Source organism: Bos indicus, chromosome 17, assembly GCF_029378745.1.
Source record: "Bos indicus isolate NIAB-ARS_2022 breed Sahiwal x Tharparkar chromosome 17, NIAB-ARS_B.indTharparkar_mat_pri_1.0, whole genome shotgun sequence".
Lineage (NCBI taxonomy): Eukaryota > Metazoa > Chordata > Mammalia > Artiodactyla > Bovidae > Bos > Bos indicus.
This window is the reverse complement of record NC_091776.1, coordinates 62,832,198-62,974,555: the sequence shown is the minus strand read 5'-3', so window position 1 is coordinate 62,974,555 and position 142,358 is coordinate 62,832,198. Positions and strand designations below refer to the sequence as shown.

Below are 142,358 nucleotides of genomic sequence, written 5' to 3'. Positions count from 1 at the left end.
GTCCATCCCTTTCTTTTTCTTGTCATTTATATGTTGAAGCTTTTGAGCCCTTTGACCTGTGAAGCTTCCCAGGTCTGAATTTTGCTGAGGGAATACTCATGGTATGTCTCAACGTGTTTTTCCGTACTCCGAATTTCGTGCCACTTGCCTGCTGGAGCTAGAGGCACACTCCGGCTCAGCTCGGCTCCGGCTAGGGTTCTTTCCTCTCAGCAACACCCCCAAGGGGTGTGTTCTTCTATTAAGGGCACGGGATGCCTGTTTTTCTCCGTCTTTTGGTCAGAACCAGACTCTCAACCATGCTGCTATAAGGATACTTCCTGGCAGCCTCTGGCTGCCCCCGAGCTGCCCTGTGAATTTGTTCCATGCTCTGGACCTATCTGTTAAATATGGGCCCTTTCTAAGCTAAGCACCAGGTATTCTGTTGCCGTGGGCCTGGCTCACACAAGGATGCTGCCCCTCATAAGTCCCCCCTGAGCCCTGTCCCAATCAAGCTCCACCCTCCAAGGTCTGGGCGGGATCAGGCCTTTCCTCTCTGACCAGCATCATCTCTGCTCCTTCCTCCAGCCCTGTACACCAGCCAAGTGGAATTCTGCTTCATTTCCCGAAGAAGCCACACTCTCTCTTATCCCTGGGCCTTTGCTTCTGCTGTTCCCTTAACTAGAAACACTCCACTCCTCACCTCAATTCCTCTGACTGGGCACAGCTGATTCTTCAGGTCCTAGCACACCTGTCCCTTCCACCCCACCAGATTGGTGGGTAGATTCTAGTACACTCACTTCTCCTAGGCTAACCTCATAAGTAAGCTGGTAAATAGCACTTCTACCAGTACATTAGCCTTGTCTGCCTTCTTATTCGTTTCCTCTACTAGAGTCTGAGCTTCTAGGAGACAGGGACTCAGGCAGAGGACCTGGTGCAGACTAGGTGCTCAATAAAAATCAGTTGAATGCATGCTTGAATGAGTGAATGTATTGGACTTTACAGGTCCAAGGAGGCAAATCCAGGCTCAGTTTCAGACCTCATAGACAATGAGAACTCTTCTAAGATGACAAACCTGCCTGGGAAGAACATATATAAAGAGTTCCTGCCTGGGATAGGGTTCATCTAGGAAAGTGAGCCTCGGTTCTTGGAAAGGAAGAGAACCTCTTCTTCAAATGATCTTATTAGGAATGCCTAGATATACAACAAGTTCAAGGGGTTTCAGCACTGGAGGAGGCAGAAGCCCCACCTCTGGGCTTCCCCTGGTCCTGGGCATGAGGGCTCCTCTGAACAGTGGTCTGACACCTTCTCAAGTCCGTTTATCATAGCCGCTGTGTCTGTGACTCTAGCAAACCACAGAACTGAGGACAGTGTCCTCAGTTGACACCCTAACTCTATTTTCTCCCTGTGGTGCCCTCAGTTGACACCCTAACTCTATTTTCTCCCTGTGGTGCCCTCAAGGGCTCATCCCTGTCAGCTGACAGGGATGCCCCCCAGACACGCTCTTTCTACAAGTGGCTCTGGGCCATTGGATTTCTGAAACAGTGTGGATCTGGAGTCTCTGGGCAGAGCTAGGTACAGGAGCAGGCAAGGCTGCAGATCTGCCCACCAGGGCACAAAGCCAAGGGCTTAGTCTCCGAATTGGATTATTCCAGTGAATTTGGAGCTCCCAGCCCCTCTGGCTCTGGGGATTTGGGGATTACCCAAGCCTCTAGGGGGTGGAGCCGGGGTGGGGGGTAGCCCACCATCCTCTAATGGATCTGATAACACGGATCCTCTCTCAGTGGCTACAGAAAGGCAGGGGAGTGTCTACTTACCTCCCGCTTCCAGCCTGCAGCCCACAGCCTCCACTAGCTACGTCCCGTGTGTCTGGGATGTTCAGTTGTGTTATTCCCATTGAGGTCCTGAAAGCATCAGCATTCCCTGGTAGCTTGTGAGAGATGCAAATTCACAAAGTCTGTCCCAAACACTGGATCTGAATCATTGGGATGGGGGTGCCTAATAAACCCTCCAGGTACTCCTGATGCGCAAACTCAAGTTTGAGAACCCCTGGCTTGGAGTCCATGGGTCCATCCCACACACCAATCAGATTATGCCTCAAGCCTATCAAAAGATTCTGGGCAACTTCTGCCCACAAACTTCTCCTTCAGACTTCTTTAAGCCTTCAATTATAGAAATTAATAACAGTGATTACAATGGATCCTGTTTAGTAATGCCACCTTGCACTATTTCGAGGCCTCTGGAGGTGGGCACTGCAATACCCCAAGATCATTTACAGTGGACTTTATTATCCCCTTAATGCACATGAGGAAACTGAGGTTCAGAGAGGGGATGTGGCTGGCCCAAAGTCACACAATGAGCATAATAAATCCAGGACCCAACACTATCCTGCTTCTCGCTCGGCGGAGAGAATGAAGGCTGATTCTACATCTGTCTCTTCACACACTCTGGGATTTCCTCCTGGGCAAAAACCATGTTATCACTTCCTCAGGAAAGCCTCTCCTGACCTCCCGGGAGAGTAGTCCAGACCTCCTTATTCTACCCCACCGAAGGTCCCCTCATTTTTCCTTAAAAGCAGGATCACAATTTGTAATCACATATGGATGTGATTAACTCCTGTCGGTCTCCCCAACCAGTGTGAAAGCTCCAGGGAGGTGGGAAGTGAGGCAGACCCCGTTCCAGGGCTTGCACAAGCCGTATCCAGTCTCCTTTCCTTACAGAACTTGACTGTTTGGGGCAGCGGTGCATTCAGCTACATCTGTATATGCCCCAGTCTCCCTTTCAGTTAAAGGTACCAGGTTCTGGCTTCTGAGATGAGTGTGGAAGAGGCTGGGGACCTCATGGAACTCAACACAAGGCGAGGGCAGGGAGGTTTTTCAGCCAGTTCCCTGTGTGCAGCTGGTACTCAGGAAATGCATGTACCCATCTAACCAGGCAGGAGAAGCAAAGAACCCCCAGAGCCACCTTCCTCTTGGAAATATTTTTATTGGTTCTGAGATAACAGGGCTGAGGCGAGCTGGAACGGGCACAGAGCTAAGGAAGGTGGTGAGAGGCTCTGCCCTGGGGCAGACATGCTGTGTGGGCCCCCCGACCCCAGCCAGCAGCGGCTTGGTCCCTGGCACTCGGCGCCCGGCCTGACCTCTGCCGGCCTGGCATGGTGGCCTCCTCGTTGGCGGGCGCCCCCCCCCTTTCCAGTTGCAAGAGTCGTGAGTCTTTTTCACAGTGCGGAGGGGTGGGGGTCCGGGGTGGGCACCTCCCCGGGGTGCAGGCAGGCCCCGTCCGCCAGTACATCCTGGGCTCTGGGCGGCGGCGGCGGCGGTGGCGGAGGCGGCAGGGTGAGGCGAGCTCAGGCTCTTCTTCTCCCGCCCCGCGGAGTTTGGCGGTCCTGGAGGGGCCCTGGCGGCCTCAGCGGGACATCATCCGGACAAACTCTGCAGTGGGGGCGGGTGGGATGGGCGGGGGTGGGGAGAAAGCAGCAGTCAGGGTCCAGGACACTGCGCCTCACCTTCCTCAGATTGATGCCTCCCTCCAGGTCTGTGGCCACCATCTCTGACCCGTGCTGGTCCCCAGTGTCGATCCGGAATTTTTTCTTTTTGGTCTCACCCACCACGTGGCATGCAGGATCTTAGTTCCCTGACCAGGGATTGAACCCAGGCTCCCTGCAGTGGGAGCATGGAATCCTAGCTGCCCCAACCACCAGGGAGGTCCCCCATCCAGCATCTTCCAATCCCTCTTCTTTGCAGCAGCCAGCAGGATCTTTCTATCTGTACGTGTGACCCTTTCAAACCTCTCATGGTCCCCACAGGACAACGGGCACAACCCCAAGGCCTTCCTGTTCTGGCCCCAGCTGACAGCTCCAGCCTCACCTGTCACTACTCACCTCCCACCACGAAGTTCAACTCCATGGAGGTGGAGCTGACTTCCCCCTCCCCTCCCGTCTTAGCTTTCCTGCAACCTGTCCTGCTCCCTTCTCTTTTAACTAGACTTTGTTTTTTAGAGCAGTTTTAGGTTCACAGCAAAATTGAGCAGGAAGTCCAGATTTTTCCATCTACCCCCTGCCTCTATACACACACACACACACACACACATACACAGCCTCCTCCATCACCAACATCCCTGAGCAGAGTAGGATGTTGCTTACAGATGAACCTATCTTGACTCATCATTATTACCCCACGTCCATGGTTACATTAGGATTTATCCTTGGTGTTGGAGACTCTCTGTGCGTATGCATGTGCTAAGTCGCTTCAGTCGTGTCCAACTCTGTATGACCCTATGGACTGTAGTCCCCCAGGCTTCTCTGTCCATGAGGATTCTCCAGGCAAGAATACTGGAGCGGGTTGCCATGCCCTCCTCCAGGGGATCTTCCCCAACCAGGGATCAAACCCGCCTCTCTGAGTCTGCTGCATCAGCAAGCAGGTTCTTTACCACGAGCACCACCTGGGAAGGCCTGGAGGCTCTATGGGTTTGGACAAATGTATAATGACATGTATCCCTATTATAGTATCACACAGAATAGTTTTACTTGCCTAAAAATCCTCTGTGTTCCCCCTATTCATCCCTCCTGCCACGAACAACTCCTGGCAACCACTGATCTTTCCATTGTCTCCGGTCTCCATAGTTCTGCCTTTTCCTGAATGTCATATCGTTGGAATCACAGAGTATGCAACCTTTTCAGATTTTCTTTCGCTAACTGTGCATTTAAGTTTCTTCCATGTCTTTTCATCACTTGATAGCACATTTCTTTTCCAACGCTGCATAATATTCCATTGCCTGGGTATACCATAGTTTTATTTATGTATTCACCTAGTGAAGGGCATGTTGGTTGTTTCCAAATTTTGGCAATTATAAGTAAGGCTGCTATAAACAGTAAATCTGTTTGTAGGTTTTTGTGTAGATATGAGTTTTCAATTCCATAAGGCAAATATCTCTTCCTTCTTTTTCACCTGGTGACTCCTACTTGTCTCTTAGGGCTCTGCTTACTTACAGCCTCCTCCAGGAAGCCTTCCTTAATCCTTGCCACTTTGGCAAAGGTGCCCCCACTGTACGCAACAGCCTGCTGTACTTTCCCCCAAATGGCATGGACTGTACTGCCGGCTTCTCTTTTCCTTGCTGGTCATGGGCTCCTCAAGGTGGGGATCAGGTCTTGGCACACAGCTGGTGTACAACACATGCTGGTAGAATGAATGGGAGATACTGGGCTTTCAGGGAAGAGCTGTCATCTATGGCGGTCACTACCTGGACGCAGGGTACCTGAAATGTTCAGCTCTGGTGGTAGCCAAGCCTTTGGTAGCCAAGCCTCTCCATTGCCACACTCTCCTGACCTTGAAGATCAAGATGAAGATCTGGGACCTTGAAGGCCTCAGAAAAGGCCTCCCAGCCTTTGTGTTCTGGACATATTCACAGTCTAGCTCATGTTTATCTTGCCTTTCTGCTCAGCATGCAAGTTCATGGAGTTTAGAATCAGTGTTTTGCTGTGTTTTTTTTCCCCCTGTATCCCATGGTGCCTTGGATGCTGTCATGAACAGTATAATGTATGGAATGGCTGAGATTCCAGGCCTGAGTTCATGACCCAGCTCTGCTTCTCTGTAAGAGAAGCAAGTTATCTTACTTCTTTGAGGCTCAGTTTACTCAATTGTAACATGAGGTAATAATAGTGCAGTCCCTGGAGTCATTGTAAAAATTAAATGGCATAATACATGTAAAGGTACTTAGTACAGTGACTGGTACATAATAAATGTTCAGTTCAGTTCAGTTCAGTCGCTCAGTCGTGTCCGACTCTTTGCAACCCCATGAATCGAAGCACGCCAGGCCTCCCTGTCCATCACCAACTCCCAGAGTTCACTCAAACTCACGTCCATTGAGTCAGTGATGCCATCCAGCCATCTCATCCTCTGTCATCCTTTTCTCCTCCTGCCTTCAACCTTTCCCAACATCAGGATCTTTTCCAATGAGTCAGTTCTTCACATCAGGTGGCCAAAGTATTGGAGTTTCAGCTTCAGCATCAGTACTTCCAATGAATATTCAGGACCGATCTCCTTTAGGATGGACTGGTTGGATCTCCTTGCAGTCCAAGGGACTCTCAAGAGTCTTTTCCAACACCACAGTTCAAAAGCATCAATTCTTTGGCGCTCAGCTTTCTTTATGATCCAACTCTCACATCCATACATGACTACTGGAAAATCCATAGCTTTGAATAGATGGACTTTGGTAGGCAAAGTAATGTCTCTGCTTTTTAATATGCTGTCTAGGTTGGTCATAACTTTCCTTCCAGGGAGCAAGCGTCTCTTAATTTCAAGGCTACAGTAACCATCTGCAGTGATTTTGGAGCCCAAGAAAAGAAAGTCTGTCACTGTTTCCATCGTTTCCCCATCTATTTGCCATGAAGTGATGGGACCGGATGCCATGATCTTCGTTTTTTGAATGTTGAGCTTTAAGCCAACTTTTTCACTCTCCTCTTTCACTTTCATCAAGAGGCTCTTTAGTTTCTGCCATAAGGATGGCATCATCTGCGTATCTGAGGTATTTGATAATTCTCCTGGAAATCTTGATTCCAGCTTGAACTTTATCCAGCCTGGCATTTTGCATGATGCACTCTGCTTAGAAGTTAAATAAACAGGGTGACAATATACAGCCTTGACGTACTCTTTCCCCAATTTGGAACCAATCTGTTGTTCCATGTCTGGCTCTAACTCTTGCTTGTTGACTTGCATACAGATTTCTCAGGAGGCAGGTCAGGTGGTCTGGTATTCCCATCTCTTTAAGAAATTTTCACAGTTTGTTGTAATCCACACAGTCAAAGCCTTTAGCATAGTCAATAAAGCAGAAATAGATGTTTTTCTGGAATTCTCTTGCTTTTTCCATGATCCAACAGATGTGGGCAATTTGATCTCTGGTTCCTCTGCCTTTTCTAAATCCAGCTTGAACATCTAGAAGTTCATGGTTCATGTATTGTTGAAGCCTGGCTTGGAGAATTTTGAGCATTACTTTGCTAGCGTGTGAGATGAGTGTAATTGTGTGGTAGTTTGAACATTCTTTGGAATTATCTTTCTTTGGGATTGGAATGAAAATTGATCTTTTCCAGTCCTGTGGCCACCGCTGAGTTTTCCAGATTTGCTGGCATGTTGAGTGCAGCACTTTCACAGCATCATCTTTTAGGATTTGGAATAGCTCAGCTGGAATTCCATCACCTCCACTAGTTTTGTTCATAGTGATGCTTCCTAAGGCCAACTTGACTTCACACACCAGGATGTCTGGCTCTAAGTGAATGATCACACCATTGTGGTTATCTGGGTCATGGAGACCTTTTTTATATAGTTCTTCTGTGTATTCTTGCCACCTCTTCTTAATATCTCCTGCTTCTGTTAGATCCATACCATTTCTGTCCTTTATTGTGCCCATCTTTGCATGAAATGTTCCCTTGGGATCTCTAATTTTCTTTAAGAGATCTCTAGTGTTTCCCATTCTATTATTTTCCTCTATTTCTTTGCATTGATCACTGAGAAAGGCTTTCTTATCTCTCCTTGCTATTCTTTGGAACTCTGCATTCAAATGGGTGTATCTTTCCTTTTCTCCTTTGCCTTTTGCTTCTCTTTTCACAGTTATTTGTAAGGCCTCCTCAGACAACTATTTTGCTTTTTTGCATTTCTTTTTCTTGAGAATGGTCTTGATCACTGCCTCCTGTACAATGTCATGAACCTCTGTCCATAGTTCTTCAGGCACTCTATCTGATCTAATCCCTTGAATCTATTTGTCACATCCACTATATAATCGTAAGGGATCTGATTTACATCATACCTGGTCTAGTAGTTTACTCTACTTTCTTCAATGTAAGTCTGAATTTTACAATAAGGAGTTCATGATCTGAGCCACAGTCAGCTCCCAGTCTTGTTTTTGCTGACTGTATAGAGCATGTACAGTTAGGATGATCACTAATTATGATTATTACTATTTTAAAAACACTTTTACTGAGCATTCGCTATGTGTCAGGTACTGAGTTCTGTGGGAATCTCAGAGATAAAGTAAGTAGGGTTCCTCTTTTCTCCAAAAGTTCAGAATTCAGTGGAGATATAACTAGCGCTTAGGGGCCAGTGTGAAGAACGAGGGTAAGCCTGAGGTGCTGTGAAAGCCCAGAAAAGAGGAAGCTCAGTCTGGGGACGGAGGGAAGTGGCCCCACTGCTGGGTCTTAAAGATGGAATAGACTTTAACCCCAGGGAAGAATAGAATACAAGGCATCCTGACAAAAAGAATTGTGTAATCAAATGAGAGCTTGGCAGGCTTTTGGATCACCTGTGGTTTTAAGGTGGAGTGTGAGTGAAGGAATGGTGAAAGCTGTGGCCAGAGAGGTGAGTTGTGGATAGATCTTAAGGGGTCTGAGTGTCAGGTTGAGGAATGTGGTGTTCAGAAAATACCTCCATGGATGGATACAGGAGAAGGTGGGCCAGTAGACATGGAATGAGATGGGTGGGGGCAGAGGGACACAGGAGTGGACAGACGGGTGATTCGATGGATACAGATGGGGAAAGGCCTGTGCACACAACCAACAGGTCCATGGGAGTACGGGTGGAGATACCAGCGGACGGGTAGAGAATAAATGTGTGAATGGACGTTGATGCATGGATAGATGGGAGGAGGTATACGGGTAGATGGAGGCATGGGTGAATGTACAGAATGAATAGATGCCTGGATGGCTAGGTAAGGCCACAGGTAAATGATTCTATGGATAATTATTTGGAGATCCATTAGTGGATAAATAGGCACCTGGACAGAAAAAGAGACAGATGGATGAACACATGGAAAGAGAGATCTGGAAAGATGGATGGATGGATGGATGGGTGTAGGAACAGACAATGGATTAGAGGGGTGGAAGGATGGAAGGGTAAGGGGATGAGAAGTTGGGGCAGATTGATGACTGCATGGTGGACTCACATGTGGAGGGGTGCTCTCTGTGGATGCCCACTCCTGTCTTGGTTCTTCTTTCACTCTCAAGACCCGCCTACCTTCAAAGTCCACTCGTCCATCCCCATTGAGGTCCACGTCCCGGATAATCTCTTCTATGTCTCGATGTCCCACCTGATGACCCAGGAGTTTCCTCATGGCCTCTCGTAACTCACTGGTGCTTATCTCCCCATCACCATTGGTGTCAAACTAGAGAGGGCATGAAGGAGGGAAGAGTTGCTACAACAGAAAGTCTGTCAGAAGCAGATCCCAAGGTTGAACCCCTTCTTCAGCATCATTGTCCCCCCCGACCCTTTCCCCAGAGTGCCTCTCTGTCCAAGCTTCTTCCCCTGGGGTGGGATCCAGAGGTCCAGTCTCCGTTCAGGTTGGGAATTCTAACAAGTCCCCCTGCCCCGCCTGTCCACTGTCCACCACTCACCTCTCGGAAGGCATCTCGCAGTTCCTTTACTCCAATCATATCTGCCGTTTCCGCCAGGAGTTTAGGTCCCATTAGCTCTACAAAGTCATCAAAATCCACGTGGCCACCCACTGGGGACAGAGGAACAGGCTAGGTCATCCATCTAACTACCGCCCACCTCCAACTAGACAACCAGGGGAGCTTTCAGCCCTCCCTGACCTTCCCAGCGACAGGCCCAGGGTAAAAGCAGAGGCCAAATGAGGACAGAGAAGTGACCATGGACAGGGGGGTTATCGCAAAAGAGCTCAGAGGAGTGGCCGGGGGCTAACTAAAGGAACAAGTCAGGAACTGGACAGGGGTACAGAGGGGAGAAAGAAACATGAGGTCACAGAGATAGGCAAAGAATTTCAGAGCAGGAGAGAGACAGAGACAAACACACAGAAAGACTGAGAGGGAAGCAGGAGTCATGAGCGCCTGGCGCACTTGCCCCCCTCTCTCCCTCACTGTGCAAGTGGAACTCACCTTCCAACCAGCCTTCAGAGGGTGGAAATACAGGAGACCTGCCCCTGGGGCCTGCTCACAACACTTGCAGCCGGTGACTGAGCTTGGGGGATAAATACCCAGCCCGAGAGACAGCTCCATGTGGGCCTTCGACACCAGCACCCTGAGCTCGATCACCCACAGTGGCAGCTCCTCGAGTGCCTTCTGCCTTGGTGCCCTGTCTTCACCCTCCTGCCTCCCTACTCTCTATCGACTCTGTCCTGCCCCTACTAAGTAAACTGCACACTCAAACCCTTGTCTCCTGGTCTGCTCCTGGGAGAACCCAAAGGGAGACAGAGAAAAACACAATAATGATAGCGTCCTCTGTTCAAGTCTTACTGAGTGCCAGGTATTGATTATTGGGCTGTTTAGAATATTACAGCTCAACAGTGTCTAGGGACTTCTTTCCTGGTGGTCCAGTGGTTGGGAGTCCCACCGGCCAATCCAGGGGACATGATCCCTGGTCTGGGAAGGTCCCACCTGCCATGGGGCAGCTGAGCCCGTGCATCACAACTACTGAAGCTCGCGCTCTAGAGCCCATGCTCTGCAACAAGAAAAGCCACCGCAACGAGAAGCCCACACACCGCAACCAGAAAGTAGCCCCTGCTCAATGCACTAGAGAGAGTCTGCAAGTAGCAACAAAGACCCAACACAGCCAAGATAAATAAATAATTTTTTAAAAAATAAAATATGTCCCCTAAAGAGAAACAGGCTCACAGATACAGAAAACAAACCAGCAGTCACCAGTGAGAAAGGGGGGTTGGGGGAGGGGCAACATAGAGGCTGGGGATTAAGAGATGTCAACTACTCTGTGGAAAATAAAAAAGCCATAGGAGTATATTGTACAGCACAGGGAATAGAGCCAATATTCTACAATAGCTTTAAATACAGTATAATCTATAAAAATTTGGAATCACTATGCTGTACACCTGAATGTAATACTGTAAATCAACCACACTTCAACTCAAAAAAAGAAATGCCCGGAATAGGCAAATCTGCTTAGTGCTTGCCCAGGGCTGGGGAGGGACTTGGGGGTGATGGCAGAGTGGTATAGGACTTCTTTGGTGGAGGGGGCATGAAAATATTTTAAAGTTGATTGGGGTGATGGTTGCACAACTCTGAATATACTAAAAGACACTGAATTCTATACTTTAATTCCCCAACCAGGGATCAAACCCATGCCCCCTGCAGTGAGAATAAGGAGTCCTAACCACTGGACCACCACAGAAGTCCCTGAAGGGAAGGCTTTAAGTGAGTCAACTGTATGATATATGAATATCTCGATAAAGCTGTTTCCCAAAAAAATGAATGAATAAATAAGCCAAGAAAAAACAATAAATAAATAAACATACCCCCAGTTAACTCCCCATTCCACCCCTCATTTTACAGGTGAAGAAACTGAGGCAGGCACAGGGAGGGTAAGTGGTTTGCCTGCAGGTCACAGAGCTAGGAAGAAGGGGGAGCTCAGAACTTGAACCCAGGCAGAGGACAGCAAGGGCGAGGCCAGGGAGGGAAGGGGGTGCCTGGCGGAGGGACTCACGGTTCATGTTGATCTGCTGAGACAGCTCGATGAGCTCCATCTCGGTGGGCATGTAGCCCATGGTGCGCATACAGTTACCCAGGTCTCGGCAGTTGATGTAGCCATCTTTGTCCTTGTCAAATTCTCTGAAGGCCTCCCTGAGCTCTGGGGAAGAGAAGGAAGGTGAACGTGGTGCAGGGGGAGGACCCGCAGAGTCTCCAGGGCAGAGGCGGCCCCGAGGGACCCATCGACTCATGCATTCCTCCAACGCCCGGCTCCCCAGAGGATGCCTGGCCCTGCACCAGACCCTGTTCACAGGAAGCCAAGACGTCTCTGCCCCTCTTCCCACCCACCTCCCTCCCCTCATCTTCCTGGATGGCTGAGCAACACCCTCCTCTAAGAGGCCAGGTCTCACCTTCAATCTCCTCTGGCCGCAGAGATCTGTCCTGAAACAAAAGAACATGTGCCATTAGCAGCTGGGAGGGGCCCGGAAGTCATCCAGTGCCCAGCTGAGGGCCATCCCAGTGGCAGCAGGCACTGGCTGGGAGGTGATGGGCAGCAGCGGAGGTGTGCCTGGACCATGTCCTGGAGGGGAAAAGTGCAGCCCCACTTGTCCAACACACATGGGAGAGGCCAGGGAGCCAGAAGCCCCTTCCACGGCCCAGAACCTCTGCACCCCTAACCCCTTATTCCAGACACAAGCATGTGGTCAAGGAACAGAGCTGATCTGGAGGCCAAAACCTGTAAATAAAATAGGGTTATTGGAAGGATTCCAACAGGCAGAAGAGGGCTCTACCCAATAAAACCAAAGGCTTCCCCAGTGGCTCAGTTGGTAAAGAACCCGCCTGCCAGTGCAGGGACACGAGACGCTGGTTCAATCCTTGGGTTGGGAAGATCCCCTGGAGAAGGAAATGGCAACCCACTCCAGTATTCTTGCCTGGAAAATTCTATAGTCAGAGGACCTTGAGGGCTACAGTCCATGGGGTCGCAAAGAGTCGGACATGATTGAGCATGCACACACACATGCCCAGTGAAACCAGGAAGAGTGGGGGAGAAGAGGGGCTGAGGGGGCGCAATGGGAGAAGCAAGAGGCTGGGAGAGGGAGAGTGGGGTCCAGACAGGCGCACAAGAGGGAGGAAGAGAAGGAGCAGGAGTGGAGGCAGGATTAGGGCTGCGCCCTGCTTCCTGGGCACCGCCCCACCTTCTCCAGTTGGGCTCCCATCGCAGACCTTGCCCCGTCACAGGACACAGCATAGGACCCTGGGGGCTGCCAGTGCCTCTGGCGGCTGCCAGGGTCCAAAGTACACGTCTCCAGCCTCAAGCAGTGCCCAGGTCTCCTTGGGGAGTCAAGGAAGCCCCAGGGTGAGGCATCCGAACAGATGGCAGAGAAGTCTCCAAAGAGTGGGCCCGGAGGGAGCAGAGGGCAGGCTCCGGCTGGTGACGTGCCAGCTGCCTCAGGCCTGCCCAGGAGAGAAACAGACTGGCATGAAATGGATGCGGTGCCCAGCTGGACATGCCTAGCAGGCTCCAAAACTGGTCCACAGTGCTCATCCTGCCCATATGTCATAGCTCCCTGCCCAAAGGGGCAGGGTGTGCCCGTCCTGAGGAAGCGCACACCAGGTGTGGGTAAACCATTCAGGGAAACAGACATGTGGGCGTGCCATAGCTGTGCACACAGGTTGTTCTAGCCCACTGGGCCAGGGCAGGTGAGAAGTTGCTGCCCACCTGCTCCAAACTGGCCCCAGGGCAAGGGATCCCAATGCCAGAAAACCCGGGAATCTTCTAGAAAGGGGCTGTTGAGCAACATTTTGCAGGACCACCAGCTGCACAGGAAGGACTCGGCTCTTGGAAGGGGCCATACATGGCAGGACCATGCTGAGAGTGTACATGAACTTGGCATGAGTAGTCTGCAGGCTCCCAGGTCCTGCCAGCAGCATTTCTAGCTGAAGCTGTCTGTCTCTGTGAGATGACTGAAAGGACTTCCACTTAAAAAGCCTGTCACCATGCACAGGGAGGGGTTGTCACTCTCTCTAACACCTACCCATTCCTACCTCTATCCCTACTAGCTGTTCTTAGTCAGACTGGGATCTTGAGTGACCACCCCTGGCATTTTCTCAATGCCTGGTACCCCCCATAAGTGAAAGCATCAGCGAGAATATGCATGTACACACACATGCAGGGTATGCTCACTAGGAGAGGCGACAAGTCCCTTCCCACCCTGCAGCCTCTCACATCTCCAGGATCAGCTCTGCAGCCCCCTCTCTGCTTCTTATAAACCCAGAACCAGGGTGCAGAAAAGCCAGTACCCCTTTGCCATGTGCCTGTGGCCAGAGCTGGTCCGGCTGAGTCCTGGTGGCTGGTCCCTGAATCACACGCTCCCCAGGGCAGAGTGGCGGGGGATGTGGAACAGAGCCAGGGATGCTCACTGACATGACAGGGAAACCATGAACACCGATTCAGGGGGTCAGGTGGGAACAGAGCCCACCACGGCCCTCACTCCCCAACTTATGCAGTCGAGGGATGAGTTTGGCCTCTAAAGTCAGATGGACTCAAGGACAAAGCCCGGATCTGCTGCTTCCTAGATGTAGGACGTTGGACAGGTCATTTCCACTGTATGAGCCACAGATTCCTCATCTGTAAAATGGGTTAATACCAGAAACCACCTTACAGGGTCTTTGTTAGCATCTGTGAGGCAAGATACGTAAAGTGTTTAGCAGGTGGCATTCAATAAACCCCGGAGAAGGAAATGACAACTCACTCCAACATTCTTCCCTGGGAAATTCCATGGACAGAGGAGCCTGGTGGGCTACAGTCCATCAGGTCGCAAGAGTCGGACACAACTTAGCAACTCAACCACCACCATTCAATAAACCTACCGATGTTTGAATCTATAACATCATCAATACCCTCCTCTCTGTGACTGTTCAGATACGTACGAGAGGCCGTTCAAGGCAGTGGCCACGTGTGACAATTTAAATTGGAATTGGAATCAAAGAAAATTAATAATCTACTTCCTCAGTTGCACTAGCCACATTTCAAGAGCTAGTGGCTACTGTAGAGGGCCGTACTAATTAGGAAAATGTTTCTATCATCATAGAAAGTTCTAGTGGTTGGTGCCGTGCATTCAGTACTGTTGTTCAGAAGACAGGGGGCCCTTGAGGCAGGCTCCCTGAGTCTGAATCCTACCGCTAATGCCCACCAGCTGTTACTTTGAGCATGTTACACTCTCCAACTCAATTTCTTCATCTGCAGATGGGGAAGATAATAGTACCTACCTCCTGGGGTTGCTCTGAGGCTTAAGCACCAAAGCACTGAGCACAGTGCCTGGCACATATTAAGTGCTCAAAAAAAAAAAAAAAAAAAAAAACCCAAACCCCAACTATAGCTTCTACTATTATTTTTTTGCTGGTGGATGTGGACTCACCAGGGCTCTGCAGCCATGAGTGGGAAACTCTGGGGGTCAGGTTCACAAGTTGAGGGTGTGAGGTGCGTCTGCCGGGGGATGCACACCACTGTGTACAGAGCCCCTCTTCTTCTCAGCACCTCCTTCCTCATGCCCCGTGAAGCCAAGTCGAACACGGCTCCACCGGGGCCAACTTACGTACAGGCTGCCTGTTCTCCGCGAAGCCCTTACGCAGGAAGATGCAGGCCGGGCCCAGCAGGTTGTGCATGACCGCGCAGTTCTGAGCCAGCATCAGGAGTGGTCCAGGGAGCTCGCCGCTGGCCGCCAGGCCCTCCTCGCTTGTCTGCACCACCGTGTAGCTGGTCTCCTCCTGGCGCATCTTCAGCCAGCACCAAGCAAATACAAAACAGAGGCAAGGTGTCACCTCTCTGGCCTAGCTGAGTCCTCCAGGCCCCAGCCTGGCTCCCAGTCCTAGAAGGGGCCCTTCTCAAGAGAAGACCTTGAGAGGCAAACACCAGGGTGCAAAGAGCCCTCAGGATGCACGGGGGGCAGGCGGCAAACTGGTCCGACAGACGGAGTCCCGGATCTTTGGCCAAAATAGATGCTCCAAGAAGAGCTGGGTGTGATACCCACTGTGTGGCACACCTGCAGACACACACACACACACACATACTCACACATGCATAGAAACACACCCTTGTGTGCAAACAGAAGCTCAGAGAGAGGAGCAGGCAGAGGGAGGCTTCTGTTCATTCAGGGAATAATGTCCTTTCCTAAGATACTCCCAACATCCCAGCACAATCCTCAGGGCTAAGCTCCCCAATGGACCTCTGATCCTACCCCTGCTGGAACCCACTGGAGGGTAGCGAGGACCATCAGAGCTGGCAGCAGAGCGTGACAGCTGGACACAGGGGCCATGGCAAACAGAAATAAAGCAGGCAGGTGTGAGAGGCGGGGCCTGGGGTAAGATGGATGCTCTGCATCCCCTCTGAAGGGACAGCATGACGTAACTCCAGCCTGGTTTTGCCAGACCTTCCGATTTAAAGCACTGGGTGGGGTAAACAAAGCACTTCTGTCGGTCAGCTTCCACCCAGCTTGTGGCCTCAAGACTAGACGCTGTCTCCCATCAGCAATCCTCCTCGTCCCTCCCTCCTTTGCTGGCTCCGTGCCTGGTCCAGAGACCTCTGGAGGCTGAGGCAGAGGCCCTCTGTGCTGACCAAATATAGCCGTGCTCCCTGGCCCCGGCCAACCCATCCTCCTCCCTGATGGTTCCCATGCAGCTATAAAAAGTCAGCACTGCCCACAGACCGTCCCCTTAGGACAACAGCAGCGTCCAGACACAACATTCTCTCCTAGCCCAGCCTCCCCGCCAGGATGCCCAGCATCCCCCTAGGTCGGGGTGGTCTGCCTTCAGCCCCCAGCTCGCATGCCTCCACCCCCAGAGTAAGGAGCTGGAGCCAAACCTTCCAAGGAAAGAGCAGTGAAAACTTAGAGGGCTGCCTCTGTCCAGGGACCCCAGAGTTGCATGTCCCACACATCCATTCTGCTGCATCCTCTTCCTGTCAGTTTCCTCCAGCTCCAAGAAGGTCACACTCAGGAGAAGACGCTAAGACCCAAGGGGTAACCTGCCCTCCCAGGTGGACAAGCAGAGCAGTCTCCCACATCTCGCCCTGTCCTCATGCTCCTTCTCCTCAAAGCCCCACAGTGTGGGACTACAGTCTAGACTCGTGTCCAACTTCTAAACTTCTTCCAGGCCTAGAGAGGAAGGAGCCATTTTCTGGTTCCTCTAAGGGCAAGCAGCCACACAGACCCAAGGTACGGGACCTCAGTGCAAGGCCCGAGTTCAGGGAGTGCAATAAGGGTCACCCTGGGTAGTCTTAGAACTTGAGGGGTGATCAGGGTCCATTCTGGTTTGATGACCAAAAGAGGTTCAGAGCCTCGGCCACTCTCACAGGCTACAGGGACCTGGCTAGAATGAGGGCAGGACCAGAGAGACCTTCTGGACAGAGGGAGCCAGGGAGTCAACTGTGGTTAAGCCCCAGTTATAATCTCAGAAGAGATTTTTGCAGAGAATCAGCCTTTTTGTTTCTGGCTCACTCTCACTCACTTGGCTCAGAGGAGCACACCCAGGAGGAGGAGGCAGCAGGCCGCAGGGAACTCAGAGAGGAGATTGAGTATAACTGGCTTTGGACTCAGACAGTCTTGGGGACAAATTCTGGCTCTGCCACTTGCTCCTGTGTGACCTTGGGCAGGTCACTTCACCTCTCTGGGCTCTGGTTTCCTTCTCTGTCCAGCGGGGGATGATCAGGGCCACTCACAGGATTCTGTGAGAGGCAACTGAGCCGTTGCGCAGTGCCTAGAGCATGGCAAGAGCCGAATATGTGGAGTTGCCATGGTGATGACAATGATGATGACAATGATGATGACGACGATGATGATGATGCAACTTGAGAGATGCTAGGCGCCAGAAGGCATTTACTTCTGGCTACAGAAGAAGTGGGAGAATATTTGCCAATCAGGAAAGAAGTGAGGAGGACAGAGAAAAATTTGCTCCCACGAAGCAAGAACCAGCGATGGCTGGGGAATTTCCACTGAATCTCTTGATCTTAACCCAGTCTGGCACCCAGTTGCCCCGGAAGGCAGCTGTTCTTCCCTGGCCAGTGATGGTACCTGACAGCCCAGTTCTGCCCAGCTCAGAGCCTGGAGGAGGCCACCTCTCTCCATCACCAATTCCCAGTCACCACACAGGAAGCCAACTGGGCAGCAGCCTATGGGATGACAATGTTTCCTGGCACCAGGGGGACATGTCCTGAGTGTGGCAGGGCAACAGGAGGAACCAGCGGGCCTCCTGACCTAACAGCTTTCTAACAACACAAGCTAGCCAAGACTGTGCTCCCTCTCATCGAAGGTATTCACAGGAGGAGGAGATGAGTAAGGAAGCACTTGATGTGGTGGGAGAGGGCATTGCCCAGCGAGTGGGAATTTGGACTAAGATGATCTGTACGGTCAGGTTCACGAATCTATGAATAACATCTCTGACAGCAGGAGAAAAAGAGAGAGGCAAAATTAAAAACAAAACCCCGCCTCTAGATTCACACAGATCAGGGTTTACATCTCAGCCCTGCTTCCAGTCAGCGATGGCATCTCAGGAACACTCTTATCTTTGAGTCTCGTTCCTTTCTCTAGAAAATAGGCAAGAGAACCACTCGGTGGAAAAGAGCAAATGAGATAACAGATGTTGGAGATCTTGTAAATATTCAGGAAAAAGCAATGTTTACTATTATTTTTTTAATGAAATTGAATGTAATATCTACTATGATCTTGTGCCTTATTCCATGGACTCAAAACCTCTCCTATTTCCTTTTCCTCATCTCCCTTCTCAGAAAATTTATGATTATGATTGTGATGATATGATTTTATGATTGTGAATCATAAAATTATGATTCTAATGCTATTAACACCAGCTAACATATACTGAGTACTGCATCCCAGACAGTGATCCCAGCTCTTTCTTTAGGCCCCATAATCACCTTAGGAGGTAGATGTTAGTATTTCCACTTGATAGACCAGGGAACTGAGACCCAGCAGGGGTCAAATAACTTACCCAAGGTCACATGGCTAGAAAGAGGAGACCTAAGAAGTCTGAGTCATGGGTGGGGTAGGACAGAAGGACAGCTCTTGTTCTTTGAGTTCACCTCTTGAAGGTCTGGACAGAACTCAGGGAAAGGGCATTCGCCCGATGGTCCTCTAGACTAATTCAGATCCATTTCTACTTCTCTGCAACAGTGTGGAGGCCACGTCTGATGCAATGGACTCTCCTTTAAGATGACAGATGACTGGGGGTGGGGAGTGTGCACAGAAGAAACAGTCAACCCTCGGAAAGATCCAAGGAACAGCGAAGATTAAAAGGAATTTGATGTGAGCAGCTTAGCTAAATGAGGAAGAAGATGAGCAGAAAAGCCTGAAATGTCCTAAATTGAGAGGCTGTCAAACTAACAGAGGGGGTAGGAACGGGTTGGGGGTGGAGGAGCCATTAGCAAACCTGAGACCTTGGATAAGTCACTTAACCTGAGTGGCAATCAAGTTCCTTCTCTGCAAAATGAAAGAATTGGAGGAAACCATCCCTCATATTTCTTGTTCCTTTACGAAATATCTGTGGATTTCTTCTACGGCCTGACTACAGAGGGCCAGAAATACAGGCAGAGCCCACCTAAAGCAAGATCCTTCAGACGTAAGCCCAGGCTTGCAGGAAGATGATTATTTGCTTTCCAAAAGGGATTCTTGCAAAAGGATATTATCCTGGTGTATAAGCAATGCATCCACTGCAGAACGCAATTGACAGACACCTTTGCTGTATACTCCATTTCTCGATGGAAACAACCCTGGGGCCCTGAGCCAGACTGGCCCTATTTGTGAGTCTCTGACCTGACTCAAGAATTCTCAAGGGTAGAAGGGGATGTCCAGCTTGTTTCCTCTCAGTAACAATGGGATCTACTTCAAAACCCACAACTCTGAAGACCTTAGAGACCACCAGAGAGGGTCAGAGTCTCTCAGAGGAGATGAACGAACCCCTCCTCCACCGCTGGGAAAGAACCACCAGCAGCAGAGTCAAAGTCCAGCTTAACCCTCTTCTCATCCTGTGTATCCCGAGGCATTCTGTCCATGCACATCCTAAGGACCCTACATGGTTTCTTTCCTAAATCTTATGCAAATTCCCAATCACAGGCCCCCATGCATCTCTAAGTCCCAACTTCAGCTCAGAGCCCCGGGACACAGACAACTGTGATAGGAAGGAATGCAGAGGCAGGAACAGGGAAGCGGCCCAAGACAGAACCACCCTCTCCGCCCCCAACCTCTGGGACAGGTGGCAGGATGCCCCAATCTCCCACCCCAGGTCTTAAGAACTCCAGAAACATACCTTCCTTGAGAGATTTCTCAGTGGAGACTTGACACAGTTGCCCATCCTAAGCTGAGGCAGCCCCTTTCAGGATCCCTGGGTCCATGAAGGAGGCTCCCGGGGGCTAAGAGACCTGAGTCCCGGTCCCTGCCAACCCCAGCCTCCCTCTGCCTGCGCCGTGCTTCCTCCAAGACCGGCTGAGCCCTCTCTCCTGCGCGCGTGCTCTCTTACTCGTCTGCCTGTTCCTGCTCCCTGATTTTTTTTTTTTTTGGTGGATTGTGTGTGTGTTCGTGTGTGTGGGTTTAACTTTCTGGACACTTTCTTAAGGAGATGAAGGCAGGAGGGGAGAGTGCAGGCACAGAGAAAACCGCCTGAAGAGCTGATGGCAGAGGGCAGCCGAGCTGGAGAAGGCTGCGGGATCAGCTACATGAGATTACAGCCGAGTCCTCTCCCGGTTCACTCCCCTTCCCTCGGCCCCTCCCCTCCCGCTGTCAAATCTGCGGGGAGATTGCCTCGGGGAGGGGAGCCCAGAATGGCAGCTGCAGCTGGGAATTAGGCCAGCAGACCCAGAAGGGGAAGCAGGCTAGTTTGGGCCCCCAAATCCACGGGGCTTCGCAGCTCCCAACCTTGTGTGTGCAGTCTCTCTCTCTCTCCCTCTCTCTCTCTCTCTCTCTCTCTCTCTCTCTCTCTCTCTCTCTCTCTCTCTCTCTCTCACACACACACACACACACACACACACACACACACGCACCCAGGGACGAACAGGCATCTTAATCACCCCCGGCCATCGCAGCTAGATCGAGAGATGGCGGCTCCAGTCGAGGCCCTGGAGATCTTGTGACGACTCTCCATCACGCTCCATTTTTCACACTTGCCTCCTCACTGAAATGGGATGAGGCTTCGGGGCTGGAAGCACAGTTGAGCCAAAAGCAGCTCCTTCCGCTGGCTCCCTTCACCGTGTGCGGTCTTTCCGACCCAGGGGAAATCAAGAGCCGGCCCTGAGGGGGTCCTGACGGAGGCAGTGCTGGCCCAGCAGGCGTGAGCGAGCAAGGGCGACGAACCTTCTCCCAAACCCTCTGCCTGACCCTGACAGAGCATCTTTCATCGGCTTCCTCGGGGCGCAAAGCAGAGAGGCCGCCCTTTGCAAAGGGATCGTCACAGTCCCATGAATGGAACTTCTTAGGTAGCCGGCAAGTCCTCGTCCCTCCGGGTTCCAGCTTTGATGTGAATTCATCTCAAGCCTCAGATGTCACCATCGAGACCTACAGCCCGGAGCCAGATGACCCAGGAGAGTCTGTATCCACGTTTCCCTGCACCCCTGCTTTTCTCAGCAGGGGGCACCAGAGACAGGCTGGAACTTCAAGCTCCTTCCGGGCCCTGATGGAAAAACCCTTCCGCGCACTGCTCTGAGTTTCAGTCCGGAGAGGGTCCTTTCGCAGGAATTTTTTTTTTTTTTTGGTCCAGTTTTGGGTGGCTGATCAGAGCTCCCGTTAGGGATAGATGGGTGGGGACGCTGACCAGAAGCTGCCACAGGCCAGCTCCCAGGAAACTGGGAAGGCAGGTCCCTGGGTGGCTCTTGACAACCGAGCAGTGACGGCAATGGAATGGCTTAATCAGGGGAGTCATTCAGCAGCCTGGTTTGGCCTCCGGAGAGGGATGTGGAGGAGGAGGGGCACCCCCTGGGGACACAAGGAGAAGCCTGGGGTGGGGGAGAGGTTGTTGACGTCTAAAGGGTAGGAAAGGGGAGTGAAGATACTTGGAGGGTGGGGCGTGGAGAGCTGGTATGGGAAGAGCCAACAAAAATGCCTTCTTCAAAGACCTGTTTCTTGGAAGCAAAGCGTGAAGGCAGGGTTGTGAGAAGAGCAATGAACTCAGATGAAAGGGAAGGGTCTGGAGGCCTAGGATGAGTCCTGGCTCTGCCGGCTTCTGAACATTCACCTGGCAGGGCTCAGTTCCCTCACCTGGTTATAAGACGTGTGTGACGCAGAACAGGTACTGGAATGAGGAATTATTAACATGGAAGGAGGAAGTATCATTTGTCCCATGTGCTTGGCTCTTGGAATGTTGTAGGAACAAGATACACACAGTCCCTGTTTTTAGATTTGATTCCTGGGTCAAGAAGTTCCCCTGGAGAAGGGAATGGCAACTCACTCCAGTATTCTTACCTGGCGAATTCCATGGACAGAGCAGCCTGGAGGGTTACAGTCTGTGGGGTCACAAAGAGTCAGGACACGGCTGAGCAACTAACACTTTCACTTTCACTGCTTGCAGGGAGCTTACATTCTAGCAGGGGGGCAGGAGATACTAAAGAGCTATCAACTTACTGAATCACAGTTCAGGTCAATGCCATGAAGGGGAAACACAAACACTCTGAGAATGAGCCAGAGGGATCTTAGTGTAGGGGGATCAGGAAAAAAAAGACTTGCACACAAAATCTAGAGTCTTGCAGACTCTTTTGAAAAGCTAGGGGCTTACCACAGACCCCAGAGGGGAGATGAGTTAGGCTCCAGGTAAGGTACAAACCCAATTTGTATGAGCTAAATGGATGGATATATGAAAAGACCGGACAGGGTGAACCAGGCGCGTTCTCAGTGCTGGCTGCAGACTAGAATCACCGGGGAACTTCCCCGAAGATGCTGATGGAATAGGTGTAGGTGAGTCCCGGGCACCGGTGTTGTTTAATACTCCAGGTAATTCTAACCTCCAGCCAGTGTTGAGAACCACTGATCTAGAGGTAAAGAGTTCAGCATGTGGAGTTGGACAGACCTGAGTTCAAATCTTGCCCTGCTGCCTACCAACCATGTGACCTTGAGGACTTGTTCATCTTTCTGAGCCTCGGTTTCTTTATTTATAAAACGGGTACTCTAATAACCCTTCCCTGTAAGACTTATGAGGAGTTAATGACATCACACCTGCAAATGGCTTGGCACAGTGCCCAGCACCTGGAAGGTGCTCTGTCCCCTGCCCAGCAGCCTTGGTCTAGCAGGACCCCCACTAGGTCAGACCTGGTGACTCCTGCCCCCTGCAGTCCAGTCCAGGACACAGCACCCATTTGTCAACCTTGGGATTTGCTTCTGTCCTTGGAGACAGGAGACAGGACTTTTCCCCCTATGGAAAAATCTGCCTACTTTGAAGAAATCCCATCCTTCTTTAGCAGAGGGGGTGCCGACAGTAGCCTGGGGGCTTAACAGAAGAAAGGGATTTGGGATTCAAACCCAGAGCTCGCTTAAGCTATTTTAGGTTGGACAGATGGGGTGGTGGTGGTTCTGCATGACAGGAGTAGCTACTGATCTTGACGAGGAAGATGGCTTGACCTTCAGCAGAAAATTTTATAAAGGGCTGAATGGTGGAGGCTTCCTTAAGGAGCAAAGCACATTGCATGGCCCCCACCTTCCCATCCCTGTGCACTGTGGCAGCAGGCCTGGGCCTTCGGAAGCCACACTTAGAGTTCTGGAATGGGATAATAGGATCAGAGGGATGAGAAGGATAAACCCGTTGCTGATTATTCCTGATTAGGAGGGAGGCTGGCTTTGGGCCCTGAGCAGTCCTAACGCCAGCATTTGAACTTGGGATGGCAGCCCAGTGTTAAGACACTTGGGGAAAGCTGGGTTGTAACCTGAGAGGTGCTTTGTGGACGCTTCTGACAAACAGGAAACACACTTCTGTGACTTTCTACCAGCCAGTATGGTGTGGCACTGGCAGACTGGAGAGACACAGCATGTCACAATCCTGCCTTTTACTTACTCTGGGACCTTTGGTCAACCTACTTCTCCTCTCTTGAGCCTGTCTCTTCATCTCTAAAATGGGGGGAGATGATGCTACATTTCACAGTTTGCTATGGAGATAAGATAATGAGAAGATGCTTATAATGAGAAGATGCTTATAATGAGAAGAGGCTTTGTCCATTTTTTACTGGGCTCTAGACAGAGATCTAAAGTGCCAGTGTTGCTTCTGCAAAACCTACGAACTGACACCAAGACACTAGTATCATCTATAATCTATGTCAACCACAAACAGGCCTTCTCTTCCCCTTTCCCAGGCCCCAGAGAAAGGCCACAGGGGCTCCCAGCCCTCTAAGAGAGCAGTAGGAAGTGACCTGACCGGGAAGGAGTAAGTAATACACCCGAGCCGTCATCCTAGGCACACAGGCCTAGTGCACTTGAATCTGTTAGGACCCAAATTGTCATGGTCTGTCTCCCTCATCTTAACTATGGGAACTAAGAAACTCTAAAGTCCAGAGGCTGGAGATACCCATCATTCATTCATTCATACATTAAGTATCTTTGATCCTGTTATGCACAAAGCAGTTTAGGAATTGTTCTGGCCTACTCAAATCAGAAGAGATGTCCCTATAGTTAGAGAAAGGGGAAGGATGGGACGGATCTATGGGTTTTATTCATATTTGCCTCCTCTAAAGAGGTTTCTCTTCCCAAACTTAAAATAAGGAACAGAAAGACTATCCTTTGGGTAGTTTTCTGGACTTCCCTGATGGTTCAGTGGTTAAGATGGTGTGCTTCCTATTGCAGGGGTGCAGGCTCAATCCCTGGTGAAGGAACTAAAATCTCATATGCTGCGCAGCCGAAAAAATTTTTAATTAGTTTTCCAGGACCCAATGCCAAGAGTTGCCTGGTACCACATCTTCCCTCTAGGCAGTTGGGTGGTGCGCCATTAGCTGGCCACAAAGAGGATACCAGGGAAGGTCCTTGGTTGTTCAGCTCCTTCCTTTAGTGGCCTTCCTCACTTGGCTCAGAGACAGCTTTCAGACTACCTTATGCAGGCCCTCATTTTGACAATCACTCTATTAATAATAATAATAACATGAATGAAGCCTGAGCCCTCTTCCAGCACCCACTCTGAGCCAGGCCATTTGGCATCCTTAACCTTGTATAACCCTCATGAGAGTTCTGCAAGGTAGCTTTTTGTTGTTGTTGTTAGTCTCATTTCTGGATGAAGAAACCCAGACCAGAGAGAGAAAATAACAGGCCCAAGGTCACAGCAGTGGGAAGTGACATTGCTGGAATAGGAATCTTCAGCTCTATCTCCCAACCCACCATTCCACGCCTTAGCCTCAAAACCACATGCTCTCCCTGCAGGCAGTAAGGATGCTCTGTGAGGTCACTGGGAGAACCCTAATTCCCATTCCCCCTCGTGAGGGAGTCTATCTTGATACCCTCAGTGTCACTTTGGGCCCTGGCCCTCCCTGACTCTGTTACAAATGGAAACAGGTTCTGACACAGCCCTTGGTAGTGAGTCAACAACAACAATAATAACATCCATAGACCCTTGCTCTAGGCCAAGCTCTGTGTATATCTTCATATCCCCTTTAATTCCGCCCCAAACCCATTGAGATACTCTGTGTGTGTATGCTCAGTCACGTCTGACTCTTTGGGACCCTATGGATTGTAACCTGCCAGACTCCTCTGTTCATGGAATTTTCCAGGCAAGAATACCGGAGTAGGTTATCATTTCCTTCTCCAGGGGATCTTCCCGACCCAGAGATTGGACCCGAGTCTCCTGCATTGGCAGACAGGTTCTTTACCACTGCACCACCTGAGATACTATGATTATCCCAAATATGCAGATAAGGAAACATAGGTTTACTGAGGTTGAGCGATTCACCAAAGGTTAAAAAAAAGAAGAACTTGGGAGACATGAAAAATATATTTCCCTAGGGCTATATTTTGCCCAAAGCAGATCCTATCTGAAAGTTTCTATATTCAGAACCTCATTTCCCTTCTCTTGGTTCTGACCTAAGGACAGAAATCTCCATGCAGAGAGAAGGGACAGAAAGACTAATTCTTGCGGGAGACTGGAGACTCTGACCCAAAGTCCCAGGCTGGGTTTTATTGTTGTCGTTGTCGTTGGAGCAGATGTCTTAGAGCCATCAGCAGGAAGCCCAGACTGGATGTGCCCAGCTTTAAAGAGAAAGTCGGCAGCTCCAGAGGCAAGAGCTTCCAGGGGGAGGTAGTAAATATTTGATGGGACCTTCCAGCTTCTCCTGACTCAGGTGACCCTGGTGACATTTCAGAACACTGGACGGAGAACAGCCTTCATTTCATGACTGAGAAAGTAGAAGAAAGAAAAGCACATGAGCTGAAATGCTCTGTGCTCACAAAGGGCCCAGGCAGACAAATTCTGCAAGGCTGGAAAGAAAGGGCTCCTTTTCTAGGAACGAAGTCGGATCACTGGCAAACTAAATAACCAGAAAGTGTGTGATCCTCAATGACCTACGCTTCCAAGCTTCTAGACTGCTAATCTCCAAAACAGTCAGGACCCCACTACCCTCTCTATTTTCATCTCCATAGTGCCCAGCAAACGCCTGGACAAAGCAGGTGATCAAAAAATATTTGATAAGTGCAACCGATAGTTGTCACCGATTCAACTGGCACGGTATCCCTTTCGCAAGCCAGCCCACTCCTGCCCTAACACCTGACACCCCCTCAGTCATACAGAAGCCACCGCAGTCAACACAGCGCTGCACTGTCACAGCTCTGCATCCACATCTCTACTCTGGAGAAACTGTTTCCAACTGCCTCAACTAACGAGGGCTCCTGGCAGGAACAAAGCCAGACTGCTGCCCTATCACACCACCACCACAGCCCCGCGCAACCCGAGCCTACGTGCAGCCGCCTTCATGTCAGACCTCCACCGGCATCAGCCGCAGCGGAGTAGTATTTTGAAAAGGAACTGTGCACATCTGAAGCAAAACACACACGGCCTCCTTGGAGTTCTGATCCAGCCTGGCAAGCCAGGAGCTTGAAACGGCTTCTTTACGCTACATCCCAGCACAGAAACGCACAGGCCCGCCCCCACCCTCCATCCCCCACACACCATGCAAACACTCTGATCACATCTATGCACTACACCCCTCCTCGGCTGCCGCAGAACAGTGTCCACGCCGTGCCAACGAGTTCAACTTAATTATGGACTTGGAACTAGACAAAATCCTGGCTTCGCTCGGGAGTTCACAGGTCCGTTTCTGCTGAGCTTCTCTCCCCAGCAGCACGGCCTCAAACTGTAGATCTGGATTATGACTACGGGGCCATTTCTAAAGGGCAGGTGCCCAGCTGCTTGGGGCTCTTCAGAGAAAAGAAACAAAATGAGCCACTCGAGACCCCTTAGCGACCTTTCTGACCCTAGAATGCACACTAACTCAGACCAGGGATCTCTGGGTGTTCTTCCACGTCTCACAACTCGACAACTGCCCGCGGCCATCCTTGTGGCATTCCTAGATGACAACCTCCTTGAAATACCCTCAAAGTTCCAGTTTGAGCCATAGTTCTTACAGCCCTCCATGTCTACCCACACACTTCTCTTTTCTCATATTTTTTAGTTCTCCTAACTTTTCCCAGGTCTTTGGGGCCACCACAAGCAATGGCTAGGGTCCCTCATCGCCTGACAAGGCTGTGTACCCCAAAGTCCCCTCTCTTGACCCCCAGACTCCATGCTCATTCATTGGTCTTCTCGGTCAGAGGCCAAAAGAGTGGGTTTGGCGCCACCTGCTCGGAGCACCCCTCCTTGACCCCTGCAAATTTCCAAGCGGTTTGTGGAGGTCGCTCCTTTCCAAGACTGGCCCGTTCTGGCAGGTGGAGGGAGTCTAAGCGGTGGTGCCTGGCCCGGAAGAGGCCCGGAGCGTGGACAGCGCACAGGGTGCTGAATCAGGCACGGGGGAGGAGGCGGCGCGCGGACTAGGGCGCCAGGCGGCGGGAGGACCAGAGGAGCGTGACCTGGGGGGCCGCGGGCAGCGGGAGGAGGGCTGTGGGCGCGCAGTCGCGGCAGGGTCCCGAGCGCCTCTCCAGGGAGCGGGTGGGAGGCGCGGCCCTTACCTGGCCGAAGGCGGAGCTGAGCATGGGGCGCAGCTGGTGGAGGAACGGGTCTGCCTCGGACGCGGCGGCTGGAGCGGAGTCCCCGCGACCCGGGGCTCGCAGTGAGCCCCGGAGGCCGAGCGCCGGGGACAGACCCCGTTCCTCCCCATCCCGCCCGCGGGCCGGCGGCAGCGGCGACGGCGGCGAAGGTCGGGACGCCGCGGCCGGCGGCGCCTCCCGGGGCCTGCAGTGCGCCTGGGGGAGCCCGCGCCGGCTCCCCCGCGCGCCCTCCTCTCGCGGCGCCGGCCGGCACAGGGGCCTCCGCGAACTGGGGTCCCCGGACGGCGACGGCGTGCCAGGGCAGGGGCCGGGCAGCCGGCGACTGGGCAGCACTGGCTCCCGGGCAGGGCCGTGGCGGGGAGCCCGGCTGCCCCCGCTCGCCGCCGCCGCCGCCGCCTTCAGCAGAGACGTCTTGGACTCGCTTTTGGCGATGTGCGAGCTCATCGCGGCGGGGCCCGCGCTCGCATGGCCCGGCGGGGGCGGCGCGGTGCGGCGCGGCGCTGGGCCCCCGGCGGGTAGAGAGCGGGGCGCCCGGCGGGAGCCGAGCCCGAGGACGCGCTGGAGGCGGGCGCCGTCCCCCGGCCGCTTAAATGCGGCCCCGTCGCCGCCGCCCATGTGACAGCGCAGCCTCTACGCCCGGAGCCCCGAGCTCCCCGGCGGCTGGCGGTGCGAATCTGGGGGGGCCGCCGGCTGTCCCCGAAGAGTCCACCCCCGGCTCCCCGGCGGCCCAGGTACCGCCGCGCCCCGCCCCTTGCCCCGCCCCGCGCTCGAGGAGCCCCGCTTCCGGGCGGCCCCTGGCGGCGGAGGGGGCGCTGCGGCGGAGTCGCACGCGCGAGGGAAGGGGCTCGGCGAAGGGCCCCGAAGACGCCCAGACCTTGGTGGCGCCGGCAGTGCCCGGGAGCACAGCCGGAGGTTCCCAAATAACCCACAACCGCCGGAACCTCCAGAAATGCTGGCGGGGTGCACTGTCCAGGGGATACAACTTTCGAAAAGATGACGAGAGAAGTGAAGGAAGTAAACTCGATACGCAAGGAGGGTGAAGGCAGGCTGTGTATGACACCGTCACCCTGAACCCCGGAGCCAGAATGGCGTGGAAGGATACTGCTGGAAGGAACGGCTCCCCTCTATGGGGGCTTCACCCATTCCCAGTACCCTGGAATGGAACCAGGATGACAGTTCTCAGAACCGAAGAGAAGCCAGGTGGCACCCGCATAACCTGAACTTTGCAGGGTCTGGTGATGCTCAAGTCTCAGGTAGGACCCATCTGCTGCCTCTCCAGCTCTTGTCCTCCTCCTGCCCTCTTGCCCGTATAGATGGTAAAGAAATTTCTGCTCTTGGTAGGCAGGCAGGAAGTCCCGTAGGCCTGGTTTGAATCTCAGACCCCAGCTCTGCCACTTACCATCTGGGTATCTTGGGCAAATGTCATCAGCCTCTCTGAACCTTCTTTTCCTGTTCTGTAAAATGCAGATAATAATCATAACTAATTTCTCGGTAACATCTGATGACACTATCACATAAAGGCCTAGCCCAGTGTTCACAGCAGGACCGCAAGTGCAGTTCAGGAAGTTCCCTTCCCTCTGCACCTTATGAGGCCCCATCCCCCACTCTTGTTTAGTAATGGGATACCAGAGACTTGAAAGGATGGGGTGTGAACCTCCCAGGCTCTCCCTGTTCTGGTCTCTCCAAATCACATGGATGATGCCATCCATGCAGGAAAGTGTGAAAGTCTCTCAGTCGTGTCCAACTGTTTGCGACTGTATAGTCCATGGAATTCTCTAGGCCAGAATACTGGAGTGGGTAGCCTTTCCCTTCTCCAAGGGATCTTCCCAACCCAGGGATCAAACCCAGGTCTCCCACATTACAGGCAGATTCTTTACCAGCTGAGCCACCAGGGAAACCCATCCATGCAGGCGAACAGGGCAAGTCTGATCACAGCTTCGACTCCACAGAAGGACAGATGGACAGATTGCCAATAAGCTACACTTCACCCCTGCTGAGGGTTCACCCCTCTCTGTACTGTCTGCCTATGCAAACATCTCATTCCATACGCAAGGTTTTAAGAAAAACAGGATGGGAGAAACCGCTGCCCAGAAGCCAAAGTGAACAAGGGAAATTCCTTTTGTTCCCCGCAGCCAATCCCACTGACAGAGGAACCTGGCAGGGTTCCATGGGGTCGCAGAGTGGGACATGACTGGGCGACTAGCACTTTCACTCTTCACTTTCGCCTACTCTCAGGGCCTGAATTGCCACATCAAAGCCATCAGGTTCCTGGAGCACAAATGCTGAGGCAGGCTCGGGTGCCTCATTGCCAAGTCCACTCTCTCGGAGTCCCAGGTCAGTCCGTGTCTTACCTGTTCCAGCCCTCAGAGTAATCAGTGTTGGGCAGGATTAAAAACCAATGTCCATTCTGGATAAATCACAGGAGATAAAGTACCTTATCCGAATCCTTCCAGAGCTCCTGAAAGCAGTGGGCTGAAGGGTATTCTAAATCCCCACTGTGCCCCCTCTTGATGAGCTTTCTGATATTCCCTCAATATTCTTGGGCAAGACCTCTGTTAGTGACCAGTTTCTGAAAAAGTGAAGAATCTGGTTGCATCACTTATGATCTTAAATAAAACAAATTAAGATTATGTTCACAGGACAGATGGATGAAACACTTGCCCTCAGATCCTAGATTATCCTGGATATAGACCAAGATGCCATTTCATCTGTAAAATTTGTTAATTTGGACATTCACTTGACAAATCCTTCTAGAACCAGGTGCTGTGTTAGTCACCTGGGATATAAAGATTCATCCACTCATTCCACAAACACTTGAGTGCCTGCTGTTTGCCAGGCACCATGTTAGGTACCAGGGACATGGTGGTAAACAAAAACTCTGTATCCCTAGCAACAGATAGACAACTGGAGATGCACAGATAATTAATGGTGACCAACTGGTGGCATTTAGTGCAGTGAAGAGATATAAAGCGGGTAGGAGAGGAAGACTTAATGGAGGGTGTTACCTTTGACTGTAGTTAGGAAGGCAGTTTCTAAGGAGGGGACGTTTGAGCAGAGATCAAAGTGAAGTAAGGGAGTAAGCCAGGCATATATCCAGAGCCGGCAGTTTTCTGGCAGAGAGGAGACAGGTTGAAGGTCCCAAGAAGGGAGACTTCCCTGGTTGTCCAGTGGTTAAGATTCAAGCTTCCAATGCAGGGGTGAGAGTTCGATCCCTGGTCAGAGAACTAAGATCTTACATGCCTCATGATGTGGCCAAAAAGTTAAAAAGAAAGAAAGAAAGAAAGTCCCAAAGAGGGAATGACTTGGCACATTCCCGGAGAAGAAGAGACAAGTGGGGCTGGGGTGAGCAAGCAGGAGAGTGATAGAGATGAAACTGGAGAGGAAGGCAGGGGCCAGAGAGTCCAGGGCTTTGGGAGTTTTTAAATATCAAGGGGAAACCACTAGCAGGTCTGTGGTAGAGACGAGGCACCTGGTTGCTCGAGGAGCATTGGTGGCTTCACAGCAAGTCTGTCGCCCGGATGGAGACATGGCAGTGTGAGCTGGCCAGGTGCTGTTTCGTGGAGCAGGTGAGGGAGCAGGGTGGCTTGGACTAGGCCAAAAATGGGGGAGGCAGGAAGGGACGGTCAGAGTCAGGAGATTCGTAAAGAATCACGGTAAGCTTCTGTTCCTGCTGTCCAGGAATTTGCACACACACAAAAGCAAAAACAAAAAGAAAGGATAAACCCTGCTATAATATCATGGGAAATGTGCAATAAGGGCAGGACAAGCTAGGTTATGTGGGAGCACCAAGCAGAACCCTTAAGGGAGCTGGAGAAGCATCAGAGAAGGTGACATTTGAGCTGCGTTTTGAAGAAGTGAAATTCCACCAGGTGAATAAGGAAGGTAAAAGGAAGGTCATTCCAAGGAAGGGGGACAGCTTCTGTGAAGGCTTGAGAGTGTGAACCTGCAGAGGGATTTTGGGAACTATCTATGGTTTGTGGGGAGGAGGAGTAAGGGCTGGAAGACAGGCCTGGAAAGGTGATTGGACGAAACTGTGAAGGCTCTGGAATGTGATATAGTCAAGAATCTGTCCTTTAGTCTACAGACAAGACAGATGCCTTGACGGTTGTGTTTTTGAAGAAAATGATGATGCATTGTGGAATAGATTAAAAGGACACTGAAGGCAGGACCAACCAGGAAATTAGGTCCATTTCTTTAACATAAATGCTCAAGTCCCCACCATGTGCTAGGCATTGGAAACAGAGCAGTAATAATGGGAACACTGTGCCTTTCTTTATGGATTGTAAGTCTGATGGGGAGGTAATAAGGACTAAAAGTAGACTCTGGGTCAGATTCAGGAAATATTTCAGAAATGTCACTGTTAAGCCATGGGAAGTTCTGGATATAGAAAATAAGAATGGCTTGCCTCTCTGTTTTTTGCCATTAATGGGGGTATAGTTACTGCAAAGTATCCTGCCATGTAGAAATAATTTTTTAAATAATCCTTTTGGATTATACATATTTTTATAGCTTTAAAAGCATTAAAAGCATTGTCACATAAAGCCTCTCACTTGCCTTTAAATGTTATACAAATTGCAATTATTAACTAATTATATGTTGTGTTATTTGACTGCATAACCCTTGATGGAAGTTATCAAAATAAGAGCTGTTGTGGAGTGCTGGAAAGACAAAAGGACAGTTAAAAAGAGAAGATGGGTCTGGGACCACATCAGTCTAGAGAGAACAGTGTGTTTAGCTGTCTTGGTGTCTCATTTCTAGCAGCATGCATTCAGAGGAGCAAAGCAGGATTAAGGGCAAAGTTTTTAAAATGTACACGGATCTCTCATTTAAAATGCCTCAGTCTGATGATGTCATGTCCCTGTAGCAAACTCCTTTAAAAACTGTTGTGTCCTGACCAGAACTTATGTCATGTTCAGAGTCATGAAAAAGGTGGACAGCGGTGCTCGGATTAAGTCTCGTGACGTTTCCTGCCGAGCTGGCTCCTTTCTGCCACTGTCAGAACCAAATTTGTACTTAATCTCTCCCTTGTTTTCAGATGACAAAATCTCTCTGTTAGGTTTCAGAAAGCTGGGATTACAAAATGTTCTTATGGCTTTAAGTCCTCTGTGGTGATTGGGGAACTCGAGAAAGGATTAGATGAGAATTTTTTTTTCAAGTGGTTGGGCGGCAGGGAGGGGACAGTCAGTGAACTGAATAGGGGGTTCCTTTTCAGATATCTGCCTTTGGACCCAAATGTTCATCACTTAAGAGGATTCCAAGATTTTTAAAATAAAATGAAAAGGGATGTGGATTATAAGAATATATATGCAGATGTCAACACTGAACTGTACGTTTGAAACTAGACCTCCTGCTGTGTATAAATTATAACTCAATACAAAGAAAAATCAAGCAAGTAGGACAGACAGAACAAAAATAATTAACACTGACAAGTAGAACCAACTACCAGACTGTCTTAGGGACATGAATTATGATTTTCAAAATAGTGGGGACTGAATTCCATTGGAAGAGGCTCTGATGGTGGGGCCAGGGTTTTCACCAACTGATTCCTATGTAGGCCATTAGCCATCCATGGTTTTGGGGGTGCAGTTTGTACCCCTCCTCCTAGCTAGCAAATCCTTTGTTTACTTGTTCACTTGTTTCAAGGGCAAAGGAGATAAAAAGCATAGATGAGGGAAATTCATGGGGTCGCAAAGAGTCTGACACGACTGAGCAACTGAACTGAACTGAACAGATGACTGGTCAGAGGTTACCATTTTCTTTTAAGGACAGCCTATCTGATCTCCAAGTATTAAATATATCATCACCATCATTCTTATTCAGAGCATTCCTCTTTGTCTTCCCCTAACCCAAAGCAGTTCTCAGCCTCTCTCAGATCTTGGCTGGATACAGGAAGTGATCTCACCCCCTACCCTCGCCCTGCCATGTGTTATTCCTTTAATACGATTGCCACACACCCCTGGCACACCCCTACACTGCGTAGACACATACACTCCATATACAACACACCGGAAATCACCATTACATCCATACAGTTTCCATCAGCTGAAATGCAACCCATGTTGAGACAACCTAAGGACATTCCAACCATGCTGGCCTCCTTTATAATCTATCTCCCCCACTCGACTGTGTGTTCCATGAAAGCAGAGACAGGCTTTTATTCACTACTGGAGATCCAGCATCTAGCAAGGTGACCGACACATAATAGCACAGTAGGTGCTCACCTGACGTTGAGTGAACGAGTCACAAATTGAAAGCAGCAAAACATTTGTTGTTTTTAGAGAAATTAGTTCCCTCTGTTTGGACTCAGTGGTGGGGAAATGGAACTGAAGAACATTCCACGTGGTTTGCTTTGTTTTCCCCCAGCAGACAGATCGTGTCTATCCTCTGTATGTGCAGCCCGGATCCTGAGTGACCAGCCAGCGTAAAGGTACTTGTGACCTTTTAAGGACCAGGCATGTTTTTGCCACAGGCAGGAGGGTTCTATGTTTTAATTGCCTGGAGGTTCCATCCAAAATTCGAGTCAGCCAACAGTGCAGTCTGTGAGCAGGGCGGTTACATCTGCGGCACTTGGAGTCGAGCCTGGCTCGGCACCCGAGCAGACCTCCAGGTTCTGCACAGTTGAAAACTAAGTAGCAATGGCCACTCACAGTGCTGCATGGAAAGGTAGAGCTTGCTCATGCGATCACCTAAAATAACAGCCTCTCAACAGACTTAAAAATTAGCAGAAGGATGTGAGGCACTTGGAAGCGCAAAGGTAGAACTGTTTACCAATTGATATGGAAGTATTTCAGTATTTTCACAACTGGAGCATATCAGCTCATTTCCGGTCCTAAGTATTAATATCAGTAGAACTGCCTCCACCACAGGTTGCTGGAGAAGCCTTTGTTACCTTTTAGATGAGTTACATAGGCAGCATCTTTGCCTGGACACCTAAACACCGTGGTTTCGCTGACAGGGCCTTGCTGGGAAGCTCCTTCCCTTACAGAGTGCTGAGATAATTTTCCTTAAGCAAAGATGACATCACTGACCTGAAGGCGGATCCAGGCAACTGCCCTATCTGGGGAACAATCATTCCTGCAGGTATGTGACTCACACGAGCAAGAGAGAAAGAGAAAGAAATTCAGAGACCTTAACAAGCAGATCTCTGCTCTCCCCACTCTGACACAGCCAGCGCCATCCCCAGGCTATGTGTAACCCGGCAACAAGGATGGTCCCGGGGACCGGGCTGGGTGAGGAAGGTCTGGAGCTAAAATTGCCAAAGATGCTTCAGACTTTAACAGAGGAGGGCGTTTAGAAGAGATGCGGCAAATTCTCTGCCCTGGCAACTTCACTTTCTGTTCTCTTTTTATCTGCTTTCAGTATTTCCAATTAATCTTGGAATGAGAGCCCCAGGCAAGAAGCCAGCGGTGCCTGAGGAATGCTAAAGAGCAGACTGAGCCAGGGAAACAAATGCCAGCGAGGGACCCCACAGCAAAGAGACAGACACCGTGAGCAACTCTCCCATTACCATGAGGCTCGCGAGGCGTGTGTGCGGGTCTCCGCGTTGGCACCATCTGCCAATTCCTCAGGAGGACAGAACAAACCAGCGAGGCATGAAGATTAGATTATGTAATGCTAGAGGATTGCTGTTTTCAAAGAGGAAACAAATGGAACGAATTGATTTGCTTGTCAGAGTCATGTCAGTAAAGGAGACCCATTCCCTCCTCTTCTAAGAGGACTTCATTAAAGAGGGGGATGATTTCACAGAATCAGAAAATGTGAGACCACGATGCACTCCATTCACAAGAGCAAGTCCAGTTTCCGGAACTGCACTGACAAACCCACTTCTGGTCCTCTGGCCTGAAAAATGACTATTCAGCCACTACCTAAGAGGTACCAACACACAAGGAACATAATTGCCAATTGCCAGCCACGAGATTCAGATCCTGGGCGCTTTGCCTGAACTGAACTCGCTCGCTTCTGGGGAGGGAAGCAGCATCTACTTTTGAGTCCAGTAGGGTCATAGGTATATTCCAAGCTCTAAACAAGTGCTTCTTTGATAGGGTGGGCAGGTGTTCTGAAAAATACGTGCATCGGGAAGAAGAATTCCTTGCATTTCTGGGATTCTTTTGTCAAAGCTGGGCTTCTATCAAAATGTCCAGCTTAATTCTTTTTATAGAATGTTCAGTAGATCCAAAGAATAAACACATGATAACCTTGAACCTCCTGCCACGGGGCCATCCCTAAAGGTTTCATTGTCTAAGACATCAAGATTTAAATGTCAGGTATTTATTCAGCTTGGAAATGAAGCCTGCTGTACCAGATATTTTTCCATTTGCCCTTCCTGTTCTACTGTCTGACCTGGGATGCTCCCCTGTACAGACTCCATAGACTTGACACTCTAGCTTCCATTTGGGTACAGCCAGTGGGAGGTGGCAGCGGCAGACCGGAGGGCAGGAGGACACTGAGGGTGATGTATTTATTTCCCTGGTTCCCTCTCTGCCAGGTGGCCTCAGGTTGGTTATGTCTTTTGATAAAAGGTCACTGCTCCCTCTCAAGGCAGCCCTTTCCACACAGCTCTCTTTCTGGGTTCTGGAATTTCTCCCTCCCTTTCAACTTTTAGCTCTAGGAATGGTAAAGACCCCAGTTATTCCTAGCCCCCTGGATACTGCACTCAGTTCAGTACTGTCCAACTCTTTGCGACCCCATGGACTGCAGCATGCCAGGCTTCCCTGTCCATCACCAACTCCCGGAGCTTGCTCAAACTTGTGTCCATTGAGTCGGTGATGCCACCCAACCATCTCATCCTCTGTCGTCCCCTTCTCCTCCTGCCCTCAGTCTTTCCCAGCATCAGGGTCTTTTCAAATGAGTCAGTTCTTCGCATCAGGTAGCCAAAGTATTAGAGTTTCAGCTTCAGCATCAGTCCTTCCAATGAATATTCAGGACTGATCTCCTTTAGGATGGACTAGTTGGATCTCCTTGCAGTCCAAGGGACTCTCAAGAGTCTTCTCCAACACCACAGTTCTAAAGGATCAGTTTTTTGGTGCTCAGCTTTATGGACACTGCACTACCCCTATGATTTCCCTACACTTTACCCAAACCTTTGTAAATAGTCCCTGTGTTAAGCCCTCCTCTAATTTCTAATTGAGCATGCCATCCGCTCCTTATACAGAGCCTGACTGATACACCTACACGCGTGTCGGTCTCTTCCAGGCCCTGCACCACAGTTGTTTCTTTTTTTAAGAGTATCCAAATGAATAATACAATATGCTACTACTTTATAGTTATTCTCAATGTTCACCTTTCCACAACGCTATAATAACAACTTAAAGATAAAACCTAATTCCTCCTTACAACATAATTGTGCAGTAGTGTTTGTATGAGCTAAATATAAATCGAGAACAAGATTTTTCATGCCATCAAAATTCATGTGAACAACTATAAAGAGAGAGCTATAGAACTGATGCCCCCAACTTGAGATTTAGCAGATTTTTTCCAGTATTTAAATCAACCACGCAAGTACTCAAATGTCTACTACATGGCCAGAAAGATGGAAATCTCACAGTGAGGAATAACATCGCCATGGGCTCTGACATGGTGAAATGTGGTCTTGTTTTATGCAACAAATGTGTTCCTAAAAAGTTGAATAGGGACTGTATTTCCATAAATCAAGTAATAAGTTGGATCAGGGGGACCTCACTATTTGAATAACAATTTTGTAAAATAATCACCCTTTGATCTTATGAACCAATTCCACTTTTTTCATCCATCCAGAATACTTCAAATGAAATTTATCTTTAGTCTGTAGGGAGACTTGGTCTCCTTCCGTGCTCTCCGAATAGCAGGATTTGTGAAATGGAATTCAGAAGAAAGATAAGGGAACTACCATTTATAGACCACATAGAATGCTAGGCAATTTGCATCTGTTAGCACATTTAATCCTGGAGGTAAATGCATATTCTATCATTCCCTTATTTTCTCCTTCTGAAAAAAAAATTATTTTGGCAGGTATGGAATTGAAAAATCCACTTTTTTTTTTTAAATGAGAAAACAAGGCAAAAATATTGTCCAGTGCAGGGCCATAACACTGCGTTATTCCCCAACCTGAATGGCTTCCCACTGCTCATAGGATCAAGCCCAAAATTCTTCAGCGTGCCACTGTTCCGCCTCAGTTCTTTCAACCATCCCGGCTTCTCCCCACTCGAAGGCCCTGCTCTGTTCCCATATCTGTCAGCAGCCCCCCTCTCCCCTCTTCTCCAGACTGAGACGCATCCGTCCGGTTTCCACTCGGCTGACACTTGCCAGGAAATGTGTGTCTCCCCAGCTGGGGGTGTCACTGCACCCCCAGATCGGAACACCAGTGAAGAGCTGAATGCTCAGTTGTTGCCTAACTGAACCCAGGAGGCCTGCCCTGCCTGGTGATGGCCATTTCTCTACCAATTTTTTGGACCCAGGTTTCCTTTGGTCCCCGGGGCCTGGCAAAGCATCCCTCAATAATGAAAAAGGTCAAAAGCACCTCTAGGTTCTACAAGGCGTCTGCTTTCTCTCTTCCCCTCAGGCGTATACCCAGGCACTCTGAGATCTGAGATGAAGGGAGAACACGACAGTGCCCAGTGTCCCAGGGGGAGCATAACGTGCCTCCCGCTTGGCGCCTTGGACTCGTCTGGCTTCCGGCCCCATGGCTTGTGGATGCTGCGCGTGCGCGAGAGGATGATTTATCGTGTTATCTCTCCACCCTCGGCCAGTTGTTGGAGCTGCACATTTCAGCCTGGTCCGACTGAAAACAGGAGGCAGTGTTGGAATGGGAGACAGATTCAGAAGGTCACTGAGGCGGGCTTGGGCTGTAGTGAGCATCACCCAGTGACAGGCATTGGACTAAATGACCTCAAGGACTTTGTGTAGTAGGGACCAATGTGTCCATTTTACAGATAGAGAAAATGAGGCTCCTGTGGCTTGGGGGACTTGTCCACAGCCACCGGTAATGACAGTCCTGGGATTTGAACCCAAGTTTCTCTAGATCCCCAACACCCAAGCTCTCTTAGGCCCTTGTTCCTCCTTCAAAAGTAAAGTTTGTTTTCCTGAAGTGTGGTCATCACTGGACAGGAGTTCCTGCTCTCCTTCCCTAGTAACGCAGAGCCGCCTGCCTGCCTTGGTTCATGTCTTACCTGTATGACTTTGAACTAGTCATGTCACCACTGAGCCTCATCATTGTTATAAAATGACACTCCTGCCTGCCTTCCACTACTCAGAAAAATGAATTCTACCCACCAGATGCCAGGTACTGTGTTAGGTAATTTCGGGGTGTGCAAAAACGGAAGCAATCGTGTGAGTAAATGAGATAGTGTATGAACAAGCTAATAAACTCCAAAGCCCTTTCGTAATGTATGTAATGGGCTCTGGGACTTCCTCGGCTGTCTAGTGATCAAGACTCTGTGCTTCCATGGCAGGGAATGCAGGTTTCATCCCTAGTTAAGAAACAGATTCCTGAATGCCCCTTGGTGTAATATTTTTGGAAGGACTGATGCTGAAGCTGAAACTCCAATACTTTGGCCACCTGATGGGAAGAACTAACTCATTTGAAAAGACCCTGATGCTGGGAAAGATTGAAGGTGGGAAGAGAAGGGAACGACAGAGGATGAAATGGTTGAATGGCATCACCAACACGATGGACATGAGTTTGAGTAGGCTCGGGGATTGGTGATGGACAGGGAAGCCTGACATGCTGCAGTCCATGGGGTCGCAAAGAGTCGGACACAACTGAGTGAACTGAATTGTAGCCAAAAAAAAATGGGAGGGGGCTTTCCTGGTGAATGAAGAATCCACCTGCCAATGCAGGAGACACAGGTTTGATCCCTGATCTGGGAAGATCCCACATGCCACAGAGCAACTAAGCCCATGTGCACAACTACTGCTGAGTCAGTGCTCTAGAACCCGGGAGCCGCAACTACTGAAGCCTGTGTGCCCTAGAGTCTGAGCTCCACAGCAAGAGAAGCCACCTCAGTGAGAAGCCTGCACACCACAACTAGAGCGGCCCCTGCTTGCTGCAACTAGAGCAAAAGCCCGTGCAAAAGTGGAGACCCAGAACAACCAAAAATAAAATTTTTTAAAAAAGGGTTCTGCCAGTATATGTAGTGAGTTAGATGATAGCAAGTACCATGCAGAAAAATGAAGCAAGGAGAGGGAATAAGGAGTGTGTTGCATGGGTAAGATTTTAAGTAGAAGGGTCAGGGCTAGGTCTCTCCTGAGATGTCAGGATTTGAGAAAAAAAAAAAAAAAACTGAGGAGATGAGGGAAGAAAACTGGGCAAGTTTGGATCCATTTCCCCTTAAGAACAGATGAGATCTAAATGGGGCCTGGCGTCCCCGTGAAGCCTGCCGTGCGCCAGTGGGCCTCCGTCATCCAACAGTGGGCAGCGCTGCAGTGGGTTCCTCTCAGGAACTACCCACAGCCTGTTACAGGTATGAGGATTCACAGCCAACAAGCTCTTCCCTTGCATCTCCAGAGAAGTGGGTGTTCCCATCAGTGAATTGCAGAAGGGTCTGCCATGCCCTTGGAAATGTCTGATTTTTGCTCCATTGAGAACAAAGAAGCAGGAAGATGTCAGCGTGTGCTGACATTTTGCTGCCATGTCCCATCTCTGCCTGAACACATGTAGAGGCTCATTCACACAGATGCATCTGCTCAAAGTCCCTAATGTAGGTTCAAGAGTGTTGGTATATGCCTGCTTCCAGGCCCCAGAGCTCTTCAGAGAGAAGCCTAGTCTGGGAGAAAAATATCAAGCCGGCCTTGGCCAGCTCTCCTTTCGGCACACATGTTTTTTAAAAAAGTATATCACAGGAACCAGGATGATGGGATAGAGCCCAATGACTATCCAAACTGGGAGCCCACTGAGGCCCAGAGGGGTGAAATTAGCTGTCCAAGGTCACACAGCAAGTCTGTGAAAAATCCCAGTGAATTCATGCTGCCAACGAATACTCTTTGAGTGCCATATATGTGCCAGGCACTAGGGTTACGGCAGTAATCAAAATGGACAAAAATTTCTGTTCCCCTGAAGCTGATGTTCTAATGGAAGGAAACAGACAATAAAATGATAAATTAGTAATGTATGTAATGTGTTGGATGATGGCAGCCACCATGGAGAGAAATGAAACAGGAGAGGGGATCAGGAGTATTCTGTGTAGGTGCAGTTTGAAGTCGAAGGGTCAAGGAAAGCAGCACTAAGAAGCTGGCATTGAAGCAAAGACCTGAAGGAGGTGAGGGAGGAAGACGGGCCAGGATCTAGGGAAGAGGGTCCCAGGAGGAGGAAGCAGAGCGAGACCCCAAGACAGGGATGTTCCACCCGCGCTCCCAGGAGAAGGAAAGGAGCCATGTCAGGTAGGAGCTTTGTAGGCTGCTGGTAAGGCCTATGGCTTTTACTCCAGATGAGATGGAAAATCACTGGAGAGTCTGGGGCAGAGAAATGACGTCATCAGGCCCAAGAAAAAAGTCTGAAGCGATGATAGCTCATTTGTTAATTCATTCATTCAAGCTTCTTAGGTACCAGGTACTCTGCTGATGACAAGCCAGACACCCCCAGAGTGAACCACAGGGCACTTGAGGGTGTATTTTGTGCTGACTGGAGAGTCCAGAGCAAGGAGAAGGGAGGCCGGGCCATGGCCTTCCCCGACCACTTGCCTTCCCTGACCACTTGCCTTCCCTCTCTGCCCTGCAGGCCAGGGCCAAGGGCCCCAGGTAGCTGCAGGGCTCCGTGATCTGGAGGCTGCTAGAACCTGCAGGTTATAAATAGTATCTCCTGCGGCTGGGAGTCAAGATGCTCAGTCTGAATGAGTCAGAGACTCAGAGCCAGAGCCCCCCAAACTGCAGCATCACTACTGAATCCCACCATTCCATCCCGGGCTCCCCCGCTGACCTCCTAATCAAGGCCTGGCCTCTGCTTTTTACCATGACTCTCTCTGACCCTGTCACTCTCCCCTGACCCCAGGCTCAACCCCCCTGGAGCACCAGAAGACCCACTGGTTCATTAGTTCTGGGAGGCAGGATTGTATAATATTTAAAAGCTCAAGATCTGCACTTGGGCTTACCTGGATTCCAGGCCCAACTCAGCTACTTCCTGGCTGTGTGACCTTTGGCAAGTCACTTCACTCTGGGAGCCCCATATTCCTCATTCAATAATGAGGAATAATAACAGTAATAGTATGATGGTAATAATACTACTGTGATATTAGATGATAATAACGGCACCTACTTCATGGAACTGATATGGGGAATTCACAAGATACTCCACATAGAGCGCTTAGCCCAGAGCCTGGCATGTAATGGCCATCAATTAATGGAGTGACTGTCGCTGTGCTCAATTAGATTCTAATCTGGAGAAGGGTAATAATAAATTAGAAAATGACAGCTTTCATCTAGTCTACAGAGCATCTTCCAGGTGTTTGTAGTATGGGTTCCTGACATATAATGCTGTATCTCTCATCTTCATAACCAAGCAAATTTCACCATCTCCATTCACACAGGAAGAAACCGAGACTCAGAGAGAGCTGGATGACTTGTCCAAGCCCCACGGGCCCTGATGAGGCAACATCTGACGTCAGCAGAAAGGCTTAGCCAGCCCCCTCTGACTCTGGGGACATGTGCAGACACTCTCTCCTAGCCCACCCCACACGTGATGTGCCAGTGAGCGGAAGTGGAGGGGTCAAGGGAAAGAAGGGAGGCAGGTGGGCAGGGGTGCAAGGTATCTCTGCTTCTCTAACCATCCCTCCCACCTCCTGAGATGAGAAGCCCTCTCTGTGCCACCTCCCTAAAGTCTGGACTAGCTCTCCTTTGGGTGATACTGAATAAAACTCTCTCTGCCTAACGGCTGCCAAAAGATTGTCTGCTTAATAATTTTTATATGTTACATACATTAAGGATGAAGGTGATGGTGACATTCCGACTTCCCTGACACCATCCCCCAGCTTTGATCCTCCAGGGTTTTTTGTCTGGTCATCCTCCAAAACTTCCAAGTTCCAGAAAAATCTCCGTAAGTCCCTGTTCCCCTGCCCCCACCATGCTAGGAGTCTTATAAAATAGTAGAAAGGGCACACATTTGGCAGTGAGGTAAATCTGGGCTCCCTCCTGTCTCTGTCACTTCCTAGCTGTGTGACCTTGGGCAAGTCACTTCACCTCTCTGAGCCTCAATCATTTAGCTAATGCATATTTAGCAATGTGGTCAGACAGGAAGCGACATTTATTCTGAGACCTGAATGATGAGAAGACCTAGAGACCTGACTAGCTGAGAGATCTAGAGGCAAGGAAAGAGGAGGCAGGGAGACCTCGAGAAGGGAATAAGCTTGATGTGTGAAGCTTGTGTGGTGGGACTGGAGTGAGCCAGGGTGGGGAGAGAGGGAGGTGAGGTCAGACAGGTAGGCAGGGGCTAGTCTGCAGAGCTCCCAGTGACGAGCGTCCCAACTCCTCATGCTTGTCTGCATTTGGGGAGATGATGCATAGATCTAGCACAGAGCCTGGCATATAGTGGGCGCTCAATATGCAGTCACTATCACGATGATGAGTGTTCCTCGCCCTCCTCCTCCTCCTCCCAGGGACCCTCATGTCCTTCCCCTGCGTCTTACCCACCTCTGCCCCACCGTCTCTTCCTGGTCCCGGGAAAAGGACCGGGAGTTGGCAAGTGTCACAGCAGGAAGGAGGAAGCATTCCCCGTTCTCTTTCTCAATCCCTCCCCCCCCAAAAAACCCTCCCACCGCAGCCCAGTGATTTTCCTGCCTCTCACAAGGCGATTTTATTAAACATCTTGAAAAAATATTCTCTCACTCCCTCTCTCTTTATTTATAAAAATCAACTTAACACCCTGCTCCTTTGTTCTATTTGGAAACTGGAACAGCCTGGTTTATATTTAGCTGAAATCCTGCTCCTTTCCCCACAGATTCCGGCACAGCCCGATGAGCTAGAGGGGCTAAGGAAGGAGGAGGACAGGGGTAGGAGAGGAAAGAGCCATGGGAGGGACAGACAGTGCCGTCTCCCGGGGGCCCGGGTCTCCACCAAGTCCGAAGGACCTGGAAGGGTAGGAGCTGAACTCTTCCCAGGACTTGGGGTGATCCAAGTCCAGGCTTTGCCCATCATCCTCTCACTCTCTAGTCCCGTCCAGGTATCCCTGAAGAAAAGATGAGGGGACGGAATATGGAGAAGAAAGACCCCAGCGTTAATCTGGAGCCAGGCTTGGAAAGACCGTGTAAGGCATTTATTAAGAGTGGGGGTCTGGGTTCACATCCAGTCTCTCCTCTGCCCCTCAGGAGCTGGCTGCCCCCCGGGAGGTTGATGTGCTCATTACCATGCCCGGCACACAAATAGTGGCTGTCATTATCAGTCACTGTGGGCTGAAGGAAACCTCTCAACTCCTCAAACTTTAAGACTCCCCGCAAAAGCTGCTTCCTCCATGAAGCCTTCCCAGATTAAAACTTGTCTTTTCAGGTGACAGCACTGGGTTAGACACTGGGGCTATGGAGACAAATGAGCAAGAACACTTGGGGCCCCCAGTGTGATCAAAGATGGACACACATAATTGCCACAGAGAGGACTAAGTTCCAGAAGATTCTTTTTTGTTGTTTTAGTTCCAAAAAATTCTTAAGCTCCCTTTGGGCAAAGGTAGTTTTCACTTTCATGCATTGGAGAAGGAAATGGCAACCCACTCCAGTGTTCTTGCCTGGAGAATCCCAGGGACGGGGGAGCCTGGTGGGCTGCTGTCTATGGGGTCGCACAGAGTTGGACACGACTGAAGCGACTTAGCAGCAGCAGCAACAGCAGCAGCAGCAGCAGTTTTCCTTGGTTTCCCATTATATCTGTAGAGCTAAAGACACCACCTGGCACACTGAGAGACAGCATAGAATAGTGGTTAAGGATCTACCTGGGAGGAGCTTCCCTGATGGTCCAGTGGTTAAGAATCCACCCTGCAATGCAGGGGACATGGGTTAAACCCCTGGTCAGAGATCTAAGATCCAACATGCCACGAAGCAACAGAGACTTGTACACCATAACTAGACAGTCTATGCACTACAGTGAAAGATCCCTCACGACCCAACGGAGATCCTGATTGCTGCAACTAAGACTCGATGCGGCCACGCAACCCTAGGTTTACAGAAACACTGCTCACAATAGCCAAGACATAGAAACAACTTGAATGTCCATTGACAAGTGAATGGGTAAAGAAGGTGTAGTGCATATATACAGTGGAATACTACTCAGCCATAAAAAGAACAAAATAATAGCATTTGCAGCAACAAGGATGGCCCCAGAGATTATCATACTAAGTGAAGTGAGTCAGAAAGAAAAAGACAAATATCATATGATGTCACATATATGCAGAATCTAAATATGACACAAATGAGCCTGTCTATGAAACAGGGACAGAATCATGGACTTAGAGAGCAGACTGGTAGTTGCCAAGGGGGAAGATACTAGGGGAGGGCTGGAGTGGGAAGATGGGGTTAGCGGGTGTAAGCTTTTATATATAGAATGGATAAACAACAAGACCCTACTATACACTGGAGTGGGTTGCCATTTATTTCTCCAATGCATGAAAGTGAAAAGTGAAAGTGAAGTCGCCCTGTCGTGCCCGACTCTAAGCGACCCCATGGACTGCAGCCTTCCAGGCTCCTCCGTCCATGGGACTTTCCAGGCAAGAGTACTGGAGTGGGGTGCCATTGCCTTCTCCAATTATACAGCCCAGGAAACTATATTCAATATCCTATGATAAACCATAATGGAAGGAATATAAAAAAGAATGTATATATAACTCAATCCCTTTGCTATACAGAAGCAATTAACACAGTATTATAAATCAGCTATACTTCAATTTTAAAAAATTGTGGTGGTCCATATAATGGAATATTATTCATCCATGAAAAGGGATGAAGTACTGACCATGCTACAATGTGGATAGACCTCAAAAATATACTAAGTGGAAAGAAGCCAGACATGAAAGGTCGAACATTCCATTTATATGAAGTTCCAGAATAGGCAAACCCGTAGAGACAGAATGCAAATTGATGGTTACCACATCCTTGGGGAGACGGAATGGGGCATAATAATCACTTACTGGGTGCAGGATTTCCTTTTGTATTGACTAAAGATATTTTGTCTTTATAGACTGGAGAGAGATGGTGGTCATGCAATGCCACTGAATTGTTTGCTTTAAAATTATTAATTGTATGGGACTTCCCTGGCAGTCCAGTGGTTAGGACTCCATGCTTCCACTGCAGGGGCCACAGGTTTGATACCGGTTGGGGAACAAAGATCTGGAATGCTGTGTGGTGCAGCCAAAAATATAAATAAAAGATTAATTGTGTGTTAATCTTATGTTCATCTCAATTTACATATATACACACACATAGTGGCTGACTACATGGTATTGATATGAAAAGCATTTGATAAAAGTTAATGCCTAGTCATTATTTAAAAACAAACAAACTTGAGCAGTGTCAGAAGAGAACTTCCTTAACCTATTGCAAAATACCTCACATATATAATGCTGAAAATCTACACACTTTCCTCCCTGAGGGCCTCCCTGGTGGCTCAGCTGGTAAAGAATCCGCCTGCCATGCAGGAAACCTGGGTTCGATCTCTGGGTTGGGAAGATCCCCTGGAGAAGGGAAAGGCTACCCACTGCAGTATTCTGGCCTGGAGAATTCCATAGACCGTATAGTCCATGGGGTCACAAAGAGTTAGACACCACTGAGTGACTTTCACTTTCATTTTTCCTCCCTGAGATTGGGAACAAGGCAAGAATATCTGCTCTTACCACTTCATGCAACACTGGGAGGTCCTAGCCAAGACAATAAGAAAAAAAAGGGAGAAGGGGTAAAGTGAAATGATCTTTATTTGCAGATGACATGATGATGTGTGTAGAAAACCCTAAAGAACTTACAAAACAAAACTAGAATTAATCATTTTATTTAATAAGATCAAAGGATATAAGGTAACTATAGAAAAATGTAATTCTCTATATAGTCATCCCTTGGTATCCATGGGGGATTGGATCTGGGAACCACCTGCCCATGGATACTGAAATCCACAGATGCTCAGGTCCCTTATACAAAAATGAGATAATACAGCCAGCTCTTCCTATTTGCAGCTGCAGAACATGCAGATATAGGAGGGCAGACTATACTAGTAACAAACAATTGAGAAGTTAAATATATAAAAACATTTCCAATAGCATGAAAAAATGTAGAATATTTAGGGATACATTTAACATAACATGTAAGATCTGCAGTCTGAAAAGTACAAAACCTTCCTGAGAGAAATTAAAGAGCTAAATAAATGGAGAGATATACCACGTTCATGTGTAAACTGTCATTCTCTCCATATTGATCTACAGATTCAATACAATCCTGATCAAAATTCCAGCAGAGTTTTTTTTTTTTGTAGAAATTATCAAGTAGATTATAAAATACATATGAAAATAAAGAGTAGCCAAAACAATTTTTGAAAACAGGAATGAATTTGCAGCAGTTAATGCTACTTGATTTTGAGAATTACTATAAATCTGTAGTAACCAAGACAATGTAGTATTAATATAAGAATACACATATAGATCAACAAAACAGAATAAAGTCCAAAAGTAAATCCACATACATACAATCAATTGATTATTTTACTGAAATGCCACGATGATTCAGTGGAAAAAGGAAGCTAGTTTTGAAATATATCAACACAGAAGGAAAAACAGAGCTATGACCCCTGCATCATATCATACATAAAAACTTTTAGGAGAAAACATAAGAAAAAACTTATGACCTAGGGGTAGGCAAAAATTGCTTAGGACACAAAAAAGAGTAAACAATAAAAGTAATTGATTGATAAGTAGAATTTAATCAAAATTTCAAACTTCTGTTCTTCAAAAAAAGACTATTAAAAAATGAAACTGTAAGCCACAGACTAAGCAAAAATATTAATTATGTGTGTGTCTCTCACAAGGACTTCTCTATCCAGAAATATAAAGAAATCTTACAACTAAATAACAAGAAGACAAATAACCCAATAAAACATAGGCAAAAGAATTAAACAAACACTTTCTGAAAGAAGACAAACAAATGGCCAATATGCGTGTGAAAAGATGCTCAGTGGTTGACAGGGAAGTACAAACTTAAGCCACAATAAGGAACACTGCACACAGACGGAAGGGCTAAAATTAACATGACCGATGGTACAAAATGTTGGTGAGAATATGGAGTAACTGGAACTCCAATATACTTCTGGTGGGAGTATAAGATGGTAGAATTACGTTGGAAAAGTTCGGCAGCTTCTTATGACATTAAATATAAACTTACCATATGGTTTGGCTATAGGAGTAGACTCCTACCTATTTACCTGAAATAAACAAAAAACATATGTCCATATAAAGACATTTACATGAAGTTCATAGCGCCTTTATTCATAATAGCCCCAAACTGGAAACAACCCAAATGCCATTGAACAGGAGAATTGGATAAAATACGTACATCATATCTATGCAGTGGAATACTACTCAGCAATTTAAAAAAGAATTACCAATACATGTAACAAGGTAGATGTATCTAATAAACATTTAGTTCAACAAAAGAAGCAAGTTGGACTTCCTTGTTGTCCAGTGGTTAAGAATCCACCTGCCAATGCGGCGGACATGGGTTCCATCCCTAGTTTGGGAAGATTTCACATGCCGCAGAGCAACTAAGCCTGTGTGCCCTAGAGAGCCTGTGCTCTTCAGCAAGAGAAACCACCGCAGTGAGAAGCCTGCCCATCACAATGAAGAGTAGTAGCACCCGGCTCACTGCAACCAGAGAAAGCCTGCATACGGCAACAAAGACCCAGTGCAGCAAAAAATAAAAATAAACAAAAAAGAAGCAAGTTACAAAAAAGGACATACTGTATGGTTTTATTTATATGAAGTCCTAGAACAGACAAAGCAAAAATCTATAGTCACAGAAATCAGATCAGAGATTGCCTGGAGCAGGGCCCAGGAGGATTAACTGCAAAGGGAGTTAATTTCTGCAAGAGACAAAATTTGGGGGAACAAAAATGCTTATATCTATATTGGAGTGTTTTTACTGTAGCCCAACAATCATTGGAAGGCCTGATGCTGAAGCTGAAACTCCAATACTTTGGCCACTTGATGCAAAGAACTGACTTATTGGAAAAGACCCTGATGTTGGGAAAGATTGAAGGCAGGAGGGGAAGGGGACGACAGAGGCTGAGATGGTTGGATGGCATCACCGACTTGATGGACATGAGTTTGAGCAAGCTTCGGGAGTTGGTGATGGACAGGGAAGCCTGGCGTGCTGCAGTCCACGGGGTCACAAAGAGTCAGACACGACTGAGCGACTGAACTGAACTGAATAAAATTGATTGAAAAAAAATACTCCATGTGGGTTTGGTTCCTGGCTTGGCTGTATAATTAGCTGTATAATTCTGGACAAGTTATTTCACTTTTCTGTGCCTGTGTTTCCTCAACAGAAAAGTGACAATAATAATAATATTCAGAGGGTTTCTGTTTCATTTTCTTTGGATAACCTCCTAGGACTTTTGTTGTTGTTGTTCAGTCACTCAGTCGTGTCCAACCTTTGCAGCCCCATAGACTATACACTTCCCTGTCCTTCACCATCTCCTGGAGCTTGCTCAAACTCATGACCATCAAGTCGGTAATGCCGTCCATCCTCTGTTGTCCTCTTCTCTTCCTGCCTTCTATCTTTCCCAGCATTAGGGTCTTTCCCAATGAGTCGGCTCTTCACATCAGGGATTTGGAAGGGATTAAATGAGTGAATGTATTGCGAACTGTGGTGGCCAACCTCCAAGAAGGCTTGCAATGATTCCTGCCTCCTGGCATTCCTTCCTGCTTGCCCCTCCCTGGCACCCCACCCCTGTCCATATTGAATAGGCTGACCTGTAAAACCTACAGGGTATTGTTGAAATGATGATCTGTGGATTTCCAGACAAGGTCAGAAAACATCTTGAGGATTGTGCTCTTGGCTCATTCTTTCTGAGGGAAGCAAGCCACCCACCACACCATGAGGACTCTCAAGCAGCCCTGTGGAGAAATCTGGATGGCAAAGAAGTTGAAGCCTCCTGCCAACAGCCAGCACCGCCTCGCCAGCCTCAGGAGTGAACTGCTTGAGATGAGTGGCCGACAGCTTGGCTGTAACCTCAGGAGAGACAGAGTCAGGACCGTCCAGCGAAGCTGTTCCAGCTGACCCATAGGAACTATGTGAGGTAATATGTATTCGTTTTAAGCCACTAAGTTCTTCAGTAACTTGGAGGTTTGTGTGGGACAAAAATGCACATGTATAAATTATCAGACAACGTTTTGGGTTTGTTTTTTGTTTTTTTTTTTTTGGCCACACCACACTGTGCAGCCTGTAGGATCTTAGTTCCCTGATCAGGAATCGAACCCAGGGCCTCAGCAGTGGAAATCGTGGAGTCCTAACCACTGGACCACCAGGGACTCCTCTGGGGTAACTTGTTACACAATAGTAAATAACTAAATATGAGCACTAATAATAGTAGCTGACATTTATTGAGCATGTGTCATGAGATCTACTGTGACTCCTACTGTTTACTACCAGATGGTGATCAAGTTGATGACCCTCCGTCCGTCCGTCCATCCAGGAGCAGGCTCCACTTTCCCCCAACCTGCTTTGTGCCCAGGGAGACCGACCACTTCAGACTCAACAATCTCCCATGTCCTTTGGCTTCTAATCAGGTTTGGCCAATGGGGAGCCCTCAGGAGGAGGTGGAGATGGGAAGGGAAAAGGAAGTCAGGATGCTTATTCCTCTGTACCTCCAACTGCAGGACACCTCAGGCTGGCTGCTCCTGCAAAAGAAGGTCACAGCTTCTCTGAAAGGTGGCCCTCTGCACACAACTCCTTCTGGGAAGAACTGCTCCTAGCAAGGTGGCAGCAATTTCCCTACCCTCTGCTCACACCTAAACTGTCCTTTATTCGGTCTTTCTCAAGTTGCCCAATTTTGAGCACGCCATCTGTTTCCTTGTGGGACGACTGGCCACCCTAATTAAGATCCCCTACTTTAGAGAAGGAAGTGGGAATTCAAAGAGAAGCAAAAACAAAGGAGGGAAGAATAGAGGCCACCCAGAGGTGAGTTCTGCAGCCAGCGGGCACTAATGATGCTTGTTGAATGAATGAATGAATGACCTGGTGGGCACCAGGGAGGACCCTGCTTCCTTGAAGGTAAAAGATGCTAGACCCGGATGCTGGCATCTGAACTACTTCAGACAGACCACCGAAGACCTTCCCCCCAACCGGCCCAACCTGAGCTGGCTTCTTGCCTTGAAAGGATTAACTCACAGCCTGGGACACCAAGGAAGAGGGCCCCCACCTCAGGAAGAGACTCCGGAGTTATTTTTGAAAAGCAAGCAAGGCCTGCGGGCAGCCCTGGCAGAGCTCAGAGGTGGAAAGGAGAGCAAGAAGCAGAGAGGACAGACAGCGACAGCAGAACCACACCACGCCCCTGTGACGCCGACCCGGCGCTCTGCCACATAACACGGGCAACCCCCTCCCCCATCCTGCGTCCCTTTGGGGATTTTTTAAATTGTGGCAAAATATACATACCATACAATTTAGCCTTGGAAATTTCTGAGCTATTCCCACCACGTGCTGAACGACACTGGGGACTCAATAGGGAGAAAATTATTTGCATCCAAATGGTGCGTGAGGTTTGGCTGGAAAAACCCTGAAGTTGGAGGGAGGGTCACCGCTCTGAGGCAAAGTCTTGGGGGGCCAAGGATTAGGAGAGAGTTGACTTCCATCACCCCTACCAAATAGAAGTGGCTGTGGGGCGGGAGAGGGGAGCAGAGAGCAGGTGTTGGGCTAGAGTCTGAGCCGCAGGGGCAGAAAGTGAGCGGCGGGGAGGCAGCTAATGAACCCTAAACGAACTGACAGAGGTGTTTGCAACTGTCGGGGGGTGGTGAGGGGAGGTCAGAGGCAGCCAGAGGGAGCCATCAAGTCCCCAAAATAACTTGTGCCTCTGCTGGGAGACTCTGAAACTAATCAAGGAAGGGATAATCCGAAAATCTCATCAGAGAGAGGTTGTGAGAGCCCTCCAAGTGGGGATTGGAGGGGAGGAAAATGAAGGAAAGATGTGGTTTGCAGTGCTCTTGTCCTCGAAGATGGTGCCAGCCTCAAACGAGGTCTTCCTAGGAGCGCAATCAGGGGGTACCTACCTGTAACTACCCTCTGTTGGATGTCTACCATCTGCCTAGGATGGAGTGCCCAGCTGAGAACGGGAGCTCTGTAGTCAGCCTGCTGGATTTGAATCCCTGCGCTCTTTCTTGCTGGCTCTGGCATCTTGGACAAGTCATTTTGCCCCCATTCTGAGCCTTGGTTTCCTTATCCAGAAGCTGGGCATAAAATTCATTCCTGCCCCAAGGAGTAGTTGCGAATACGTGCTCAATGCATGAGGGCTTTTAATGCAAATATTCCCAGCGACTCCAGAAGGTGGGTTTCCATCTCCTCATCTTCCAGGGGTGTAAACTGAGGCTCAGAGAGTCCAAGGCCACAAGATTATGAAGTAGAAGAGTCAGAAGTGTGTCCCTTCACTAGGCCCAGCTGCCCTGGCCCCTCCTTCCCGGGGCAGAGGGCAGTAGCCAAAGCCCCTCACTCGCCACCTGTCTCCGGCCCCATGCAGGGAGGCGGGACCAGCATTGACACTGGAAGGGACCTCCAGGTGACATACCAGGGCATCCAATGGTTCAAAGGTTGCCCTCAACTGGCTGCAAGACCTTGGCCCAGTCCTTTCTCCTCTCTGGGCCAGTTTCCCCAGCTCCAGAACAAGAAGGTAGTAAGAGGTGATTCTAGTTCCAGAGAGTCTAGATTCTCACTCCCTGCTCTCTTGTGGGTGCCTCATGCAGAAGGCAGTGGAGGAGAGGGTAAGAGGGAAGCCTGGATGGCTGCAAGGCAGTCTTTCTTCATTGCTCTGCTCCCTTCCTCTGGGGGATGGCTCCATGCAGAGGGAACAGCAAACACCAAGGTCGAGAAATGAGAGGGAGCACGGCATGTTCAGGGAGCTGCAAGCAGAATCATCCAGCAGGCCTGGCTTATTTGTCCATTCAGTTCATTCAACCCACATGTATTACCGTGGGCCAGGCCCTTACTGGGCGCAGAGCAGTGAACCAACATAGACAGATTCAATGTGCAGGGCTCACATTCTTTTTCTTATAGTTTTTTAAATTTTTATTATTTATTTTTGGTTGGGTGGGATCTTCATGTTGCTGCAGGCCAGCTTTCTCTGGTTGTGGCGAACGAGGCTACTCTCTAGTTGAGGTGCGTGGGCTTCTCCTTGCAGTGGCTTCTGTTGTTGCAGAGCTCAGGCTTTAGGGCGCAAGGGCTCAGTAGTTGTGGCGCACACGACCTGCGGCATCTGGAATCTTCCTGGACCTGGGATCAAACCCGTGTCTCCTGCATTGGCAGGCAGACTCCCAACTACTGGACCACCGGGGAAGTCCAGAGCTCACATTCTAATTGGGGTAACAAGTAAATCAGTAATAGGGATAATTTCAGAATGGGATGAGTGCTCTGTGAATAACAGCACATTTTTATAAAGCATCTAACACGAGCAACACATTTTTAGAAAGTATCATCCTTACTACAACTCTATGAGCTAGGCACTATTGTTATCAGCCCCATTTATAGCTGAGGAAACTGGCACAGAAAGGTTAAGTAACTTGCCCAGTGCCACCCAGCTAATAAGCAGCAGAGCCGAGATTCAAACCCAGGCCATCTGGCTCCTTTGTGCTGGCTGGTAGGAAGGGCATTAAGTAGGGCAACTTGTGCAGGAAGGATCACTCTGGAGATGCATGATAAGACGCCAGCCCTAGGAAGTCCAGGAGGCAGAAGGATCCAGATGGAGGGAACATTGAGTACAAAGGCCCTGAGGCGGGAAGGAGCTTGACAGGTTGGAAAGAAAGCAAGGAGGTCAGTTTTAGCCGAAGCAGAGGGACAGGAGAAGAGGTCAGGGTTGGGAGGGGGCGTTGCAGGGCGGACACATGGAGGTGGGAAGAGGTGCCGAGGACACTCCTGGGGTCCTCCCAGCTGCTCCAGGGATGCTGAGGAAATGGTCCAGAGCCCCCTCCTCCCCTCACTTCGGGCCAATCAGTTCCAGACAGAGCTGAACTTTTTCCCCCAGGGGCTTATTTCTGGGCAAGGGCCCCAGCTGGACTCCTGCCCGCTGTTCATCCTCTGTGACTGATGGGGACGGGGCACAAGGAAGAGCTCATTGCATTCCTCCCTCCTCATCCTAAATCCGCCTCCTCCTTGGCCCCACAAAGCCACAGATCCGCCTCCCATCCTTCAGCAGAGGCCAGCTCCTGCCCTCAAGAACCAACCCCCCACCAGGTCTGAGTCCAGTTCCAGCCCCGTGAGGGGTGAGGTGGTCCTCAACGTGGCCTCAGAGGGCGTGAGTCTGGGCTTTTGCCTTCAGGAGAAATCTTGGGGTGGAGGGGAGGTAGAAAAGACTTTAAGCTCCTAGTCCTATAGGTCTGAGTTAGAATCCAGATTCCACCACCCCACCTCCTGTGGTGGGGGGCGGGTCATGGGCATGTGGTCTTACCTCTCTAAGCCTCAGTTTCCTCATCTGAAGAATGGGGACAATAATAATACCTACCTCCTAGTGTTACCATAGGAATTAAATATGCCTGAGAGGGAGCTTTCTAGGGGGCTGGAAATGTTCTATGTCTGTACCTGGGAGGTGGCATATACAAAATTTGATGAACAAACTCAAGATTTGTTCAGTTCACTGTATGTACGTTATAGCTCAACGTTTAAAATTGTATTTACTTACTTATTTTGGGTTGCACCGGGTCTTCACTGATGTGTGCAGGCTTTCTCTGGTGCAGCAAGTGGGGGCTACTCTCTTGTTGCGGAGCACAGGCTCTAGGGCACTTGGGCCTCAGTAGTCCAGCTCTCAGCTCCGTAGTTGTGGTGCACAGGCTTAGTTGCCACGTGACACGTGGGATCGTTCCAGACCAGGGATTGAACCTGAGTCCCTTGCACTGGCAGGTGGACTCTCAACCACTGGACCACCTGGGGTGCTTTCCCAGTGGCTCAGATGGTAAAGAATCTGCCTGCAATTCAGGATACCAGGGTTTGATCCCTGGGTTGGGAAGATCCCCTGGAGAAGGAAATGGCAACCCACTCCAGTATTCTTGCCTGGAGAATTCCATGGACAGAGGAGCCTGGTGGGCTATGGTCTAAGGGGTCGAAAAGAGTTCGATACAACTGAGGGATAATACAGGGAAGGACTACAGCTCAATTTTTTGAAAAGTGAGAAAGCTCAGATCTTACAGACAGAAGGTCTGCAATTAAATTCTGGCTCTGCTGCTAACTTGCTATGCAACTTTGGACAAGTTAAGGAGCCAAACTGAGCTTCAGTTTTCTCACATGAAAAATGGAGCTAGGAATATCCATCACTCTGAATTTTGTAAGAATTTTAGATAATATTTGTAAAGTACCAGGCAATGAGCACACAGTAAATGTTAAAAAAAAAAAAAGTGCCATGTGCCTGGCCCATGGTTGGCACCACGTAAATGTTACCTGGTGTTAGTATTAGGTGCCCCATAGCAATTCGCTGGATGAATGAGAACCTTAGCATCCTTCTGTGTTTCCTTTAGCGTTTGGTGCCTGGATGACTCAGGGGGCTCAAACTCAACATGCCCAGGACTGAGTTCTTTCCTTCGCCTATGTCTTGCTCTTCCCTCAGGCTTCCCCATCTGCCCAATGACAGTAACTCAATCCAGAAATATGGATGGCATCCTGCCTGCCTTCTCCATTTTCCCTCCCCAAGCCTTCATGGCCAACTCATCACCAAGACCTGCTGGGTTGGATTGTCTCCAAAGATGGCTCCTAACTATACCTCCCCTTCTGGTAAGGGCATGCTGACTATTCGTCAAGGGATAGAGCTTAACCACATGCCAAAGAATGGAGCTAGACCCCTACTTCACTCCATATACACAGCCTCCTGGACTTCCCATGACTGATGTCTATGTGTCTCCACTCAACCGTCACATCTTTAGAGTATTCTTCCCTGAACAAATTGCCCTATTTAATGCTCTCCCCACCAGTCAGCACAATGAAGCCTGATGGCCTGGGTTTGAGTCTCAGCTCTGCTGCTTATTAGCTAGGTGGCATTGGGTAAGTTACTCAACCTCTCTGTGCCTCAAAATTAACACAAAATGGATCAATGACCTAAAGAGCTAAAACTATAAAACAATTAGAAGAATATATAGGGGTGAATCTACATGACTTTGGATTTGGCAATGAATTCTTAGATTTGACACCAAAAACATGAGAAAGAAAATAAAAAATAAACGGGACTTCATGAAAAGTAAAAACTTTTGTGCACCAAAGGACGAAGAAAATGAGGTTACCTATAGGATGGGAGAAATATTCATAAATCAGATAAAGGTCTAGTGTTCAGAATATGCGAAAAACTCAAACTCAGCAACAGAAAAGACAAACAATCCAACTAAAAAATGAACAAAGTACATTTCTCCAAAGAAGATAAACAAATGGTCAAAAAGCACATAAAGAGATGTTCAAGATCACTGGTTGTTAAGTAAGTATAAATCAAAACCACAATGACATTATCATCTCACACCCACTAGAATTGCTTCAATTAAAAAAAAAAAGTGTTAGCAAGTATCTGGAAAAATAGTAATTCCCATTGCTGATGGGAATATACAATGGTACAGCTGCTATGAAAAAAAGTTTGTTGGGGCCTCAAAAAGTTAAGCATGGAATTACCATATGACCCAGCTCCCAGGTAAAGAACTGAAAACAGGTATTCAGACAAAAACTTATACACAAATGATCATTTGTATACTCACAATTCACAATCACCAAAAGATGGAAACAACCCAAATGTCCTTCAGATAAACGGATTAGCAAATTGCATTATGTCCATACAGTGGAATACAACTAAGCCATAAAATAAATGAAGCACTGATTCTTGCTACACATAGATGAACTTCAAAAACTTTAGGCTACAGAAATCAGACACAAAAGGTAACATTTTATGATTTCTTTTATATGAAATATGTAGAATGGGCAAATCCATAGAGACAGAAGACAGACTAGTGATTGCCAGGGGCTGGAAAGAAGGGGAATGGAGAGCAATGGCATAATGGGTATAGGATGTTCTTATGAGATGATGAAAGTTAAAATTAGGGAGAAGTGCTGGTTACACAACATTGTGAATGCACTAAATGTCTCTAAATTGCACTAATTGCACTAAATTGTGCAATAATAAAGAGAGAGTGCTTACTTCCTCTCCCCTTGAATGAGGCTGGTCTTAGGACTGACCATTATGATGCAGCAGAAGTGATGTTCTGGGACTTCGGAGACAGGCCTTAAGGAACAAGGCAACTTCCACTTCTTGGAAGCCAGCTGCTATGCTGTAAGAAGCCCAAGCCTCATGGACAGGCCACATGGAGATGAATTGAGGCCCTCCCAGCACCGACTACCAGGCTTATGTGAGTGAGGCTGCTTCAGAAACTTCCAGCTATCCCAGTGCCCCCAGCCACACAAAGAACTGTACTGTCATAGAATCGTGAAAAATAATAGCTTGCTGTTTTATAATAAATTGCTATTTTAAGTGAAAAGGCCCTGGTAACTAGGAGGGGCCTGGAGAAGAAAGAAGTCAGGGAGAGGCTGCTGGGGGCAGGGGTGATAAGCTAAAGGCTGGCAGAGCCCTTCTCCATGCACCCAACACTTTCTACCCAGATGGTCCTGGTGGTCCAGGGGTTAAAGATGCTGCTTCTACTTCAAGAGACGCAGGTTCAATCCCTGGTCGGGGAACTAAGATCCTGCATGGCTGTGAGGTGTGACCAAAAACAAAAAAACACCTTGTACCCAATCTCTGGACTGTACCTACTGAACGACTTTGGCCATCTCCCCAGTAAAAAGACAGCGTCATGCATTCGTTTGCATGAGCTCTGCAGGCAGGTAGTCCAGATTTCAAATCCTAGCTCTGCAACCTCCTGGCAATGTGACCCTGGAGAAGTGACTTCACCTCTCTGAGCCTCACTCCCTTCACGGATAAAATAGGGCATGACAATGGCTCCTCTTCTGTTGCCATGAGGAATAAATGAGGTGCTCTAGGTAAAAAATACTTTGTATAGTAGCTGGCACCTGGCAGGTTCCCTGAAATATCAACCAGTCTCCTGTTGCCACACCGTGAGCTACACTGCTCTAGGCCTAGAACGGTGCCTGGCACAGGGCAGGTATTCAGCCAATGCCTTAGGGATGAACAACTGAGGAAACTAATGAGAAAACACTAACAATCATAATAGCCACCAGTATGAATTCATTCAGTCCTCCAGAACCACTAAAGAAGATGGGAACTATTATCGTGCCCATTTTACAGGCAATGGGATTGAGGTCCAAGAGAACGTATACAGGTCATAAGTAGTGGAGGCTGGATCTGAACCCAGATAGTCTGAGTCCTTTAACCTTTTAATCACCATGCTATAAAGCCACTCAAAGCCCCAGGGTCTGCTTCTTCTGTTAGCTTTGGTTTCTAACCAGTGTTGTGATCTCAAGCATGTGAACTTCTCTCCTGGCCTCAGTTTCCCTACTTGTCAAGAGAGGACTGCAGGAGTCAATGTTGAAGGGCACTTCCTATTGGTCTAAGAGTCCAGGCCACGGCCAGTATCTAGCCAGTGCTGGTGGCCCGTTTGACCCCCCAGCCCAGCTGGAGTGACACTTTGCAGGGGCTGGACTGTCACGGGGGCGTCGCTGCATATTGACAGCTGCACTATCCACCTCCCCACCTTGGGGGGAGTCTGGCCTCTGCCTATTCCCGGTCCCTTAGGGCTCCTGAGGGAAGCTGAGGCGGCCACCCCCAGATGTCTATTCCTGTCCCTGGCCTAGCGCCGTGCTGGGGAAGCAACAGCTATTTTGAGACCCTTCTCCCTCCAAGCATGAGCGGTGGGAAGGCGCTGGGAACATCCCGAACTGGGAGGCTGCCCGTCTCAGCCTCACCCTGGATCTGGGCCACACCAGCCCTGCAGCTCTGCCCCTTTTTCCAGCTCTGGTGATGTGATCAGTTCTGATCACAGCACACCACAGTGGGATAACCCAGGAGAACCAATCCTGAAGGACTTCTGCTGGAGGCTGGGGTGCAGCGGGGGTTGGGCCTCTCCCTTCAGGGAGGGGGCTAGAACAGCCATAGCTGAACCCACCAGCTGGGAGACAGGACTGCTCTGAGCTTGAAACTGGGGAAGACAGCATTCAGGACAATATGTAAAAATATTCAACATTTCTTGAGTATCTACAATTAGATAGGCTCTAAGTACTTGACAAGGAAGTATATGTGTGTGAAAGACTCTTTGCGACCCCATGGACTGTAGCCTGCCAGGCTCCTTGATTCTCCAGGCAAGAATACTGGAGTGGGTTGCCATTCCCTTCTCTAGGGGATCTTTCTGACTCAGGGATTAAACCTGGGTTTCCTGCATTGCAGACAGATTCTTTACTGTCTGAGCCACCAGGGAAGCCCTAGCATGGAGGTAAGTCATTTAATTCTCACAGAGAGGAAACTGAGGTTCAGAGAGGAGAAGTGACTTGCCCAAGGGCACACAGTGAGTGAGTGGCTGAGTCAGGACTTGAACTCCATAGGCTCTGGGGTCTGTTTTCAACTACTTTTCTGCCCTCTGGACCTTCCCTTCCCTCTTCACCAAGAGGCTAGTACGAATTAGGGGAATGAGCACTGGCTTGATGATCAGTGCTTTGCCATTCCCAGAGTGTCGCTGAGCAAAACCACCTAGGTGAGCTCAGCCTCCTCACCTGCAAGACGAGGCTCATGACAGAACCCATGACCAGAGTTGAGGGAAGGATTATTAATAACACACTGTGGCAACGGGGGCTCAATAACTGCTCTAAATTATGAAACTAACATATGCTTATGGTAAAATAATATGATCCAATGAGGGACACAGTAAAAAGTGACATTCCCCTTCTATTTTGCACCTATAATTCTACTCCCCAGAGGTAACCACTATTAAAGCTTTTGTGTGACCTTCTGGAAATTTTTCAAGCACATAAAGATAGAGAGGCTGACTAGGACAGTGGTTAAGGACAAGAACTGCCTGGGTCAAAGCCCGGCCCTGCTGCTTACCAGCTAGCCACTGAGCACATGTCCTTCTACTCTGCCATCTTCAGCCAACCTTCCTTACGAGCTATGTGAAGCTTCAGCAAGTCCCTAGTTCTCCTTGAGCCTCGGTGTCCTCATCTGTTAAAGGGGTTAATAAAATTAAGTCCTGGGCTTCCCTGGTGGCTCAGTGGTTAAAGAATCTGCCTGCCAGTGCAGGAGATGCAGGTTCAATCCCTGATCCGGGAAGATCCCGCATGCCAAGGAGCCACTAAGCCTGTGCACCACAAATCTTGAGACTGTGCTCTAGAGCCCTAGAGCCCGGGGAGCCATAATTACTGCGCCCACGTGCCACAACTGCTGAAGTCCTCACACCCTAGAGCCCATGCTCCGCAACAAGAAAAGACATCGCTATGAGAAGCCCATGCGCAACTAGAGAGTAGCCCCTGCCTGCCACAACTAGAGAAAAGCCCAGGTAGCAAGGAAGACCCAGCACAGCCCGAAATAGATAAATGAATAAAATGAAAAAAAAAGAAAAAAACGACTAAGTCCCTGACTTATGGGGTAGCTGTGAGGATTAAATGAGTCAATCTATGTGAAGTATATGACCAAGCTATGACCAACCTAGACAGCATAGTAAAAAGCAGAAACATTACTTTGCTGACAAAGGTCCGTTTAGTCAAAGCCATGGTTTTTCCAGTAGTCATGTATGGATGTGAGAGTTGGATCATAAAGAAGGCTGATGCTTTTGAACTGTGGTGTTGGAGAAGACTCTTTTTTTATGTTTTTTTTTTTAATTTTTAATTTATTTTTTATGTTTTTATTTTAAAATTATTTTTATTTATTTATTTATTTTTAGAAGACTTGAGAGTTCCTTGAATGGCAAGGAGATTAAACCAGTCAATTCTAAAGGAAATCAGTCCTGAATATTCATTGGAAGGACTGATGCTGAAGCTGAAGCTCCAATACTTTGGCCACTTGATGCGAAGAACTGACTCCTTGGAAAAGACCGCAGTGCTGGAAAAGATTGAAGGCAGAGGGAGAAGGGGATGATAGAGGATCAGATGGTTGGATGACATCACCAACTCAATGGACATGAGTTTGAGCAAGCTCCAGGAGTTAGAGATGGACAGGGAAGCCTGGTGTGCTGCAGTCCATGGGGTCGCAACAAGCTGCACATGACTGAGCAACTGAACTGAACTGATGTGAAGCATTTAGCAAATTCTCTGGCACATGGTTGTCCAATAAATGTAGACATACAGTGGATCCTTTCTGGTGGACACTAAGGTAGCCTTTTACTATCACAAACAACGATGCAAGACACACTCTGGTCTACTTGTCATTGGGTACAAGCCCAAGAATCTCAATGAGATAAATTGCTGGTGGAGAAATTGCTGGGTCAAACAGTAGTGCCCTTGTAATTTCAATTAATTTGGGGATAAGTGAATCCTCATGGCAGGCAGGGCAAAGAGAAGGAGGTCCACAAGGCAGGGAGGATGAGGGAGAAGCACGATGTTCTGTCTCTGAGGCTCAGGGAGGGCTGTGCCTGCCCCAGCAACCCAGAGTGTGCAGCAGCCCCCCAGGCCCCAGGCCAAGCAGATGGAAGGTTTAATTTTATCCAGATTGTCCCCATGAAGGTTTTATAGGGAACTGGTTGATTGGATCAGAGGAGCAGGAGCCCCTAATGAGCAGCTGCTGCTTAACAAGATGCTGACACGGAACCATTTTTCTTTGCCACCATCCACTGTGGCAGCATGCAGGCTCCAGTCAGGACCCCCTAGATGCCAAAGATACTTCAGAATGGCATCCCAACTGCATATACCTCCTTTGAACATCCTTCTAGGTCCCAGACATCCCAGAAGAGGTAGAGAGCAAGAGGTCAAGAGCGCAGGTTTGAGGAGTAAGACAAAAGGTCTCTTCTGAAATTGTTACAGAAACTCAAATCCATGTGCCCAACACAGAGTAAGGCCAAACGATACCGAAATGTCAGAGTTTGGAACAGAGAAAGGTTTGGTGCAGGGTCCTAAAGGAGACCAGTGGCTTGTGCCTTTAAAACCCCAAATTCCCAGAAAGCTCTCAGCAAAGCCCTTTTCTAGGAAAGGTGAGGAAGGGGCATGGTGAGTTGGTGTCAGATCCTTTGTTCCTGAGGTCAGGTCGCAATCAGGTAAAAACGTTCCTATAAATCTCCACCAAACAAATGCTATTCTCTGTTCTGAAAAGAAAGGGCAAGGTCCCAAAGGCACACCTGTCACTCTCCAAGGTCCAGGCCCTGGTTAAGAGGAAGGGGTCCCTGCAGGAGCTGTCACCCTGTCCCAAAGTCTTCGTCCAGCATCCAGTCTGGGTCCTCTCGCCAGTGCTCAGGCCCAGCTGAGGTGGCAGGTCTCACTGGTGGCACCTTCAGGGCCAGGTCCCCAGGCCCTGCCCAGCCATCATCGCTGAGGGACCCAGGCGTCCGGACCCAGCCAGCCCTCAGGCTCCTCAGTTCAGTTCAGTTCAGTCCCTCAGTCGTGTCCAACTCTTTGCGAACCCATGGACTGCAGCACGCCAGGCCTCCCTGTCCATCACCAACTCCTAGAATTTACTCAAATTCATGTCCATTGAGTCGGTGATGCCATCCAACCATTTCATCCTCTGTTGTCTCCTTCTCCTGCCTTCAGTCTTTCCCAGCATCAGGGTCTTTTCAAATGAGTCAGTTCTTCGCATCAGGTGGCCAAACTATTGGAGTTTCAGCTTCAGCATCAGTCCTTCCAATGAATATTCTGGGTTGATTTCTTTTAGGATTGACTGGTTGGATCTCCTTGTAGTCCAGGGGACTCTCAAGAGTCTTCTCCAATACCACAGTTTAAAAGCATCAACCCAGCCAGCCCTCAGGCTCCTCACGCCACCCAAATGGCCAGGGCCAGGTCCCGCAGACGGCATCACACACAGCCGGCCACTGCCAGTAGGTCGCAGCCTAGAGGCGGGGAAGGGGGAGAGGGTCCTTGCCACCTCAAGGCTTGGGCCCGGCCATGGATGGCCATAGTGAGGGCTCTGGAGCCCTGCAGGACACAGCCAGTTCCCTGGGTTCCCTGTTCGCTGGCCCGAGGCCAGGTGAGCTGGAGCACCCCGGAGAGCAGGTGGTGATCGGTCTCTTACCTCACTCTCCTCCTGACGGACCACCACTCCAATGACTGTTGGCTGAATAGCCCAGGAAGGGTCGCTCGGTGACAGTTGCTCGCTTGGGAGAGGGGCCTGCTGTGGCGCCGCGCAGGGGCTGATGGGACTTCTAACCGCCATCTAACTGGCCCACGTTACTGGTCTCTCGATAACCACTGCCTGGTAATGGGTGGCACAGCAATGGCACCCTGCAAGGGCTGCCACTGCCTGCTCGAATACAAAATTACTGTGTGACCTTGGGAAAGTCACTTTCCTTCCTGAGCCTCGGAGAATAATGGGGTCTATGTTCATGGGGTTATTGTGAGGACTAAAGGAAGTCAAGGCCACAAAGTGCTCAGGACAGTGTCTGGCTCATAGTGAGAGCCTAATAAGTGGCAGCCCAGAACATAAGGATGAAGAATAGAGACAGCTAGGGACTTCCTGAGTGGTCCAGTGGTTAAGAATCTGCTTCCGATTCAAGGGATTCAGGTTTCATCCCTGGTCAGGGAACTGCCGGGAGCCGGCATATTGTATATTGAGTGCATATTGCATATTGAGTGCAGCACTTTCCATAGCATCATCTTTCAGGATCTGGAATAGCTCAACTGGAATTCTATCACTGCCGGGAGCCAGCGTGAGGAGCTCCACCCATGACAAAGGTCATGAGGAAGGAGGCTCGGCATACGCAAAGGCGGGATCGAGCCTCAGGAGTCCCCCTGGAAATTCTCGAGCATCTACCCCCAAAACCAGAGTCTGCCTACTTTCTGCTTTGTGCTTTCACCTACACCTCTGACTTTACGGGGGGCTGTCCCCCACTACCTCTCTCTGAAAAAAGGAGTTAGCTTACAGTTCCAGTTAATAATTCCTGGGTGTGACAGTGTTTAACCTACAAACTCCTTTGGAAATCCTCTAGCCTGCCGGAATAGGTTTTTCCGGCCACATGTGATTGTTCAGAGCCTCCCAACTGTGAGAGGCAGGAGATGTTCTAAACTGTCTAAACACAGATTCTTTTGAGTAGTTAAAAGATTGATTAGAAATTGTATTGGTGAAGGGTTTTTCACTTATTGGGCCAATGTTTGCTGCTAAGTCTCCATACCCCTTACCTACTGTATCCTTGGCAGTGTATTGATTGATATAATGGATGTATAGAAATGTAAGTAGTAGCCTCAATGTTTGTAACCTTGGACCCTTGAGTTAATTCTTTTCTTGATTGAGCCCACCTCACCTTTGCCCTATAGGAATGCAGCTTTGTCCAATGCTTTTTTGGAGGCTGGTGCCTGACTTTCGAATAATCACCTTTAGAGAAAAATAAGTTTCTTAAAATGTTAACAGGCCTCCTGGCCAGAAGATGATGTAATTCACCTGAACTTTTGCATATGATAAGTTTGAAAGCCTGGCTTCGATTAGAACCAGGAACTGCTGTCCTTGCATGACTCCACCCCTTCCCCCATTATCCTCTATGCATAACTTAAGGTATAAAAACTACTTTGGAAAATAAAGTGCGGGCCTTGTTCACCAAAACTTGGTCTCCCCATGTCGCTCTCTCTCCCAAATTCTGGCTGAGTCTCCATCTGGAGCGCGGAACCCACCGTGCTTGCTAATTATGCCTGGGCTTCTAAGATCCGACCGGGGAGGCCTCAGTGTCTCCTCTCCTTCGGGAGAACGGAAGGACGCCTGCGGCCTTCGTAAGTGGTGCAAGCTTCTTGTCTTGAAGTTTTATTGGTCTCCCGCGTAAACCAAGCTACTCAGCCTCTTTTCTCCACTGAATTTTCCTACTGAGCTATCCTCATTCTATTACTCTTTATATCTTTGATAAATATTTAAATAAATAGGTCGCCTATGCCATCTCTCCTTCGAATACCCTGGATCAGCCGGGGCTGGACCCCGGCAGGGAACTAAGATCCCACATGCCATGGGGCAACTAAACCCTCAGGACACAACTAGAGAGAACCCTGGGCGGTGCAACTAAGACCTGATGCAGTCAAAAATAAATAAATATTAAAAAAAAAAAAAGAAGGAAAGCAGCTACTCTGGATCCCATCCCAGAAGAGAACAAGAAACACAGTTGTAGCTTTCTACCCTCAGGTTGAACCTCTGAACTGTGTGCTCAGCTGTGTTTGATTCTTTGTGACCCCATGGACTGTAGCCCGCCAGGCTCCTCTGTCCATGGGATTTTTCAGGCAAGAATACTGGAATGGATTGCTGTTCCTCCTTCAGGGGATGTTCCCCACCCAGGGGTCCTGCATTCCCTGGTGGTAAAGCGTCTGTCTACAGTGTGGGAGACCTGGGTTCGATCCCTGGGTCGGGAAGATTCCCTGGAGAAGGAAATGGCAACCCACTCCAGTACTCTTGCCTAGAAAATCCCATAGTCAGAGGAGCCTGGTCCATGGCGTTGCAAAGAGTTGGACACGACTGAGCGACTTCACTTTCACTTTTTCTTTAGGCTGAGCCATCCTGGAAGTCCACCTTGATGTTATGGGAGCTTTTATTCCCCCCCCCTAGCCACCCCACATGGCTTGCAGGATCTTAGTTCCCCGACCAGGGACTGAACCTGGGCCGTCAGCAGTAAAAGCAGCGAGTCTTAACCACTGGATCACCAGGGAATTCACGGTACTAGGCGTTTGCCCATTGTATCTCATTTAAATCTCACATGCACCCACATGCATCACTATGGGAGCATTTTAGCAGTAGCCCCAACCACCTCCTAGGAAATGCACCAGGTTTCCCAGTCTGTGAAATGGGTTGTGTGATTTACCTTTCCAAGTAAACTTTAAAGGCCTTACTGGAGCTGATACTCGGTTTTGTGCCTGATCCAAAAGGGCAAATTGATGGTGAGAACCTTCAAATGGGAAGCAAGAAAAGAGCTCAAAGGAAGTCCCCCTCTACGCCCGCACCACGCCCTCCCCCCGCCCCCCGCCTCCGCCACCCGCCTCCGCCACCTCTTTTATCTGATCTGGGACCTAAGCATCTGAAAGTCCCAGGAGTCACAACAGCAAGTACCCCATTGATCCAGGCCGTACCGTGTTAAGAGCACTGGATTAGATTATTTCAGCTTGAGTTTTGCGCCTGAGTTCGCTTTTCCGAGCCTCAGCCCCCTTCCTCATCTGTAAAGTGGGATGATAATGATTCCAAAGACTGACTGAGCCAGGCGCACATTGCGTAGCAGACGCCGCCGGGGCGCACCCCCGCCTCCGCCCAGCGGATCTAGCGGTCCCGGGCTGCAACCGCCGTCCACGCCCCCGCGGGCGGATTCCCCCACGGCCTCCCGCGCCGCGCTGCGGGGACCCAAGTGATTGCAAACAGCCGCCGGCCTCATTAGGAGACGTGTAATTAGCGGCTGGCGAGGCGGGAGCAGACACCGGCTAATTACCGCCGGGAACTGCCTGTGCCGCTGACGCCTCCCCTCCCTGCAGCCCGGCCCGCGGGTGTCGGGACCCTGGTCGGTCGGGAACGCAGGGCGCCGGGCGCCGGGCAGGATCCGAGGAGAGGAGGCCCAGGACGGACCCGGTGTGCTTCCCCCGGGGCTGTGCCTGCGGGTGGCAGTAAATCATTCGCTCAAAATCGTGTTTACAGTACACTCAAGGTGCTAGCTACGCGTTTGCCCGTGGTTTCTCGTTTAAACCTCATATGCACCACGCACGAGGGAGGAACCATTATTATCCCATTACACAGATGAGGAAATTGAGATCTGGAGACATGAATTAATCGCCCCGACAGCACGTGTCTGGTAAATGACGGAGAGATTCTAACTTACACCTGTAGTCTCGCCAATGTATATACAAAGTGGACGGCGAAACCGCTCACAGGAAGACTTCAGCGGTGTGGACCAGAGCCAGGACCCCGAAGTCGGATGGCCTGGAATTGGAATTCTGATCTTGCTTCTGACTGAACGTGTGACTTTGGTCAGAGCCCCAGCTACATCTATGAAATGGCGCGATTTGGGGATTAAATGAGTTGAAGGCTGGAGTTAGGGGAGTTATTTTAAGGATGGAAGGGGAGGCGGGAAACGCAGAGGCCGAGACTTTCTCCACACAATACGAGCATCTGCCGCCCCCTGCTGGCCAAAGGAGGACGCTGGCGAGGACCGTTTTCAGATAATGAGGTGGTTCTTGGGTGAGAAGGAAAGAGCCCTCGGCAGGGCCACAGCTGTCCCCCCTTTAAGGTGATTTAGAGTGAGAGATGGAAAAATTGAGAACTCATTCCAAATACTGCAAACATTCGGTTGTGAAATCCGACTCCCTTCATGGTTCTCACAGGGCCTGCCAGGTCCCTGACAGGTCTACAAATAAATAGGCAAGGATGGCTACAAAGAGTTAGATATAAGGCTGAGCATCAAAGCACTGGGTATAACAAGAAATTCTGGAACAAATTTAAATGTCCATCATGGAAATATAGACCTGTTTAGCAGTGGTAAAACTAAACAATGCCATCTGGGGCAGCTGAAAAATAACCTTGAAGAATTGTTGTTGTTATGGCTCAGTCACTACATCGTAAACAGTTGACATGAAAATATAGTCAAAAGACAGAATGAATCTAAAGACAATATGATAAGAGAAAGGAGCCATACACACAGGCACACACAAACATGCTGTTGGAGATTTATATTTATATAAAGTTCAAGAACATGGGAAAACTGTTGTTCAAGTGGTAAAAAATCTGCCTGCAATGCCAGAGACCCGGGTTCAATCCCTGGGTCAGGAAGATCCTCTGGAGAAGGGCATGTCAACCCACTCCAGTATCCTTGCCTGGAGAATCCCATGGACAGAGGAGCCTGGCAGGCTACAGTCCATGGGGTCACAAAGAGTCGGACACGACTGAGCGACTAACACACACATATACACAAAGTTCAAGAACAGACAAAGTTTATCAATCATGATAGAAATCAGAATAGAGATCACTTCTGAGAAGGTTTTTGGCTGAGAAGAGGGCACAGGAACCTTCTTGGGCACTGGAAATGTTTTATCTCTTTATCTGGGCAATAGTTGCAAAAGTCTATACATTTGTAAAAATTCACTTAATATGCTCTTTATGTATGTTATGCCTCACTAAGATAACTTTTATTTTTTAAAGGATATTCGGGCAGGGGGGCAAAGAATACTAAACTGTATGATTCTATTGTTAAAAAGAAAATAAAAGGAAAAATATAATTTAACATACAGGAGAAGTTCTCATCTCAGTTTTTTTTTTTGGTCTCAGGACACTTTTTCACTCATTAAATTATTGAGGATCCCAAAAAGCTTTTGTTTCATGGAATATGTTGATATTTACCATGTTTATTAAACTGAGAAATATCTAAAACACAATGCACAATTCTTTTCACCATCAGAGCAATAATGTCAGTACATGTCATGTGGCCTCTGGAAAACTTTACTGTCCACTCTGAGAAAGTGAAACAAATACCATCTTAGTACTATTATGAAAGTAACTTGATCCTGGAGACTCTCTGAAAGAATCTCAGAAAACTCAATGGTTCCTGGACCTCACACAGAGAACTGCAGGCATGGGGGAAAACTAGGGAAGAAAACCCACTACATGATAAATTATGCTCTCTTGATGCTGGGGTTATAACTTATCTTTATTTGCTTCTTTGTGCTTTTCTGTTTAAAAAACGAGTACATACAGAATAAACAGAAACAAAATATAATGATCACAGATGGTTTTTGCACAAAAAATGAGACAATACACCTGACTCCATAAGGTTGTTGAAAGGCCTAAACAGTAATAACATATTTGGCTGTAAGGGGGAATTGAACCGAGCTGTAATCTGAATATAAGAGTCCTAATTTCCCCTCTGTGAATCCTTGGCTTGTGAGTGCAAGATCTTGCCCTCAAGACCTTCCAGCATGGGGAGAAAATATAAATGCACACACGACTGTGTTGCAAGGTAATAGAAAGAAAACATCGTGGAGGCTCCAAATGCCGCGGGTGCATCCTACAAAATTAATAAGTGGGCACAACCACCCATCACAGGCACAAAAAAGGAATCAATCGCGCAGCCTAGCTCCCAACAGCTGCGCGAGCTCCATCAGCTCAGAACTGAGCAGGACGCCTGCGCACCGTAGAGAGAGGCGGAGTTCAGGGGAGACTGACACAGGGCTCCGTCTACATTCTAGCTCCGCCTCCCTGAGTGGCTGCCAGGCCAACTTCCTATTGGCCGCCGAGGAGAAAGCAGACATCCGGTTTGCGCGTCTGGCCGCCGGAGGTGGAGGCAGCCATGGTGCGGTTCAAGCATAGGTAAGCAGTCTCTTGCCAACAGCCCCTTGCCCGACCCCGTGGGCCTGGCCCCATGCTCACTTCCCTCCCTCCCGCCCGCCACAGGTACCTGCTCTGCGAAGTGGTGTCTGACGACCCCCGCTGCCGCCTGACTCTGGAGGACCGAGTGCTGGGCACCCTGGTACGGGACACGATCGCCCGCGTGCACGGGACTTTCGGTGCTGCCGCCTGTTCCATCGGCTTCGCGGGTACGAGGGTGCTTGGGAACCGGGTGGACGGCGGGGCTTGGAGGGGGCGGTGGCCACAGGAGGGAGAAAGAAGGGGCACGAACGACCCCGGGAACTGCCAAGCCTTGTGTACTGTGTCCTATGTAAGATACCGTTCTTTTTAGCAGGGTCGCATCCCGAGGTCTGGGTGAATCGTTAGGCAGAGAGCTAGCTAACAGTAGGCCACGAGTTCAGTCCTTGAGTTGGGAAGATCCCCTGGAGAAGGGTATTCTTTCCTGGAGAATCCCATGGACAGAGAGAGCTTGGCGGGTTACAGCCCATAGGGTCACAAAAGAGCCGGACATGAGTGAAGCGACTTAGTAGGCAGTGGGACATTGGGCAAGAAGCCCTTGTATCTAATTACCCTTGAAAAGGGCCTGTACAGGACGCACAGTTGCGTGTATGTAAATAGGAGCAGGCCCTCTCAACATCCACACTACTGCCATTCACTTTTACCATATTCTTTGAAATTGAATTCCATAGGTGCTTCACATAGGCATAGCTGTCCTACCTCAGGTGAGACTCAGTTGACTGTTTGAAAAACCTACATAGCCCAGTTACAGGACAACTTGGTTTTCAGCCAGGGGTTTTCTGAGGAAGGTAGATCTCTGCACTCCCCACCCATTTATTAACTAGTCAATGCATTAGAAGAACATTTTAAATTCTAAATTCACCAATTCTGAGTGGTGTTCAAGGCACTGGATGTTTCTCCCTTCTGTAAATGAAGTGTTAAGTTGCTCAGTCTTGTCCGACCGAGGCTCCTATCCGATTCATGAAATTCTCCAGGTAAGAATACTGGAGTGGATAGCCGTTACTTCTCCAGGGGATCGTCCCAACCCAGGGATCAAACCTGGGTCTTTTGCATTACAGGGGGATTCTTTACCATCTGTAAATGAGCTGTCCTACTAATTTTTTTCCCCCTTCAGAAATGAAGTTTTTACTTACTGATGAATTCATTCCAAGTGCCACTGTCTTGAGCCATCTCTGATCTCTAGCACATAGGCGTTTAATTATCCAAAGATTTTTAACCCATCCCTGACAGTCCAAATGATTTTTTCTTCCCCCTGCTGTAGTGCGATACCTCAATGCCTATACCGGAATAGTGCTACTTCGATGCAGGAAGGAATTCTATCGGCTTGTGTGGTCAGCTCTTCCCTTCATCACATCCTTGGAGAACAAAGGACACCGCTACCCGTGTTTTCTCAACACCTTACACGTGGGAGGTAGGGGTGCATGGGATATGGCTGGTTTTGTAGCAGGTTCAGCATTCGGTCTTCTGTGGTAGATGGCTATTCCTGCTCTCCTGCTAAAGCAAGATACTTTTTCTGAGCTCTGCAAGACTCTGAGGCAAATACTTTCCACAAGCTGCTGACCACAAAGCTCTTACCTATGCCAGGTACAATTAGAACATGCCAGAAGTTCCTGATTCAGTACAACAGGAGACAGCTGTTGATCCTGTTGCAGAACTGTACTGATGAAGGTAAGGGATGCTAGCCCTGTGCCCACTGAGCAGGGACTGGCCATGGCCTCTGGCTGAATGAGAACTCACTCATGCTCTTCACCATGCTCTTTCTCCAGGAGAGCGGGAGGCTATCCAGAAGTCTGTCACTAAAAGCTGTTTACTAGAGGAGGAGTCGGCTGGGGAGGAGCTTTCTGATAGTGGCGGCGAGGAGACTGCTGAGCCAATGGAGTGAACCTTTGCACGTTATGCTGTGCCCAGGCCTTGGGGTCCACCCGCTGGGATGGGACATTCTGAGAGGCAGCAGCATCTTCTGCAGTTCCCAAACTGGATGACTGCAGACCAGAGGCCAGGTGACCAGCTCAAAATGGACTTACGTAAAACTAATCAAAGTCACCTTTACCCAGCATTGCCCGGTTAAGTTGTTCTGCAGGTTGTGAACCCCCTGTCCCTATACACACCTTTGTATCTAACTGCCTGGCAGAGCAGGTTTAATAAATGTATTTGGTTTCTGTTAGCACTTAGTGTGCATGTGAAGTTCATGGTTGGCCTAGTCTCTTTCCCTTTCTATCCCTGGCCTCAGTAGCAAGACCAGCTCCCTGTGTGGTACTATATGTATAGGCTCCCACTGGAGACCCGATAGCCCTGCCCCTCGGTTGGGCCCTAAGCAATCCAGGTCATTCGGACTAGCAGTTTTGAAGTTTACCTGTCCACAGTGCAGGGCGTGTAGGATCTCAGCTCCTCGACCAGGGATTGATCCCAGGCCCCTCACAGTGGAAACTCAGAGTCTTAACCACTAGACATCTATGGAAGTCCCCAGAGTAATAGTATTAGTGAGACACAGCAACTAAACCGGCACAGATCTAGAGCTGGTCTCAATGACCCAAAGGACCTTAAAAATAAACAGATTCTTTGCCAATACTTTACCAGGTAACCTGACAAAAAAATAAATAATAATACAATTCTTACACTTTTGAGTGGGGGAAAATATCTTTGTAATAATGATGTCACCTGACCTCATTATTACAAAGTCAAATAGCAGCTGCCAACATCTGGTGGTTCTCTGCAGTTCCACCCTCTCTATTGCCTTATACCTGCCTGGCACCTGAAGGTAGGTGAGACAATACATTCACAGGAATTAGGAGAGACGAGACATGACCCGTTTTGATCTGCTACCTATTAAAGACACCTTCGGAGAAGGCAGTGGCACCCCACTCCAGTACTCTTGCCTGGAAAATCCCATGGACGGAGGAGCCTGGTAAGCTGCAGTCCATGGGGTCGCTAGGAGTCGGACACGACTGAGCGACTTCACTTTCATTTTTCAGGCGTTGGAGAAGGAAATGGCAAGCCACTCCAGTGTTCTTGCCTGGAGAATCCCAGGGACGGGGGAGCCTGGTGGGCTGCCGTCTCTGGGGTTGCACAGTTGGACACGACTGAAGCGACTTAGCAGCAGCAGCAAAGACACTTCAAGGAGATATTCTCTGCTTCATAAAATGGACATCACTCAAAAGTCCCTTACATATTATAATACATTTAACAAACATCTGTCATTTTAAAAATGGGAGGGTAGAATTAATGAGCCCAGATCAAGAACCCTTTAGGCCTGACACTAGGAAAGACATGACTCCATGAAAACAGATTTGCTCAAGTTCACAGCAGCTGTTACCTTAACCTATTAAGAAATAGACGTCTAGCTGACCTGAAATAAATCTTAAAGAAACCAGAAAGCTCACAATGCTTATGCAGGTGATTTATTGCAACTATTTGCCTTCATAGTCTATTATACCTAGAGGTCACTTTATTAAGCAGCAAAATAATTCACATCACTCAAATTCATTCAGCTCAAACCAAGGCATAAGACTGCTCTAGACAACAGGGAGGCAGTGGGGGGCAGGGGTTGGGGAGGCATCCCACTGCTTTCAAACCTGTCCTGCTCTGCCTCCGGGTGTGCCAGACTCCTCCGTTTCTGTAATTCATTCAGGCCACTGTCGCTTGAAACAGGCTTGACCTAAAGGCTATCAGGTCCTAGGGCCTCCTTAGTCAATGACAGTTACAACTTTCTGTGCCCAACAGAAGATAAAACCCTCCAGCACACATACAAGTGCAACCTGGGTCTGACACCACAGCCTGGTTGTTGTAAGAAAAACTACAATTCAAGCTGGGTATCCTGCATCCATTTTATTCCCATCCCTGTTTCTTTAACAAGAGGAGTACTGAACAGATAGAAAAGATTCAACTATTTTTAAAAGACACACCAATAGGTGTGCTGAAAGCAAGGTGCCCTAACACTGGTTTGGGCTGCTCCAAGAGACTAAAACTTAAGTTGGGGTTGAAAAAACTAATTACACATGGGTCAAAAAGACTACCTGGCGACAAACTAAAACCTTGGCAGGAAGAGCTCTCTTGTGAGTGTCAATACTTTATTTTGGTGTGAAGACGGGAAGCTGGAAAATACACTGTATTTAAAATTTTCTTGGTTCCCCCTCACATTGTGGAAACCCCCTCCCCCCAGAGCTAATCTGTTCAAACTCAAATACTTAAAAATTACAGCAGCAAAACAAAAGCACAAATAAAAAGAAAACCAGATGGAGAAGTCAGCCTGGGCCAGTAGTGTCACTTGGTGTGGACGACGGAGGTGCTGAACAGCAGCTTCTGTTTCTGTTTTTTTCTTTTCTTTCCTCCTTTCTCTTCTAAACAAAACACAGAAAGAACTTAGCTTAGAATGCCACCCCGTTGCCCCCTGGCCAGTTTCCACTGATGGGAGTCATAGGCAATGTGAGTGCAGGCTCTGGAGTTAGACTGCCTGGATTCAAATACCGGACCTTGCACTCTCTGGGTGTTTGTCTTCAGACACATCACTTAGATGCCCAGCCCAGCTCATCTGTAATGTGAATTCTACCCATTTAATATGGTTACTGGGAGAATAAAATCAGCACAATGCTAGGCGTGTAGGAAGCATATCATAAATGCTAGTCGTGAATACCACAGGGGTGTACTTTTGAGTTTGACCTCCATCTATCTATTAGCCACCTTCACCACCTCAGGATTCAGAAATCTATAAGGCTGGGGGGAAAAAGTTACACAGAATTTCACAAAGGCCTCAAGAATTAATCTGGGGTGCAAAAAGGAGCCATCTGATATACCAGATGGAATGTTAGTTAACATTAGAACGTGAGCCCTGAGGTTCAGAGGGAAAGCACCAAGTGATTAGTGATCAGTGCCCCTGGATCCAGGAGGAAACCACAGCCCTGAGCTGAGCACCCCGCTCCTGTGCCTTTACCAGAGAGCGGATCTGAAGTCACCGGTGTGTCCAGTTTCATGAAGGCTGCTTCAATAGCTTGGCTGAAGGAATTCTGGAAACTGGGCACAGGAACGCGGTCTGAGTTATCACTCTCCCCATCGCTGTCCACAGGGGCAGGAGGACCTAAGGTGTTTTCATCTAAAAAAGACCAGTGTTAAAATTGCAGAAACAACTCCAGAGCCTTCTACTTTCTGAAAGGGCCCAAGCTTCCCCTTTATCAGCGGGCCATTCTCACCTTTTTTTGGAGCAGTTTTGGGCCATACATCTGCTTTTGCTTTTCCAACTCTCAGCATCTGCCGAAGTGGGAAAAGGAAGGGAAAGAATTTAAGTTACTGATCCTATTTCTTCTCCAGACTGCTACCTTGACACTGACTGGTACAGGGGACAAAGAATCAACTACCCCCACTGGGAAAAAATTTTCTGGATACTTCTTTCCCTAACACAGTGTTTTCCTCATGTCCCCTATATCCTGAACTGGCAGTGAAACTAACAAGGTGGGAAACCAGAACCTGTTCTGTTCCTTAGGAAACAGGTAAAGAATACTGCAAAGAATGCACAAGAGATTTATACTCTGATTTTGAAGTGGGGAATCCTGACTTTGTGTCATTCCTTTCTTCTGGACAAAATTTTCCTCCTCTTCTGGAGATGCCTAAAAACATCAACATTACTCCTCTTGCAGTAAGGAGTGTACAGGACCTTCCAAATTTAAAACAAACCGCTTGCCGCGCAAACCTCAGTTACCTAAGGCCACAAAAACCAATTTAACTTTATCCCGAAACTGCTCCCACAGCTCTCATTACCTTTCAGTCTTTGCTTTTCCAATAGCTCCTTAACTATTAACATTTAGATTCAGCCATAAACCAGATTCCTGAAAGTATAGTAACATCAGAACAATCCCTCCCGAAAGAGGAATTTTTCATCTCAGTTGGCCAAGGCCAGCTCTGTAAGTGCTGAGGGTCACTTTGCATCCTATCTACCACACATGACATGCCACCAAAAGCAGGGTGTATTGTACCAAGAAACAAATCCCACAAGATTCACATCAGCATGCCTGTCCCGAATGTGTCCCAACCTGGGGCTTGCATATTATGCAAAATGAATTCAACTGGCAGATACTGATTTCACTGATGAACTTTCTTCATCATATACTACTGTGAAAATCTGCTCCCTTGGTCCCCAAGAGTTTGGGGTCTAACACAGTACAACATCTGAATCATCTTATAAGATCATTAAAATCTCACCTATATTTTAATCTCACCAAAAATGTTTAAATGTTTAGCCTGGGTCCACTCATGAAGAAACAATCAGAAAATCTACAGTGTAGGATCATTTATAGAACAACAGGCCTAGATGCTTCAAAAATACCCATGTGGTTTAGCCACTAAGTCGTGTCCAACTCTTGTGACCTCACGGACTGTAGCCTGCCTTCTCTGTCCATGGGATTTCCCAGGCAAGAATACTGGAGTGGGTTGCCATGCCCTCTTCCAGGGCATCTTCCCGACCCAGGAATCGAACCAGGGACTCCTGCATTGCAGGCAGATTATTTACCAACTGAGCTATGAGGCAAGCCCCCAAAATATCCATGCCACATGTTAAAAAAAAAAAAAAAAAAACAGAAGCCAGGGGAACTGTTATGGGTCAAAGGAGACTGAAGAGAGTTGAAACACTAAATGCAATGAACAGTCTGACTGAATCTGACTGAAAACAATATAGGACACTGAGACAAAAGGGAAAATAGAAATATGTGCCATCTTAGACAGTATTAAATCAGCTGAATGTCTTTGATGTAACAATGATAACTGTGGGCATATAGGAGAATGTCATTTGAGTGGTATGTATCTCCCAAGTATTTAGTGGTGAAATGTCATTCATGAGGTCTGTATCTTATTTTCAACACAGCAAAAAAAGAGAGAAAAAGCAAATATAACAAAACAGTAACTACTGGTCAATCTGAGTGAAAAGTATGAATATTCATTACACTATCCTTTCAACTCTTTAAGTTTGAAGTTTTTCAAAATATAATGATGAAAAATGCAATGGCAGTAAAACCTAGCTAAAAAAACAACTCAGACATTGACCTAACTCCTGGGAGCCACTTGCTTATACCTCTGAAACCAGGTAGTTCATTTTCAGGATCACTCTCAATTATTTCATCCTCGACTTCAAGGACTCTCCTCACCAAAGTTGAATTCCTGCTCATTTCTCAGCACAAACTTCCATCTATATGTGAGAAACGTCTGTATCAACTACCTGCTTTAAAGAACTATTAAGCAATTGAGTCCAAACTAGTCCCAAAGAAATGAACACTAACTTCCTACGGGGTGCTTGTCAACTGTCTGTCCATCTTCCTCAGTTATCAAATGCAGGAATGCTGACTGTTTGCTTATTTTAAAGACTGATACTGATTTGACATCAAATCTTACTAGCCTAGTGCTCCCTTCAACCCATCTCAAGACAGCCACTTTGGCTAGTTAGTTACAGGATAACCAAAACAACCTTCCCCTTCCCAAAGCAAAGAATGGTTTATTATATTTCATACCACCTAAGTCAGAGGTCCCAGAACTAGGGGCCAGTTAAAATTGACTGACATATCCCCAGCCCCTAGATCAGTGTTAGTACACGAATAATCTAGTGACTTGTTAAATAATTAAAACTCTGATTCTTCCTCAGCTATTCTTGGCTTCTGTCCTTGGTAAGTTTATGGTAGTATCGGAGACTAAATCCATGAGCTTCTCTTTAAAGCGCCTTGTATGATTTTGAAAGTCAGGGTGACATTAGCCTGTAAATCTCCCGTCTCCAGCAGAGATTTCCAGGAAGAACAAGCAGCAGAGTTCATGTTAAATGCCCGTGGGCTGCTTTAAAAGCAGTGGGTTTACCTGGGCAAAGGAAGGGAAGGGAGAGTCTTCTTCCAGACTCCCAATGCAGAATGAAGGACTGCCCTGACTGGCAGTGGGTGACAGAGGGGTCAGCAGGAAGTCTGAAAGGGAACCAGAGACCTGATTATACAAGTCAACTTAATAAAACAGAAGAGAAAAAAATAAATAAATAAAACAGAAGAGATTAACACCAAATCAGGTCTGGATAATTACCAACACTGCCTCAAAACGCTAAACCTTGATCTACCTTCAGCTCTGCCATGTGCTTATAAAGCCAAGAACATGGCCTACTGTTCACACAAGTGATCAGAATAGGGAGAGAAAAGTTTCAAGGTTATGAGAACACTAGAAGGCACTGCAAAATCCATTCCCACAGTAAAAAAACCCTTTCCACGTGAGCCAGCTCTCAAGGCCTAGGTACTGGATGTCATGGACTAGTTTTATATGGATAAAAAGCTTCAAGAAAAAGAAATGAAATGTAATCAGGTCAGCCTTTATGTTCCAGCCAGCAGATGTCTATGACCTGGGGAATATTCAGTTAGAATTCAAAACACACACAGCAACAAAATCCAGCAAAACGCAAGCTCTTCCGTGCTACTCCCTTCCCTAGGTTGTCGTCTTCTCCATCCTTTCGGAACCAGAGCGAACATTTCCCACAGACCAGCCCACCCACTGCCCTGATCACTGCTGGCAGGGAGAGGCCTTTCCAGTCAGCCAGGGCTCTGCGGTACTTTTATTTCTAGGCCCATCCAACTGCTCTTGCCTGAATGTGTTGAAACCCACATACCTTCAGGAAAACTAGTGTGTGAAAATACAATCTCTGTGTCACAGATGATGCAGTCAATGTTTTGCCATGTTCCTTTGTACAGTAGGTCTCATCTCAGTTAAACTGAAGAGCATGATGGCTGTGTAGCCCTTAGACTCTAGTCCCAGTCCCTGACACTAACCAAGCCCTGGCCTTCATCTCAGGCTCCTAAATCTGCGAAGTGACAGGCAAATGATCACAAGAGTCACCAAATGTTCTGATCTTGGACATTCACTGAAAATGCCTGAGAAAAATAAATTTTAAGTATCAAAAACGATCTGCCAGGTGGATGAAGATCAGAAGACAGCTCTCTGAAATTATAACTGTTTAATTTCATAACACAGTAATATATTCTATACATAAGCAAAACTGTTTTTAAAAAGCTGACAGCCTCTTAATCCTGATCTCAGTCCCTAGAGTGGAACACTGTTAGTGGTCTGGAACACAATCATCCCAGGATTTTTCTATACATTTAGATATATAAACCTACACTGAAATGCTTTGTGTGGCATTTTTAACCCAAAAATGGTGTCATGCTTTGTCTTTTTCTACAAATTCCTTTCATCTTAAAGGTTCAGGAAGTGAGCTATCTCCCTTTTCAGTAGGTGTAAAGAATTTCATAGTAAAAATGATGTAATTGAGCCATTTCCCTACCAGTAGACTTTGTAGGCTGTTCCCTCCACCCCTCACCATAAACAATGTTATAATAAGACAAATATAAAGATGTTCACACATACAGAGGGAGTACTTCAAAGGCAGAACTAGAAATAAAACAGCTGGGCTGCAGAGAAGAATCTAGGTTTAACTGTCCTGCTGTAGGGTCTGCCTGAGTTATTCAGAAGCTAACAGGGCATAAAGCAGTCCATACGTGAATCAAATGTTAAGAATTTAGTGTTTCTCAGGAATCTATTAACTACGCAAATAAAATCAGTCCCCTAAAGACCCCACCATGCTGAGGTCACTATTGTAAATTCAGACACTAGGGCTCAACTTAAGGTCTACGGCTGGTGGTCAACTTTATTCTCTAAGTCCCAACCCCATTTACCTGCTTGGGAACCTGGACTTCTGCTAAGAGGAGAAAGGGAGAGCGCCCCACGGCCCTCAGTGCTGGTGGAACCCAAAGCAGAATCAGAGGAGCAGGTGTAGGAATTGAAGGCAGGAAACTGCTGTAGATTCTCCAGGGGAATGTGGACTTCCGGGTCTGCAAAGACAAGATGAGAACAGCAAGCCCACTTACAGAATTCTTCGAATCTTTTCCAACAGTTATGGATGGTCAATATCAATCTCCCAGGTGTATGAAGGATGGAGACAGCTTTAAAACCAAAATTTGTAATATTTGCCACTTTATGTCTTTAATATAAAACCCTTGTTTTAACTATTCATGTTAAAGCTGGGTGATAAACCTGAGGGTTAATCATACTGTTCTATATAATTTTTAATTATTCCCATAAAAGTCTTTGTTCTTGAAACATCAGTTTTCTCAGCTGTTTAAGACTTGTGCCAAACAGCTACACAACACCAGGATGCCAGATACATACTTATCCCAGTTAGAGAAGTAAAATTTGTATTTACCATACCATGTGGATTCAAAATAGTCAAGTCTTTTCCCTAGCCAAGGATTCAACTCCTTGTTCCTGGAGGTTAAGCAGGCCCTCATGTCACAAAATCCTTAGTTCAGTGAAGCTTATGTTGCGGAACCAGATTAAAAGACTCTACTTATTGGTATGAAAGAGCTCAAGTCTAACTCCCTGCATGTATTTCCTAGTATGTCAACAGGTTTCTACTATTTCAGACTCTCCTGGTAGACTAGCTATGTATAGATGTCTCCAGAGTTGAAGGCGAGGCCAACAACATACCCAGAGAGCACATGGGCCAATTATCCCCAGCATTCAGCAGATGTCCAATTCCCTAGCCACACACCCGCCCCGGGTTTTTTCCACCCACTTTGCCAAGGATGAACTCACTCTTACTCCTTACTATGTGCTATGCACTTTGACCCGCGCCAATTCCAATTCTCTCAGGAAGCCCATGAGGGAGGTGCTCTCACAACTCACGTTTAGAAGTTGAAGAAACCAAGTGGCAGAGCTGAGCTACGACTGGGCCGGGCCTGGGGCCTCTGTACAGTGATGCACAGCTGTGCTAGTCACAGATGAGCGCTCCTGAACTTACACTTGCCCTGCTTCTTGTTCTCCTCCATCTCAATCCGGCGCTCTCGGCGGCGTTCCTCCCGGGCCTTCTTCTGACGCTGCCGCTTCCTCTTCTCAATGTCATCTGCGGGGTGGTGAGGTGGTCAGGAGGCAGACCCAGGACAACCTGGCAATTAACTCCTCCCAGGTGACTAGCAGCTAAGGGCACAAGGGAGGGCCCAGCTGGACTGGATGGAGAGTATCAGGAGTTCGGAGACTCATGACACAAGTCCTTACCTCCTTCTACACTGGGTTTTTAGTCATAAGAATCCCTGAATTCCACTAAAAAAGGGAAGCAAAGTAGAGCATTCTCACCTGAGAATATCTCTAGGGTTTCCTTAGAGACCAGAGGAGGCTGAAGAGCCAGTTCACAGATGCTGAACTCGCAGGTGAGCGGCAAGTGAGAGAGGTATCTATGACGCTGTCGCATATCCTGCAAGGGAAAAGGGGCCGACGCTCAACTAAGACCAGCCGTGACTCTGAGAGCAGAGGTTCCCACCCAGATATCCAGCAGGGAAACACACTCACTCAGATGGCACTACGGCTCAACTTATCGCCATTTTGGAAAGCTGAACAGAAATTGTCAATTAACCTACAGTAAGGTAGAATAACCAAATTGCAAACCAAAATTGCAACCAAAAGCAATTATTGGGTTTGTGATGCAAATGAATTAACTAAGCCCAGTAATGCATGATACAAAGCTGATCAGCTGTTTCTGATTTTCTGGGGGGTCCACAATAAACAGGGAGAATAAGGAAGACAAGAGTTACTTATTGGCAAAAAATCTGAGAACCTCTGACAGAATTAATGGTAACTGGGAAGGCAGACAAAGCAGGTTTCCCTATTGAACAAAACTTGGCCTAAAACAATAAAAATGAAGCTGATTTAATTTTCTTTTTATCCTTTTTCTTCACATTAGATAGAAAGGTTATAGTACATAAAAAGTCTCTTAATGTTAAGCTTTTGAACTGTGATCAATACAAGGGTAATTCTCAAAGGGCAAATATTCACATATGTAAATTATCAGACAATAATTCACAGGTATCTGCTAAGCCAAAACTCATAAGCTACCTTAAAGCCTCCAAGGACTTTGTTTTCTTGGCCATTTCTCCCAAGCAGTAGGAAGAAAGAGAAACAAAAACAAACTCATCTCAAATGAAAGCAGTGGAGACATCTCTATCCCCAAACCACAATAAAGGAACCTGTGATACAGACAGCAGTGGCGGACTGACCTAACAGAACCCCCGCATGGCAGGGGAGCCCCATTTAAGTTTTTAAAAATTCACAGGCTCCAAAACACAAACTCACACACACAAAAACTAAAGGCCTTTGAAGGTCTGTGAACCTGATCGGCTAGGCCTAGCACAGAGAGATGAGGTTAATGCGGCTCCCTGCCCGTCCACCTCGCAAGGCAGGCCCTTACCTCAGACATGGAGTAGCCGGAGATCTCCACCACTGTGGCCGAGATCTTCTCAGGGCTCTGCTCCAGGCTGCCATACTCCCGCACGAGGCAGCGCACGTTCACAGGGTGCAGGAACATGTGCTGCCCGTCCTCCGCTGAAGACAAGCGGATCCGTCACACCATGCTCCCGGCCAGTCCTCAAGTCGGGGCCCTCCTGGTACCCGACCCGACTCTCCCTCCCCAGGCTGAAAGGCACAACAGGCCCAGCCACCTAGGGTCTGTGCCACTGCCTCCCTCTGCTTAGAGAGCCAGACCACTTCTCTGAAACATCCAGCGGCACCCAGCCGGCCCCTCAGGGAGGCTCACCTTGGTAAAAGTAGTAACAAGGAGAGCTGCTCAGGTGAGTGACGCTTGGTTTGCTGACGGGTTCCTGCTGGCTGGACTCGGTACAAATGGTCCCTTCTCCAAGATTGTCTTCTACTAACTCCAGGTCCTCACAGGCCTCTGACAAGCCCTCAGGCTCTGGTTCAGACACTGTTTCCTCCTCCTCTACCAGAGGGAGAGCAACAGGATGAGGAGGACCCAGAGAACAAACTTCGGTGGTGTCTTCATCAAAAGCAGACAAGTACTCCAACACGCCCTGTTGGGACAAACTGCAGGTTACAGAAAGAACATGTGGCAAAGGCAGGAACCAAGCTCTAGAGGTCTATCTTAGCAGTCACTGACTTAACATCGCTAAGGAAAGAACACACATGAGACAGCACATAGGAAAAATTTAAAAATAACTTTTTTTTAAAAAAGCACATAGGAAATACTCATAGTTCCCTTTTCTCCAGATCTAACAGTGCCTACCAGCTGGAGAAGAATGGTGGCCACTCAGTCGGTAACAAAGACACCAACCTTCCTGGGTTGAAAAACGGACTCCTTCGCCAAGGGAGCCATCAGCACCAGTTGTTCCAGAGCAGCCACAACACCAGGGACCTCCCCTCTGCTTTCAGCCAATCCTGACAGAGCCTCTTCCCGAGCCTAGAGCACCAGAGAGAAAACCAGAAACATATTGAGTCTGAAGGACCAAAGTTTACAATGGCCTCTCGACAGGAGCAAAAGTTAAAAGGCCAAAAACAAGTCTAAGTACTTAAAATTCTCACTCTTTAAAGAAAGCAGGAAGCAAAAGGTATCTGGTACTCCAATGGGATGGTATTCTGCTTAACGTCTCTGGCAGTGATAATGACAACACTACACAAAAGCTTCCTGAACAGAAATTCAAGGACACAGAAGTGGTCTTCTAGTTTTTATGAACTAAGCTTAGAGAGAGAGAACCATTGTGGGAAACAAGGGTTTGTGCAACCCCCATCTCAACCTAGACAGATCTACTTATATGAAGCTTTCCTATAAGCTCCCTGAAATGCATTTGAACTAATGCCCTGCATTACAGAAAGAAAATGAAAAGTAAATACAGAATCCTGCCCAAAGAGGACTTGTGAGTCAAACAGAAAGGAATTCAAATGCCAGCTTCACCTCTTACTAGCTGTATGTCCTCAAGTCAATTACCTAACCCATGATTCCACTTTAAAGGGGACAGCTGTTCTATCACACCCAGTTATGAAGCTACATGATAAATAAGAGCAGTACGCCAGCACAGGGCCTGTCACAGGCCCTTCCATCAGGGCTTTCACTGTTCTAACAGATCACTGATTCTCAAAGTGTGACCTGGGGGTGAGCAGCACCAGACTCCCCTGGAACTTGTGATAATGCAAAGTATTAACCTTACTGAGCCTAGACCTACTGAATCAGTCTCTTAGGGCACAGCCCAACAACTAGCGATTCTGCTGCCTCTTAAAGTTTAAGAATTCCTATTGTAGAGGACACAGGGCATAGGGAATTCTCTATTTGGACACTGCTGCTCCAAAATCCTCAGCAGGCATTGGTAGAGCCTGCTTGAGAGGCCATAATAATTTCTTCACAATGTTCCTTAAATAAAACATCTCCAAAAATTAATCCAGGTGCTTTCCTAAAAAGCAAACAAAAGCCTATGTTGCTTAATTAAGGGCACAGCTGGAGAAGGAAATGGCAACCCACTCCAGTACTCTTGCCTGGAGAATCCCATGGAGGGAGGAGCCTGGTAGGCTACAGTCCAGGCAGTTGCAAAGAGTTGGGACATGACTGAGCGACTTCACTTTCTTTCTTTACTTTCTTTCTTAGGGCTTTCCTGGTGGTCCAGTGGTTAAGAATCCATGTGCCAATACAGAGGACACAGGTTCAATCCCTGGTCAGGGAAGATCCCACATGCCGCGGCACAACTACTGAAGCCCGAGGGCGCTAGAGTCTATGCTTAGCAACAAGAAAAGCCACTGCAGTGAGAAGCCCACAAGAGTAGCCCCTCCTGGCCACAACTACAGAAAAGCCCACGCACAGCAATGAAGACCCAGAGCAGCCAAAAATAAATAAATCTTAGAACAAAAAAAAGAACACAGCTAATCCAAGACACTCCAGAGTTTTAAGATCACCCTGACTTGATCTTTTCAGTCCCAGGAAGCACCTGAAAAACCACTAGGTTACCCTCTCCCTCCCATCACCAAAGCCCAGAGCAAATCTGCCTTCTCAGCTGTTCCCTACTCATCATCTCAAACGTGGGTGGGGCTGAAGTAGCCAATTTCCAACCCCTGCCCCCACTCCCAGGGCTTCCCGTCACCTTGAGCTCCTGGATAGCTGCCTCAATAAAGCAGGACTCGGGCGTGTGCTTCTCCTCTGCCAGCTGCCGCTCCAGCGCCGCTCTCTCTTCCTGCACCACCCGGCGCAGCACCTGCTCCTTGGAGGCCAGCAGCAGCTTGGAGTACTGGCTGTGCTGCTCATCTGCAACAACACCAACGAGATCACAGAGAGGCAAAACTCAGAGCTCACGGCTGTGTGGCTAAATAGCAACTTTCATATACAGCTTTTTTCTAGGATGAAAATAGAATGACTTAGTGTATTTTCCTTAAAAGAAAAATATTTAGCAATGACCCTTAACTTAAAATTTACAACTTGGACTCCATAACACAAGAAAGCTATCCTAAGAAAACCAAAGATGTAGAAAAAAAAATTAATGTTCTGAGAATTCCCTAGTAGTCCATACTTTCACTGCTGAAGGTCGGGGTTCAATTCCTGGTTGGGAACTAAGATTCAAAAAGTAATATGATGCGCACCCCCTCCCCTACACACACACAAAAAAACTTTAGTAACAGAAAAGCTGCAACCAACTAGTAAGTCCAATAAAGAAACAGTGACATGATGGTATATTCATTAAAGAGAATTTTGCAGACATTAAAAATGCTCTTCTAAGAAGGAAGCATTTAGTGACATGGAGAAATATCCACATTACATGGGGGGAGAAAAAACAGATGCCAAACAAGAAAACAATTCCAATCTCACAAAAATATACATGTATAGGAAAAAACTCTACAATTAACATTTTGGGGTACCTCTGGGTAAAAGGATCCAGGATGATTTACTTCCTTCACATCCATCTCTCAAATTTTATGGACTTAAAAAACCCTGAGATAACTACTTACAAATCTGAATGTGTGTCCTTCACACTTTTTCCTATACATTTATATATCCACATTCATAAATAAAGGTCTCGATCTATTTCTTTTTTTACCTTCTATATTGTGTTAGAAATGGAAGATATACTCTAATGAGTTAAGTTTCCTGTGGACATTTAGGTTATTGCCAATTTCTATTACGACTGTAACAAACAAAAAAACAACTATAACAAAAAAATTCCTATACATGCTCTTTGGTACAAATGATTTCTTTATGATACTGAATCAAAGGTTGGGTCTATTTTATATACTATCCGCCTCCCCACATACACACTAAAGGCTGTATCAATTTAAACTCCAAGAACAAGAGTACCCACTTCCCCACCCCTGCCGAAACCCAGCACAGGCATACCTCAGTGATATGCTTGTTTGGTTCCACTGTAATAAAGTGAGCATCACAATAAAGCAGGTCACAGATTTTTGTTTCTCAGTGCATACAAAAGTTATTCTTACACTATTCTGCAGTTTATATGCTAGCAATAGCATTAAAACAATGTAGATACTTTAATTACAAAACACTGTTAAAAAACGCTAACCATGGGCTTCCCTGGTGGTTCAGTGGTAAGGAATCCACCTGCAAATGCAGGAGACACAGACTCAATCCCTGGTCTGGGAAGATCCCACATGCCTCAGAGCAACTAAGCCCGTATACCCCAACCACTGAGCCTGTGCTCCAGAGCCTGGTAGCTGCAACTACTGAGCCCATGTGCCACAACTACTGAAGCCTGAACGCCCTGAATCATGTGCTCCACAACAAGAGAAGCCACACAATGAGGAGCCCACACACCGCAACTAGAGAAAAGCCCACGTAGCAACGAAGACCCAGCACGAGGAGCAAAAAAATGCTAACCATCACCTGACAATGCAGGGTTGCCACAAACCTTCAATCTGTAAAAACTGCCTATCTGTGAAGCACAGTAAAATGAGGTATGCCTGTATTTGCCTCATCCTGGGTGTGTGTGTGTGTCACTGTTACAGGCATTTGTGTAACTCTAGGCAAAGTTAAACTTCTGTAGATACTTGGGAAGTTATTCAGATATCCTCTCCTGGGAAATACTTTGCCACATGCTTAGCCTATTCTTCTACTTGACTGTTAATTTATAGAACATCTGTATGTTCTAGACATTAATCTTTATTTTAAATGTGAAAATCTTCCCCTATTTATCACCTGTTGACTTTAAGGAATTTTGCTGAATCTTAATTCTCATAAAATCAAATTTATCAATCTTTTATTTTATAGCATTGATGGTTTCAGCTTGGTTCAAACACCTTCCCAGGTAAAACCCCAAATAAAGATATTTTCCTATATTTTCTTTTAAAAGTTTTGAATTTTGTTATATTTGATTTTTCAATCCATCAGGAATTGATTTTTATGAATGGTATGAGATACGGATCTAATTTTTTTTTTCCGTAACAGTCAACTGTTTATACCATTTATTGAAAATCCTCTTCTGCCCAAAAACTGAAATGTCACTTTAATGCTCATCTCCATTGGAATACAGAGAATACAACCCCTTGCACTTTCCTACCATAAGCACTGACCACACTCTAGATCCAAATGTCTGGCTACCAGTCTGTCTCTTCGATTAGACTACTGAGTTCCTTGATGACAGGTGTCAAGACTGGCTGACTGTGGAATCCCCCCAAAACTGGGCACAGGGCTAGATACTACTCAACAAAGCCTTATATGTATTTTAATTTTTCATTTCACAAATGAACTAAACTCGAAATCAAGAGTTAAATCATTTTCTGCAAACTTCACCCCCAACCTACTGGAATCCCATGTCTAATTTGGCAATGCTAGAATTGGCTAGCTTAAAGGCTCAGTTTTTGACAGTAGAAAGACATACTCAAGTAGCCTTAACAGATATACCCACCATTATGTGTTCCCCAAATTAACGAAACTCACCTCCAAGATGAATAGGATGGTCTACATTCATCCACTTGGATTTGGGCAAGGCCACCAACACCCCTTTCTCCCTCTTCATCAGCTGCATTGTAATGGTATCACCAACAACATACTGACGTGACTCTGTGGCAACAACACTGTAACATGGACATTCATATGTAGAAGGGCAAGCAGTTGGTAGACTGAGGTCTAATCTGGTAAACACCTCCATCTTACCTCTTTAGATCCTTCTTATGCACAGAACTGTAACAGATGGGACATTTACTCCAGGTCTTCTCACTCAGTGAAAGATAGTGCAGGATGCACGCCCAGCAGAAGATGTGTCCACAACGGGTTATCTTGGCTGCAGTAGGTGGATATAGGCATATTGGGCAAGATGGCACTTCATGGCTACAAATGCGCTGAAACAAACACCACCACAGGTTAAACTGCTTTCAGAACTGACTAGGGACTGTCAGAGCCTCTTCCATCCCCCTCCGCATCCCTATACATCTCTAACAACACATCTTCATAATACAGTTCAACAGTGCAGGTATATCCAAAAGAGCACCTCAAGCAAATCATTAAGGAAACCAAAATAATAATATAATAAAACCACCATATAACAGGTATTTTCAGAGTTCGACATCAAAAGGAAAAAATGACAATCAATATAGATCCCATTAACAAAAAAAGACTTATATGTACACATACATAAAGGCAGGATTCCCTGGTGGCTAAGATGGTAAAGAATCTGCCTGCAATGCAGGAGACCCAGGTTTGATCCTGGGTCAGGAAGATCTCCTGGAGAAGGGAATGGCAACCCACTCCAGTGTTCCTGCCTGAAGAATCCCACAGAGAGAGGAGCCTGGTGGACTACAGTCCATGGAATCGCAAAGAATTGGACACAACCAAGTGACTCATGCACACGCACACACACACACATGCATAAAAAGGATCTAGAAGTAATGTACCAGGAGGAGTCAGTGAGGCTTCTACATTATGTCTGTTTTTTCCCTAAACCAATGCATATAGAACTTAAGTTTCATAGGCTTTCCATGTCACTTTCAGATGATTTTATGAATTTTCACAGTAATGAGAGTGCAGGCCTTGGAGTCTATCACTTTGAAAGGTATTCTACATCACATAACTAGGGGTAACAAAGGGATACCCAGAGCCTGTAACTTCAAGAGAAGACAAGTGCAGCAGTAGCTTGGACTGCAGTACAGCTGTGGGGCTCATTTCACCTGTCACAAGGCCAAGGCCAAATCTCATACTGATGACTACACATGACTACCAATGAAGCAGTGTACATGTTATGAGCCCTTCCAGGGTCAGGAGGATAACCAGAGTTCTCTATTCCCCTGCTTATGTCTTCCCAGAGGAGAGGAGGTAGCAGACAGGACTGTTATTACCCTCTTACCCTGCAATGCCTAGTCCTGCAGGAGCCAATTAGCAGAAAATCAACTTTAGACGAAACCAGCAGTGAGCTCTGGAAAATGCCCACAGTAAGGCTAGACAGAAAGATGGATCAGCAGTGCACTCAGCCAAAAGCTGCTGTCACCACAGTCCCTCTCTTTAGTTCACTCTGCCACGCTCAGCTCACAGCTGAGCTGAACTACTCACCACTTGTTCCACAAAGTCCCAGTTGACTAAGGTATCAGGATCAGCAAAATGAACTGTGTAGTCTTGGTCTTCAGACACCACAAACTGGCAGCTAGAAACAGGGAGAGACAAGAAAAGGGCAGACTGTCAGAAATCATTGACAAGCCCTCAGCAGAAAGTCACCATCTCTTCATTTAGAAATCAAACGCAGGAATTAGCAGCCAGGGTCTGTGAGGCACTGAACTAGGACTTCAGCCTGAGTTCCAAGTCCTGACTTTGGAGGGAATCCAAAGACTCAGCGGGTAGGAGTCCAAATCCATGAACTCTGTTTCCTTTGCTCCTGGGCCCAGCCAAGCTGCCTGTAGGCCCTCCCCTCAAACTAAAATTAGCCTAGACAGTGGCTCCATCAACGAGAAGGGAAGCCAGATGTCCTTCCTCACCACCAGAAACCACCAGTCTTCAAGGCAGCAGCAAAGACTGTCCCCACTCAGTCATCTGAGTACCAGGATTTTTTGTTGTTGTTTGTTTGTTTGGGGTTTTTTTGGGCCACGCAGTATGGCTTGGGGATATCTCACTTCCCCAATCAGGGATTTAACCCAGGCCACATCAGTGAAAGCCCAGAATCCTAACCACTATACCACCAGAAACTCCCACCAGTTTTTTTACATAAAATACTAAATGGTTACTTCAGTCTAGACCCAAGGTCAAACTTTACATGAACTAAGGTCACACAAAAGGAAAACAAAAGAGAATCAGTATCTGAACAAATGCATGCCAAACACTCCAGCGTGGCATTCGATTCTCCCGTAATTAATTTCTCCTCCTCTATATGTAAGAGGAATAGCTGAATCTCAAAGTGGTTAGGTAAGTTACTCAAGGTCTAAAGCCAAAATAAGATTCAAATCTGGATTCAATTCCAAAGGAAACATTTTTACTACCTCATCACAATACTAAAGCATTAACTTATTTAAGTATTATATTATTTTAAACACCAAGAACACGTGCTTGAAACACATATGTGTTTTCAAGGCCAGGTGAGAAACAGAGGGAGCAATCAACTCCCTTTCCACCTCTCCCACAGTTGCTTAAAAGAGGCCTCTCAGTACCACAAACGCCCAGAGGCTCATTTCACTCCCCTCCTAAGAGTAGAGGTACTCACTTGGCTTGCAAAAAGAGTTCCTTATTAAAAGGCTTATGTCCCCACTTGTTCCTTTTTCCCCAGCTGCCATGTCCACTGCCTTCAAAATGACCAGCCTGGCCACGGGGTTCAAAAGTGAAATTCAACAAGTGGTTCAGGTTGATCTTCTTCGGACCAGAGAACTGGGCAGGGCTAAACTCTGCCCGTTGAGCCTCTGCTACCTAGAGAGAATGAGAGCAAAGCAGAGGATTTCCAGTTAGGATGACACTTGCTACATGACAGCAGAAGCCAGCACACCCCTCCTCCTACACGGCTTAACCTATGAGCTAAGTAAAACACAGGCTTTTATTTGGTAAACAATCTTCCCAAGAGGGGGTAATGAAAAGGCCACCCAAGATCTAGACGGGGGTGGAAAAAGAGAAAAAGAGCCTCAAACATACAATTACAGATACTTATAAACTGTTTAGTCTACCCTAAGTGGCAATTAACCATTACATGACAAAACCCAGCATGAGCTCCTCTAGCTATCTTGAAGCACAGAGATTTACTTACTGGATTAATGTTTTCACAGTCCCATAAGATTCCGATACCTTCACTCTTGCTAGCTACTTGCTCCCTGGTCTGTTTCTGGCCAACGTTGAGTCTGTGGAACTACACTCTGGAGGCGGCCTGCAGGCAGCTGCTAACTACCAAAGGCTTCAGGATCCTGCCAGAGACCTCCCATCTAAGACACACGCTGCTATTCACTGTTAATTAAAACTGACAGAATTAGAACACGTAGGCAGACTAAGCTCTGTGTCCAGAAATAAATCCAATCAGCACATTCCAAAACAGTTTAGCAAGAAACCAGCTATGAGAAATGCCACTGCACACAGAGATGGAATCTTTATCATGCTGGGGCTTTTGGAGTCCACTTGACATTCCCAGACTGAAGTGGTACACGTACCTGCTGTGAATCAGTCAGTGCATTTTCTAACCCCACTTTTACACTTAAATTTCAAAAGCACTTGGCCCTGTCACTAAATACTAGTAAACAGTCGCCTTACAAGACTATATACCATTACATGAGTCTCCTATTATGCTTTAGTATCGGATGCAGACTGTTCATGGCTTTTCCAGTGTTAACAAAATAATGCTATGATAAATACACTTAACAGACCTTTGTGCACAAATATTTGAGCGCCTACGATTATTTCTTCTGAATGTATAGTAGGAATTATTGAATCAAAGGAAATTCAAATTTAAGGGTTTTGCTGCTTATTAGTGTATAAGCAGCACCTGCACATACGTGATAAAGAAATCTAAAGAGTACAGATAGGATACAGTCAAAGATACCTTCCATTCCAGAGCCAACCAATATATCCTCTTGAGATCTTTTATGCTTATAGAATCAGAGTACATGACCTTTATGATTAAATCCAGCAGCACAAGATATAGTCAGACAAGCTCTTATCGTAACAAACACTCCACACACACACACCTCCACCCCATCACTGTTTATGTAACTCACCACAGGAAGCGCAGGACTTCCTGGTCATCTCTTACTCTTACTCCCTAGATTCTCATCTCCAATTGGCTCCACTTCCCCTAATCAGTCTTCTGCTCCAATGCCCCAAACCTGGATAAGAGCTTGTGTTCATGCAACAAAACCCCCCCAATTCTCATCCTCTACCTTCATCTTTTTACTCTAACTGGCCTACTGTCTCCGACACTGCCCATCATAATTCCTGATTACAACTTCCAACCTGTCGCCTCTTAGTTCCTTGACATCTTCTCCTCTGATCTGCTTACCCTCTACCCTACCTCTGCTGCCCACTCCCATGAGCACACCACCTAGAGCTGGACTGTCCAATAAAGCAGCCACTGCTATCCAGGCATGTTGGCTACTGAGCACTTGATATGTGGCCAGTACCACATTGTTAAACAGCATTTTAGCTATATGGGATTACCTATATTAACATTAATTTCACTGTTTTTACTGTGGCAACTAGTCTATGGGGTCGCACAGAGTCGGACACAAATGAAGCGACTTAGCAGCAGCAGAAAACTTTGTTACATATGTGGCTTATTTAGCCTTTTTTTTGCACTGGAGGATAATTGCTTTAAAATGTTGTGTTGGTTTCTCCTATACAACATGAATCAGCCATAAGTATACATCTACCCCTTCCCTCTTGAGCCTCCCTCCCTCCCTCCCGCAATGGCTTAGCATCTCAACTGGACGGCACCGCTCTACAGTCCAGACTGCGGTGGTAACAATTCTACCTCTTCCACCATCTTAGCTTTGAGCACCCTACCAGAATCTCACTCCTTTCCCGGCTTGTTTCTGTTAGTTCTGAATCTGACAACAATTTCACCTCCACTGGGATCTCCAAACCAGTGATCCAATCCCCGTCTCCCCAAACTTTTTCCCTTGGCTCTGATTTTATGGTCCATCGCCCCATTCTCCTTGTTGACTGTACTCATCTGGCAGAACGTCCCCCTGATTAATCCACACCAGCATCAGAGCAAGTAAACACGGCTGAAGCTGTGCTGTGCCAACCATACCGTGCCAACCAGCCTCAGTAAAGCAGACTTTTGTGCTGCCCAGCAGTCACACTACAATCTGATTACACTTCTGTGCTCCACTGATTCCCCCCAGTCCCCGAGACAACTCCTCCAGTCCTCAGGCTTCCAAACCTTCTCTCTCACCTCCTCTTTGATATGTCTCTGAGATAGTAAGAACAATCAGAGAACTCCTACGCTTTCCTTCCAGTCGCCTGCCTTCCTCTATTACTGTGGATGAACTGGGGAAGCTCCTAAGCCAATTCCTCAAAAACTCAAGGTCACTTTCAGCAACTCTCTCCCTTTTCTCTCCATCACCTTTTCCCTCTCACCAGAACAATTCCATGAGCAGAGGTATGCTGCAATTTCTTGAACCTTAAAATCTCTTTTGAGTTCACATTCCCCTCAAGCCACTGCCTCTCTGGTCCCCTACAAGAGCAAAACCTCTAGAAACTAATTATCTAAACTTGCTCTTTCTTCTTCCCCTTCTCTCTAAATCTATGTCAATCAGGTTTTGTCCTCGTCCACTCCACCAAAGCAGCACAAGGCCCACAACCTGATCCACCTTCATATTTCCAAATCTAATAGTCAGCTTTCCAACTCAATCTTCTTACCCAGCCTAGAAGCACAAGACAAAAACTGATCACTTTCTCCAAACGGTTTTTAGTTCTCTTTCTCCTTTTTTGCAGGTTCCTTATCATCCTGACTCCAGGCTCAGTCCTTGAATCCACTCCCTTTTTGCAACACTCACTCCTTCAAGATCATACTTAGTTCCACAGCTGCAAACACCAAGTGTACCTGGACAGCTCTCTAGCCAAGGTCTTCTCCTTGAACTCTAGATTCAGTTACTAAGAGCCTAGCTCTACTTAGAGATCCAATACACAACACTTCTAAATGAAGTTCTTTATCTCAACACCCCGTCTCCTCCCCAGCCCAAAACCTTGTACCTCTTGAGACTGCCCCCATTTCAGCACATGGTACCTGAATCAGGCCCTTGTCAAAAACATTAGCCACTATTTCCCTGCTTAGACCCCACATCTAGTCTATTTAAAAATCCTGCTGGCTCTTTCTGCAAATATCTCCCCAAGTCTGCTCATCTCGAATCATTACCACTCTGTTTCCATCACTTGAACCAGGGATACCTTAATAAGCTCCTAACCAGTCTCCCTGTTCCCACTCTCCCCTTTAAACTCAAGGGCACGTTCGTTACCTCACTTCTCTTTTGAAGCCCCCAACAGCTTCCCATCTCTCTGAACAAAAGCCAGTGTCCTTCAAGGGCCCATGTGATCTGACCCTCTCGCTCCCGTTCTGGCTTCATTTCCACTTCTCCATCCACGGCAGCCTATCTGCTTTACCTTGAACATAGCAAAAGCACTACCACCTCTGGTCCTACGTATGTGTAAACTCACTCTTCCTAACGCACCCTTCCTCAAAACTGTACTGGGTGCTCCCTGCTTCCTTCAGGACTCAGAAGCCTCAGAGAAGCTTTTACCTTCTCAGGGCAGCTTTCCTCACTCACCTCCTAAAACTTGTCTTTATTACTCTCTATACCTCTCCCTCTCAGTCTACTGTGCTTCAATAAGCACTTACCATTGTATTTATTACAAAACGATTTGTCTCCCCAAACTAAAATATAAACCCCACCCAATGTTGTATTTCAAGCTCTAAACGGTATTTAGTGCACATTAAGTGAGGAATAAATTTCTGGTGAATGAATGAATTCTTCCATGAGTGTATCCATTAAATCTTATTCTATACTGGCTACACAGTATGGAATGTTATGTATGGAACACAGTATGGAACAACAGGATAATATATTTAACCAATAATATATTTAACTTTGAGAGCAGTTGGGCTGTTTCCTAAATCACACAATTACAATGTGGCAGTGAACTCCCTTGTACATAAGTCTTCATGCACTTTCAGAAGATATCTAAGGAACTCCTAAAATCAGAGTACCTGGGACTGCTAGATACTATACATGGTTCAGATGGTAAAGAAACCACCTGCAATGCAGGAGACTCAGTTTCAATCCCTAGGTCATGGAAGATCCTCTGAAGGAGGGAATGGCTACCCACTCCAGTATTCCTGCCTGGAGAATTCCACGGACACAGGAGCCTAGTGGGCTTTAATTCATGAGGTCGAAAAGAGTTGACCCCAACTGAGTGACTAACACTTTCACTTCACTTCATATGTCAAATTAATGTCATTAAGTAATGGTATTTTATTACCTAAATATTCCAAAGGGTACCTACAAATCAAGAGTAGTAATAAAAGGATGATACAAATTAAGGTACCCTAAATTTGCTACAGAGGGTATCAGAGGATGAGATGGCTGGATGGCATCACCATGCAATGAACATGAACTTGGGCAAACTCCGGGAGATGGTGGAGGACAGGGAAGCCTGGCGTGCTGAAGGCCATGCAGTCACAAAGAGTCGGACACCACTGGGGCACTGAGCAACAACAACAAATTTGCTACAATGTCTCACAATCCATGATTATAATGTCTTCTTTCTCTAAGGAAATTTTCTTAATCTTTAAGAGAAGAAAGGAGGCAAAGTTCCAAAGTAAGTTAACCCTCAACTACTCAAAACTGCTCCTTCTGGTTCTTCAACTACTCAAACAGTCTGAGAAGTGGGGACCTCTTGCTCCACACCTTCTCCAACCACTAATAAACTGGGGGTGGGGGAGTCAGACCTCATGCTTCTTATGCTCTAGAAAGGACATTCTAAAATTCCGTACCTCATCTCGTCTTCCACCATTAAAAGAAGAGCTAAAGAGTTTGCTGCTGCCGCCGCCCCTTTGAGGAGGCATCTTATTAAAAGTTTTGCTTTTCTGTGAATTGGAGCGACGGGACTGGTTGATAAAATTTTCATTTTTGGGGTAGGAAGGTTCACGTTTGCGATTGTAACGCTTGGATCCACTTGAGTTCTTTCCATCTGAAAGCAATAAATGTGAAAAAATTAGTTAAGAAATGATACACATACTTGGCCAATTACCCTCCACCTCCCATTGAAATTGTATTTAAACAAAGGTAAATGGGCCCTTCCATGACCTCCAAGAAATCTGGTTGGCCCAGACCATTAGTGCTTTGGACAAGACATTACACAGTAAGGCGGATTTCCTTTTTTATTTTAATGAAGCCTAAAGGGTCCCTCCCTGAGAAGGGACACACTACAGATCAAACTGCGTAGACTCAGTTCACAAGCTCTCTTTATAACAGAGCTTAACCACTGCTCTTGCAAAAGTCCATTCAGACACAGTGATAGAAAAGGAACAGGAAAAAGTCTGTCTGTATCAGGAAAAAGTACTTTATCTGGAGGCAGGAAACAAAACATTCTTCTTAACTTACTGCAGCACAGCTAGATCCTATACTGCAATGGTGTGGTCTCGTTTCCAGCACATATATATTCAAGAGGCACAAAAACAAAACAGTAATTACATGTTTTAGAGGTCAAACTGAGAGGCTACTAAATTCACAAAGGACTCTAACGTGTATCAGCCTAAGTTATATCCTTTTAAAAACTGCTTCCTGCTTTTCTTCCTCCAGTTACCAGAACATATGTTCAATTTTGGAATTCAGAAAGAAAAAATTTGTCAGTGCCCACAGAATACCAAACTATAGTGTTTAATTTCCTTTTAGTCTCCATTTTATACACTCATCACACACTTCCACAAAATGATAGGCATATAAGATATACTGTCTTCCACTTATTAATCCATGAGCTAGTTCATGCAGCCCTAGGCTTCAAAAGCAAGATTAACGGCCACATTGTACCTACTGTATGCTTACATACATACAAACATAACATAACCAATTTGCTTTGTAGCTTTTGACTGCAACTCTTTGTGACCCCATGGACTGCAGCCCGCCAGGCTCCTCTGTCCATGGAATTTTCCAGACAAGAATACTAGAGTAGGTTGCCATTTCCTTCTCCAGGGGACCTGACCCAGGGATTGAACCCAAGTCTCTGGCATCTCCTGCAGGGCAAGCGGATTCTTTCACCACGGTGCCAGAGCCTCTTCATACAGACCTGTGTGCATGATTATGTCAAAGTCTCAGAGTAGAATTAGCAGACCAAGTATGCTCATAAAGGCTTTTACAAAATCCTCAGGTTGCTTTCTAGAATCACCGCACCAGTTTATTTATATTCTAACAGCACTACAAAAGAGGATATCTTACTACGCTCTTTATAATACTGAGGTGGATAAACTGTGCTAAATTGAAAGGTCAAAATAATTTGTTTTAAACGTGAATTTCTGAAGACTAGCAGCAAACATTTTTTCTATTAACCGTTTGTATTTTGTGTAAAGAGTTCGTTTGTATTTTTTGCCCCATTTTTTTCTACTGGAGAACAAAGAACTCTGACCAGACAGTTAACATGTGCCAAAGTTTGCCAGCTTAAAGGGGGGCAAAATAAAACCTGAGAACCACACCAAGTAAGAAAAGGTGAATAAAGGTGGAAGGACCCAGATTAGTCTTTGGAAAAAAAAAAAAGACTAATTTTTTTTCTTGTCCCTTCAATACTCACTCCAGTTTGCCTTATTTCAACATAGAGATCTGACCAAATCAATTCTGTACACTAATTCAATGGCTTTAAAAGCAATAACAGGACTCCTGGTTCAAGATGGTGGAGCAGAAGGACGTGCGTTCCTCTTCTCCCGCAAGAGCACCAAAACGGCAATTAGCTGTTGAACAACATCAACAGGACGACGCTGGAACCCACCAAAAAAAGATACCCCACGTCCAAAGACAAAGAAGCAGCCACAGTGAGACGGTAGGAGGGGCACAATCACGATAAACTCAAATCCCATACCTCCGTATGGGTGGGTGACCCACAGACTGGAGAACAGTAATACCAAAGAAGTTCTTGCAGTGCTGTGAAGATTGTGAACCCCAAGTCAGGCTTCCCAGTCTGGGGATCCGGCAAAGGGACTGGGAATCCCCAGGAAATCTGACCTTGCGGGCCAGCAGCATTTGATTATAGAATTCCCACACGATTGTGGGAAACAGACTCCAGTCTCAGAGGGAAGAAAAAAATTTTTGCAAGGACCAAGACCCAGAGGAGAGGAGCAGTGACCCCACAGGAGACTGAACCAGAACTACCTGGTAGTGTTGGAGGGTCTCCTGTGGAGCATGGGTTAGCAGGGGCTCACCACAGTGATGGGGGCACTGGAAGGTCCCCCTGGCGTAAACCTTCTTGGAGTTTGCCATTAACCCTACCATAGAGCCCGCTGACTGCAGGGCTGGGTCGCCTCAGGCCAAACAACTACCTGGGAAGGAGTGCAACCCCACCAATCAACAGATAATTGAATTAAAGCTTTATTGAGCAAGGCCCTACCCACCAGAACAAGACCCAGTTTTTCCCATCACCAGTCCCTCCCATCAGGAAGCTTACACAAGCCTCTTAGCCTCATCCATCAGAGGGCAGACAGAAGCAGCAAGAAGCACCATCTCACAGGAACTAAAACAAAAACCATGTTACAGAAAGTTAATTACGAAAAAGCAGAAAGTTATGTCCCAGAAGAAGGGACAAGATAAAACCCCAGAAAAACAACTAAATGAAGTGGAGATAGGCAACCTTCCGGAAAAAGAATTCAGAATAATGGAGTGAATATAATCCAAGATCTTGGGAAAAGAATAGAGGCAAAGATTAAGATGCGAGAAATGTTTACCAAAGACCTAGAAGAACTAAAGATCAAAGAGATGAATAATACACTACAAGGAACCAACAGCAGAATAACTGAAACAGAAGAATGGATAAATGACCTGGAGGACAGAATGATGGAAATCACTGCCACGGAACAGAATATAGAAAAAAGAATGAAAAGAAATGAAGACAGCCTAAGAGACTTCGGGGACAACATTAAATGCACCAACATTCACGTTACAGGGGTCCCAGAAAGAGGCGAGAGAGAGAAAGGATCTGAGAAAATATCTGAAGAGACAAGAGCTGAAAACTTCTGGAACATGGGAAAGGAAATAGTCAGCCAAGTCCAGGAAGTACAGCGAGTCCCATGCAGTATAAACCCAAGGAGGAACACACGGAGACACATAGAAACCAAACTGACAAAAATTAAAGATAGAGATAAGGGAACTCCCGTCCAAGCTAGCTGATTTCTCAACAGAAACTCTACAAATCAGAAGAGAATGGTGGGATACATTTAAAGTGATGAAAGGGAAGAACCTACAGCCAAGAAGATTCCACCCAGCAAGACTCTCCTTCAGATTTGATGGAGAAATCAAAAGCTTTCCAGACAAGCAAAAGTTAAGAGAAGTCAGCACCACCAAACCAGTTTTACAACAGATGCTAAAAGGAACTTCTTTAGGCAGGAAACACAAAAGAAGGAAAAGACCTACAGAAAATAAACCCCAAACAATTAAAACGGTAATAGGATCATACATATCGATAAATACCTTAAATGTAAATGGACTAAATGCACCAACGAAAATGCAGAGACTGGCTGGGGAGATGAAAGCATGTGCATGTACGCACTTCCACTTACCACATCACTCTGCTTGACCCCCTCCAAGTTGTAGGCAATTATATTGTTAAGTTAATCATGTTCTCATTATGGCTTGCAACTGTAATTATCTCTTATTTTTTCTCTAGCTATTGATTGGGAAAACTGATTCAGAATTATCTTGAAAACTTTTGAAAAATACACACACTCAGGTATCGCTTTTTTTCTCCAGAGCTCCAGATATGTTTCTAATGAGCAGTCATGTTTAAACTGGACTACATAATGATGTTTTACTTTTACCTAATTTGTTTCATTTTTCCATTTCATATTCAGTGCTCCCATTTCATTTAGTTTATGTTCTCCAATTTCTCTTCTCTTTTTGACGTTTCCTCTCAAGCCTTTATCAAGTGTAGTAGAGAAGCTTTTGTATATACATATATAAATATGTATAATATATACAGTTTAGAAAACTTACCAATTTTTGCCTAACTAAAAAAGTTATGACATTTTGACTCCACTTGTCTGACTTAGTATGAATAGAATGCTAGATTACTACTTAAAAAATAGATATGCAACAAAGCTTTACTATACAGCATAGGGAACTATAGTCAATATCTTGTAATAACCCATGATGGAAAATAATTTTAAAAAATAACATGTGTGTTTATATAACTGAACCACCTTGCTGTGCACCTGAAACATTCTAAGTCATCTATACGTCAATAAATTTTTCCTTTTAATTTAACAGAAACAGAGAAAACAGAAGTTGGAGGGACAACTAATGAAATCCACTAGGCTTACCCTCAAACTTTAAGGTGGTGGTTAATTTCAACGTCAAGAAGACTCCAGCATGAGCCTCAGAAACCACAAATCCTCGCCCCCCCCCCCAGTTTAATCCTGTTTATGTTAAAATGTACAATTAATAGAAATATGTCTGCAAAGACAACACAGCAGGCTGTTGATGACAGTAACCTTTGGGAAACAAAACTATTCACTTTGGCCTAATACAATGGTTCTCAATCCTGACAATTGGCAGGAATCACCGAGATGAGCTTTTAAGGGATTCTTGTGCTGAGGTCTCACCCTCTAAGATTCTGACTTAAACAAACAGTCTTACTGTTCTGTATACTAATAATTTGGATAATTTAGTAACTATAAGTACCTAGAAGAAATTATTTCCAACAAGATGACCAGCTTCTTTACAGCAGACTAAATAAATCCAAAGCATATCCTCAGAGAAAAGGAAATGGCAGCTGATAAACCAGAATCCAAATTTTGAAAGCAACCACCTCACACTCAGTTTTCCAGCAACATAGAAAATAGATGAGAGGTACACCATCCTCTTCAAACCTGACCAAACAGTCCTGTGAGATGGCAGCACTATAAACAGAGAACAGATGGTCCAAGAAACACTGCCAGGCTAGGGTTCACTCCTGTCCGTCACCTTTTAATCCCAGTCAGGGAAAGTGGCCAGAGTTTAATCTTAAATTAGAATTTAAGAACTAGACTTTTACCTACTATTGCAGTTAGCAACAGTTACTGTCAAACATGGCCATCAGTAGTAACAACTAGAAGGTGAGGCTTCAAACTCATACAAACGTTGCCTTGCTCTCAACCCATGGAATTAGTTCATAGTAACATTTCAAACAAACAGAATTCACAGGGATACAGAACTCCAGCTAACCTTACCATGAAAATAAGAGAGATTTTATGAAGAGGATAGGCATATAGGGAAAACGTATGTTTCCCAAACCTTACTATCCAAGACTATTTCAGATGACCTGGCATTGACCCTGTTGTTTCCAAAGCTTAACAGATTTAGACTGTGCAGATTTAGGTAAAGTCAGGTTCTACACTGCAAGGGCTCAAGAAAGCAAGCTGGAACTCTGAAGAAGGGCTGTTTTCATTTCTTCACTTGTTACCACACTGGCAAGGAAACAGTTTCGTAACGCTTACAGAACTCCTCTGACAGTGAAAACTGCTCACTCCTAAAACATTTCAACATCTGACCACATAAAGATTCATGATTTTAGTTGCTAAAACCAACTCTTTCATCTTATATTTACCTACAGGTTATGAAGTCAGATGGACAGGGAAGCCTGGTGTGCTGCAGTCCATGGGGTTGCAAAGTCAGACACGACTGAGTGACTGAACGACAACAATGAAGTCAGACATCTAAAGTGAGAGGCTGCCTCTTATCTCTAGACCCAGCCAACAGGCAGCTAAAGACTGAAGGAACAGTCAGGCCTGGGCCCCAGAGATAAAACTCAAGAGTGTTGTTTTTGAGGTGTCCTATAGGCAACTTGCCAGAATCTACACGTGAATAACTTGGGGGTTGAACTTGGCCTCCCTTCTCTGATAGGTGACAGCAACGAGATGATCTGCTTTACATTTTGGAAAACAGACAAAATAGTCACACTAAAGCTCCTAGGACAAACATATTCCCTGTTGAAAGTTTTAGATTTCAAAGTGGTTGTTCTCAGTCCTGGCCGCATAAGAGAAATCACCTGCAGAAACTTTTAAAACTATGGATGTCAGGGCCCAACCTAGATGTAAAGAATCAGAAAGAACTGCTAGAGAACATTCCCACACATCCTTACTTTAAAAAAAAAAAGGTCCTTAGGAGATTCTAATGCATACCCAGAGCCGAGAACTGCCAAAAACTACCGTCGAGACACATTCCAAACCGGACCATTAGTTAAATGGCTCAAATTCAGCACTCAGGATCCCAGAGTCAACAAGAGACTTGAAAACTTAATTGGTGTGTCTCAGCTGTTCCACATTTCCCTCCGAGAAAGGTCTCTTCAGGTAAAAGGAAGCATATCTCAGTCTCTTCCCCATTACCAAATCACAGTCCATAAATTTTTCAGTGAAAACAATTGGCATTATCAACATTTCTAGTTCTAACAGGTGGCACAACCTAGAGGTCAGAATAGCAGCCAGGAAGTTTCTGCTGCTGATTCATACCGTAGCCACAAGCAGATTGCTTATCCATCATCCAGAGTGATTGACAAGCACCTCCAGAGGGGCAGCGTATGGTTTACTACAGAATCCACTGATAACAAACTGACTCCAGCTGAAATTAGTCATTCTGAATGAAAGGAAGGGGGCGGGGCAGATATCAGGAATATGCATATACCAGTAAGTTACATGCCTGCTAAGTGAATTTATACAAAGTGTATTCAGGAATATTGCCTAGGACTTCCTACGAATTTACTTGGACAAGCACTCTAACTAAGCCCTAGTTTTCTTATCAGTTAAAATAGGGTTAATCCTCTCTCCTCTCTCCTCATTGGGTCATAAGGATTAAGAGAAAATTTCTGTAAAATGCCTACCATGGTGGCTGGTAGGCATTTTACCTACCGTGGTGGTGACAGTTGCTACTGTCATTTGAAAGTCTACTTTTTTTTTTTTTTTGGAAAGCCTACTGTTACAGCTTGCAAACTCTTGTAACTTCCCTAAATGGTGTTTATTGAAGGTTTCAAGTCACCTCAATTTTCAAATCCATCTAAAACCTCCAGGTCCATTTACAGCTCAAAGGCTTTCTTCAAGGTAGATTACCACCAGGCACCCGGCTTCTGGTACCAGAACAAGAGGAAGAGTGTCAGGACAGTGCTTCATATCGCTAACCTCAAAATAACTGCTTCATAATACCTGACCTTCCTTTAACCTCCATGGCAGTACCATCCCCCACCCAGGAGGATGGAGCAAGAACCTGGTTCTGGGCCAGGGTCCATTGTTTGCCCATAAACAGCCAGGTCTCTCTCTTGCCTCTTTTTGCTTTCTTTGCTCTTTCTAAACAACCTTCCCCAAACTCTAACCCACCTCTCTCCTCTGGGCTACATTCCTGGGATATTCACTGTTGAACATTCTTAGAACTACATCTTAACCCTACTGGAACAAAACTGTAGGAAGAGAGCCAAGAAAAGAAGTATTATGTGACTGTTTGAAGCAATTAATCAAAGCAAAGAAACTGCTATGCCAATCTGGCCGGAAAGATCAAGTAAATCCTAGTAGCCAAATTGACTTATTTCCTGTGTGCATGAAGGACAAACTTAAGCCAGTCGCAGGAACAAAACCTCAAGTATATTAATCATGTAACTAGGAAGCAAATAACCATTTACGACAGGCATGGTTTAGAGACTAGAAACCAAAGGTTTTTTTTCTCATGGGAAGCAGGGAAAGGGAAGCGGAAAAGGGAATTAAATAGTTAAAAACTGAAAAACTTGTTCTTGTTACTTTGGTGACAGAAAGACAAGTTATGTCTTTTCACCTTACTCTTCCTTTTCTTCCTTCAACTTAGTACTCTTAAACTCAAGAGGTCCCTTCAACAATTTCCAGCTCAATCAAGTACATCCAAGTGTTGAGCCAGCTTTTGAAATCCTACAGAAACCCTTTTACGGAATTATGCCGAATTTGAATCTAGTGTTTTGTTAGAGTGGCCACCTAGAAGTCACTGGGTAAGAGGCGCTGAGTGCTATCTGCTGTGGTAGCACTGGTCTTAGCTGCAATCTTCTTAGGGCAGAATATGCTATGAAGAATTCTATTTAGCTACAGACCTATCCTTCCCTTTTGCTAAGGGAATATATTAATAAATAACAGTAGTCAGAAAAGTAGGCAATAGCAATGGCAAACATTCAAGCTCTCTCACAAACACATTAAACAAAAACTAATGCTACAGGGGGACACCTGTGTATTGCATAAAACCCAGCAAAGAACTCCTTGAACTGAGTTTCTACTTCCTTCCTCAGAAGCTTTCAATTAATAAACGGAATAGTGTTTTAAGAGTATTTTTATAGAGTGTTGTTTTTTTTGGGGGGGAGGGGGCAGTTTTTTGGTTTTTGGCTGTGCCACATGGCATGCAGGATCTTAGTTCCCAGACCAGGGATCAAATCCGTGCCCCTGCAATTGAAACAGTGTCTTAACCACTGGACAGTCAGGGAAGTCTCTTTATGTATTTGTTAAAAAAAAATTCACTTTAGTCAGAACGAACCCAACAACTTATATTTACTCTGTACAAGTCTGACAAATACCGGCTTTCGTCAAACCACACAGAACTGTTATCATCCTGTGGGTTAACGACAGCTGCACTAGTCAGCACAGTCACCAAGTCAGAGATCACATGAGGGAAATGCCTTACATGCCTCAGTTTTTTGTTGCTATTTTGTCTGAAAGTGAAGTCGTTCAGTCTTGTCTGACTCTTTGCGACCCCATGGACTGTAGCCTACCAGGCTCCTCCGTCCATGGGATTTTCCAGGCAAGGGTACTTACTGGAGGGGGTTGCCATTTCCTTCTCCAATTTACTTTGTCTAGGTTCTGGTAAACTTTCACCTGCGGCCTCACTGAACAGTAAAACAACTTCAGGCATTTATTGCAACTGGCTCATGACCGTATGTTAGTGGCTTAAACAGGAGCGCCCGGAAAAATTAGTTGAGAATTCATATAGCTATAAAACCAGAATCTTTAACATCTAGGAACAGAATGCAAAAGTAATTTATCAACTACACTGAAAATTAGGCAGACCACTCACTCTAAACCAGCTCCAACATGGGCCAAGAGGACTGACAAATCCCTAGATCTTGGGGGATCTGTGATAAACCTACACATGTGCAAAATTCCAAAAGTAGTCTCCATAATACTGCCTGACGTGGCCTGAGAGTCTACACTAATCTCTGCTTAAGATATTAAAAGCATTCATTTCTTATCCAGACAACTGGTTTCCACCTGAGTTCCAAAAGCAAACTCTAGAAACCCTCAACATACCAGGTAAATAAGTTTGCTCTATCGAGTAGATTAACTCTGAACCACAGTCAGCATTACGGCTGTTTATGTGGTTTCTAAGTTAGGTCTGCAGTTTTCTTAACCTTTTTACCCTTTAAACAACTGGAGTTCCACATTTCAGGGCTCCAAATGTTCCCCTCTCTGCCACACATCCCCCCTATTCCCACGGAAAATATTTTCCTATTACTGCTAATATAATCAGAAATACAAAAGAGCAGAGACAAGTGTCTCTGCCTTTGAAGTAAGGCAGAGAATATTCAACTCCAGACTCTGCCAACTCCTGAACTGCTGGTCTCTCACCTTTTTCCTTCTTCAGATGTGAACAATTCCACCCTGCTGGACACGTTAGTGACTGGAGTATTGGGGAAAAAAAGTAAAAGCCTAGTCCAGTGCTTGGCACATGGTAAGCCCTCATAAATGGTAACTATAACCATCATGATGGTTGAAATTCAATACTGAGAGACATGGTTACAGAAATGACAAAATATTTCCCCTAAAAGGACACAACCCTAGCCTAACAGGTTATGTCCATGCACATTTGGTACCTAACAGGTGTCAGGTACTCTCCTGAGCCATCAGTTAGTTCATTTGTTTGCTAATTTATTTTCTCACCATCTCCAACATACAGGTAAGAAAACAGAGACATTCACTCAAGGTCTAAACCTAAAAAGACTGAATCCAGAGCCTGTGCTCTTAACTCCTACTCCACACTAAACAAAGCCATTCCAAGATGAGTCCTCTTCGTCTGAGCGGAATCTGGGGTCAACTTATTCAACATGAAAATTTGAGTTTAACAAATATTTAGGCGAGCCTCCTCCGTTTATACTTGAATACTACCCAATGCTAACTCAACATTAAAGGGTAGATCAACTTGGTGGTTTTAGGAGCTGCACACTGATGCGTCTTCGGGCCTGGCTGTATAGACTAGCTGGGTGACTTGACCTTTTCTGAACCTCAGTTCTCAGAAACAGCAATTATCTCCCCGAAGTGTTTCCAGCCTTAATGCAAGGATTTATGTAAACCAGGCAGTTCTCATTAAGTGTTAACTGTAAGTAATGGAAGCCATGGAAAAGAGACCGGAATAGCAGAAAGCGGAGCCTTACCCTGGGTGACCCAGGAGACATCCGAGGAAGGATTCTGCACCCCCACCCCAGCATTAGGGGCAGTCGCCCCCCGCCCACCGCCTTGGGAACCCGCCCTTACCGCTCTTGGGTTTAGACTCGCCGGCCGGCCCCGCCGAGGCGGAGCGAGGCGGCTGTTGCCCTTTGCTGCTGCCCGAAGAGGCGGAGGAGCTGCTGGAGCCGCTGTTCTTGTCCATGTCGGAGGCGGTGGCGGCGGCGCTGGGAGAGCTCTGCGGCATCAACGGGGGCCTTGGCGGCGGCGGCGGTCGGAGCGGAGCGGGCGCGGCGGGGACCCAGGCTCATGGCGTTCGGGGCCGGCGGGGGTCGGCGGCGGCAGCGGTTCTCGGCCTTCATGGCGACATTTTTCCCTGTTTCCTTTCTCGGCTTCTCAAACTGGAAGGAGAAGCGGCTAGAGGGGCTGCTGAGCCCGACGGCGGCGGTGACCAAGAAGGAGGAGGAGGCCGGGGCTCGGAGGTCCGGGCCGGGCCTGGCGGGGCGGAGGCTGCGGGGGAAGGGGAGGCGAGAAGGGAGGGTGCGCGAGCCCCGCCGGCCGGCCGGACACGCTCTCCCGCCGCGGGGCAGCGGAGAGGGCTGGCTGTCTTGGTGTCGGGGACAGCTGTCTCCGACACAGCGACCGACACTCGCCTCTGGGCCGAGGCCGAGCTGCTCCGGGAATGGCGACGAGTCGCCAAACAGCATCTCGAAGAACCCGGATGGACTATATATATAGTGGAGGTGTGAGAGTGAAGCATGCTGGGAGATGTAGTTTTCTGTCTACATCCGGGTCCAATGATTCTTTTTTTCTTCCTTCCTCCTCGCTGTGTGAGAGAACTTACAGCGTGGTTGGACTTGCAGTCCAGGTTTTAGTCTTATTACACTAATGCACGTAATAATAATATAAACTACTAATCAGTTCAGTTCAGTCGCTCAGTCGTGTCCGACTCTTTGCGACCCCATGGGCTGTAGCACGCCAGGCTTTCCTGTCCATCACGAACTCCCAGAGCCTTCTCAAACTCATGTCCATCCAGTCGGTGATGCCATCCAACCATCTCAGCCTCTGTCGTCCCCTTCTCCTCCTGCCTTCAGTCTTTCCCAACATCAGGGTATTTTCTAATGAGTCAGTTCTTTGCATCAGGTGGCCAAAGTATTGGAGCTTCAACTTCAGCATCAGTCCTTATAATAATGCATCAAAACATCGGACTACCTGTGGAATTCCTTTACTGACTCATTATTTTATAGTTCTTATTCTAATATTAATATCAATTTATTTATGGCTCTTATTCAGTCTCCTAATAATAATAATAGTGACAATAATGACAATACCTTACATTTAATATCACTTCCTCGTACAATTACTTCATTTTATTGTGACTTATTAATATAAATCATTGTTAATATTTCATTTCGTTGTTAATAATAATAGTTATCCAACTTTTTGGGACCCCATGGACTGTAGCCTACCAGGCTCCTCTGTCCATGTGATTTTCCAGGCAAGGGTACTGCAGTGGGTTGCCATTTCCTTCTCTGGGGATCCTCCTAACCCAGGGATTGAACTGGGGTCTCCCTCATTGCAGGCAGACACTTTACCATCTGAGCCACCAGGGAAGCCCTAATAGTTATCATTGAGCGCTTATTATTAGCAGACACTGCTCTGTGAAGTTTATATGAAGTTATCACATCTTTCCTCACAATAACTCAAACTTAAAGACGAGGAAATGGGATCAGACAGCTAATAAGTGAAGTTCTCAACTACCTGTAAGATAAGCAGTTCTCCCTTTTACAGATAAGGACATTGAGACTTAGAAAATTATATATGTATTTTAGAAATCATATGACACCCACCCATACTTTGAAACATTATAAATGATTCCTTCCAACCATAGCATTTTTAGATTCAAAGGATCACAGAAAAACACTGTGAAAAAGATAAATAACTCTTATAACAGTAAATAAGGTTAACCTTAGCTAGTTAGAAACCTATTATATGCCAGGCACTGTGCTGAGAACAAAGAATTCCAAAATACGCTAATGGGAGAATGTGATAAGGACTATAATAAAGTTAACACAAAATGCTGACCAGAGGAGAGGCCTGAAGGAGAGAAGTACAAAAAGGTAGGAGGAGTAAAGGAGGGCTTCCCCAGAGGTGATGTTAGTTAAGCTGAGCATAGAAAGATGAGTGGAATTTCAGCAGTCATACATGAACAAATTAATAAACAGACAAAATCCTAGACATCTCCTAATTAGGCCCTTTGGGGCTTCTTTTTAATCATTATATGTTATAAAAAATATGAATAAGTATATAGAAGTCAATTTCTTGAACTTAACAGTTTTAGCTGGGATAAAAGAAATTAGATACTAATCTCAAATTTTTTTAATGTTTCTTAAATGCCCTCCACCAGTCCTTATCTTGTTTTTTCTTTTCCAGTTTTTTCCCCCACAAATCATACTGAAATGAGAGAATGGCTACATAATGCATCAAATTAAGTCTAGAAAATCCTAAAAGTCCATTTTTATGTATGACTAGATTTGGAAGATACACTAAGTTTCCTGGGTGATTTTTTATTTCCTTTAACAAAGATGTGGGAACTCTGATGACATGAGTAAATCATTTCTTTCTTCTAGCACTCTTAAAAGGGAGAAAAAGAGAGAAAGCCCCGTGCAGTTGTTCCCAAATAAAGCAGTAGGTGTCCATCTGTTAGGCTACATTAAGCCAAGAAAAGATTTTCCACTTTCAAAGTAGTTTCTTAGGGGCCTTGGCACTTTCTCCTTGTGAAACATTTACAGGAAACATATATTTACAGAGAAGTAAAGCAAAAACACAAAGAAATCCAAATAAAACTCACCACCTCCATCTTCTTTTCCGCAAGATGGTCTACGTTACCCTTTCCATAGAAAATAATGGGAAAGTCTGAGGTTACAGTAAAGCACTCATTGTGTGCCAGCTGGAGCTAGAAATGTAGCTTTGTGATAGTAGGAGACAGGCTGAATGGTGCTTGGTTGTGACTTACTAAATAGATGGATACCAGAAGGACTTCCCTGGTGGTCCAGTGGTTAAGACTCCAGCTTCCATTGCAGGTGGCACAGATTGGATCCCAGGTCCAGGAACTAAGATCCTGCGTGCTGCAGGGCATAGCCAAAAAGTAAATAAATAAAAGTAAGTTAAATACATACCAGAGTTTTCCTTCCCATTTATGAGTTTCCTAGGTTCATAAGATGGAAAGACCAGAGAACTGTCTTTCCTATGTCTATCATTCAGAGTAATCTAGCACAAGTTTCTCAAGATTATTCTGCACATCCCTCTCATACAAATCACCAGAGAATTTCGATCAAAAAGATCCCTAGAATCCATGCCCAGTGTCATTTACTGATTCAAAAGCTCCTTTTGCCCTCTTCCGCACCGGAAAAAGGGAGCTACCTGATATCTCCAGAGTTAGTACTACCGATTAGTAGTACTAATCTACTAATCTACTAATGAGATTCCCTGATGGCTCAGATGGTAAAGAATCCGCCTGTAATGCAGGAGACGCAAGAGACGCGGATTCGATCCGGACATGTAAGAGATGGGGGTTTGATCCCTGGATTGGGAAGATCCCCTGGAGAAGGGAATGGCTACCCACTCCAGTATTCTCGCCTAGAGAATTCCATAGACAGAGGAGCCTGGCGGACTACAGTCCGTGGGATCGCAGGGTCGAACACGACTGAGCGACACTAACACACTACAGATTGGCAGGATTCAGAGACCTGGTATCTGAAGTGACTGGGGCTCTCCCTAAGGTCCGTTGATTCCTTGTGAATTCTATATTTAATTTAAAGACAGAGAGAAAGGGATTTCGCGTACTCAAAGACTAAACAGCCTCAGGATCCCAGAGATCCCGCAGAGCTACTTAGCATCAGATTTCAAGACGCGTTCAGCTAATAATGTCTCCGGTCGGCCGCCGTCAGCCATCTAGCGATGCTACGCTACGTCCTGTCTGACAGCGGTCACCCGACTGTCAAGATGGCAGCCCCCAGGAGCTGGGCTCTATGGAGCTTCTGCGGCTGTGGGTGGTCGAGGGCAGTGTCGGGCTGCAGGCTCCCCGGGCTTCGTAGCTCCTCGCCCAGGGGCCCCCTGGGTGCACGGCTCTTGTCCCAAGAGAAGGAGGCAACCGAAACGCACTTTGGGTTTGAGACTGTGTCGGAAGAGGAGAAGGGGGGCAAAGGTAAAAGGGGTGAGAGGGTGAATGGGAAGGATCTGACCGTCTATGGTCTAGTTTCTTCTGCCCAAACCAAGGATTGATTTAACGTCCTGTGAGCTCCGCTGAGGAGCTTCCCAGGTGGCGCTAGTGGTAAACAATCCACTGGGTCGGGAAGATCCTCTGGAGAAGGGCAAGGGAACCCACTGCAGTATTATTGTCTGGAGAATCCCTGTGGGCAGAGGAGCCTGGCAGGCGGACACGACTGCTTCAAGCCACTTAGCACGCACGCACGCGCCTCTGATGCATTAACTTGTGCAGTCCTGACCTCCAAAGAGTACCCTTAGTCTGTCTCTGCCAAAATTAGAGCCTTCTCTTTTCAATTATCTCAGAACCCCTTCAATTGAGCATTTATGATGTGCCAGGCAGTGTGCAGACATTATTTACAATTCTCATTTCAACTTCCTGATGGTGAGTATTGTTATTCCATCTTACTCATGAGGAAATAGAGACTTAAAGGTTAAGCAGAACCTTGCCCAGTTTAACGTAGTTAACTGGTGGTGGCACTGCTATTCCAACCTAGTTCGGTCTGACTACTGAGCCCATATTGTTAATCTCTTGCTAAAGGGATAGGCCGTCTTTTATAGAAAGAAAGGAGGAGACTATTTTATCTATTAATATGTGCCTCAGCTTCCAAATTTGCCAGATAGGGAAGATAGTAATTTCTTTCATGGAGTTCTTGTGAAGATTATATTACTTCACACACTAAAGAATTTTGAATAATGCCTGGCACTTCATAATTGCTCAATAAGTGTTAGATATTGTTCAGCACTTTCTTTGTTTTCACCATAAGACTTGGGAAAGGAAAAGACCTGTTTTAAAATTCCAGCTGTACCATTTGTAATGAGAAAGGTATTATGCTCACATTACAGATAGATAAGGTGAGGCTCTGAGAGGTTCCTTAACTTGGCCTGTAGTCACCCAGGAAATAACAAAAAGAGCCTACAATTGAATTTTTGATCCTCTTATAGGCTAGTATATTGTATTACCTTCCACCTCAACCTTACTAAATACATAGCTCTACTATAATTCCTTGAATATCAAATTTAAATTAACACATTTCATTGTGAATCCCCAGAAAGTTAAGACTCATTCATAACTGTGTTCTCAACATTTGATGCACATTAGGAGCTTGATAACTGATTGTGGGGTGAAATAAGTGGAGCCAGGTAAAATGATAGTAAACGCCATAAGTTCATCTTCCCAAAGTTCCTGTGGCTGCAATTCCAAAATGTCTGGGGTGGCAGTATCAACATCCCCATGGTCATGTTTCTCCTATGATTCCATTGACATTCTGTTCAAATTTCACCTCTAAGGTTATCCCTTTTCATTATTTTGTTGCACTTTCATTTTTGTAGCCCAGTTTCCTCTTTCAGTTATCTAGTTTTGTAAAATGCTACAGAGATTCACAACTGAGATCAGAAGGTAAAACAGCTACATGCTTTGCTGTCTGCATGTGAATAAGGGATGTATAATGACCAACCCCCTACAGACTCTGAGAGAAGTGACCTAATTGGTTTCTGATCGTGATGCATATCTCTTATTTATGCATGATTTGTGGACTGAAGGACTACTAGCAAGATTTGTACTTTATGCAACTACTCACAGTTAATATACCATTGTATTTGAATGATGTTGCTAGAGGACTGGTGTTATTGAACTAAACCACAATAACTGAAATTCTTGCATATTAGAACCACATAAAGCAAGAAGGGCTTATACTCAGTGGGTTGAGCCTCAGTGTCCCTCTAAATATCCCAGATGTTCAAAAGCAAAGAGCAAGCTTATAAGATCCCAGGATTGAGAATAGGTGTTCAAGATTGAGTGAAAGGAGGAGGGCTCTATTGTCTGCTGATTCAGCAGAGGACAGTAATGTTTTGGGTCTTAGCAGCACATTTCATCTGAGGAACTCAACATATCTCCCCTTCTTTACCTGATTCAGTCCTTTTGGCAGGTAGGTAGGAGGCTCGCACTGATATTGTTATCTGATGAACAGAAATGGAGATGCAAAGAAGTTAAATGTAGCCTGTACTTTGAAGCATCTTAGATAGTAAATCCCTTAACTCTTCAGCCAGTCCATATTCCACATTCTTCCTTGGTCCTGTGGAGTCATGAGAACCTTCTACAATTCAACTTGGCCGTGACTCACGTCCTACCATTCATCTGCCCACCAAGTTGAACCTGAGGTTTTTCTCAGTGACACAGGCAGAGATGAGCTGAGGTCTTCCCATCCATTTTTCATGTCTTTCTAATGGATTTTGTTGTCTTTAATTATGATACTTTTAGAAAAATTCCAATCCCCCCACCCCTTCCTCTAAGAAATGGAAACTGGGGAACTCCCTGGTGGTCCAGTGGTTAGGACTCAGCTTGGGGCTGATCCTTGGTTAGGGAACTAAGATCCCGCAAGCCATGCAGTATGGCCAAAAAAGAAAGCGATTTACTACTAAGTATGTGCATGGCATTATTGCAAGGTAATGGTCCTATGTGAAGCTAAGATAACAGAAAAGAGGTTGACTTATTTCTTACTTGAAGCAGTTTAAGCCTTTTAAAATTCTTTATTTATTTGGATACACTGGGTCTTAGTTGCGGCAGGCAGGATCTTTCGTCTTCCTTGTGGTATGCAAACTCTTAGTTGTGGCATGTGGGACGTAGTTTCCCAATCATGGATCAAACAAGGGTGCCCTGCATTGGGAGTGTGGAGTCCTAGCCACTAGACCACCAGGGAAGTCCCTAGTTAAGCCTTTTTTTTTAAGCGGTAATGTGCAGATTTGGGCATAAGCACTATGACTTGGTTCCACCTTGCAGATAGTTAATTTTATGGGGGAACGGGGAACTTTCTTACATTTAGGACTTTTCCAGGTTAATATTATTAGTAGCCCAGTCATGTTGTATTTCTCTCATGTCAAGTCTATCAGGTGTTTGAAAGTGTGGCCAAGAAGTATGATGTGATGAATGATATGATGAGTCTCGGTATCCATCGTGTTTGGAAGGATTTGCTGCTCTGGAAGATGCGCCCGTTTCCTGGGACCCAGCTTCTGGATGTTGCTGGAGGCACAGGTAATGTCCAGTTTGGTCTCCTTGGGTAACACTGAACTCTTTTCATAAAAACTAGTTTCTCTTGTTGTAATGAGCTAGCTCACCTTCCATTAGGCTGAACATGGTGATTGAAAATCAATACACTTCTCAGAAAGATTTACTCTTTCCTTTTTTCTTATTTTAGTTTTATTTATTTAGGCTGTGCTGGGTCTTCACTGAAGCTCAGGCTTTTCTTTAATTGTAGCAAGCAGGGGCTACTCTCTAGCTATGGGCGTGGACTTCTTACTGTGGTGGCTTCTCTTGTTGCAGAGCACAGGCTCTAGGGTGCACAGACTTCGGTAGCTGTAGTGCGTGGGCTCAGCAGTTGCGGCTCCCTGGCTCTACAGCATGGGCTCAATAGTTGTGGCTTAGTTGCTCCACAGCATGTGGGATCTTCCAGGATCAGGAAGTGAACTCTTGTCTGCTGCAGTGGCAGGTGGATTCTTTACCACTAAGCCACCAGGGAAGCCCTACTGAATGCCAATCAAAAACACAGAATATCAACTTTGTGCCTGTCATTTTTCTTCTTTTTTTTTTTTTTTTCATCTACTCTATTTATTGTTGCACTTTTTTTTTTTTTTTTGGTTTTTTATTTTTATTTTTTTAATTTTATTTTATTTTTAAACTTTATATAATTGTATTAGTTTTGCCATTTTGATATTTGGCAAAACCTGTCATTTTTCTAAAATTCAGAGGATTACAAAGTAAACTGAGCAATTTTTTCCCTCCAGTGTCCTTTCCCCATCTAAACAACTATTTTTGCTTTCTGTTTAACCTTTAGCCCACTTGCCGTCTTTCTTTGCTGAGGAAGGGAGGGGCTTTTATCATATAAGTTTTCAAGGCAGCCTTTTCTGCCTAATGTACTATCATATCAGATATTGAAAGCTTTTTTATTGGGAAAAAAAGCCTCTTTTTATTTATGCATGGTCCTTTGTTTCCTGGTGCACACTAGGCATTTGGAGAGAAAAATGTCATATAATGTAATAATCTATACTAATAGAATAATACATAATAATAAATTGCAATAGAATAATGTCCATGTTTATGTTTGGCTTTGTTGGTGTGGTCCTCTCCCCAAAAAGAAGCACAGAGGAAAGTGAGGTAGAGGACATTAGCAGAATCTATCAAAATCTAAAATGCTTTTTAGTCTAGGATCCCACAATTCCAATTCTAAACATTTAATCTGAAAAAAAAAAAAAAACCTTGCATAGAGATACAGCTACAGAAAAGTTTCAGAGCTGCCACCACCTCCAGTGCATCCCAGCCAGTAACATTACCACATGCCAACAACTGCCCATTTAGAAAATGCAATTAAAAAGTAAGCCCATACATTTAAAAAGACATTTAAAACATACAGTTACAAATATGCTCACACTACATAATTTTTAGTAATAGTGAAAAGTTGGAAGTAACCTGTTTCTACCTCAGTGAAAAATGACTTTAAGACACATCAATACTATAAAATATTAATATTAGGTAGCTATTTAAAAGAATGAGAAAAGCCTATGAATACTGATGGAACAGTATCAAGGACATATTAAGTGGGAAGGAAAAGAAAAGTTATATACAATGGATATAATTTAACCCTCATTTATGTTTTTAAGTTGTTTCATGTGAGTACATATAATTATATTTAAATTTATAGGAAAGTGACTGAAGAATACCTAATTGGATGGAGAAAATGGAAAACCTAAGGCTGTATTTCTTACAAGAAATAAACAAAGAAGAAAACAAAGACAAGGAAAAAAAAAAAGAAAACAAAGACAAGGAAACAGCATTATAAAAAAGGAAATATGATCCTGAAAGCACTGGCTTTGCCTAAACAGTATTTACGACATGGTCACAATAATGTAAACACTTGATCTTCTGCTTTTAAACTCAAACCATCAACAAAGCACAGAAAACTTAGAGCTATAGAACAAATACAATGTTATCAGGCTTGACAGAACATACACACACACACACACACACACACACACACACACATATATATATAAAATGGAAGGTTGAAAGGAGTCAAAAGTTACTATCTATAGTTGATGGAATAATAAAACAAGGTAGGAGGGATAAACTTGGAATGGGATTAATAGATATATACTGCTGCTAAGTCGCTTCAGTTGTGTCCAACTCTGTGCGACCCCAGAGATGGCAGCCCACCAAGCTCCCCCGTCCCTGGGATTCTCCAGGCAAGAACACTGGAGTGGGTTGCCATTTCCTTCTCCAATGCATGAAAGTGAAAAGTGAAAGTGAAGTCGCTCAGTTGTGTCTGACTCTTAGCGACCCCATGGACTGCAGCCTACCAGGCTCCTCTGTCCATGGGATTTTCCAGGCAAGAGTACTGGAGTGGGGTGCCATTGCCTTCTCCAGATATATACTACTACATATAAAATAAGCAAAAGGGACCTACTATATAGCACAAGGAACTATAGTCAATATCTTGTAATAAGCCATAATGGAAAAGACTCTGAAAATGAAAATATATGTGTAACTGAGTCATCTTGCTATATACCTGAAATACTATAAATCAACTGTACCCCTAATTAAAAAATAAAAATTAAAAAAAAAGAAAATATAGATTAGCTTATTACTCTAGGTTACACAGGTATCTGTGAGGAACTATTAAAAGTGATATAAATATATTGGGAGGACAGAGGCAAGCAGAGATGGGGGCAGGATAGCTTTATAAATTTTGTGAGTAAAGAAATAGCTGTAACCAACAGAAGAAACCACTAAAGGGATTGGGAAAGATGGTCTGTGGGGAACTGAGCTGGTTATGGGGAGTGGTGGGGCAGTGAGTTGTTGTTGCTTGTGAGTATACCTTCATGTTACTGTCAAAAAATTATTAGAAAAAGACTAGGAAGCAGTACACTCAGCTCTTCCCACTTGTCATGTCTGGAGAGTGTGGAGATGGCAACTTTCATGTTTTATTCTATATATTTAAGTATTGAGCCTTTTAGAGTAAGAATGTGTCCATGCATTACATATGCAGTTTTTAAAGGTTTTTTATTTAAAGAATCTTAGCAGTTAAAAAATTGCTGTTAAAAACAAAATGAACTATTGAAATGAGTACAGCCTTTCAGTTTTCATACACTCCTCAACCCCTGTATCTTTGCTGCTCCTTTTGGGTTTAAGAAATGCTGCAGTTGTGTTTGTGTTTGATCTTTCCTCCTGTTGGCTTCCCACAGGTGACATTGCATTCCGGTTCCTTAATTATGTTCAGGCGCAGCATCAGAGAAAGCAGAAGAGGCAGCTAAGGGCCCAACAAAATTTATCCTGGGAAGAAATTGCCAGAAAGTACCAGAATGAAGAGGATTCCTTGGGTGGTTCTCATGTCATGGTCTGTGACATCAACAAGGAGATGCTAAAGATTGGAAAACAGAAAGCCCGTGCTCAAGGATACAAAGCTGGTAAGTCCTGCAGAAAGTGGACCTGGAGGAGATGTTTATAAATGGAATGTGTACAATGCTGAAGTGCTTTCTTTTCCAGATTTCAGAAACTAATAGATACATAGGAGTGGACTTTGTGGGGCCGAGCCTAGCATGTGTACTATTGCATAAGTTATTTCAGCAACCAGTTACCAGCCTCAAGTGACAGGGGAGACAACCCAGACCCAAAGAGGTTAAGTATCTTATTCAAGTCATGCAGTTTAAATGGCAGATCCGAAATGTGGACTGACTCTTTGGGTCTCAGCTCTTGGACCCTGAGACAGAAGTTTGGCTTTCAATTCCCAGCAGCTCTCTGATGACCCCAGCACCCTATTCTTGAGCCATTTCATCCCCCTCCCAAAACTAAGCTCTGCCTCAGCTTTCCAACCTGGTGGCACCCAGCCAGTGACCAAGGATCCATGGGGCACCCAGGCCTGAACATATGCCATGTGGGCTCTCTTCACAGGCAGTCTTTGTTCCAGAACCCCCTCTTGGGTTGGCTGGGGCTTTCTCAGATCTGCGTCAAGGTCTCATGGCTCTTCCCACACACATCCTTGCTTCCTCTTCTTTTTATTTTTTTTCCGGGTATCTCCCCTCACCCCCCAACCAACCCACCCCCCCGCCAGAAAAGAAAACTTTGCCCTCCTATCTCTATTTCAGCATGGGTTTCTCAGAGGGCGCAGCTGATGCTGTTGAAGAATCACCCGTAAATGGTACTCTTCAAACTTCCCTCGCACGGTCTGCTCTTCAGCCAAGGGGAAAGTGACTGGCTATCTCCAGGCAGCTGCTGCAGCTCCCAAATGGACAGTTTCTGCTCTAGCTTAAAGATACACATTTTACATTTGGCTTTCTCTTTTTATATTTTGAAATACTTTTGCCCCCAGTATTTTGCCCTAGTAGATGTATTGATCTGGCAGCTGCAGCACGTTTACCCAGCTTTTCAGAGCCACTGTACTGCCCTCTTCCACACTGGCCGAGCACTGCAGGCAGCCCCAGTGAGAGGCAGTGGTACCCAACAAAGAACCCAAGTCCCTCGGGTCAACATCAGCACTTCTCTCCTCTCCCACCACCTCCCCACCACGAGTGTCTGTGGTTGTTTTAGGTTAATTCTTCCTCCTCCTACTTCCACCCCCAGAACGAGCTGCCTAGACGAACTGCAGCCCACTTGGCCCCCCAGATGAAGGGCTCTTTTGTTAACCATCAGCACTGATCAGAAGGCGGACAGTCACTAGTGTTTCTAGACAAAGGCACTGTGTTCTTACTCCTACTGAGAAACGTGTTTCCCTTCTCTCTGGTGCTCAGCCATGAAGAGTGGAGAACAAAGATGGGAATGATGGGTAACGTTCCACTTCTGGAATCATCTCTGCCATAGCATAGCTTGCCTTTCAGGGTCTCCTAACAGCCAAGACAGATCCACCTGTGTAGGAATCATTAGGTGCTGCAGAGTTTGGTTTTATTTTTCCTCTGCTTTGAAAGTGAAATGAAAGTCACTCAGTTATGTCCGACTCTTTGCGACCCCATGGAGTCCTTGGAATTCTCCAGGCCAGAATACTGGAGTGGGTAGCCTTTCCCTTCTCCAGGGGAGCTTCCCGACCCAGGAATTGAACCAGGGTCTCCTGCATTGCAGGCAAATTCTTTACCAGCTGAGTTACAAGGTACCAGTCTCCAATAATAATGCCTTTGCAACACCTATCATGCCAAAATAAATTTGAAACTAAATAGAAGGATCCTAGAAATTATTTAATAACTATAAAAGTTAATGTAGAAAGGCATTTTTGTGTGTAGCACCATTACATGTTGTATTTACATGCAGCACTTCCTCCCAAAGTAGAAGCTTGGAGGGCAGAAACCTTAAAAAGATTTGACGGATTATAAAAGTGATATATTTGGGAAAATTTGGGATGTTAGAAATCAAACATTTGAAAAGTTACATTATGAAGAGGTAAATATTAACCATAGTTCCAGCATCCAGAGATGACCCTCAGTATTTTAGTATATTTGCTCCCTAGCTTTTTCCTAATCATTTCCTTTTTATAATATTGACAACATCTTGGAGATATAATTTAGTATTCTGCTTTGTTTAATTTAGCATTGTATCATGAGATTTTTCCATGTTATTGAAAATTTCTGGGGACTTCCCTGGTACTCCAGGGTTAACACATTGCCTTCCAATGCAGGAGGTAGGAGTTCGATCCATGGTCAGGGAGCTAAGATTCTTTCATGCCCCTCACAGTCAAAAAAACCAAAGCATAAAACACAATGAATATTGTAACCAAATTCAATAAAGACTTTAAAAATGGTCCACATTAAAAAAAAAATAAGTCTTAAAAAAAAATATTCCTGGGAATTCCAGTGGTCCAGTGGTTAAGACTCTGCATTCTCACTGCAGAGGGCCTGTAGAAGCTAATGTATGTAAAGTGATTACATAGACCTCATCATCGTGGGCTTAGTAAGCAGTAGCTTTGATGATAATGTTGTTAGTGTCTTCCTCTGAAAAATTTCCTCCAAAAAATCAAATGGCTATGTTAAAGGGCATGCTCATTGCTGAGGTTCTTGTTAAATACTGTTAGTGTGCCTCACAGGAAGATTATTTCCATTTACCTTCCTCTATGAAGCCTCCTATGAAGTCTGAGGAGGCCTTACAAATAGCTGTGAAAAGAAGAGAAGTGAAAAGCAAAGGAGAAAAGGAAACATAAGCATCTGAATGCAGAGTTCCAAAGAATAGCAAGGAGAGATAAAAAAAGCCTTCCTCAGAGATCAATGCAAAGAAATAGAGGAAAACAACAGAATGGTAAAGACTAGAGATCTATTCAAGAAAACTAGAGATACCAAAGAACATTTCATGCAAAGATGGGCACTATAAAGGACAGAATGGTATGGACCTAACAGAAGCAGAAGATATTAAGAAGAGGTGGCAAGAATACACAGAAGAACTGTACAAAAAAGATCTTCACAACCCAGATAATCACGGTGGTGTGATCACTCACCTAGAGCCAGACATCCTGGAATGAGAAGTCAAGTGTGCCCTAGGAAGCATCACTATGAACAAAGCTAGTGGAGGTGATGGAATTCCAGTGGAGCTATTTCAAATCCTGAAAGATGATGTTGTGAAAGTGCTGCACTCAATATGCCAGCAAATTTGGAAAACTCAGCAGTGGCCACAGGACTGGAAAAGGTCAGTTTTCATTCCAATCCCAAAGAAAGGCAATGCCAAAGAATGCTCAAACTACCGCACAATTGCACTCATCTCACACGCTAGTCAAGTAATGCTCAAAATTCTCCAAGCCAGGCTTCAGCAATACGTGAACCATGAACTTCCAGATGTTCAAGCTAGTTTTAGAAAAGGCAGATGAATCAGAGATCAAATTGCCAACATCCGCTGGATCATCGAAAAAGCAAGAGAATTCCAGAAAAACATCTATTTCTGCTTTATTGACTATGCCAAAGCCTTTGACTGTGTGGATCACAATAAACTGTGGAAAATTCTTCAAGAGATGGGAATACCAGACCACCTGACCTGCCTCTTGAGAAACCTATATGCAGGTCAGGAAGCAACAGTTAGAACTGGACATGGAACAACAGACTGGTTCCAAATAGGAAAAGGGGTACATCAAGGCTGTATATTGTCACCCTGCTTATTTAACTTCTATGCAGAGTACATCATGAGAAACGCTGGGCTGGAAGAAGCACAAGCTGGAATCAAGATTGCCAGGAGAAATATCAATCACCTCAGATATGCAGATGACACCACCCTTATGGCAGAAAGTGAAGAGGAACTAAAAAGCCTATTGATGAAAGTGAAAGTGGAGAGTGAAAAAGTTGGCTTAAAGCTCAATATTCAGAAAACGAAGATCATGGCATCTGGTCCTATCACTTCATGGGAAATAGATGGGGAAACAGTATCAGACTTTATTTTTTGGGGCTCCAAAATCACTGCAGATGGTGATTGCAGCCATGAAATTAAAAGACACTTACTACTTGGAAGGAAAGTTATGACCAATCTAGATAGCATATTGAAAAGCAGAGACATTACTTTGCCAACAAAGGTCCGTCTAGTCAAGGCTATGGTTTTTCCAGTGGTCATGTATGGATGTGAGAGTTGGACTGTGAAGAAGGCTGAGTGCTGAAGAATTGATGCTTTTGAACTGTGATGTTGGAGAAGACTCTTGAGAGCCCCTTGGACTGCAAGGAGATCCAACCAGTCCATCCTAAAGGAGATCAGTCCTGGGTGTTCATTGGAAGGACTGATGCTGAAGCTGAAACTCCAATACTTTGGCCACCTCATGCGAAGAGTTGACTCATTGGAAAAGACTCTGATGCTGGGAGGGATTGGGGGCAGGAGGAGAAGGGGACGACAGAGGATGAGATGGGTAGATGGCATCACTGACTCGATGGACATGAGTTTGGGTAAACTCCGGGAGTTGGTGATGGACAGGGAGGCCTGGCGTGCTGCAGTTCATGGGGTCGCAAAGAGTCAGACACGACTGAGCGACTGAACTGACCTGAACTGATGAAGCCTCCCTACTGAATCATACTTCGTGTCTGATTCACTGCATGTCGAATAATACTGAAGCTGAATCAGGATTCTTGGAGGATATAGCCACCCTGATAGGCAGCTCCCTTGGGTGCTTTCTGAATTCATGACCAGACTTGGGGTCAAGACACTCTGCTTCTCTGTGAGTCCAGTAGAACCAATATAACTATGCTAAATTATGTACTTAGAATAAATTCTGATGACTATCTGAAGTAGGTACTATTATTGACTCCACTTTACACATGAGGAAACTGAGGCAACGTAGTTTATCCAAAATTATATAGCTAGGGGCTTCCCTGGTGGCTCAGTGGTAAAGAATCTGCCTACCAGTACAGAAGACATGAGTTTGATCCTTGGTACGGGATGATCCCACAGGCCATGAAGCAGCTAAGCCTATGCTCCACAACTGCTGAGCCTGTGCTCTAAAAGCCCAGGAGCTGCAGCTACTGAAACCATGCACTGCAGCTACTGAAGCCCGGGAGCCTAGAGTTTGCGCTCCGCAACAAGAGAAGCCACCACAGTGAGAAGCCCATGCACCACAACTAGAGAGTAGCCCGTGCTCTCTGAAACTAGAGAAAAGCCCACACAGCAACGAAGACCCAGCACAGCCAAAAATAAAAAATGACTCTATTCAAAAACTTGTATTATTTAAAAAAAGAAAAAGGTTATATAGCTAATAATTGGGAAAGCTGGCATTAGAACCCAGGCAACACCAGGACCTGGGCTCGTAAGCATACTGCTTTACACCTCGTTGGATAAAAATTGGTTAAGAGTAAGGCATAACTATGGAGAAGGCAATGGCACCCCACTCCAGTACTCTTGCCTGGAAAATCCCATGGACGAAGGAGCCTAGTGCGCTGCAGTCCATGGGGTCGCTAGGAGTCAGACACGACTGAGCTACTTCACTTTCACTTTTCACTTTCATGCATTGGAAAAGGAAATGGCAACCCACTCTAGTGTTCTTGCCTGGAGAATCCCAGGGACAGGGGAGTCTGGTGGGCTGCCGTCTATGGGGTCGCACAGAGTTGGACACGACTGAAGTGACTTAGTAGTAAGGCATAAGTAAGTAACCAGTGTCTACTCTGAGAACCTTGGGGGAAACTTTCTTCTAAACTTCAAGGACACCAGAAACTTCAAATTCTCAGGACTGAAGGACACCCTGAAGACGGTGGCCAGGAATCCACTGGAGAAGGCAGGTGTGCGTTTTCTGACACCGCTTCAGATACCGCATGTGTGATGTTCCCCCAGCACCATCAGTTCAGTTCAGTTCAGTCGCTCAGTCGTGTCCGACTCCTTGCAACCCCGTGAATCGCAGCACGCCAGTCCTCCCTGTCCATCACCATCTCCCGGAGTTCACTCAGACTCACACCCATCGAGTCAGAGATGCCATCTAGCCATCTTATCCTCTGTCGTCCCCTTCTCCTCCTGCCCCCAATCCCTTCCAGCATCAGTCTTTTCCAATGAGTCAACTCTTTGCATGAGGTGGCCAAAGTACTGGAGTTTCAGCTTTAGCATCATTTCTTCCAAAGAAATCCCAGGGCTGATCTCCTTCAGAATGGACTGGCTGGATCTCCTTGCACTCCAAGGGACTCTCAAGAGTCTTCTCTAACACCACAGTTCAAAAGCTTCAATTCTTCGGCACTCAGCTTTCTTCACAGTCCAACTTTCACATCCATACATGACCACTGGAAAAACCATAGCCTTGACTAGACGGACCTTTGTTGTCAAAGTAATGTCTCTGCTTTTCAATATGCTATCTAGGTTGGTCATAACTTTTCTTCTTTTAATTTCATGAGTGCAGTCACCATCTGCAGTGATCTTGGAGCCCCCAAAAATAAAGTCTGACACTGTTTCCACTGTTTCTCCATCTATTTCCCATGAAGTGATGGGACCAGATGCCATGATCTTCATTTTCTGAATGTTGAGCTTTAAACCAACTTTTTCACTCTCCACTTTCACTTTCATCAAGAGCTTTTTAGTTCCTTTTCACTTTCTGCCGTAAGCGTGGTGTCATCTACATATCTGAGGTTATTGATATTTCTCCCAGCAGTCTTGATTCCAGCTTGGGCTTCTTCCAGCCCAGCGTTTCTCATGATGTACTCTGCAGCACCGTACAGTTCTCCAATTCTCCAGCGCCAGCCAGCTGTCCAACAATTCAATTCAGTTCTAACACTAGTTACCAGAGTTAGCATCAGATTCCACAGGTTTAGGGCTTATTGCCACAAGACTGCCCCCAGTTCACAAGACAGCCACAAACAGGGTGTTCAGGGTACCCATACTTCTGTCCAGCTGACTACAAATTCAGGGGTTCCCACAACCCTCTTCCCAGGTTTGACAGTTCCCTGGGTGCAGAGGAGACAGCAGTCCAGGCTGAGGCCAGAACTGCTTTTCTCTTTCAGGACTTGCCTGGATATTGGGAGATGCAGAAGAACTGCCCTTCGACGATAACAAGTTTGATGTTTACACCATTGCCTTTGGGATCCGGAACGTCACACACATTGATCAGGTTAACCATGGCCGAATCTGCTGGTGTGACTCAGGATATTAGCTCTCTGGGGGTGGCTCCACAGTGAATGAGGAAAGGGAGAGATTCTTCTCCGGGCCCAGCTCCTGAGTTGAATGTTTCAGGCTGAGAGGTCTTAATCCTTTTAATTGCCAATTTTCCTGCTCACAAAATTAAAAAAAACAAAACCACAGAGCAGATCCCCATAGAAGCCTTTGTTGCTTGAGTTGGTATTCATATCTTCGAGCCCGTCAGTCTTGCTCTCTCTCCATGAAGCCTCCTGACTCAGAGTTCACAGATCAGAGCAATTCCCAAGGCTGACACAAGAAAAGGCACTCAGCCCCTATTTTGGCAGAAGGTGGCTAGATTCACGGATCCTCTGTTGGAAGAAGGGAATGTTCAGCCCTTAATTTGATGCAGCTCTTCTTTTATTTCTACTTGAACATTCTGTCCAAACATTTGAAGATGACAGGCAAGGCCCCCAGTTTCATTTCTGTACCGTGGACTCCAGTTGCCTGGTTGCCAGCTTTGGGTGGGATGTTGTTTATGGTGTGTTTTAATTTCATTTTTTTCCTGTGTCTATAGCCAGTTTATTATTCTTTGTAAATTAAAAAAAAAATTTAATAAATTCAAGGCTCAAGCAGCACAAAAGGGATATATCCCTAAAAAATCTTCATCCTTGTGTGCTAACCATTGAGTGATCCTCCCTCTGTGGTCACCAATTTCTGAGTGGCGTATCTTTGGAAAGATGTCTTGGGCATATTAAGTGTATTCATTTCCTTTCTTTTTTTAATAAAAATATTAGCATATGAAACGTTTTGCCCATTGCTTTTTTCCCTTAAAAATATACCTGCAAAAACAATTTTATATATATATATATATATATCTGCAAACTTTTCCATGTCTGCACATAAAGAACTCTGGCTCTTCCTTTTTTAAATAGCTGCATAGATTCCATTTGTATATATATTCCCTAATATAACCAGTCTCTCATTGATGATTAAGATGCTTCTGCTCTTAGGCTGTTCAAATCGTGCTGTAATGAATAACCCCACGTCATTTCCACGGTAGAAACATTTCTGTAAGATAGACTCTTTGAAGGAAAATTGCTGGATCAAAGAGGGATAGCCATCATGATTTTGAGAAGTAATTCAAAAATTGCCCTGCCCCAATCTGAGTCAGTTACTAGAGAAGATTACTCCAGGTAACCTTCTCTAGTCATGGGCAGCGGAATGGCTAAAAGATTTAGGAAACTGGGTTTGTTCTGCTGTTAAAGCTTCCCAACTGAGATTGAACACGGGGTCTGTGGGAAACACGCTTTGTAACGCCCACAGAAGCTAGTGCCGCCTCAGCCTTCCAGAGACGAGTGAGGGTTGCTGAGGGGTGTGTCCTATTGTTCTTGTCTTGCTCAGGCACTACAGGAAGCCCACCGTGTCCTGAAACCAGGAGGAAGGTTTCTCTGTCTGGAGTTCAGCCAAGTAAACAATCCCCTCCTATCCAGGTTGGTATTGTTAACAGGGCTTGATTTTCACCATCCAGCCAAGGGTTTCCCATTCCCAAATGGATAGAAAACAGCCAGTAGCTTTAAGCAGGAACCTCTGAGTCCCTGAGTCCCTGAAGGACAGTGCCACTTCTGTGGTCAGCCAATTCTGAATGATAACACCTAGACCAGAAGAGTCTCAAACCAGTGACCAGAGACTCAAGTGGGCCTGCATATGTATTTTGTTTGGCTCATGGTTAACTTTAGAAAATTGACTTAGATGTCTATATTTTAAAATTGAGAAATTTTACATAAAAATTTGGATTTCCAACTTCAGCTGAGAAATCAGGAATATGGCAACCCTGGTTAAGCCCATATTCCCACATGGCAATAATCAGAGCTGGGTAGTAACTGCCCCTTCCCCACTTTTCTACTGCTGCTGCTAAGTCGATTCAGTCATGTCCGACTCTGTGCGACCCCATAGACGGCAGCCCACCAGGCTCCCCCGTCCCTGGGATTCTCCAGGCAAGAACACTGGAGTGAGTTGCCATTTCCTTCTCCAATGCATGAAAGTGAACAGTGAAAGTGAAGTCGCTCAGTCGTGTCCGACTCTCAGCGACCCCATGCACTGCAGCCCACCAGGCTCCTCCGCCCATGGGATTTTCCAGGCAAGAGTACTGGAGTGGGGTGCCATTGCCTTCTCCAGTTTTCTGGACCTTCCTAACTGTGCCTGTCACCACACCCTCAACTGGGTCACTTATTTCAGGTACTTGCTTGACCGCTATAGGCATTTTTGAGTTTATAATCCCAGGCTTAGACCTTCTTGCTTATTAACGGTCATGTTCTAATCTTAATCTTTTGCCTTTTTGTTTAGGCTCTATGATGTATATAGCTTCCAGGTCATTCCTGTCCTGGGAGAAGTCATTGCAGGAGATTGGAAGTCCTACCAATACCTTGTAGAGAGTATCCGACAGTTCCCATCTCAGGTACAAAAAAATCTATAGCTTACAACCCAAGGCTCCACAGTTGAAATCCAGGCAATTTCTGCTGTATCTTTCTTTGTGTTTTAGGAGGAATTCAAGGAGATGATAGAAGATGCAGGTTTTCAGAAGGTGACTTATGAAAATCTCACATCAGGCATTGTAGCCATTCACTCTGGTTTCAAACTTTATCTCCGTTAAGATTCTGAAGCGTGAACCAGTCACATCCTGTCAGAAGTCTGGAGCTGGAGGATAATCCAGTTAGTGTGACCAGCAGCAGGACATCTCTGCTTGAGGCTATGTGCCTTGGACCCACGTTCTGATGTGACCAATCTCAAAGTGAAAGAACCAAGTTCCTGTCACTTGACTGCAGCTTTCCTTAGGGGCTGCTTCAGGCCTTCTCCCAGAGTTATTTGTCTGTACTTTTACTTAAGTCCTATTTTTTTTGGGTGTGCAGTATGTGGTTAAGGTAAAACCAGCACTAAAACTCAATTTTGAAGTGTATTTGTAGTTTCTTTGCCAGTTTTGCCTTCCAGAGGGATAATGAATCATTTGAATCCAATGATGATTTGAACCAGAAAACTTGCTAGCTATACCCAAGTTCACCTTTCAGCCTAGGACTAAGTCTGGGGCCAAAAGCCAAGGCCCAAAGTATAGGGCTAAGGATCACAACTAGAACTGTGCAACTGAAACACTAAATGAGTTTACAATTTTCGTGGATTTTGTCAGTTTCTTCTTGAGGGAGGTGAAAGAAATACACTTTCTTCATTATTCATTCAGTACTCTTCCACCAAAAGCCAGTATTGTGTCCTCGGTTCGAGTCATGAAGAAAACAACTTGACAAATCCTTGTTGAAAGAATAAATGTACCAGCAGACTTCTGCTTTCACATCTAAAAAATTGAGAGCTTGTCAGAATACATTTGAAGAAAGGATCTTATAGCCAAAAAAAAAAGTTTGGTAACTATCTAGCCAAGCCCCCTCCAGTGCTCAGCAGAGCGGGGCAGAGCTCTTATCTCCTTAATATAGTCCACTATATTTGATGTTAAAATCAAACCATAAATATTTTCAGTGTGGATGAAATTTAAGGGTTTTCTTTTTTGCAGGGGGGTAGGGGTGGGAAAAGGGCTGGTAAGAAATTACAGAAATCAACCTGGGAGTTGCTGGCAGTTTAATTGCAGAGACCTTGCTATTGTTGTTGAGTCACTAAAGTTATGCCCAACTCTTTGGGACCCCATGGACTGTAGCCCACTAGGCTCCTCTGTCCATGGGATTTCCCAGGCAATAGTGGGGTGGGTTACCATTTCCTTCTCCAAGGAATATTCCCGATGCAGGGATCGAACCCACATCTGCATTGGCAGGGAGATTCTTTACTGCTGAGCCACCAGGGAGGTCCTGCAGAGACCTCAGACAAGGCTATTTGAAATGTCTTCAGATGTGCTACCCTCTTGCCCCAGCACGGATGGGGTCATTTATGTGCCCTCACTCACAAGATCTTGCCCTGTCATTGAAAAGCTTCCAGATACAGCTGTCTATATACAAGTGTCTTAAAGAACAGCACCTAAGAACTTTTGATACAATGCTAAACCTTAGAAAAACTTTCAGCGTAGATTTTGTTTTCAGCCATTTGGAGCCTTTGAAATTAACAAGGATCAGGCACTGAAAAATCTTCATAGGCGATCAACCCAGTCCTATCAGTGGCAGTGATTCTCATATCTGAATCAAGAAATAAAAAGTTAAAAGCTGTCACTTTCTGGTGATATGGGCCAGGTCAAATTAGAACTCCCACTGTCCAGCTGTTTATGGCCTAAGAGCAGCTTTAGGCTCTTTGCTGGACTGCTTCTAAGAAGAGCTAAAATCGACAAGATTGATGCAGCTTTGGAGGCCGAATACCTGTCGGGTATCAAACAAATATAGCCAGATCACAAAAGTGGGAAAGCAGCTAGAAGAAAGGTGAATTACAGGAACCTTTTCAGTCTGTTCACATAAATCCAAACCTAAATCACCCCAATTGCAGCCCCCTGTTCCACAGTACCTCCTTATCTTTTTCCTGCAGAAAGCAGGAAAAACTCTTCTCCCATTTTAATTACCCTAAACAATTTTTTGCATTCTACCCTGAAACTTTCCCAGTCCTAACATTGTTCAGCTTCATCAGAACTTCTAAAACCCCAAGTTCTCATTAAGAAAAAGTCTCCCAAAGATGTTAGACTTAATACTATTCTTAAGACGGAGTCATTGATCAATTCAGATCTATCACTTCCTCTGTGTAGCTGTAGCCTGGCTGCAAGGTCTAAAACAAAGGAGCTTTACCTCATATAAACACTGAAAACAAAGGGAAACTAAAAGCCAGGACCTTCCTTGCAGTTTCCCAAGATGGTGTGGGTTGTTTTAGCCTCTGGATCATTTCATCTACAAAAGCTGTCTGCTTTATTTGCTTTTATTGAGATCTGTCTTCCTAAAACTGATAGCAGGAAAACTTTACTTATCCACAACTTTAATTGGGCCTTTTAATGAAAGCTTCAACTCACATGTGAACACGGCTAGTTAAAAAGCACAGCACAGCAGGCTTGTAAGTTTAAATTCCTGCAGACTTTATTAGAATCACATGGAGGACTGCTGCTCAAAAGCTTTTTCCCTTTAAGACCACCTTTAATCTCTAGAGTATACTTTGGCCAAGGCAGGGGAGGGTAAATGTCTACAGCCCAACAAATTTCTCATTAGCCCAACTTTCTCACCAGCTTATTTCCATTTTACAGCCACAGAAAACTTAAAGGAGTTATACGACACATTCATCTTCTCTTGAGACCTAAGGCCTAGAACAGTCTATAGCAGTTACCACAGAAGGAGCACTTAAGGAATGTATTTATCAGGTTAGGAGTACGAGTTTCTCTGCCATGCATTTCTCAACATGCACTTCTGAGCAGTATTCTTCCATGTACAACAGGAGCAGGCTGGGCAAGAATGAAACTCCAGAGTGTTGAATAGGCTAGTCTATTACATTCCACAAAAACTTCAAGGAATCACCCCCACCAACCTACCCAAGATCAAGTAATAGGCCATCTTCAATAGATTATTTGAACAAACGGTAATTAACGCACACTTCAACAGATTTATTTCTTTAAAGGAATGGATTTTGAAGAGAAAAAACATGGGGCAGAGAGGTATGGAATAGAAAATAAATACAAATGTAAGCTGTTTTACTAATTGCTTTATAACCACAAACTAGTACAGAGAATGCCCTGTACAAAACACAACAAAGGTTCAAAGATGGAGATGTTCCCTTAGGCAAGGCTGAAGACTTCAGTCTCTGGTATTTGGAATTTAGGCTGCAGTCCTTGTTTTTGGATGGATCACTGGGTGTGTGGCACAGTCCATGCTTTTAACCAGATTTGAACAGGAGAATGGCCACTTGGCCCAGGTAGAAGTAGATGAAGTGTTTGGTTTCATGTGTCACATAACTACCGAAGTTCCTCCCCACGATGCAGTGCCAGGTGGGGTTGTACTTCTTGTCAAACTCCTGGGAGGGGGGGGGGGGGGAGGTGGAGAAAAAACACAGAATTTTAGTGCTAAACCTGAGGTCAGAGTTTGCCTCCTAAACAGAGCCCGTAGGAGCAGAAAGGAGGAACTTCGGCATCTGCAAATTCTTAAAATGAAAGAATGTTCCCCAGCTCCAAATCGCCTACATAGTGCATTAATGCAAACATACTTGCAGTCTGAGCTAAACTGGGAATGGGGGCTGGGGAGGTAAAAGTCAGAAAGGGCAGCCTCTGAGAGTGCTTTGTTATCATGGTAATTACACCTTCTAACTTCTATAATATTCAGGGACAGCAGGTGACATCAGTTATAGTTTACCCTCTAGTATTTATCTCTAAAAGAACTAAGCTATCCTAGTGTATGACATGTACCCCCAAATCCAAGAGAATAGTATTTAGCCCAAAATATTGCCATTGTAACTCATTTTAGTATTGCTGAAAACAAAAGGCTTCCGAAAGAACAGAGCCTCAGTGAGCAGCTAAACCACTGGAGATCAAAATTTAAAGGACAAGACACTTGGTGCTCCACTGTCCCTGTAAAAAGAAAGCTGGAAGAAGAACCTGACAGCCACCTGGGCAAATTTTATCTTTACTGCCAACAGCCCTCTTCCCCCATCTATCCTGATGGTGCCAATCTACCCTACCACCTGGTCCTCAAGGCTAGCAAATTGCACTAATAACTTTTCCCTATTTTTCCCCACCCCCAGAAGCTCTAGGAACTAGAATGCCTATGTTAATTTCATCACTAGGTAACTCTAGGTAGGGGCCAAAGCTAGTCTTTCTCTGAAATCTTTCTCTATAAATGCATGAGAAGTGTCTGGCCAGTTACGCGAAATTTGGCTACTACTGTATTGTACACAGTGGGAACGTCTTTCAGATTAAGGGGAATACATTCTTATAGACTAGACAAACGCACTGCTGTTGCTGCCTTTGTCAGAAAAGGTATTTATTTCTGTTCCATCTGAAATCTTTCATCTTCTCATTCTCGACTGGAACCCTCCCACGACTTAGGCTGCCAGTTTCCTTCCCTTCTAGAAAACACAGCTCGAGAAGTTGGCAGACCTGCCAGCTTTCTACAGACTGCCATTTACCAATCCCCCAACCCAGTCCCCAACCACCACCACCCACTTTCCCTCAACTGCCGACTGACTCCCCACTGGAGGCTGGCAAGATCTCCCTCCGACCCTGCTGGAAACACCCACGCAGCGCCCCCCTCTCCAACACCCAGATGGATCCTGGGCGCAGCAATCATGCAGAAGGGGGAACCGCTGCTCCCTGATCCTAGAAACCGTTGCTAGGTGGCGCTTTCCCCGTGGAGCTGGGTTTTTAAAAAAAAAGAAAAAAAAAAAAAAAAACAAACTTCGGGCGCTTAGGGGCCGATCTTCAAGAGAAGTGCAAAATTCATTTGCGTCCTTTTCTGGAAACCTCTACACCGCGCCACCTTGCGTGCCCCCAAGGATCTCTGCCAGCGCTCTGGGGACGCATTATAGAGGGGAAGGAAGTTGTGACTTGCCCCAACAGTGCGCAAACTGCCCGAGCCCCCGCCCGCGCCCCGTCCTCACCTTCTTGATATGGGCCGCAATGTCCTTCTCTATATTATACTTTTCCAATGCCTGAGTAGCACACTCCACCGAGTCCTGTTGCATCTCCTCCGACATATCGGCATTCTTGATTACGGCCTTTCGGTCACACATGGTTACCTGAGGGGCGAGGCCAAGGCAAAGGATGAGGAGTTAGGAGTATGGGCTGCAGGCGCAGTTTCCCCGGTCCACTCCGCCCGCCCCACGCCACCCCGGGACGATGCCCCCCACCCCACTTCTCAGGAAGCGCGAGCCGCGCGAACAGAAGGCGGGAGAAGTCCTGTAGGGGACGAAGCTGGAGAGCGGAACCCCCTGAGTTTCTCACCAAGGAGCAGGGGCTGGCCGACTGCAACGGTCTCCTGGGGGAGGGGCTGGCGAAGCTCACACCCGCGTAGAGAGGCGGTCGCTACCGAAGCCGTGGCGCATCTAAGGAGCCCCACGCCAGCCGCCGCCGCCTAGTACCTAAGCCCCGCCCTTCTCCCGTCGACCCCGCCCCCGCCGAACGTCCCTATTGGCTTGACGCAACCCTTAGAACTCTCCCATTGGCCTATAGACTCAATGGTTCCCTCAGGGTCTTTCTCCTGCATTTTGTTGCAGACCACAATGCACCGCTCTAGGCGTCGGTTACCCCGGCAATGGGCCGCACGAGGTGAGGCCCGAACATCGGGAAGATGGTGCAGGGGCGGGGTGGCGAGGACGTACCCGAGACTAGAGAGATGATGGAAAGGGAGCTTCCGCTACGGCCGAGAGAAATGATTACAAATTTTCGGAGGTTGTCCCAGGATGCATTCGCGAATAAAGACAGTCTTTGGAAGTTGCGTATTCTACGTGCCCCCTCGCCCCCCCCCTCCCCAGGTCAGAAAGAACTACCCTTTCGACTGAGGTAGTCAGTCCCTTCACAAAAGGGTATCTCTTAAGCTGGGAGGACTTCGTGAGCAAGTGATCGGTGCAGTCTCAGAAAAGAAGCCCTAGGGTTTGGTTTAATGCTCTGCTGTCTCACTGTTGAAATTCTTTTTAATTTTTTTTAAAACAAGGAACGCCACATTTTGATATTGCATTGAGCCATGCAAATTATGCAGCCGGACCGCCTCTGAAATGTAGGGGGTGGGGGGTGTCGGAGATCCTCAGGAATGGAAGAGGGCTTCCTTATAAATTAAAGATTATTCCCAAGAGTGGGGTCTCCCGGCTGGGCAATGCTGATCTCCTTTAAGGGGGTGGGGGACCCTCTAGGTCGATTTGGGAGTGCTGATGTGGGGTGTGACCAGGGTAGGGCTTTTTGCTCTGATGAGGCAGTCTTTCCGGTGTGGGAGTTTCTTGGTGGCGATTTACCTCTAGGGCCATGGTGTCCTAATAAATAGAAAGGCATCCCTCAGGTATTTCCTCTGGTTTAGGGAGACTAACCACTTAATGGTTTAAAAAAAAAAAAAAGAAGAAGAAGGACTTGGGGTGGGGGATTGGGAGCAGGGTCAAGTCTGGCTTTAAATATTTAAATGTTAGCCCTGTCATCTTACTAGATTTTTGGACCTCGGGGTTTCTAATCTGTAAAGGGACTAAATATAAAAGGAAACCACTACATAGATATATTGGGAGTATTAAATAAACTAGTGCATTTGAAGTTCTCTGCACATAGCAGGGGGTCGCAAAGAATCAGACACGACTGAGCGACTTCACTTTTTTTTTTCCTGAATTAGTGAGAGTGGGTGGTCAAGTAGAAATAGGCAGAAATATAAACAGAAAGCTTTTGGTTACACGGTTAAACTGGTAACTTGTTTATAGGCTCTCCTGGTGGCTCAGACGGGAAAGAATCAGCCTGCAATGGGGGAGACCCGGGTTCAATCCCTGGGACGGGAAGATCCCCTGGAGAAGAGAATGGCTACCCACTCCAGTATTCTTGCCTGGATAATTCTGTGGACAGAGGAACCTGGAGGGCTACCAGTCCATAGGGTCACAAAGAGTCAGACACGACTGAGAGACTATCGGTTTCATGCTTTCGTTCAATGCATTTGAAGTACTCTGCACATGGCAAGGGCTGGAAGAATTTTGCCAATAACTGTCAACTTAGGGAACCGTCCCAAGAGTCATGACAAGGTTTTGAACTAACACTTCAATGCCTATAATGTGTTTTTCAACTTTCATAAACAAGTTACCAGTTTAACCATGTAACCAAAGCTTTCTGTTTATATTTCTGCCTGTTTCTACTTGACCACCCACTCTCATTAATCCAGGGGGAAAAAAAAAGAAAAGTAAAGTTGCTCAGTTATGTCTGACTCTTTGCGACCCCATAGACTGTAGCCCGCCAGGCTCCTCCATCCATTGGATTTTCCAGCCAAGAATACTGGAATGGGTTGCTGTTTCCTTCTCCAGGGGATCTTCCTGACCCAGGGATCAAACCTGGGTCTCTGGCACTGCAGGCAGACTCTTTACCATCTGAACCAGCAGGGAATCCAGAGCCCCTTACAATTTAATCAAAGGCACACAAGAGTCAAAGAGAAACAGGTGGGAATAATCAGAAACTCTGGTAGGACACATGCTTATCAATTAAATTAGGAGGCTTTTCCCAGTTTCAGGTTTCCAATGGTGGGGTTATTTATTTGAGGACTTAATGTAGTTCTACCTGGTGTCACTCTTGAGGAAGAAGTTGAATTGGCAACAGGAGGGAGGCTGGGTTAGTGCTTCTACCTGACTTGGGTGTATGATTCAGAGCTAAGGAATCTATGATGCCAGAGCCTGAATCTCTCTTGGGGCCCTTTACTTTTCATAGACATAGTTTTACTCCCTGTGATCTATGGTTTGGCCAGATTCTCCTTGTTTAAACAGAGGAGCTGAGAGTTGTTAAAGGGATGAGATAGAACAGCCGCGGTGTATTGAGTGGTTGCCTGCCACCCGGTGCTTTGCATTCACTCAGATGTTGTTCACAACAGCTGTGCCTAGGACCCCTTTGCTCCTATCTCCCTCTTGCCATAACTTCTGCTCATTTAGATTTGAGTAGAAGGAGGCTCAAATGCCTCCTTCCCTAGGGAATCATCTCTACTTACCCTCTACCACCACATTCAGTTACTCTCTACTGAAATAACTATTATTTATTTCCTCTATGGTACTTGCCTCATTTATTCCTTCAGAATAAATTCACGTGAATTATCTCATGTATTTATTTGCTTGGTTATTATCTATCTGTCCCTGCCTGTCTTGTTCACTGCTACATCTTCAGCATCGAATTCAGCGTCTGCCACGTAGCATGCATTGACTTAGATACGCATTGAATTAAACATACCAGGTCTTGGTTCTTCCCTGGTGGTCTAGTGGCAGAGACTGCGCTCCCAGTGCAGGGGCCCAGGTTCTATCCCTGGCTGGGGGACTAGATCCCACATACTGCAACTAAAGATTCCGAGTGCTGCAACTAAGACCCAGCACAGTCAAATAAATAAATATTTTTTAAAAATACCAAGTCTTATTTCCCCATTTCACAGATTAGAAAACTGACTTTCATTAAAAGCTCAAGCTGCTATTTAATGAATAAATTCCAGGTCTGGATGACCCTAAAATCCATTCTCTTAACTTAAATATTACTCTAATACATTTAGCTAAGGAGCTAAGGAGACTGTGCATTTTTCTTACAGTTTGAAGAAAAGGAGATTGAAATGGGATGATATTAAGGTTTTCTAACAGATAAGAGCATTTGTTCAATAAATGCCTATAGGTTTTTTCCCATTTATAGTGCCTGCCTTCCCTAGAGTCTCCTGTGTTTTTTGCCCATCTCAACCAGCTCTTGACCCTAATTATTTCCTTTTAATTGAAGGAAGAGCACTGTCAGACACTCATGCTTTTCTGGCCTGTGTTTAACCCCAAGAGATCTTTTGGGGGTTATTGTTTCTAGGAACCAACTGCCTTTTTCATTCCTTTACCATTTATTTTTGCAAAATCATTTCTCATTTCCTATCTGCTTATAGGATATTTATTGAGGCAGGCAATAAATATCTCCTAGTTGTAAATGAAATATATTGTGCAGGATTTGGATGCTTGAAATATTCACCCAGAGTAAGTTACAGCCCCATCCTCAAGTTTCTGGTTCACAGTAACCTAATCTTTCCAACATCATAGGGGGCAAGCAGGTAACATTGAATGAGCTGAGAAAGGAGGTAGAATAGGGAGTGGAGGGGGCTGTGGCAAACAGAAAAACTTGTTTAAAGGTGCCAAGCAGGGAATTCCGTGGTGGTCCAGCAGTTAGGACTCTGTACTTCCACTGCAGGGGGCATGAGTTCAATCTCTGGTCGGGGATCCTGAAAGCGGTGGGGCCAAAAAAATAAAGGTGTCACGTTGCCACTTGGGAATATTGACCCAGTTTTGCTAAATCATCTGATTTTCAAGAGAGACCAGAAATTGGAATTATTTTTATTATAAATACATCATTTTCAAATGTTGGTCACAAATTCATTTCTTAAAACACAGTGCAGGACTTCCCTGGTGGCACAGAGGATAAGAACCCGCCTGCCAATGCAGGAGACACAGGTACAATTCCTGGTCCAGGAAGATCCCACGTACCTCAGAGCAACTAAGCCCACGGACCACCACTGGGGACCCTGCGCTCTAGGACCCATGAGCCACAACGAATGAGCCTCTGTGCCCCCAGGCTCCAACAGTACCTGAACCGTGAACTTCCAGATGTTCAGGCTGGATTTAGAAAGGGCAGAGAAACCAGAGATCAAATGGCCAACATCTGTTGGATCATAAAAAAAGCAAGAGTTCCAGAAAAACATCTATTTCTGCTTTATTGACTACGCCAAAGCCTTTGACTGTGTGAATCACAAAAAACCGTGGAAAATTCTGAAAGAGATGGGAATACCAGACCACCTTACCTGCCTCCTGAGAAATCTGTATGCAGGTCAAGAAGCAACAGTTAGAACTGGACATGGAAAAAGAGACTATTTTCAAATCAGGAAAGGAGTATGTCAAGGTTGTATATTGTCACCCAGCTTATTTAATTTATATGCAGAGTATATCATGCGAAATGCCGGCTGGATGAAGCACAAGCTGGAATTAAGATTTCCAGGAAAAATATCAATAACCTCAGATACACAGATGACACCACCCTTATGGCAGAAATCCTTATGGCAGAAATCGAAGAAGAACTAAAGAGCCTCTGATGAAAGTGAAAGAGGAGAGTGAAAAAGTTGGCTTAAAACTCAACATTCAGAAAACTAAGATCATGGCATCTGGTCCCATCACTTCATGACAAATAGATGGTGAAACAATGGAAACAGTGACAGCCTTTATTTTGGGGGGCTCAAAAATCACTGCAGATGGTGACTGAGGCCATGAAACTAAAAGACGCTTGTTCCTTGGAAGGAAAGTTATGACCAACCTAGACAGCATATTAAGAAGCAGAGACATTGCTTTGCCAATACAGGTCCATCTATTCAAAGCTATGGTTTTCCCAGTGGTCATGTATGCATGTGAAAGTTGGACTATAAAGAAAGCTGAGTGCCAAATAATTGATGCTTTTGGCTTTTGAACTGTGGTGTTGGGGAAGACTCTTGAGAGTCCCTTGGACTGCAAGGAGATCAAACCATTCAATCCTAAAGGAAGTCAGTCCTGAATATTCATTGGAAGGACTGATGCTGAAGCTGAAACTCCAATACTTTGGCCACCCGATGGGAAGAAATGATCCTGATGCTGGGAAAGACTGAAGGCAGGAGGAGCAGGAGATAACAGAGGATGAGATGGTTGAATGGGATCACCAACCCAATGGACATGAGGTTGAGTAAGCTCCGGGAGTTGGTGATGGACAGGGAAGCTTGGCGTGCTGCAGTCCATGGGGTTGCAAAGAGTCAGACACAGATGAGCAACTGAACTGAACTGATATATATATATATATATGTATTTGGTCTTTGTCCAAGGATCCTGGTACAGAACTCTTAAAACCTTTAAAAATACTTTAGTGCTAAGAGCATCATTTGTTACCATAAGGAGCCCCTATCAACTACACTGGTGTTTAGGTAATATGGTAACTCTTTGTGAGGAGAGGGGCAAGATGCTTTCAGATATACATATAGTTTCAGATATCTGGATAGCTGGTCACCAGAGGAAAGAAACAACCATGTGATCAGAGAGTTAAAACTTTCAGCCCTGTTTTGCTTCCCACATCCCATTGCCCTTCTTACCATCTCTGACTTCCTGGGATGGGAGAGTGGCTGAAGATTGAGTTCAGTCACCAGTGGCCATGCCCATGTACTGAATTCTCCATACAAACTCCAAAACCATGAAGTGCTATGAGGGTGGCGCACCCTGAGAAGACATGGGAACTCTGTACCACCCCATCCCCCAATACCCTGTCTTATGCATCTCCACCATTTGGCTGTTCCCGGTGTTGTATCTTTTATAATAAATCTGTAATAGTAAGTAGAGTACTTTCCTAAGTTCTGTGAGTCATTCTAGAGAATTATCAAACCTGAGGAGGCGATTGTGGGAACCCAAATTTGTAGTTAGCTGGGCAAAGTGAGGGTAACCTGGGAACACTGTTTGCAGCTGGCGTCTGAAGTGGGGACACTCTTGAGGGACTGTGCCTTTAGCCTGTGGGTCTGTACTGACACTGGGAATCAGTGTCAGAATGGAATTGTTGGATATCTAGTTGTTGTTGGAGAAGTGATGTGGAGAAATAAGTATTTCATGTTATAAAAACAAACAGGGAATTCCTCAGTGATCCAGTGGTTCAGTTCAGTTCAGTTCAGTGGCTCAGTCATGTCCGACTCTTTGCGACCCCATGAATCGCAGCACGCCAGGCCTCCCTGTCCATCACCATCTCCCGGAGTTCACTCAAATTCACATTTCCATTGAGTCCGTGATGCCATCCAGCTATCTCATCCTCTCCCGTCCCCTTTTCCTCCTGCCCCCAATCCCTCCCAGCATCAGAGTCTTTTCCAATGAGTCAACTCTTCGCATGAGGTGGCCAAAGTACTGGAGTTTCAGCTTTAGCATCATTCCTTCCAAAGAAATCCCAGGGTTGATCTCCTTTAGAATGAACTGGTTGGATCTCCTTGAAGTCCAAGGGACTCTCAAGAGTCTTCTCCAACACCATAGTTCAAAAGCATCAATTCTTCGGCACTCAGCTTTCTTCACAGTCCAACTCTCACATCCATACATGACCACTAGAAAAACCATAGCCTTGACTAGACAGACCTTTGTTGTCAAAGTAATGTCTCTGCTTTTCAATATGCTATCTATGTTGGTCATAACTTTTCTTCCAAGGAGTAAATGTCTTTTAATTTCATGAGTGCAGTCACCATCTGCAGTGATTTTGGAGCCCCCCAAAATAAAGTCTGACACTGTTTCCACTGTATCCCCATCTATTTGCCATGAAGTGATGGGACCAGATGCCATGATCTTCATTTTCTGAATGTTGAGCTTTAAGCCAACTTTTTCACTCTCCTCTTTCACTTTCATCAAGAGGCTTTTTGGTTCCAGTGGTTAGGACTTCACAATTTCACTGCTAAGGGCAGTGGGTTCAATCCCTGGTAGGGGAACTGGGATCTCACAAGCCCCATGGCACAGCAAAAAAAATAAATAAACAAACATGGTATCAGAAGTGATGTCAGAAAAGACACCACAGAAGGGAAGGGATGAAGGGACCTGCCTGTGATTACACAGTGAGTTAGTTATGGAACCAGATTTTGAAGATCTGATCTAACTCTAAACCTAGTGCTCTTTCCATCACATCACACAGGTTGGCTTTATTTACCCTTGGCTGCTGGAGATTTCACACTTTCTGGAAATAAATGGAGTGTGGCCTATTCTGACTACTTGCCATAGGATGTTTGCTGAATATATGCTGAATAAATGAGTGGGTACAGCACCAAAATGCCTGCACTCAGAGCTACATGAAGACAGTATCTGATGGAGTTTTGATTGGCAGCAGGGAGGGTTCAGCTCATCACAAGCCCCAGGGCTTGGGGGGCTGAGGGTGGGGTTCCATGAGAAGGCAAGAAAGTGGGGACTCAACAGCATTTCTGGTTTATCAGCACCATGTCATCAGATGCAGAGAGCCCAGGAATAGATCATTTCCACAGACCTCTGGAAGTTCAGATGATGCTACAGTAAACCCACTATGATTCCACAAAACAGAAACCCCTGAGACATATCCTAAATTATGATTTTTACCCTCATGATTTTTAGCACACCTGCACCCTACTTCTGTTGTTATTTCTTCAACATTTTTTCTTTAGCTGAACTCTCTATTTTTAATAAGCGTATTTTTAAAAGGTAAATCTGGATCATTCCATAAATGGAAAACTAGTCTCATTCATTATAAATAAAAGATAACTATAAAATATAAATAATATTAAAATAGAAAATGTTGGACTTCCCTAGTGGTCCAGTGATGAAGAATCGCCTGTCGGTGCAGGGGACGTAGACTCAATCCCTGGTCCAGGAAGATTCCAGAAGCTATGGAGCAACTACATCCATAGGCCACAACTGCTGAAGCCCATGTGCCCTAGAACCAGTGTTCCACAAGAAGGGAAGCCAGCACAATGAGAAGCCCATGTACCTCAACTAGAGAGTAGCCCCTGCTCACCACAACTGGAGAAAGCCTACGTGCAGCAACGAAGACACAGTGCAGCCAAAAGTTAATGAATTAAATTTTAAAAGAATATAAAAGGTTTGTCCTCATAGTGCTGAGCTTACCTGGGACCCCACTAGTGATATGTGTCCCACACTTGGGCAATACTGCCCTAGAGGAGAGTTCTTAAGGAGGGGCGGGTCCACGTATGGATTGCAAAGGTTTCACAAGTCCCCAGGAGTTATGCACAAGATATGTGTTGTGCTCACAAGCATTTTTCCAGGAAGAGGATCTATACCTTCCATCAGAGGCACAAAAGGATTCAGAACCCAAGGAGGATAAAGAACAATTGCTCTACAATAACCTCTACTCCTGGAATGAATGCAAGATTCTCTCACCATGTCCTACTAAATTGACCCATCTGGGATTCCATAGCATTGCATACCTGGGCAACTCACTCTACTCCACTCCTAGCTGCTAAATTTTCTTGAGAAGCCTTCTGAACCTGAAAACATGCATTTTCTACTCTTCCTACCGGAAATCATATTTAGAGGGAGGCAAAACTGAGAGCATAGGCTTCGGAATCAGACATACCTGGGAAAAACCTAAGTTGTATGTCCTCCTATGAGTTAGTTAACCTCTCAGAGGTATAGTTTCCTGATTTTTAAAAAATATATATTTATTTGTCTGCGCCAGGTCTTAGTCTTGGCATGTGGGATCTAGTCCCTTGACCAGGGATCTAACCCAGGCCCCCTGCATTGGGAGCACTGAAGTCTTAGCCACTGGACCACCAGGGAATTCCTTGATTTTTAAATGGAGATAATACCTTCATTGGAGAAGGAAATGGCAACCCACTCCAGTATTCTTGCCTGGAGAATCCCCATGGACAGGGAAGCCTGGTGGGCAACAGTCCATAGGCTTGCAAAGAGTTGAACATGGCTGAAGCGACTTAGCAATACTTTCATTGTAGGGTGGTAGCAAGGATTATATTAAAGAATACATCTTAAAGACATAGCCAAGGGACTTCCCTGGTAGTCCAGTGGTTAAAATCCTGAGCTTCCCAATACAGGGGGCCCGGGTTCCATCCCTGGTCAAGAAACTAGATCCCACATGCTGCAGCAAAGATCCTGCTTGCCACAACTAAGACTCAGCACAGCCAAAAAAAAAAAAAAAGACCTAGCCAAGGTCCAAAAGATGGTAGCTACTGCTGACTTAGACCTTATTATGTGCCAAGCATCTAGGACACATTATCTCCTTGACTTCTCACAACTCTATGAGGCAGATGGCAAGAGCCATTGGTCTCTGCCTTACACAGACGAGGAAAATGAGGCTCAGAGAGGTGAAGTCCCTTGCCTAAAGTCACAGTAGAAAATGACAGGCGATTTGAGCCCTGCTCGGTTTGAATCCACAGTCCCACATAGTAGACGGAGCCTCTGAGCTGCCCCCACCCCCCACCCAAGACAAATGGAGCCAGCATCTCTGGCACCTGGCAGGAGCTCCCTAAATATATGTTGGGTGGATGGAAGAAATAATAATTCAAACTAATTCAGCATTGTTTCCTCTCAAACTTGACCCTAGATTGGTCCTTGACTGTCTTGCTCTACTCTGAACAGATTTCATTTGTACTTTAGTCCCCAGACTTTTCCAGGGCCCTCAAAAAGCCCTTTGGAATTGTCCACAAGCACACTGAGGGATTTCTTGCAGGGATTGGAGCTCAACCCTCCCAAAATAGGTGACACAAAACCACAACCTGCTCCACCTCCACCTGGCCACTGGCCTGGGACCACACACTATCCCCAGCCCTGTCCAGCAATCACTTTTCAAGATTTTCTGGGACCTCAAGCCCTTTCCGTGGACTGTGAGTTCTGTCACCAACCTAGCAGCTCCAGCACTCCCTTATCTGAAAGGAAGTGTGAAGAATATGACCTTGTAGTCCCCAGAGTTGATTCAAGAACCCCTATTCAGAAAGGAGGGGCTCTGTGGGAGAGTGTGCAAGGCCTTAGGTCTCAATCTAGAACCTTTCTCCCCATGAAGAAGGGCTGGCACTACCCTGGTACTGGCAGGGGAACTGAGTTTTGGAGCCAAGTACTGTACTGCAGTGCAGAGAGAATGAAGCCAGGCAGACCTGGGACAACTCAGGGAACAAAACACTTCCCTCTGGCCCATAGCCAAGCCTCGCCTGAATGGGCAGATACCTCCAAGGCCTGACTGCTCAGCCTCCTGTACATGGGGGCAGCAGATAAATTTAGGCACATCCAGAGAGGCCTAGTCAGTTAGCAGCTCCCAGTCAATAAGCAGAATAACCTAGAGGAGAGACTAAAAGTGCAGACTTTGAAGACAGGCAGAATTGAGTGTGCAGCCTTACCCTGCCCCTACTAAGACGTCTGACCTTGTGTAAGTGACTCTACCTCTGAGCCTCAGTTTCCTCATCTGTGAAATGGGGATTGTAATAGTCCTTGTTTCTCAAAGACTATGTGGAGATTGAGATGGTACATATAAAGCAGGTGATTTAGAGAATCTCGTGGTGGTCCAATGGCTAAGACTCCATGCTCCCAATACAGGGTGCCCAGATTCAATCCCTGGTCAGGGAGCTAGATCCCATATGCTGCAACTAAGAGTTTGCATGCCATTATCAAAAATCCTGCATATTGCAACTAAAGATCCTGAGTGCCACAACTAAGATCCAGTACAGTCAAATAATGAATATTTTTAAAAATAAAAATAAATAAAAAATAAAGAAAGTGGTAAAGGACTTGGCAGGGCTTCCTTGGGGGCTCAGAGATAAAAGGATCCACCTGCCAATGCTAGAGACATGGGTTTGATCCCTGGGTCAGGAAGATCCTCTGGAGCAGGAAATGGCAACCCACTCCAGTATTCTTGCCTAGAAAATTCCATGGACAGAGGAGTTTGGTGGGCTACAGTCCATGGGGCTGCAAAGAGTCGGATACAACTTAGCGACCAAAACAACCACCACCACAACAAAGGTCAATGATGCTAGCTATCAATTATCGTTAATGGTACCCTAAACCAGGATTCTTTA

General features: G+C 46.3%; 5 protein-coding genes and 1 long non-coding RNA gene across 10 annotated transcripts; 3 read left to right on the top strand and 3 right to left on the bottom strand.

Annotated features, from left to right (window-relative positions):
* Positions 1-2,941: 2,941 nt before the first annotated feature.
* On the bottom strand, positions 2,942-28,287 carry CABP1 (calcium binding protein 1). Of its 4 annotated transcripts, none has more exons than XM_019978076.2 (7): positions 19,712-20,310; positions 14,996-15,172; positions 11,806-11,836; positions 11,412-11,555; positions 9,353-9,462; positions 8,976-9,123; positions 2,942-3,407 (listed from the first exon to the last, which is right to left on the bottom strand). In XM_019978076.2, exons 1-7 carry the CDS (start codon positions 19,754-19,756, stop codon positions 3,382-3,384), a joined length of 681 nt encoding a protein of 226 aa, XP_019833635.1. In that variant the 5' UTR covers positions 19,757-20,310; the 3' UTR covers positions 2,942-3,381. The 4 variants fall into 4 exon arrangements, with proteins under 4 accessions (XP_019833635.1, XP_070625790.1, XP_070625788.1 ...); XM_070769689.1 differs by lacking the exon at positions 19,712-20,310 and adding an exon at positions 16,901-17,688; XM_070769687.1 differs by lacking the exons at positions 14,996-15,172; positions 19,712-20,310 and adding an exon at positions 27,517-28,287.
* Positions 28,288-32,744: 4,457 nt separating this feature from the next.
* Positions 32,745-35,756, top strand: LOC139176754 (uncharacterized). Of its 2 annotated transcripts, XR_011561197.1 has the most exons (3): positions 32,753-33,982; positions 34,511-34,635; positions 34,915-35,756. It is a non-coding gene; the product is annotated as an uncharacterized lncRNA (long non-coding RNA). The 2 variants fall into 2 exon arrangements; XR_011561196.1 differs by having other exon boundaries at positions 32,745-34,635.
* Positions 35,757-68,925: 33,169 nt separating this feature from the next.
* On the top strand, positions 68,926-71,248 carry POP5 (POP5 homolog, ribonuclease P/MRP subunit). Its single transcript, XM_019977487.2, has 5 exons — positions 68,926-69,027; positions 69,112-69,254; positions 70,346-70,495; positions 70,669-70,752; positions 70,851-71,248. Exons 1-5 carry the CDS (start codon positions 69,008-69,010, stop codon positions 70,964-70,966), a joined length of 513 nt encoding a protein of 170 aa, XP_019833046.1. The 5' UTR covers positions 68,926-69,007; the 3' UTR covers positions 70,967-71,248.
* A 1,218-nt stretch (positions 71,249-72,466) lies between these two features.
* Positions 72,467-105,712, bottom strand: RNF10 (ring finger protein 10). Its single transcript, XM_019977486.2, has 17 exons — positions 105,510-105,712; positions 94,803-94,999; positions 89,538-89,737; positions 88,400-88,490; positions 87,011-87,195; positions 86,795-86,931; positions 83,994-84,154; positions 82,202-82,327; positions 81,668-81,941; positions 81,323-81,456; positions 80,215-80,332; positions 79,883-79,984; positions 78,759-78,914; positions 76,909-77,009; positions 74,268-74,325; positions 74,012-74,170; positions 72,467-73,421 (listed from the first exon to the last, which is right to left on the bottom strand). The coding sequence occupies exons 1-17, from the start codon at positions 105,664-105,666 to the stop codon at positions 73,345-73,347; spliced, it is 2,433 nt and encodes an 810-aa protein (XP_019833045.2). The 5' UTR covers positions 105,667-105,712; the 3' UTR covers positions 72,467-73,344.
* Positions 105,713-109,392: 3,680 nt separating this feature from the next.
* Positions 109,393-126,370, top strand: COQ5 (coenzyme Q5, methyltransferase). The gene is made up of 7 exons (XM_019977926.2): positions 109,393-109,626; positions 112,567-112,716; positions 115,920-116,141; positions 123,093-123,199; positions 124,609-124,697; positions 125,551-125,662; positions 125,747-126,370. Exons 1-7 carry the CDS (start codon positions 109,425-109,427, stop codon positions 125,855-125,857), a joined length of 993 nt encoding a protein of 330 aa, XP_019833485.1. The 5' UTR covers positions 109,393-109,424; the 3' UTR covers positions 125,858-126,370.
* A 2,373-nt stretch (positions 126,371-128,743) lies between these two features.
* Positions 128,744-131,248, bottom strand: DYNLL1 (dynein light chain LC8-type 1). The gene is made up of 3 exons (XM_019977927.2): positions 131,093-131,248; positions 130,750-130,887; positions 128,744-129,171 (listed from the first exon to the last, which is right to left on the bottom strand). Exons 2-3 carry the CDS (start codon positions 130,879-130,881, stop codon positions 129,034-129,036), a joined length of 270 nt encoding a protein of 89 aa, XP_019833486.1. The 5' UTR covers positions 130,882-130,887; positions 131,093-131,248; the 3' UTR covers positions 128,744-129,033.
* Positions 131,249-142,358: the final 11,110 nt, after the last annotated feature.

Excerpts from the sequence above, each read along its gene's own strand:
- POP5 (XM_019977487.2), top strand. The coding sequence starts at position 69,008 with ATGGTGCGGTTCAAGCATAG. Across the intron at positions 69,255-70,345 it reads CTGTTCCATCGGCTTCGCGG|TGCGATACCTCAATGCCTAT; the intron begins GTACGAGGGTGC and ends CCCCTGCTGTAG. Across the intron at positions 70,753-70,850 it reads GCAGAACTGTACTGATGAAG|GAGAGCGGGAGGCTATCCAG; the intron begins GTAAGGGATGCT and ends CTCTTTCTCCAG.
- RNF10 (XM_019977486.2), bottom strand. The coding sequence starts at position 105,666 with ATGCCGCAGAGCTCTCCCAGCGCCGCCGCCACCGCCTCCGACATGGAC. Across the intron at positions 81,942-82,201 it reads CCGTTTTTCAACCCAGGAAG|GGCGTGTTGGAGTACTTGTC; the intron begins GTTGGTGTCTTT and ends TTGTCCCAACAG. Across the intron at positions 77,010-78,758 it reads AAGTCCAGGTTCCCAAGCAG|ACTTCCTGCTGACCCCTCTG; the intron begins GTAAATGGGGTT and ends GTTCCCTTTCAG.
- DYNLL1 (XM_019977927.2), bottom strand. The coding sequence starts at position 130,881 with ATGTGTGACCGAAAGGCCGTAATCAAGAATGCCGATATGTCGGAGGAG. Across the intron at positions 129,172-130,749 it reads TTGCGGCCCATATCAAGAAG|GAGTTTGACAAGAAGTACAA; the intron begins GTGAGGACGGGG and ends CCCCCCTCCCAG.
- CABP1 (XM_070769687.1), bottom strand. The coding sequence starts at position 28,170 with ATGGGCGGCGGCGACGGGGCCGCATTTAAGCGGCCGGGGGACGGCGCC. Across the intron at positions 11,556-11,805 it reads GCGGCCAGAGGAGATTGAAG|AGCTCAGGGAGGCCTTCAGA; the intron begins GTGAGACCTGGC and ends TCTCTTCCCCAG. Across the intron at positions 9,124-9,352 it reads TGCGAGATGCCTTCCGAGAG|TTTGACACCAATGGTGATGG; the intron begins GTGAGTGGTGGA and ends TGCCCTCTCTAG.
- COQ5 (XM_019977926.2), top strand. The coding sequence starts at position 109,425 with ATGGCAGCCCCCAGGAGCTGGGCTCTATGGAGCTTCTGCGGCTGTGGG. Across the intron at positions 109,627-112,566 it reads AGAGGAGAAGGGGGGCAAAG|TCTATCAGGTGTTTGAAAGT; the intron begins GTAAAAGGGGTG and ends TCTCATGTCAAG. Across the intron at positions 116,142-123,092 it reads TGCTCAAGGATACAAAGCTG|GACTTGCCTGGATATTGGGA; the intron begins GTAAGTCCTGCA and ends TTTCTCTTTCAG.